At 41.8% G+C, this 121,896-nt stretch overlaps 4 protein-coding genes across 4 annotated transcripts; 3 read left to right on the forward strand and 1 right to left on the reverse strand.

The window, feature by feature from the left end:
- Positions 1 to 18,913: 18,913 nt before the first annotated feature.
- On the forward strand, positions 18,914 to 19,972 carry LOC308053172 (G-protein coupled receptor 183-like; the record flags this gene model as incomplete). The annotated part of the gene is made up of 1 exon (XM_080363962.1): positions 18,914 to 19,972. The coding sequence occupies one exon, from the start codon at positions 18,914 to 18,916 to the stop codon at positions 19,970 to 19,972; it is 1,059 nt and encodes a 352-aa protein (XP_080220088.1).
- An 8,060-nt stretch (positions 19,973 to 28,032) lies between these two features.
- Positions 28,033 to 118,403, reverse strand: UBAC2 (UBA domain containing 2). Its single transcript, XM_080363415.1, has 9 exons — positions 118,280 to 118,403; positions 114,889 to 115,016; positions 109,819 to 109,938; positions 109,242 to 109,348; positions 62,964 to 63,087; positions 61,026 to 61,073; positions 46,145 to 46,390; positions 31,281 to 31,403; positions 28,033 to 28,272 (listed from the first exon to the last, which is right to left on the reverse strand). Exons 1-9 carry the CDS (start codon positions 118,350 to 118,352, stop codon positions 28,165 to 28,167), a joined length of 1,077 nt encoding a protein of 358 aa, XP_080219541.1. The 5' UTR covers positions 118,353 to 118,403; the 3' UTR covers positions 28,033 to 28,164.
- LOC308052782 (G-protein coupled receptor 183-like) lies at positions 73,064 to 81,909 on the forward strand (the record flags this gene model as incomplete). Its single annotated transcript, XM_080363414.1, has 2 exons — positions 73,064 to 73,104; positions 80,805 to 81,909. 2 exons carry the CDS (start codon positions 73,064 to 73,066, stop codon positions 81,907 to 81,909), a joined length of 1,146 nt encoding a protein of 381 aa, XP_080219540.1.
- Positions 106,674 to 107,636, forward strand: GPR18 (G protein-coupled receptor 18; the record flags this gene model as incomplete). Its single annotated transcript, XM_080364095.1, has 1 exon — positions 106,674 to 107,636. The coding sequence occupies one exon, from the start codon at positions 106,674 to 106,676 to the stop codon at positions 107,634 to 107,636; it is 963 nt and encodes a 320-aa protein (XP_080220221.1).
- Positions 118,404 to 121,896: the final 3,493 nt, after the last annotated feature.

Below are 121,896 nucleotides of genomic sequence, written 5' to 3' on the forward strand. Positions count from 1 at the left end.
TAAGATTAACTTCCCTGCTAAAGGCAAATCTGTGATTAAAGCTTGTCTCTAATGAATTGAATTCTATCAATCAACATTGTTTGCTAACTCTTATCAAAAGTTAGACAAGGCTGGAATAGACCGTACCAGCAGCCCTTTCCCAAGCATCCATTGATAATATTAGTAAAGCCTGGCCATTTGATCATCAAATTAAAAAAGCATATGGATCTATTTCTTTTATTTCTTGGATTTGGTACGTAATCTATAAAGACAACACTAATGAGAATCAATTTTTTCCTTGGATGCTCAAAATCATCTTACTACACTTTAACTAGCTTTCATTTGTGTTTCTCAAAAGTACCTGCTTCCTGGCTACGAATGGGTCATCCAGATTTCCATTCAACACCTGAATAACGAAACTTAGGATCTGGGCCATCTTCTCTTCTTGCCTTGGTCTTGCCACCCCGGTTGTCAACAGAGCAGTCAGAATGATATGGAGCTGAAATACATCAAGATCCTTGCTTGTTCCTTAAGAATTAGTCCCCAGAGCTCCTTGTATATCAAACACTACGTGAAGGAGCCTGCTATGGCCATTTGGTGCTGGATGGAGCCTCCTATCAGTTTGCATTTCACGTTCTCCTCTGGCTCCTACAAGCAACGCCTCTTCCAGCACCTTGGCTCGCCCTGTTATTTCTATTCAAGTGTTTATGGTCTCTAATCAGCACCTAACTTGCCTGTACTGGAGTCTGTCCCATACCTACAGTGGGTTTTTCATTCAGGCTTCTCCTGGCCTGCTTTCAATCACTGGGGTCACGTGCCTTCAGAGGGAGATGAAAAGCAGATTTTATTAAATGGACATAAACCGTAGGAAAGCTGCTGTGGCTTTGGATAATTCCAGTCCGATGAACCACAGTGATTATTATTGAGGTTTTCTTATTGATTCTCTGCAGCCTCTGTAGGAGATTTCCGTACAAGGAGAAGGAAGAGCAGTCCCGCACACGACGTAGCGCCCACTCCAGCTGAGACTAGTGGGACCTTCACCTCCCTTGGCTTGATGTTCCCCATCTGCCAAGAAGATCTCCTCCAGCTCTTAGGAAAGACATCATCATCGATCCTGGTTGAAAGGTCTGGGGCTCTCCCACACCACACAGGCCATAACACCAGATGACACTTTTAAATGTCCTCCAGAAATCAGGGTCCTGCTGCCCTCAGGGTGTTGTGCTTCCTCCTATTGCCATCTTTTCTCCCTCCTTCTCTCAGCCACCACACCTGGCCTTGTGTAACGAGGCCTATCTCTGGCAATAAATTAAAATGGAGCACATACATCAGTGCCTTTTTGTTTACCAGGAAAAAATATTCACTCCTTCATGTCCCGCCATGACCCAGGAGGTGCCAGGCAGCTGGATGGCTGCAGAATGTGCTGGGAGCTGCCTGTACAAACATGGCTTGTTAAGACGTGCCTGCCAAAGTCGTGGACACACAAATAATGCTTTGGGGACATGGAAACGCCTGCTGTCCCCTGGGGTTCAACCTGGGAGAATGGGGGGACATAAAGGTCCAGAAATACAGCAGCATCCTCCCAGATGAGTTTCCTGCATTGTAGGGCCCTGGTCCTCCTCCTGCATCTCCTCCTGAGAGAGAGGCTGTAAACCAGGAGCTTGGTGACTACCTGGTCCTGCAGGTGAATTAAATGTTCACTAATGAAAGTGAGATTCATTTGTAAAATAAAACAGTCATGGCCTTTGAGGTGTGATAAAAGAAGTGGTGCTGTTTTCTGAGCAGCAAAGGGGAAGGATTTACCTGTCCCAAACCTGCTAACCAGCGTTACAGTATCCACATGGGGTGACAGCATGGAGGCGGAACAGAGCTGCCAAGCATTTACAGCATGAGAAAAATGTGTTTTTCTATAGGAAATTTCATGGGAAGAACTCCTGAGAGCGAGCCCCCTCACAGCCCCACAGCAGCTTTCATGGGGAAAGGCATTTTGGGTGCCATGCCACAATGACTGGGTTTTGCTCCTCACTCTGTGGCATTTCCCAGTCTGACATGGGGATTTAGGACCAGGTCTTCCCCAAAAAGTGACATCATGAGAGCAGCGGTTCAACAGAGGGTGCTGGCACGGAAAGTGAGAGTGGGTTTGCTTGATGTTGGTGGTGATTGCTGCCGGCATTTCCGCCAGCTAAATATGGGGGTAGCCACCAAAAACAAATCCTGCTCTCAGTTTCACCGCTGAAATCAAGGGTGTTTCATCTGGTTTCTAACGGGAGCGAGAGCTGCCGACATCGGCTCTGAATAATTTCCCTCTAACAAGAAGTGAATATGTGCAATAGTCCGAGGTTTAAGATCATGAGAGTTAGCCTAAGGCTTTTTCTCAGTTTTGTTTTGAGGTAAGCCAGCTATTCAAAGCGAAACCTGGCTAAAACCATGATGGTTACTCACTTTTAAGTTTTCCCCTACCCAGAAATGTTTGAGGCATGTCAGTGAGAGTCCTCCACCCCAAAGAGGCTGCGGCCTGAACTTCAGGGATGAATGAAACTGTCCAACGAAGGAGATGGAGGAAGCTCTGGGAGAAAGATAAAAGCCAGCCTCATTGTAGGTATTTCCATTGGGCAAGTTTAACAACTCTCCTGCTTATGCATCTTTAATTTGTACACAGTAAGGAGCAAAGATTTAAAAGCAAAGACAGATGTGGCAGCTCCTGTGAAGCCCCACTGTGGCCAGACCTCATTTCTGCCTCACGCTTGCTGTTGGGTAGAAGGAAACATGAAGATGCATTTAATGGAAGTGTCAGTGTGCGAGATACTTGGCACTGAAGCTTCCTGAAAAAAAATCACCTTCCAAGAGCTGTGGTAAGGAAGGTTTTGCAAAGGATGCTGTGGAAGGTGTCCTTCAAAGGACTTGAGTTTCAGAAGCTCAAAAAAAACCCCAAACCCACCACATTTTCCATCTGAATGCTTTTAAATTCCCTAACCAAATAAGTAGAAAAAATATTTTGTTAGAATATTTAATTATTATACTAATGACTAATAGTAGTATATCAGGTATAGCAAAGTGACTCAAGAAACCCTCGCTCTCAAAGCACAAACCTTTGATTTCCTCCCCTCCCCTCCTTTATATGAATAACCTATTTTAACTCTGCCTGCTTCGACAAACCTTTCCCGCGGCGTTTGCACAGGCTGGACATCGGTGCTTGCTCGTCGAACCGCCTGCGTGCGAACCAGAGAGCAAGCCCCTGTTCCTGAGGGGCTGTCTTTACCTCCGCCCTGGCAGGACCCCCCCGCTGCCGGAGCCCCCGCCCGTGTCCCCGCTGCCGGTGCTGCCGGTGCCGCTTCCTCGGGGCCGGTACCTCGTTGAGACGGTGACCTCTAGTGGCACCGGGGAGGCGGCGAACCCCGCCAGCCCGCTCCATTTCCAGGCACCAGCCCCAAAAGCTGCTGAAGGCACCTGCCCTTCACCTCTGTGAGCTCAGAATTCTTTTATTATGAGGGTGGTGAAAGTGAAACACCGTCCCAGGTTGCCCAGAGACGTGGTAGATGCCCCATCCCCGGAGACATTCCAGGCCAGGCTGGACGGGGCTCTGAGCAACATGATATAGTTGCAGATGTCCCTGCTCATTGCAGGGGGTTGGACTATATAACCTTTGAAGGTCCCTTCTAACCCAAACTATTCTATGATTCTATGAAAATGAGTGTTTGAGCAAGATAGACTCTGGGTCTCGACTTTTCGCATCCAGGTGCGCAGACACAAGTTACCTGTAATTTGTGGTAGGCATTTTGTGCAGGTATTTTTCCCTACCTTTCCTATTAAAAAAAAATCTTTCAGGAAGTGGCAATTAACACAGTACTTAATCACTGCCATTGTGTAATCCCAAGATGACATCTCTTGTGTATGGAAGACAGGATGGTGGGGAGCAGCAGATTTCACCTGTAGGTATCCTTAAATAGCATCTGAGGATTAAAATCTATTTTTGCTATCTCTCCCTTCTCCTATTTCCTTGCTGTAAATCAACATTCCTTCGGCATCACTGACTACAGAGAGGATGTAGGTTGGGGCCCAGCACTCCTGGCCCCCTCTGTGCCCCCTCCCTGCTCTGGATGGGTTCAGAAAGTGAAGGAGGTCATCTTCTCCTGCACTTCTTACCTACTTCCTTCTACCACCCTGCTGGCCCTCTCACACAAGACCAGACCCCTGGGAAAAGCCAAGTCTTCAAGAAGCGACCAGACAATGCCCTCAGACACATGGTGTGAACTGTGGGGTTGTCACATACAGGGGCAGGAGCTGGACTTGATGATCCCACTGGGTGCCTTCCAACTCAGTACATTCTATGATTCTAAGTCCCTTGACCAACACGGGCTGATGTACTTGGTTTCATCAGCTCATCTCCCACCTGGGCATCCTGTTGTGTGGAGCCAGCCCTGGTGTGCACCAAGCCCATGAGCCCCCGTTCCATCAACATTTTCCCCACACGGCAAAGAGGCCTCCCACCACCCAGGCCAGCTCCCTGTCACCTTGGCAGCCCCTGTGGTCCCAGGGCCAATGGCTGCTGCACGGAGAAGTGCCTGAGCTGGCCTTCACCATGCTCGATCTGTACTGAGCAGGGCCATGCCAATGTGTCTTAAACCCATGGGTGACGTGAGATGGGTTTTTTCCTCCCTTACAAAATTCGCTTTTCTTCCCTTAAATGTTTTGTTTGTTTGTTTGTTTTGGGGTTTTTTTGTTTGTTTGTTTTGTTTTGTTTTGTTTTGGGGGGGTGTTTTGTTTTGCTTTTCTTGTTTTTGTTTTTTTTATTCCACTAACTTCTCATCCCTCCTTGCCTATGCAAGGTAAGCCTTGTCGCAGGCCTCCTACAAGGCTTTGCAATTGGTGTGCAGCAGATCATCCGGAGATGAAAGCAACCACTTCCTCCCTTCAGCACCTCTGTGAATCTGCACCAGGACCTGTTGAAAGCTCTGTGCCACCCTCCTCAGCTCAAGCCTGGAGAAATACCTGCCATCGGAAACGCAAAAGTCACTCAATGCTTCTTCCCTGCTGCACGATGCACACACAGAAGTGGCTTTCCCCCCATAGACACTGGAGCATCTTATAATGGTACCAGCATCACTGTGGCTTTGGTGGGTCCACAGCCTCTTCCTGCTCTTCTCAAAAGCCATGGAGATGTTAACACACTGCTCCCACTGTGCCAGGGCTTGTCTGCAGCATCGCCCTGCTTGGGGCAGAGTGCCAAGGCCCCGCAGACACTCTGCATGCTCAGAAGGGCAGAAGAAGTTCAATGCTGCTGGTGAGGGGTGGGTTTGCACCTTGGCATGCTCCCTTCCTCTTGTGGGGCTGTCCCACGTTGCTGCAGCATTGCCCTGCGTTGTCCTGCTCCTCACTGGCAGCACATCACACCTGGCAGCACAGTGGTGGCATGTTCACAAATGGTTCCTTGGAGGAACTGATCTTTAAGCAAACTTTCAGGCTGGTCTAAGGATGTCATTTGCCTTCTCCTGAGCTGGGGGGCTCAGGGGTTGGCCATTTAACCCCTCCCCTATGGACCTGCTTGCCGCTTGCCCTGTGGAGAGTGTGGTCTCTCCACTCAGGGATATTTCTTCCCACAAAAGCCCACACCCCATGCATGAATTTGAATCTAATTAGCATTTGCTCAATGGACCTTACCAAAGAGTCCCAATGCAATACTTTTCTTTTACCTCAGACTGGTTTCTTATGAAAAACTGGGTCATCCAAGCAGTAAGTACCTTTTCCCTGTTGAGCCTGGGACATTTTACAAGACCTTCTCCTTTCACATGAGCCCTGTGTGAGGGTGCACAAGCCCTTGGAGCCAGGCAGCCATGGGGAGTCCACCCACTGCCTCAGGGAGCAGGATGAAGAATTTTGCATCTCAAGAAGAAAACGTGCTTTTGAGTATGAAACCACCTTCATCCCTGTCCTCACCCCAGTCTGCACCCAATTACAAACATTAATCCCATCATCAACACACACTACACTGGAAAAATCATTTATATTTTTTAACTCACAGATCAGTTGCACCAAACAAATATTTGGAACAACTGCCTGTGAAATGAGAACCATGCAGTCATTTAAATGAACAATTATTTTGGTGCTGGAGCCTGACCCAGCAGCATGAATCCAGCACGTGAATGCCCACCCCTGTCAGTGGGTCTGACTTTGGGTCTGGCCACTCATGTGCATGCAGCCTGGAAGTAAAACACAGCTCTGACCAGCGACACGTAGCGATGCAGCTGGAGCTGGATGGTGGGAAGTGGCAGGAGCCTCCTGCTGTGAGCCCCGGGTGCTTTTGGGAGGGTGATGGGACTGGCTGCCCATGGGCATCTCGCCGGCTGTGGTGGCCAGGATGGTGTGGCAGTGGCTGGGCCTTTTGTTCCCTGTTACCAGAAAGAGCTGAAGGCAGAAATTGCTTTTTCATGGTGAGAGGCATTGGTTCTGCCAGCTCTAGCCAGGCTATTAATTTATGAACCAAGTGTGGGTGGGTAGACGGTGCATATTCTTATCTACACGTTCTGAGGATTATCAAAGTCTAGCTATTAAAACAGCCCTGTCTTCATTTCTAGTAAATACTAATTTTACCCTTCTTAGAAGCTGGCATTTAAATCAGATTAGGACAATGACTGTTGTCCCAGGCTACTTGAATGCATTGGTTTTTAGGAAAACACTAATAAGGCCATGGCAAACAGGTCATCTCATGTGAAATTGTGTGTTTAGTAACTAATGGTCAAGGCAAACTGAAATCATCAGATGACTACAATGCTGCAGAGGCGGGAAATTACTGGCTTCCCTCAAATTTCCCTCAGCTCTTGAAAAAAAAACACCCTCTGTTTTTTGTCCTTCTAGAAATATTCTTCATTTTTCCCATTTTCTATCAGCCAAGCTTTGACTCATTCTGACACCGACCATTTGCAACCGATGTGGTCACATCGCTTCCTAAGCAGGGACATTCACACAGTTATAGGGAGCCAGGGATTAAAGACACTTTTAGTAAGAGAGCTAAATTCCTGCTCACTTCAGGGACGTCCATGGCAGGTGATGTGATACCCACATGCACTGTATTGATGGTACTAAAGAACCAGCAGCATGCGTTCACAGCTGTGTAAGGATGGGGACCTGGTCCTGCGTTTGAAAATGATTTCAAAGTAATCGGGATTTTAGACAACTTCGAGGTTTGACTTTGATTAGGGGGCGTGAAGAACAAAATGCTTCTCTTCGTCTGTGTGTTTCGAGATTACACATTTTAACAGCACCCAGCTGTACGGCTTGCTGCAGACAATCAACGCTGGCAGAGAGTCAAACCAAAGAAAAAAAAAAAGATCCGAAACTTGCTTCCACAACACACTAAGCTGTGTGGTATTTTGTCGCAAAATACTCACTGAATAACAAATTTGTGACTTTAACAGCCTCTAAAAGTTTCCAGCATGGATCACAGGCAACATCCTGCTTTAAGATTTCTGACTCTGTGATGCTAAACTGTACAACTGCGATGTGTAAAGAAAGTAAACGAGACCACTCCACTCCCTGCCTCTGGTCCCCACCTGTGAGATGCAAATCATTCCTCTGTGTCTCAGAGGTAAAACCTGTGCAGATGCCAAGGTGGTGGGCAGGTTCCATGGCAGACGGAGGGGAATTATCCCTGCCCCCTCAAGCCAGCGCCTTGGAAGTGTTGGCGCCTCCCACTTGTGCAAAGCCTTCCCAGCAAGAAGAGGTGTGGAGCAAGTCACGGCCAGTGCTCTTATTTGGGGTGCTAAAAGTTGATTTTCTTCCCCCTCCTGCTGAAGTCGGGCAGGGGCATCTGTTGGCCCGGTCAAGCTGTGGCTCCTGGCTTTTTGGAGTGACTCAATGATGCTGAGCATGTGCTATTTTTATGTATATGGAGGGGTTTTGTTTTTTTGTGATAGGGTCTTCCCTTATGCTAACATCCAATTCTGCTTTTTCAAAAATAAGCATCTTTTTGAGATCCATTTCCTATATCTGCCATGTGCATGGAACATTTCCCTGAAGACACAAAAGCTTGTACCATTTTTTTCCCCCTAGTTTTTATGGAGTGCTCAGAAGTCCCTCCACTTGCAATTATGCTGTCAGACCAAACTCTTCATGCTCACAAATCATGCAAAACGTTAAGCACCAAATGTAGCTACATTAGAGCTCCGAGACTCAAGTGTTTTCAATAAGCATTAACAGCTAAAATGTTGCAGTCTCCATGAACACATTAAAAGTGAGTGAAACCCCAGGAAGCAAAATTTCCGCTATGAGGAAATAATTTGGTAACTATATTCCCGGGCGTGTAAGGGAGGAGACCAACCGCAACTTGGATTCAAGGGACAAGAGTGGAGAAGCAAAGGCATGTAAAAAACACATTAGAACAATATTTAGCCAACAAACCCTGAAAACTATGGACATTTAAAGTGGTGAGGTTTGAGAAGCATCCATCTGGTCTTACAAGTAAGTCCTAAAAGGCAAAATTTGCTGACTGCAAAATAAATCTTTCAATATAATCTGGACTTTTAAAGCATCACCAAAATGCAGTCAATTAAATGTTTGGAGTTTAAGTCAATCTGGTTCAAGAAGCACATTTTCTTAGGTAGACACACAGACCTGCAACACAGCCCTCGCTGAGGGAAGGGGCAGAAGTCGTGGAGAGATTTTGGCGAAGCAATCGTAGCCTGCTGCAAGTGGGCTTCAGGGGAAAACTCCATCAGGGAAGGAAGTTACAGAGAAATGCAGGGCTGGGCCATATGCAGGACCTGCACAGGCATTCGGTCCCATTTTGCTGAGGGAGGATGCTGAGACCCTCACCGGAATTGTACCATTTGACTGAAAGATGGAAGATGATGGACTTGGCAAAGTTACGTTTACGGTTGGACTCAAAGGTCTTTTCCAACTGAAATGATTCTATGATTCTAAGAAACTCTCCCTTCCCTGACCCCACTGATTTCCAACCTTTTCAAGGGTATTATCTAACAGCCAATTTTTCTTGCAGCCTTGAACAAAATCTTACTCGCATGAACATGTCCCTTCATGATAAAATCACTAAGCAAAATGGAGGATTCACCCCCACATGTTGCTCTCTGCTTATTGTTAAGCCCCAGAAGTGCCTGGTTTCTATTTCCAGTTTCCCAGCTCCTGGTGAAATCCTCTGGTGTGTGGAGATATGTATAGCTGCACAGAGTCATACATTCGTATTTGTGTCCCAGACTCTCAATTCTGTTTTAAAATAGCAAAGTCCCTTTTGTCTCAAACACATAGGAATGTCCTACATCCATCTTGTGGGATGCCCTGCCCCTCTGCTCTGCTCTGCTGTGACGCCATCTGGAGTCCTGTGTCCAGCTCTGGAGCCCTCAGTACAGGAGAGACATGGACCTGTTGGAGAGGGGCCAGAGGAGGCCACAGAAATGATCAGAGGGCTGGAACAGCTCTGCTGTGAGGACAGGCTGAGAGAGTTGGGGTTGGTCAGCCTGGAGAAGAGAAGGCTCCGGGGAGACCTTATTGCAGCCTTTCAGTACTTAAAAGGGGCCTGTAAGAAAGATGGGGACAGACTTTTTAGCAGGGCCTGTTGTAATAGGACAAGGGGTAATGGTTTTAAACTAAAGGAGGGGAGATTCAGGCTAGACATGAGGAAGAAATTTTTTACAATGAGGGTGGTGAAACACTGTCCCAGGTTGCCCAGAGGGGTGGTAGATGCCCCATCCCTGGAGACATTCAGGTCCAGGCTGGATGGGGCTCCAAGCAACCTGATTTAGTTGCAGATGTCCCTGCTCATTGCAGGTGGTTGGACTAGATGACCTTTGCAGGTCCATTCCAACCCAAACTATTCTATGATTCCATGATCTCTGGGAGAACCCCCTGGGTGCCACAAGCAGACACTGCACCTGGGCTGCTGTGGGGTGGGAGCAGGCACCATTTGGGAGCAGTGTGGAAGGATGGGCAGGCAGCACTCACTGTGGTTACACATCCCCAGTGCTTCCTATTGTGCAACAACTTTTGGGTCTGTATGGCTTTGGCCAGACAGGTATGGTTTTGGTTTGGGGCTGGTTTTGCTGACTGCCTTGGGATAAGCTCTGTTGGAAAATTCCACCTAAAAATGGATTAATGATTTCTGAAAGTGAAATTCAAGGAAGACATCCCATTTCACATGTGAAAAAACAATGCTGTGGTTTTGCAGAGAGGTGCTAGCCTCCCAAGGGAGCCAACCATTACAGATGGATGTGCTTACAAGAATATGGCCATTGGTTTTTCGCTCACTGCATGAAATTCCCTCAACCTCTGGCCAAGCTGCAGGTCCCCCCAAAATATCAGCTCAGTATCACAGAATCATAGAATGTCCTGAGTTGGAAGGGACCCACAATGATCATCGAGTCCAACTCCTGTCCCTGCACAGGACAACCCCACAGTTCACACCATGTGTCTGAGGGCTTGTCCAGTCTCTTCTTGAACACTGTCAGGCTTGGGGCCGTGACACCTCCCTGAGGAGCCTGTGCCAGTGCTGCACCACCCTCTGGGGGAAGAACCTTTTTTTAATGTCTTACCTAAACCTCCCCTGGCACATGTTCCTGCCATTCCCTCAGGTCCTATCATTGATTGCCAGAGAGGAAAGATTTGCACCAGTCCCTCTTCCTCCCCTTGTGAGGAAGCTGTAGCCACTATGAGGTTTCCCTTCAGTCTCCTCCGGGCTGAACAGACCCAGTGACTTTAGCTGCTCCTCATTACAGCTTCCCCTCCAAACCCTTCACCAGCTTTGTGGCCTTTCATAGAAACATTAACATTTGTCCCCAGTTCCCTGAGGGTCTCATTTTTCTGCACAGCTCTTGCAAGCAGGACCAGTGGGGTTCCTGGAAGGACCTGGCACTGGCACAACCTGAGGAGAGAGTGAGATGCTTGCAGCTCCAGGAGGGCAGCCTACAATCAGTCCAACATGTATCCCAGCAGGACCTGATGTGCACCCACACCTCTGCTTTCACTTGTTCTCTTGGGAGCAGCTGTGAAGGAACAGGCCCATGGTGCTCCTCATCTCCCCACAGAGTGTCACAGCAGGGCACAGAAATCTACACTATGGCCGTGCTGGTGGCTGGCACTGGAGAGCATCCTGGCTCTCTGAGGTGTCACATCTTCCCTCTCCTGCCTGTTCTCCTAAGTAGTGTAAAAAGGAGAGTAACAGAAGCAACACCAAAAAGCCAGGTTAAATTTACATTCCTAGTCTCATTAATTAGGAGATGCCAACATTAAAACTATGCGAAGTCAGCCCAGGTCCTGTGCAGACACGTACCACATGCAGGGCTGTGCGACAGCTTTTCGCTGGGTGATCACTGACTGCTTTCACCCTGAGAGCGTGCCATGCTCAGCGCCGCGTGGGCAGTGCTCTGCGGGTGAATCACTGTCGTGGTGTGAACGGGATGCTCTCTTTGCTCTGCCCACACCAAGTCTAGGCGGTGACAGCCGCAAAAACTAGAGCTCGCTCTGACCACCGCTGGTATGGGAGACTTCTATTAAGGAAGTTTTTCTTTAAGGAAGGTTTTTATTCCACAAGCTGGACCCACCTTCTCCCAAAAGCCACAGGACTCTGCAGGATCTGGGGCTGGGAATGTAGAAATGTGAATTGTTGAGCGCTTGGGGCTGGTGCTAACAGCCGGTTACAGCCACACCTTGAGAAAGAAACAATGAAATGCTCTGAAAAAAATCAGGTGCCGAGGTCTCCAGCTATTCACCGTGACTTCTCTGAGGTTTCCTTTCCCACAATAAAGCAAAGAGCACCCCACTTACTTGCACGCAAGTGCTGGGTAAATAAATCAGCAGAGGCTGCTGAGGCGCTAAGGTGAATTGAAAACTGGATGAATGGCTGGGCCCAGAGAGTGGTGATCAGCAGCACGAAGCTCAGCTAGAGACCAGTAACCATCAGTGTAGCCAGGGATCAATACTGGGTCAAATCCTGCTCAACATCTCCATTAATGATCTGGATGATGAGGCAGAGTGCACCGTCAGCAGGTTCATAGATGACACCAAATTGGGAGAAGCAGCTTATATGCCAGAGTCATGCTGCCATCCAGAGGGACCTCAAACAGCCAGAGAAATAGGATGAGAGGAATCTCATGCAGTTTGATGAAGTGAAAGGCAAAAATCCTGCACCTGGGCAGGAACAACCCCAGGCACCAGTACATGCTGAGGGCTGCCCAGCTGGAAAGCAGCTTGGCAGAAAAGGACCTGGGGGTCCTGGTGGACACCAAGTCAAACATGAGCCAGCTATGCACCTTTACAGCAAAGGTAACTTTGCTGTAAAGGTGTCCTGGGCTGCGTTAGACAAAGTATTGCCAGCAGATCAAGGGGCGTGATCCTTCTCCTCTACTCTGCACTGGTGAGGCTACACCTGGAGTGCTGTGTCCAGTTCTGGGCTCCCCAAGTACAAGAGAGGCATGGACGTAGCAGAGAAAGTCCAGTGAAATGCCACAAAGATAATGAAGGAACTGGAGTAACTCTCTTATGAGCAGAGGCTGAGAGAGCTCAGACTGTTCAGCCTGGAGCAGAGAAGGCTCAGGGGGATCTCATCAATGTATATAAATACCTGAAGGGAGGGTGCAAAGAGGGGGGATCCAGGCTCTGCTCAGTAGTGCCCAGTGACAGGACCAGAGGCAATGGACACAAACTGAAACACAGGAGGTTCCGTCTCAACATCAGGAAACTTTTTCACTGTGAGCTGACCAGCACCAGCACAGGTTGCTCAGGGAGGTTGTGGAATTTCCATCCTTAGAAATATTCAAAATCTGTCTGGACACAATACTGGATGACTGGCTCTGGGTGGCCCTGCTTGAGCAGGGGTATTGGATCCCAACCATTCTGTGTATCTGTGAGGCATCAGTGCACTGTGCTGAGTGCCCCACAGGAATGCTCATGAGGATGCTAGTATTTCCACTCATCATAGGATTCACTTGCACTGCATTAAACATGGTCCAAACGTGGTCATAACATGGCCTAAACTCTGGATGGGAAGAATAAATGCCAATTTGAAAAAACCCTAAAGACTAACGAGTCACAAGATAAGAAGATGACCTGTCAAAAAAATTTGTTTTATAGAATCATGAAGATCCAGACTGAATCAAGATATGTTATTGGTACTTTCTCTGTCACGAACACTCATTTCTACACTCTGAGAACACTCTTCTACACCAACTGCTTTAGTTCATATTGTAGCTGCACATTGTAAATGTGTGTGCAGGTACAGTGTTATGTGGCTCTGGCATAAGAAAAAAACAGATAAAAATAGGACCTCAGTTCTCCAAACTTGACTTATGATTGTTGTTTTTTGGGTTTTTTTTAACGAGTGTTTAAACAGTGTTTTTAACCACAGACATCAGATACCAAGAAAACTTTCATCTTATTCCTGCAAAATCAAAATGGAGCTTCTAAGTCATAGTGCAGCGTGGGAACAAGTGCCTTTCATGCTTGCTGGAGGAAGTTATTTCATAATGTGAATTTCATTGTTATTTCTCCTACCAAGATGTCTGGATCTACATGACTAAGAGTTGACTCTGTTAGCACACTTACCCTCTTTCTGCAGCCAGGCTCAGTGAAACCAGAGGCACGTGGAAACCATGGTAGCTAGGTGGCTGACACTTGAGGTTTTATGCCCACATTTGGGGACTGAAGGTGAGGAGACATTGAAGGAAGCAGCTCTGGAGTCGCCACGTTGTGTCCCACTGCTCAGGACGCTGGAGTGAGCTGTGCTGCTCCTCTGACCATGTCATGACTTGGTTTTGCAACATCATCTCCAGAGCTGGTGCTGCACATGTAGAATAAATCAGGTCATGTCATGCAGAAGCAGATTTCAATTGCTTCGTTATTCATGTTTTCCCACTTCAGACTTAGGGCCAGATTAGGTTTCAAGCGTACCAAAACCCCAGTAACTATTTTCTTGAGATTTTTGCCACAAGTAGGCAGGAATCTCAGTACAGATTTTGCTTGCTCTACAATTCCCATCATCTTGAGTTAAAGCCTCTCAAACATTGTCCTGCCCACACAGCTGCTATTATTGAATGGAGAGGTGAATGTTAAAATCAGATGTTCCTTTAAGTTCTGCTCCACTACCAGATGACCAGTGGTGACCTGAGATCAAGGGGCAGAGCTGTGGAAAACCCCTGCTTCTTACATTGAAACTGAAAGCACTTGGATTTTAGATTTTTATATCTAAACACTACGCTTCCTGAAAATGTTTTGCACTAGAACAGAGAAAAGAAAGACAACTGAAGTTGACGGGGAAAGGAAAGAGGGAGAGGTGATGATACAATGGAAAGAGGAGGCACAAACTTCCTGCCGTCTCTCCGTGAAGGGGCTGTTACCTCACTTGTTATGTTGCCCTGCCTGGAGAAAGTCCAGCTCCAAATCATCTCTCAACTCTGGGAAACCCCACCAGGTGTAAACAACAGCCTCAGCAAGTCTGAGCGTGGCTTTTGCCCGAAGACAAAGCTCTGGAGCAAGCCTGGTACTGACTTCCCCAGCACGTTTGAGGCCAAATGCCTGTCTTGCGCAGCTCTGATAGCTCTTGGCAAGCTTTCCTCGCTTGTCACTCTCACTGCCATGGTCAGGCTCATGGCTGAGGGCCTGAAGGACCTGACACTGGAGGAGCTATGGGCTGGCTCTTCGGCTTGGTTGGGATGAAACATCCATACAAAGGCCTCTGGGAGGGAGAGGGAGCTGCAGGGAGCCTTCATGGGATGGCAGAGAGCGATGTCCTCTGTAAGGATGATGTGAGAGAGCGCCGTGGTGTCTCAGAGGGACATGTCTGCTCCAAAATACCCAACAGCTGCCTCGGGGAAGGGCTGCATGGACCCTCGGAGAAGCAGTAGGGACCAGGCTGGGGTTGTGTTACTGTCAACAGCCATGATGCACATGTCAGGAAGGAGCCCCTCCTCGCTGAGTGTTTGCACAGGACTCCCCCAGGAGGTGTCCACTGCACCCTGGCCAGGTCCACAGCAGAAGGTACACCCCAGGACAGCAGCTCGGCAGGTACCTGGGCTGCAGGACCCTTTGCTTTCTCCCTGCCAGGCTCAAGGAAAAGGGGCTTCATGCAAACGAGGTACAGAGCAGAAGAAAACCTGGACCCAGCTTTGAACTTGAACCTCACAATGCAAATCCCACACCATCTTTCATCCAACCCCTGCGTTCAGCAGAGGACAATAGCTCTTAAATGAGACGGCTGCAAACTGGGGTGGACAGGGCTTCTCCACACTGTCCCTTTTTGCCTAACCCTGCATTGCAGAGGCAGGGATAAGGTTCCCACTGATTGGGAAGGGAGTCTCCCCAGCCCCACGCCCCCATCCGAAAGAGGCCGTTGTCTGCAATGTGATGCGGTGCAGCACTGCTGGGCTTGGTGGGGCCGCTGGGGCCATGCAAGCGGGTGGAGCTGGGTTGCACTCCTGTAGCACAGCACCTGCTGCACGCAGGGTAGGAGCATGTTTTGCAGAAAAGAAGAACCCACTTCCTTTCTTCTGCATTGTAAAAAGAAAAATAAAATCAGACAAAGCACACTGTTTTCCCTCCTCTTTCTTCCCAAGTCCCTGGACACACTTGTCACTTGGAACTTGGGGCTCCTCTGCCTGTTTCTGAGGCTGGTGACGCTACTTGGGTCACCTCCCTCCTCCAGCTCCCCAGCACCCACTCTGCCTGCTCCCTGGGAAGGAACTCATTGTCCGCTCAGGGGCTGAGCGCCCCCAGACTCCCCTTTATCCAGCCCCCCCTTTGGCACAGTGATGCCCTACAGCTCCCAAGGGCTGCGTCGAGAAGCCCCCTGTCCCCAGGGTTAGTATTAGAGGTGGGTCTGACAATGCTGAACTATCCTCATGAAATTCCCTTTCTGGGCTCCGCAGCTCCATTTTTAGTGCCTGTGTGAGCACAGAGCATGAGGGATGGGGGGGATTGTACGGGGGATGTTTGACTGCACAGAGAAAGTCCCAGGCTTGAATTTGCATCGCAAAATGCCCCATCCGTCATTGCCAACTGCTGGTGATGATGACCAGCCCAAGGCATTGCAGCACGGCTGGGAGGTGATAGCATTTTGCTTGGCTTCAGCTGAGACTTATTTCCTTGATGGTGTAATTTGTGGAGATAAAACTCTCATGCAAGGGAGCATAATGAGGGCAAGGCATTGGCTTTTCCAGCATCAGTGCTACAGTGACCCCTGACTTCAGAGTGACTGCTACTTATTCCAGCCACCACTGTATTTCATGCAATCCATCAGACAGATGAAAGGATAGTCCTGGATCCACTCCCTGTTGTGGGCTCAGGATTTCTGTTGGGATACCACAATGTTATATCCATTGGGTGTTTTCATTGTCATGATGAAACAGTTCAACAACATTTGAGCCCCATGCAAGTTTGATTAGCTTAACTCTTGACAAATGTGTATGTAGAAAACCCCCATCTTACTACGGGATATCTTTAATAATTTACTCAGCAGTCATTGTCTCATTAGCAGACCTTCCCCTTCATGCGATATAAACCCCCAAGTGACAAAAGTACCTTCATTAACACATGGTTCCTTGCAAATTTTCACTATTATTCTTGCTAGATACCTTCAACTTGTAGTAATTCGTGGCAATATCACTCAGTGTGTAATTTCTATACAAGTGACTCATCGTACATGAGTACACAGATTAGTACTGAGTTTAATGCCACTGTATTGTAACAACATTAAAAGAATTATGCAATTAAAGAATTGGTTGAGCTTTACTAGCTTGGAGAGAAATTTAAGTTTAGCTTCACTGTAATCTTAACCTGGAGAATTCTTGATCTCAGTATTTTTTGGCAGCACCCTGAACGTCCCATGATGGGAATTTCCTAGTTTATCAGGAGTTTTTTGGAGGGGAAAAAAAAAGAAAACAAGCAAGACGGTCACCACTACCAACAAAAAAAACCCCTAAAACCACTAAAAAGAGCATAAAATCCTCTTGGGATTTGAAAGCCCCAGTGGTCTCCAGTAAATAGCTGACGAGGGGAAGGCCATCCCGCTGGCCACAGGGCAGTTCATGCTTCTGCAAACATTTTGGGAAGTGCTGGGGGGGAAAGTACTCTCTCCTTGCTGCAAGACATGCTGGTTGCCCACACTCCTCACCCCGTCCCTGGCAGCACCGTGCCACGGTCATGGCTGCTGTGTTTGTGGTGGCACCTTGGTCATGCCACGGTCCTGCCAGTCACCTGCACATGGGGCTGTGGGGTAAATCAGAGCCCTCCACTGCCCTGAGAGCTCCAGCTGAGACAAGGGGCTTTGTCCTACATTCACCACACAATATAGTATCCCAATAATGATTTTTTTTTTTTCCACTCAGGGCAGATTGTTTCATTCCACTCTGCCTCAAGGAGCTGTGCCTGATGGTTTCTCCGTGGGCATACAAAGTGCAAATTTGGGCTTCAACACAGCCTGGGAAGCCATGGACAAGTGTGGCTTGTGCTGGCCACGGGCACACTTAAGTTCCTGGGAGATTCATCCCGACTTCATCAGAAAAGGTGCCATGGTCAGATAGTGCTGCCATGGCCATACATATGTGCCCAGGGGCAAAACCGCATGTGAACCAGAGCTAAGGCTGTTTTAATCGTTCAGTTGCATTTTGCATCCTTTTAGAAATTTTCAGAGTAAAACCCAAAGTTGGCTCAGATGTCAGGAGCGATTGTTGCGCAGGTACAGTCATTTATCTTCTCCAGCACAGCCACTACTGAGATTAACCCCCACTGCACCAAGTGCCTCTCACACATCGAAAAAAAAGAAAAAAAACACCACGCATTTTTACTAATCCTAAGAGAAAAAAAAAACCCCAGACCTCACGGTGCTTTTATAACGTGAGCGAATCCCGAGAGGCACTCACACGGCCGAGAAGCCCGAGAGAGGGGCAGGGAGGCTCCGCGCCCGCCGCCCCCCCAGCATCGGGCGAGAGGAGGAGGAGGAGGAAGAAGAAGAGGAGGAGGAGGCGGCACCGCCGCTCCCAGGTAGGAGCCCCTGATTTCTCTTTCGTGCGTGTCAGTGTGCGTGTGAGCATCTCACCCGCTCGGAGCTCCCCGCCGACCAGGCGGGAGGCAGCGCCGGTGGCCGGGACGTCCCGTCCTGTCCCGCAGCGCGGAGCCCGGCGGCGGGAAGCGGCCCCGACGGCGGCAGCGAGCGGTGAGCGGCGGGGCTGGGGGGCGCAGCGGCCGCCCGAGCTGGAGCCCCGGCCGGACGGGAGGAGCGGGACGGTGCGGGCGGGACGGGACGCACACCCGAGAGCTGCTGCAGCCCCGGGGAAGCGGGGGATCCCGCTGTCCCCGGCCCGGCGTGGGGCGCAGAGCTGTGGCCCAAAGCGGGGTGAGCGGCGGGAGGGCATCCGAGACGTGAGGGTTTAGTGCCGGGGTGCTCAGCGCTTCAGAGGGGAGTGGGATTTTGGGGGAAGGCTGGGAGTTTTCCTCTCTGTATTTCTTCAGTTTTGTTTCTGCTCTAGTCCCAGCCCGTGGGTTGCACAGGTGCTCCTTGTCACCTCTCTGCCCACCTCCCCACCCCGGGGCATTTTCTCAATGAAGCTCCCCAGTCCCCCTGCAGTGATGAATAAATGACATTGCTGCCACCGGATGAGTTTGGGACCTTGTTTGTGTGACAGGTGATTCCTCCTCCCAGCCACTTGTCCTTCCTGGTATTGATTGATCTTGCAAAAAAGACGAAAAATAAGAAGAGCTGGTGAAAAGAAGACAACAATGAGTCACAGCCTTTGTTGAGATGTTTGTACCGAAATCACAAGAGATGCATTTTTCCAAATGACTCGAGCTGTGTGCTGCCAGGGGGGTGGCAGGGAGCAGGGGACAGGCTTTTGGCTTCATGACAAGGGCCCTACTGGTGCTGCTCTGAGTATTGATAAGCTGCAAGTTTCATGTCTGTTCTTCTTCCAAGGGAGACAGTGAGAGATCGCGAGGCACCACGGAAATGGCTGTTGCAGAGGCTGTCTTCCCACCCGCCAACCTCACCTCTGGCAACCAGAGCAGCTGCAACGTGCACAACCACCACTTCTCCACCAAAGTCATCTTCTCCCTTTTCTACACTGTCTTGCTGGTGTTTGGTGCCTGTGGGAACATCCTGGCCCTCTGCATCACCTTCCAGCGCAGGAAGAAGAAACTCAACTCCACTGACCTCTACCTGGTGAACCTGGCCCTCTCTGACGCCCTCTTCACCCTGGCACTGCCAGGTAGGATTGCCTACTACATCCTGGAGTTTGACTGGCCCTTTGGGGACTGGTTCTGCCGGGCCACAGCCTTCATCTTCTACATGAACACCTATGTGGGCATCTACTTCATGACCTGCGTGAGCGTGGACCGCTACGTCGCCGTGGTGCGCACCAGGCACCCTGGCAGGATCCGCAAGATGAGCCGTGCCAGGGGTGTCTGTGTCCTCATATGGTCCTTGGTTTTCCTGCAGACGGCACCGCTGCTTCTGCGGCCCATGACTCGGAGGATGGGGGACAAGCTGACTTGCATGGAGTATTTCAACTTTGAGGAGATTCCCAAGCTGCCCTACCTGCTCCTGGGGGCCTGCGTGCTCGGCTTCTTCCTGCCTGTGGGCATCATCTTGGTGTGCTATGTGAGGATCAACCTCAAGCTCTGCCAGACGGCCAAGGAGAACCCGCTGACAGTGAAGAATGGGCACCACCGCCGAGCCTTCACCGTCATCCTGGTGGTGCTGCTGGCCGTCCTGCTCTGTTTCAGTCCCTACCACCTCAACATCGTCCAGTTCATGGTCAGGAAGATCCTCTACCACCCATCCTGCCGCGAACAGCAAGCCTTCAAGATGTCCCTGCAAGTCACTGTGGCATTCATGAACCTCAACTGCTGCATCGACCCCATCATCTACTTCTTTGCCTTCCGGGGCTACAAGCGGAGGCTGCTCCGCATCTTCAGGAACAGCGGCTCGATGGGCACCTCCTCCACTGCCAAGACCCACTCCGAGAGCAACAGCAACAGCCAGCCACCTGGCTCCGTCTCTGTCTAGTGGTGAAACCCTCTCCCTTTTGCTCTGGCCTGCAGCTTATGGACCATCCCTGCTGGCAGGAGCTGGAGCCGGGCAGCAGAGCAGGAGAGCAGGACCAGCCCCTGACAGGCTTCATCACTCTCCCGCCTGGAGCTGGGGGCTCCCACAAAGCCAGCCCTGCTGGGACACACCTGTCTCCACACACCTGGCTCTGTGCTCAGCACTGCTGGACTCACCATCCTGGAGCACAGAGATGCCCGCTTTCATCCCAACCCCAGTGGAGGCAGCTTGTGCAACCCTTCTGCCTGGCAAACACAGCTGGAGGTTTCCCAGCACCACACCATGCTGCCCTCCCGTGCCTGCCCCGCATCCCTTGTGGGGCTGGAGGGTGCTGGTAACTACCACGGCTGTCCCTGCCTCTCCGCTCCCTTCCCCTGCACTGCCCCTGGAGCGCCGGGGCAGCTTCCCCACAAGGTTCAGGGCAGCCAGCATAGAGCACACAGACTCAGGGCATTTCAGGAAAAGGCTAGGATGTTATTTCCATGCTGAAAGTCTCTGACAGCTCCTTCCTCGCATGGACAAACAGCAGCTCTGCTCTCTCCCTACCCAGCATCCCACTCTTGCACCACAGCGTTGCACGGGGCGAGCAGTAAGTACGATGTGCATGGGAGCTGCCGGAAAAACCCTTCTTCAAAGGAGAGGGGCGAGGCTGTGAATCTGCAGAGCTTCCAGGAGTGCTGCCGCCTTCGTCTGTCGCTTGGGCGGCTGCTCCTTCCTCAGGGTGCCCTTCCTCGCAGCTCACGTGCTGTGGTCACCCCAGGACCCGCTGCCAGGAAGGGGATGCTGGGGCTGGCCTGGCTCCCAGCTCGGCTGTAAGGCTGCAAACCTGCCCCGTGGGTGCTCACTGGGGAAACCTTCCCACCCCTCCGTGACCTGAAGGGAGCGAAGGAGACAAGCGGATGAGGACTGAGAGTGGCCCTATGTGACCCTGACCGACCTCTGCTTGAACCTGACGCCCTGAGGAGTCCGAGACCCTTGCTAAGGGCAGGTTATGTGTGACTATTGCCAGAACGGGAGGAGGAGCCTTGAGACATCGGTCCCCGTGGACATCCGAGCCTGTGTGACAAGGACAAAGGCGTGGGGAGAAAGGACCTCCTCGGCTTTTTTCTGAAGTTGCTGGACTACAATTAAAAAAACCCACAAACCACAAGTGGGATTTCACAGGTCCTGGGACAGCTGGTCTCCTGTTTGAGGTTGGCAGGGACAGAGACACGTGCAGAAAGAGGGGAAAAAAAGCAGCTTTGTTTTGCTGAAAAGTAAACCTGAAGACGTTTCATTAATGGATGCTTTTGATTAATGCAAATCATTCTTTAAGGTAATAACATTTCTTTGTGGCTAGAAAGTTAATAATAGTCATGTGCAGCCCTTTATTTTTTAAATGTGCACGAATGAGCTTTTGGATGATGATGGTTTTAGATGGTTTTACTTAACGGTACGGGCAACTGTAGCATCCTGAAGGCTGACTAAGAAGGATGCCTAAAATAATTCAGGTGGGAAAAGGACTCTAGTAGCTCCTTTCAGAAGGCTATCTGAGCCCCCTCAAAGCAGGTCTAACCTCACTGCTAGCCTGCAGAGACTCTGTTGCAATGGGCAAGGAAGAGCTGGTATGGAATAAAATAAGGATATAAATGGTCTGAACACCCTAAAGGAGCCTGTCTGAGTTGGTAGTTGCCACAGAGCTATGCTGCCCCGTTAACTTGTCAAAGAAGTGTTGGCCGCACCTCTCGGCATCACCTCATCCAACAGCCAAAGCAGGAGCATGGCTGGCACCATGTTATGTTTGCCATGGCTTGGAAACCTCAGGCAATGAGGCTCCCCTCGCTGAAATAGTGAATCCTGTGCTGCATCCCCCTCCGGATGAAAACGTTTTCCCCACTGTCCAGTCTGAAGCTCCCCATCCACAGCTGGTGGCCATCATCCCTAACATCACCTGCTCATGCTAAGGAGAGCTCGGCTCTCTCATCTTTCTAACTCAAATTCCCGTATGATTGTGGCAGGGGCTGCCAGGAGAGCAGTGGTACATAGATGTTGGTTTCAACGAGCCCTCCACATGGACATCAGAGCGCAGGTCTGCAGCAGCGGCCACCCCTCCTTCTCAAGACCAAGGCATTGAGGTGTTCTGCTAGGCTGGAGCCACAGCTAAGGCATATCTGTGACGAAGCCTCAGCAAGAGGCGTAGTATAAACACAGCCTTGTTTGTCCTTTATCGGGCTCTGTTTGTCTCCAAAGTATTTTATTAATAAAGGTATCCCTACTTACCGTCCTCAGTGACACCTTTTGGAGAAGGACAACAGTGAATAGTTGCGTGTAGTGCTGCAAAATGGAAGCACGCAGGAGGGATCCAACTCCCCTCCTCTGCACTGACACCGCTTTGGGGCCAGCTGCGGCCGAAGGGACACCCGGGGCGAACCCTCTGACAACCACGGCCGCCCTCGGCACCCCCAAAGGCAGAAAGCGCCTCAGGAGCTCCCCCTGCCCGCCGCCACGGGCGGAGGGATACCCGCGGCCGAGGGGAACGCGGCTCTGTGGAGAGCAACGCCGCTTCCCGCCGAAAGAGGGAGAGCTGCAACCTTTAGTCGGGGTTCATAACACGCCCACGAATCTCAAAACAAAAAGATTAAAAAAAAAAAAAAGGAGCTGGTGCTCCCCCCACACGCGTCTCCTGCAACGGGCCAAATATCGTCGTTTTCTCCTGAAAAAGGGTGATTAGCGCATGCAATTAGACGGAGTGCTGGAAGTAGATAGGAGCTGTGCCTGACATGCTGTATCTTGACAGTAAATAAGCACACGGAGCTCCAACATCCTTAGTCATGGTTCCCAGCTTCAGGCTTTTGCCTCAGAGCACAAATTTCCAGGAGAGCGCTGGGGGACGACAAGTCCCGGTTGTGGTTACACATCACCCTTTAGTAAACTTCGTGTGTTGTACAACACACCTCTTTCAGTCTATGCTTTAAATTGTCCAGAATTGAAGCTATCGCACCTTGCGACATCCATCTTTGTAAGCCCGTAAAGCATTGTCGTGTAAAAACGCACGTATTGACTCGAAATAAAAGCTTCTCACTGCAAATTAACAAGCCCTGGTGTGATTGTTTGGGCCAGGTGATTTGGGCAACTATTTTCTCCTCAGAGCTGCATGTGTCTCTGCCCCCTCCAAGAAAAGCAAGCCCTTGGAACCCATGAGGGACAAGCACAAGCTCTTGATGCACCTCCTTTATTTGGGACACTAGCCTCACCAGGAAGGTTGTGTATAAACCCCATGGCATGGGGTTTATAAATAATCTCAGGTGGGAAAAGCAGTGGGACCTGCAAGGAGCCATGTCCCTTCTGGAGCAGGTCTCTCTGCAGGTGGGATGGGGTGGCAGGAGAAGGGTCAGGCTGGCAGGACTAACTGCGCTTTGAGAACCAGAAACATATTCTTTGTCACACGCTGTGGTGACTCCAGGGTTTGTTTCACTGCTGAGTTGCTAGAATTACACTGTTTTCTCTCTTGCTTACATTTACCATTTCATGCAAAAACAACCAACCAAAATGAGACGGTTCCCCTACCAGACAACCCTGGAAGAACACTGGATTTTCAGTACATCAGCCAAAATATTGCTTATTTGCATTTTCCACACAGAATTCTGTCAAAACTGAACTAAGTGCAATGTAACATCCCACTGCCCTCCTCTCATCAAGTCTTTCCTTTCTTCCCTCTGCAATGTCTTCTACTTTGTCCTTTTCTCTAAACCTTTTGTTCCACCCAGTTCCACCTCCCCAATCTCCCTCAAGTCCTCACCTTTGCTAATCTTAAATGACAGTTATGGTCCCTCCTATCTCTGGTCAAAAGGACAAACAGTGCTTTTGGTTCTGCCATGATCCCAGAATTTTTCACCCACTTCTGAAGTATGTACATTCCTGCTTTCTCCAGCACCACTGTTCAGGTTTGCAAAGTCTCCCACAGACACGGGTGAGCCCAGCTAACTTCTCATTTCCTCTTAAAACTCTTTGGAAAAAATCAAATTACAGTAGCCGAACTAGCCATTCACTGAGATTCTCACCAGTCGCACCCATTCGTCAGGTTGTATGGTTCTTCTGCTCCTATCATCGGTTTCTTGTCTTTTATTTAGACTGGAAACTATTGGTGGCACATACCCTCTTTGAGTTTCAATTAAGAGTGGACTTTCCATGGTCAAAGCAGCCCTTTATATATGGCAAGAGGAGGAATGCAATCCTACTAAAAATTAACCCAAACCCTCTATATTTTAAATAAGCACAATGAAATATGCATGCATGCATGCATACATATAAACACATACAGTGTTCGAGTGTTCGTGTGATTCTCCTAAAAAAATAGTATTTAGACTTACAGAAAATGTGTATTACTGTGGCTACACAGTTAAAGACAACTAATCTCATTTAAGTTTTCCACGCGGAAGAACACACAAGAAATTAAATGCACTCATGTATCAAATAAACTATTAGTTCAAATGAATACTGTGCATTTATTTATCTTCAAAGAGACACAGTTCCTCTACATCATGAGAACTGTAGTTCTGAGTGTTTTCAAATTTGGATGCCTTGAAAACTGCATATGTACTCCAAATGCACGTTTGAGAGATGGGAGTCTTTGAATACAGACTTTTAATTTTCTTCAACAAACTTTTAGCTCCAGTTAAATTCATCAAATCAATACATAAATATGCTCACTCTCTGTATATATACATATGTATACACACATATATATGCATATACACATATATGTATATATATATACACAAACAGGAGAGCCAAAAAACGTTGCCATTTGCCCAGCACCTTGCAACAGGCTTTGCTTGCTTGTTCTTCTGTTTCAGACAAAAATAACGAGACCTTTTCTCCATCACATGTTCACCAAGGCACCGACAAGTGCTGAACAGCACAGGTCGGTACACGAATCAGTTGTGTCGGTCCACGTGCGCACGTAAGTAGCGGGCAACCTTTAACACTGGTTTTGGGAGAGGAAAATGGTTTTGGGAGGTATGGAGCCCAACCATTCTGCATCTTAGCAAAAAAGTTAGGGTTTGAGAACCTGGCAGCTTATCAGGCAGATTTCCACAAATACAAACCTCACTGTGGATGTATTTCAGAGTATCACATAACTGTCTAGGAAAGTCTCTCATAAAAGACTCCAATGTTGTCTGAAAAGACAACATTCCTAATCTAGCAGAAAATTTTTAACAGCAGCAATTACTTTTATTTCAAAATACCAAATACTAAAACCAGCGTGAATTTCCTTAGGACTTAAAATCTTCTCTGCAGAAAAGTATTCTGCTTTCTCTGGCTGCCTAGAAAAATAATGTTGGGTCACACAAAAACCAGAAACGGTGTGATGAGACATTCAAAACTGTATCAGACAAACACTGTGTAGGTTGTGAAGAACAAGCTCCTCGCGTTCACAGAAATTGTCCATGAAAGTTTCCCCATTGAGGGGAAACCAAATTGTTTTCCAGCTCTAACGTGTGAATTTTTCTGCTATGGTTCTTGCACGAAACAGGAACTGTGTTCAACGGTATCCGAGACTCCTCCTTTTACCACTTCTATTTTTTAATTATTATTTTTTTTTTTAATTGGAAATCACAACCCTGGAAGTCTTTTGAGCAAAAACCATTCTCACAGATGTCAAAGGGAGTTTTCAGCTGACATCACCAGACCTGAATTTTACCCCTTCTGTTTGACCATATTTTGCAAAATGGGGTTTTCCACAGAACTGTGACATTTTGATACTCCCTGTAGAGATACGGCAAGAAACAATTTAGACTTGGAGACTATCCACTTGCGTGTCCTGGATGCCGCTCAACATATTTTAAAATTCCAAGGAATAAATGTGCTTTGTGCTTGTCCCTAGAGCAGGACAATGCCCTCAGACACATGGTGTGAACTCTGGGGTTGTCCTGTGCAGGGACAGGAGTTGGACTCGATGATCCTTGGGGGTCCCTTCCAACTCAGGACATTCTAGGATTCTATAATGTCTGAAAGGGCACAGGTCATATTAAATCTACCCTGGGCTAGATGGACCTTTATTTCCTACATAAAAATTTGACTTCTGAAGGAATTCACTAGTTTTTATTGCTACTTTCGATAACATATTTGTGAAGGAAGAATCTGTATGATTAAAAATTAAAAACTGTACTTGTTTCAAAACATTTAACTAGTTTCTGTATACAAATTACTATAGTTTTTTTTTTTCTTTTGTAAGACAGTAGGTGTCCAGAGGCCTCTGGATACAGAAATGTCCTTTGCCTATACACACACAGAGCCACTCAGCTTCACAAGAACAAAACCTTTCAATTGAAAAAGCAGACCCTGCCTAAGTAATGTGATCAACAGCATCAAGCCAAACCCTGAAGGAGGTTGATCACAGCCCAGGAATAGACACAGTAATTCCAAAATCCCCTTATTTCACCCACTGGAAAATACTAAAAAATACATACGGGACATTGACTTTATTAAAAATTATGTAATGTGCCAAAAGCTGCACAAATTTGACATTTCTGGATAAGGACTTGAATGTCTGAGGGACTTTTTTTCAGTTTTATCAGTCAATTAAAAAATAATAAAAAAAAGAAAGGTATCTCCCTCTCCCTAAAGCTCGTCCTGTAATTTCCTAGTATATTTTCCAGGTCAAGAGAGACTGTGCAGGTCTGTTCTTTGGTGCACACATGTTCATGTGGATGTTTAAAACATCCCTTTCTCTCCTGTATTCTTTCACCTCCTCCCCCTTGTACCTCCTATTGCTTTTGTTATGCTTCCAATGACTTGTATCTTATTCTAAATGTACATATGTATTAATTATGCCTGTGTGTATATAAACAGACACATAGGTGCACACAATGTACAAACAAAATGCATACAGAAAGATACATTAAATGCTTGAGATACATATGTAGATTGGTTTCACGAAGTCACAGTTTGGAATCTTGCATTACTTCATCTTAGTTTTACAGAGATGTTCACCTCTCTCCATGCCACCTCCTGAAACTCCTAAAGTGCTAATACTGATCACTTCTGAGAGTCAAGCCAAGTAAGTTTATTTATCAATCTAAACTTCTAACCCAATATTGTACTACATTGGCATTAGCATTCTGTTACCTCCTGTGTTAGCCTGAATCACCCTTCATGTCAATATTCCAGTCGTGATCAACAGTAAGTTGCTTCAGACAGTGAGGATTCAGCTGATGCAGCATCATCCACATCTCTGACAGTAGAAAACTAGAACTATATATAGAAAAGTCAGGTCTTTATAATTTTAAGACAGTATGTAGCCAGCTCAAAAAATGAAACCAGCACATAGGACATTGACCATACACCCACCATTACAGAAGTCTGTCTGAATCAGACATGGAAATCATTCGAATAATTTCAGTTCTGATCTTACTGTACCATTCAATTCACCTTTATTGCTTCCAGTGAATATCTTCACGACCTGTATCTGAATAGCAACTAATTCAGTTTGTAAAAATTTTAAATTTACAGTGGTCACTTACCATAGCCTGCAATACACATGTGAATTTTCTCGCATCCTATCTGTGTGTTATGTGCTGAATGACAACATTATTTAAAAAAGAATTCAAGAAATAAAATATTACAGGCATTAATAAAACTTTCTGAAGAATGACAATGTAGTCCCCTAACCCTTTGCTGAATTGAAAATGAAGTGATCTTCAAACCTCTTATTACTGTAATAAAAAATCAAGTATTCTAAAATAACATGTAAGCTAGAGAAATTAGACCGGTAAAGGAAGAAAATATGATTTTTCTTGATCGGTAAATCAAGTTGTGGTTGTTGGAGCTTCTTTTCCTAGTCATTATGTCTGATAATATGTCTAACAAGGATTTACAAGAAAAAAACCCACCTACTTTTAAAAATAAATTTAGGTGATATCCAGTAATAAGTAGAAACTAACGTTACTTTGAAAAGGATAACCAGACTAGAAACCAGCAAGTCATCTGAAGGCTTGGGAACAGTTCATGTCATCCGTTAACATCGCTTTGAATCACCAGTCACGCGGAGCCGGTTTCTCTTTTCTGACATTCTTGTGGGGACGACCTTCGTGAGTCCGTCCAGCAGGTGGCTTTGATCCCCTTTCAGACGCACAAGCCCATCGAGTGAGGTTCCTTCACACCGAAAACCATCAGTGCTGCAGCAGAAAATTAGTGGCTACATTTAAGTCATTATTGGAAGCCCTCAGAGCTTCTAGAGCATCTCCCCTGGAAAATCCCATTTCCATAAGTCGCGCAACCTGGAAAAGAAATAACGTAATGCTGCTTTGAGACCAGAGTTTTATTCATGCTGAGAGGGCACTGGTCATGTTAAGGGTGTCAGAGATCACCTTCCCACTGATCAGGCTGTCCCAAAGCTTACCTTTCCACAGAGTAACCTGCTTGAAAACAGTGCCACAGAGATAACTGCTTTCTGAGAGTTTATTCAAACCCAGCTGTTTGCTGGAAATGCCACACCTCTATTTTCCTAGCTGGTCCGGTTGTGAAAAAAGAGTAAAACAGAAAGTATGGCACCACACTTGACAACTATCCTCTAAATATTCTCACAACAGTGAAAGTTAATGACATTTAATGCAAGAATTACCTCAAAAAAAGCGTATTAAGACAGTGATTTTGGTCATCACTAACCACTTGATCATCCCTCTTTATAATATCATGTACTCGACACCTAACCTTTTTGCTCTGTGCCAACAGATATTCGAATTACCACACGCAAAAAGCAATGTAGGTATAACTACATTTAATTTATGGTTAAATTCCAAACTAAAGTAGCTTTAAAATCTACAATTCTCAATTACATATGACTGAAAGTCACCATATAACTTATTCACTTTTATAATTAATCTTCCAGAGAGGGGAAGAACAAGGTCTAGGGGGGGAGCGGGGTGGGATGGGGGCCAGGGAGCAGCACATAAAATTAACGGTGGCCTCTGGCAGCAGAAAGCATTCCCCAACCTGCTCCAAGTGGCCTATGACCAGACACCAGAACTCCTGAATCTGGAAGTCCTGGGCTCCAGGAGCTGCCCGGGAGCCATCGCTGCTCCTGCCCATCTCCGGAGGCCTCTTCCCAGGGTGCAAAAGCTACACGCACTAGCACTGAAAGCACTTTAAATGCCTTTTAAAAGAAAGGTGCCATTAAAAGTAAGCTCCCCGTCCTCTAAGACACCTCCAGAACTTTCAGTGTTTTTAACCTGTGGCAGCTTACTGAAAAATATACTACTGCCAAGTGTGCCCGGAGGTGGGTGTCCTCATTCTCTTAATCGAAATACACCGTTAAAAAATGTTTGAAAACGGCTACCTTGGCTGCCACAGTATCAAATATGGTACCAATTGGTTATGTGCATTTCCCTCTTCTCCCCCACGCCTACAACCTAGTGTCAGTTTCTCACCTTCAGGTAGAGAGAGAAATGAATTGTTACTTTTGACACCTCTGCAAAGACTGGATTTCATAACCTGCAACTTTCTGAAGTTTCCTGTGTCTGAGTTTTCATCTAGGGTTGTGTTTTTTATGAGAAAAAGGGCAGGCACCGGAATAAAAGCTAACCACAGAAATACATTTCAGTAGAAAGGTTTCTACTGCAGTTGCCATGAATTCTAACCTTAAGAAGTGGTGGATGGAATTGCAGTATTCCCATTTACAGAAATATCTGGCAATATCTATCACAGGGAACAGACTGTAACAACAAAAAGCTCTTTTCATCTGAGTATATTTTAACCACAGGAACTGAATCCAGCTCCAGGAAACAGAAATGTATACTGGTAACGGTAATTTAAGGCGCTAGAAAACCCACAAGAAATGCAGAGATTTTTGTAACAAAAAGTGTTACAAATGCTTGCGAATTTTAATATGAAGAACAGAAGAAAACCTTGTGTTTCTGCCATTCTAAGACAATTTGTGCGGTTATTAGTACAGTCCTGAGAAATCAAAGGTGCTTAAATTATGTTTTTCTTTGCAGGGTAACAAGACAGCATTGCAAATGACAGCAATGAGCTCTACACCTTCAGTGCATGAGAAAATATAAGCATATACTGCTTTCATATATCTAGGCCTAAAGACTTTGGGTAAGAATCCAGCATTTCCAGCTCAACAATAAAAGTTCCTATAAGCAGAATTTGTCAATAAAACAAATAAACAAAACAACCCAGCAGGGAAATCTTTTGGTTCACTCCATATCTAGCACTGAGCAGGCATTCAGGCCAGCCAAAAGCAAGTTAATTAAGTTCTAGGGTCTGTCTCAGAAGGTGTTCTTTGGTGTGGGGTTTTTCTTTTTATATTTCCCTCCCTGACGCCTTTTTTTTTCCCCGCCTCAGAAGTAGCCAAGCAGGTTTTGCAGTCAAAACCACCGATGTAGTTACAATTTTGAACAGTTTGAGCATAACCTAACATTGAATCAAAACTAGAAATCAGATCACAGCAAAGATTTCTGTTTAGGACAATGTCATTTCAAACTAACTTGAAATGACAGTGTGGTGCTACCAAGTGTGGAAAAAGGAAAAAGGGCAAGAAAAACTCACCCTTGAAACCTACTCTTATTCAAGGGCAGCAGAAAACTTAGACTATAATATGGCCAAATGCAGCTAACTGCAGACAGGCTACAACCTGGAGAACCTGAATACAGAAATAAAACTAATCTTAAATTCTTAAATTTCCTAGTAAATCATCCTCTCTTTTAAGAACTGCCAACAAAAGTCTAAAAGGCTAAATTCACCCAGTAAGTCTAAATCTACACTTGACAGAAAAGACACAAACTTCTCTGTGGTACCAGTATGTTAGATCAGTCAACCCCATTATTGAGGGAAACATCCAAGTTTTACACCAGGGGTGTGTTGCAGTCCACAGCTGGCATAACATTCTTATTTCAAAAAAATTACATGACTGAATTGGAAACAAGCTGGAAATGTCACTGAAGGAAAACTTGCACGTCTACAAGAGAAATAATGAAAACAATTTGTCGTTCTTCCTTCTTTGAAACATTTATTTTATCAGATTTGAATAGCACCCACTGGTGAAACTACCTCATCTTTAAATACAAAAGTCAGTTACACAGAATAGCAAAACCTCCCAAGTTGATTTTTAACTCTGTTTTGGATGGTAATGACAATTCTCTGTCTCTGTATTGTGGCTGTTATCTGATATTCTAGTTTGTGCTGCTATGGAGAACATTTAAGAAACTCTGCCAAAAGACGATAAAAAGGGGTAATTCCTAACCGGTTCTTTAATGCCATTTAAAAATAGAAAAATGTTTACCTGCTCTTCAGAAACCTCGGTAGGTGGAGGTGTGTCTTGTTCAGATGGGCGATGATCTTGATAATTCGCATTATGTCTATGACGTAAAGGAGGAAACAGTCTATTCCAGTTAATCATCCCACCCTGAAACCAGACACAGCTGTCAGTCTTTGCAAAAAGAACTACAGATATGTTAAAACAAAAAAGACATCCATCCCACATAGTACGAAAGGCAAACGTTTGAGTAAAATGCTGTATTTTAAACAACAAAAACTGCTGCAGTCTCTTACAAAGTCAAAACTGGGACTAGTCACCGATTTACTAGGTAGTAGAAGTAATCACTGTACGTTAAGGAAAAGCACTGACAGAAGGAGGAAAAGAGGTTTCACATCCCTTGTGAAAGACTTGGTTTACTATAGCGCTGGATTTCTGAGGCTGAAATCTCTCCCTTTGCCAGCAGGGATTTACCTGGCAAGAGATGCAACAGCGGGTTCCACAAGTGTTTTGCAAGACTGCAGCTGGAGTTAACCCAGGAGAAAGTGGGCAAGGAGTAAGTGGGGGGAAAAGGCAAAATACGATTCTCAGTGCATCGACAAAACCACATCAGGAAACTCAGAACAAACCCAACCTTAAGGATACCTGAGATTTCCGTACAAGTGATTACTTCTGAGACACCAATGCAGCTGTTACACACACACAGACCACCTCACCTAACATCTGTGTATTAAATACCACGGCAAAATCTGGCCGTATTCCAGTGCCAAAACATTTTGTCACTACATAGCAATAACATAAATATATAACAGTAACATGTATACGGTGTGAGTCATGGAACTGAAACTTTCTTTCAACAGCCAAGCTTCAAGTCTTGTAATAATAAGGCATTTAGAATATAAAGTACAAATACTAAAGTAGAAGCTTTATAATTGTACTGAAATCATTAATCCTCATTTTATTAGCTTAAACAAACATTTTTAAGGGATTTTGTATCACATCAAAACCACAGGGCTTGCAAGTGGAGAAGAAGAGCAAACCTCAAATCTCTCTTTTCTATACAATTTGTTAAAATGTCTTTTGCAGTTTGTGTTGTTCTTTTCCTCCTCCCCTGCTCCCTCCGTTACTATGGAAAAGATCCCCCTCCCTTTCTGTATATATAGGACATGGACTTCCTTCCTCTACTTGCTCTATTTTAGTTCTATACCGTTGTTTCTCAGAAGACCTTCCTCTTAAGAGACTTTTTTCTTTTCTCCCTCAGCAAGGGCTCTTCCTGCCTTTATGTACCCTTAGAGCACTAACTGCTCTCTGCTCAATCAGATCAGAAGCAGCTAAACCTGCTCCTAGACCAAAAATACAATAAAAAAATATTATTTAGTTTTCCTGCCCTTTCCTTTGTTTTCTTCCTTTCTCTCCAGAGGCGACCCACAGCCCAGACACCACAGGGGGCAGTGCAATAACACACTGAAAAAAGCATTTGAGGAGTCATGAGATGTGAAACTTGAGCTTATAAAGTGTTCCAGTCCCTTATGTACTATCGTACATTTTTCCCTGTGAAGATGTGCAATAGCTAGGAGTCATCGCTGGTTTTCAAGACATAGTTTCCACTGTTGGTGATTTTGAATTTAAAAAATTATTACATATTTACCTTTCTATTTTGCATACTGTATAAAACATTTGCTTAAAAGTCATGAGGTTTTAACCAGAAGCTTCTGTATAAGCCTTGTGTTAGCCAGACAGTGTAGTGTAATAAAAAGGAGAATTGGTTTGTAGTTTAAACACAGAGAGGGATCTCAGACCTTCTACTGACACCACTGCACTACTCTGTGGTCTTGGAAAATCACACCCTGTACTTCCCCATCTCTAATTTCCCCTAACTCAAAATTACGTTGAGCTTTAATTCATTAACTTTGAACTTCTCAAAGTCTACTAAGCTCTATAGTTCAGCAAGAACACCGCACTAATGCTGCTTTGCCTGTTTTTATTCTTTTGAAAAGACGTGAGGAGGAGAAAATAGCACTTCCATGGGTCATTCACATTAAATTGGTAAATTGAAAAATGCCAACAGCACTATGACACATTCCTTTGAAGCACCAGAAGTCACACAATGTATATGAAATATAAAATCTACAATAAATGTATTAATTTAGCAGCATTCCAGTGTATCTGAAGACTGAAATAAATGTACCTTCCCAGCTGTGCTCGCAGCCTCAGTACTGAGCTGCCTAATTCAGTTTGGTTTTGCATCTTCCTCGTCCCGTGCACTGTCCCCTAACACTACAAAGAGCCTTGTCTATTTACTTACCCTGAACTTACAATACTTTTTAAATTAATGTACATAGAATCCATTACCTTCCATTAAATATGCAGATTCCTTACAAAGGTAACTATTTAGTTTCGAAGGTTTACAGCAGATATATTGATAAACTACAGATGTGGATTGCTGTATTCAGAAGAGTTCCATGTGAAGACTGCTAAACTTTTCCCAGAAATAACAGACTGGACAAACGAGATCAAAATAGTTGTAAAAAGTTGCCCTCAGAGTATTTCAGCTACTTTTGGAAACTGTGACAAACATAAGCCATCAGTTCTTAACTATATTAATGAGGTAAGAACATCCAGCACACAAGAATAAGTGTCAAATGCTGAAACTCTTAATATTACATCAACACTTATGTTTAGGATTAATCCCAACATCAGGGTCCACTCTCACCTGTGTATTACTTCACAAGCTACGCCAAAAACGGGCAGATTAGGCTTCTTTATCTTGACTACAAGAAAATTGTTTCCCCTCAAAGACTTGCTTCTAATTTCATAATGGACATGCACAAAGTCGGGCTCAAAAGAGCAGAGATTCAGGGAACCGCAGCAGGAACTATGGGACTGGTACTGTGGCCAATCCCATAGAGTAAAGGGAAGGAGAAATTAGAAAGTGTAGCTTACGTCTCAGATCTACAGACGGTGGAGACCAAGTGTGGATGGTGACTGTGGAAAGACTTTCAGACAACATTAACTATCCCCACAGAAATATGCAAAGAGCTGTGAATTTTAATTTGACCCAAAGAAAACAGCAAAAAATGTCTTAAATTAGGTAAATATTGCAAATTCCATTTAAAAAAATGTGCAGAAGGATATTTCCAGACCAATATTCTGCCTTGCCTCACAGAAAACATTTTGCAGACCTCCCCTTCATAATTTTATGATGATTTATGGGTTTTGATTGTGTTAACACACTGACTCTACCAGAAGTCAGGAAGATTTCATATGAAGATACCCAATATGAAGAATTTATTTAAGCAATGATTCTAAATTATCTGAGATTCCTTACAGTGGAATCAGTAAAGAATATTTATGTATTTCACAATATACTTGAACCCTGGCACTAGCACCCAATGGCACAGATGAGCTCACTCCCATCTCTTACCCTCCACAGGAGCCTTGTCTCAGATGACAGAGCTCTCTGGAGTGCTACAAAACACAGGCAGAAAAGGAGCTAATAATTAACCCATGAAGATGAGCAGCACCTTCAGTGGCAAGTGTTGGCCAGTCTAATCCACCTAATGAAATCCAGGCAGTTCTTCTGTGATTCTGGTTTGTTGGTGTGTTATAGGAAGAATTAAGTTCAATACTAAATGTTTTGGGGGCTGGGATTTAACATGACTCAGGACTAGGTAAGGAGGATGCATTAAGTCTCCTACATCCAGAGCCAGTTTCTACAACCAAACACTCAGGTGCAAGACACACTGAGACAATCTCAGGTGACATCTTCCTTTGTCCTGAATCTTAAAAGTGTCAGGGAGCAGCAAGTGCAGGTGCTGATCCAAGAAGAAAGGCAAGCTGAGAGCCAAGGGTGACAACGAGACAAGCAGAGACAGTGGCCTCAACGGAACATGCTGTATTCCCATAGGAGCCAAGTGAGAAGAGCAAGGCAGGTCCGGTGACAGTAACCATGGTCAGCTAAAACTTCAGATCACCAGGCAGGTGTAAGATCAAGCCTAGAAGTCAAATTGGTGGGTCAGGTGCAGGGAGGGAGATTCATCAGCTGACATATGCATATCTTTACTTTGAGGATGCGTTTATTTACTTTGAGGGTGTCAGAGCACTGGTTGCCCAGAGAGGTTGTGGAGTCTCCTTCCTGGAGACATTCAAAACCCACCTGGACACATTCCTGTGTGATCTGCTCTGGGTGAACCTGCTTTAGCAGGTGGGTTGGACTAGATCATCTCCAGAGGTCCCTTCACTGTAGTGAAGAGTCAGAAGGTTCCCATCAACTTGCATGCACTGGTCCCAATCCCTGCAGTGGGATGCTAGTAAGAACTTCTGGTCTCCACCGCCAGCTGTCATACTCATTTTCATGGTGTTAACCAGAAAGTCTGGTTTGGAAGTCCTGACTGCTGTGCTGAGAGACAAGCACTGAAAAGTTCAGTCTACAGACTATCATTCATAAAAACACTTTGTAAAAATTGGTAACAGGGTCCTTATTTCTGTCTACAACAGAGTCTTCCACATGTCATGGGGAAAAACACTTGACAAAAGTCTGATGCATTAATTAGTTGACTAGAAGGGTAATGGACACATCTAAGAAAGGCTTATAAGTCTTTTCCCTTCCCTTACTCCTAAACTTGTAATTTTTTAACAAACAAACAAACAAAAAATCAGTTTCTTTTGGTTTTAGCAGTGCCAAGTCTGGGTGAACTGGTTGACTGCAAATTCTTTGTTACTGCCTGACAGAAGACGTACCAAGGAGACCATTTTATCAGTCTCTGATAACCAGTACTAGAAGTGGATTAGGAGAACACCGGTGATGTTGGGACTTCTGTTACGGGAAGACGACAGACCAGTCACAAGTCTAGATGACCAAAGAGTGAGATTATAGAATGGACTGGGTTAAGGAATGGAAAGATGGCAGCTCTTCATCACAGAAAAGGTTGTAAGGAAATGCCATATTGATGACTTATTCTTGAATAGCTGCCAGGGCTTTACGTACTGAAATTGTGCCTTATGAGGTCACATCCTTGACGTCTGTCTTTTTTTTTTTATGGTGTCTGGGACAATACTGTTTAGAAGGAAAGGAGTATTCTCCTTTCCTGCAGAATAAGGAAGAGATAGATATTCATACCAGTCTAGAGCTAGCAAATGTGTCTGGTTGTATGGCTTGCTAAAACCCCAATTACGCCATTTCTTTTCATGTAATCTCCTTCCTCTCTTTTTGAAAAGGCAGCTCTACCTTTTTCCTATATAAATACCTGTGCCATTGTATACTTTGTAAAAGCACTTCTTATTCAAAGCTTGACAATTAAAAATGTTGTATTATGGACAGTTAACTAAAATGCAGTTACGTAGCTGTCCCATCTGCATATTTTAATTGCATTAATTTAAAAAGAAATGAGAGAAAATGCTTTATGAAAGTCCTCTTTAAAATGCTGCATGTGGTTAAGATATTTTGATAATGTTATCTCATATATATGGTTAATGCCAACTCGCCATCTGTTTGCACAAACAGGAAGCACCTCCTGATATCTGTCCTGTTCACCTTTTCTTAACACAACAACCACAGCGAAAGAAAAAAAAAAAGGAAATTGCTTTGCATTTCATCTTTTAAAGTAGTATTTTTAAAGTTTGCTACTCTGCATAGGAGCCATTACTTGCTACAGACGTAAATATTCTCTTACTTCTTTCATATAAAGCTTCATTTTTAAAAGAAGTACTGAAAGCAAGAAACACTTTTTGCTTTCCAGAGATGAATTTTTCTACAAATTATGGACTCCAAAGAACGCATAATGATGATATAAACAAAGAAAAAGAGCAGCCAGGAATGACATGATGATAACTGCTGACCTGAACACTGTGTAAGAAAGATCAACACCAATGGTGAAATTGCCAAGAGTCATTCAAGTGTCTACCCTGCTTCTTTTTTTTGAGGACAAAAGTGTTCTGTTTTTTTCTGTCAGATTTTTTTTTTTTTAATAACTTCCTTCTTTTGAAAGAGGGTAGCAATGTAACAGTATTAGCGTTCTGAGCATTGTTCTTAATGACAGAAAGAATTTTGCACCAAGCCAAGCACTCCAGCAATTTCTAATGATGTTCCAATCTGGAAATTTATCCTACAGACAAGCCTCTTTAGCCAAGAGGCTCTGTCTCCAACTCTTGGTTGCTGCATCCTGAACTTTGATGCCGGCATTGTCCCGGAGGAGCTCACGTACCACAGAAATTCAGAAATCCACATGTGGTCTTTTCTGAAAGCCTGATCAGCTATTTCCTTTGAAATCTAGGAGGAATCCCTTATCGGACCTGCATGAGGGACAATGGAAGGGCGTTTGGCACAGGCGTGATGCCTTCACAGCAGCAGAAGCCAGAAATTCCAAGAGGCAGGCACATCTGCTCCGTGGAGGTGAGGTGGGAACGGGGGCTTCTGCATTCCAGGGAGACACAGAGAACTGCAAACACTTCCTCGCGTACTCGTGCATGCCCAAGCACTTGGCCTTGTAGCCCACAGCTTGTCACTCACAGCAGGGAGAGCTGCTGTGACTTGGACACATGATTGGTTGGCAGCAAGTGAAGAGCTGCGTAGGTGTTCCCAAAACCCAGCGGTTAGCTCAGAACACTGAAAGAGTGAGACTTTTGGAGAACTGATGGTATTCATTCATCAAACATGAGGGAAGTGTGGATCAGAATTCTCAGTCTCGGTTTGCATTAATAAATGGGGATTTGGATCTTCCCTGGACAGCAGATGCAGGTCTTCAACCATCTTTTCAAATCACTTGCTTCTCCAAATTTCCAAATTTCCCAGTTTCACTCTCATTCTTCATCCAAACTGGGCTCTCCCTGGTGCTGTGACATCACAGATAAGGCCATGACTACGTCAGTTGAAAACATACATGCATGTCACGCTACTGGCAATAGGGCTTGTCACAGAAATCCCAGGTATATACTGAAAAGCAAGCTCCCATTATTAAAAATGAACCTTTACATGTGAATGCTTAGCAAGAGGTGAAACTGTCCATCATAATCATCACTTGAACTTTAAAGGAATGACACAATTTGGAGCTGGTTTTATATTGGGCATTCAATGCTTGCTGAGTGAGATTGTTGTACGGGGGTGTGCAGTGTGCCAAATGCTGAACGCAGGTCCACCAGCATGAACACGGTGTCTGTACTTGGGGAACAATCCGTTAGCTCCATTTTAGACTTTTTACACAAAACAGAGACAGTTCTAAGCCTTACCACATGGCTCTTTGGATGCTGACTGGTGACAGTGGACTGTTATTAAAGCATGATTATTAAACAGATAATCCTTCATTCATCTCCTGTGCACAAACCTTTTCAAAGGGGAATAAGTAGAGGCTGAAACAAAAGTGAGAAATGTGTTCCAAAATGGTTTTGATTTGACAAGCTGAGATAACAAACACTGGGCACAAAGAAAACCCAAACCCAAATTCTCCAACATACTAGCATAAACACATACTTGAGTATACAAAGGACTAGTCCATGATGATGTAGGGAAAACAAAAAAGATATTAGCATCCCATTTTGAAATTCAGGTTCTATCTTAGGTGGAAAATAGGAGCAGCCCTCTTTTGTTGACACTCCAAAGTCAGCATACAAGGTGTCATACTTGGAACACTGTTAGGTGAAACTTTTCTATCTATTGTGCCTCTTAAGACAGTGCATTAAGGAACAATTGGTGAAACCAGCCTGTGGGTGTGATGTGCCAATATCAGAGTTCTAATCAGAAAACCTGAATGATGGACCACTTATTATGTGAACTACATGCTTGTCGGTTACCACATGCTATAGAAGATGACGCTAGGAAACAGAAATGGCTCAACAAGACTCAGTGAAGACTGGAAGGACAACAGAAGAAGCCCTGGAATTCAATAACCAATCAGCCCCCAAACTGGATGTCTTATTTGCCCCATGTTCAAAACCAGTCCATTCTGTGATTCTGTGATTCTGTGACAGGTACAGCTAAAAAGAAACTTGCCTTCCATAAACAGGAATTGATCAGACAACAGAGAATTAAATACTATGGAAACGCTTGGGGAGATCTGTACAGGAGCTTTTTATGGGGAACTGCCTGAAGTTAAATTGTCAGAGGAAGAGAACATAGAACAATCACAGAGGAGAATAAACATACTTTATTTCTCCAAAAATTATTTGCTTTGAAATAAAACGGTATTTTGCTTTAGGAAGTTGTCCAACCACTGTATCAACCACTGCTTCTACAGGGAAACTGATTACAAACATTAAACCGAACTCAAAGGCTATAGCTCAAAAGCCCAGTCAGACATAAAGAGAATTTCATAGTTCCAGTGCAAGAAAAAAATGACAGTTCAATGTGTGAGTGGGCTGCTACTGAGGAGTAGGAGTCAGTGACAGCTTTGTGACTGAGACAACTGGCTGTTAATGAGACACAAGCAGTTCACTCTACTAGTGTCTGTCAGCTCGTGGAATTGTCAATCTCCATGAAAAAAGATGGAAAAATGAAGTGGTAAGTCTGTAGAGGAAATAACCTGAGTCAGCACCCTGGAAATGCAACATTTCTAATTTCACACCTAGAATCCATGGAAAAAAAAGTTTTACAGAAGAAGAAAACAGAAATCCCTAAATAACACTACATTATCAACTGCTGTAGCAATGTTACTGAAATGAAACAGCAAAAAAACCCAGTTCACACATGCCAACATCAGCAGTGTATAGTTTTTATACTCAAAGAGTAAAACTCCCCTTCTGAAACAAAACCAGGCTTATTCTCAACAAAAAGAAAATATTATTAAACATTGACAGAGAATAATCAATATTTGAAAATGCCAGAAGAGTCTACAAAAGCAAAGGATGAGTTAAAGACTCACTGAGGTCTGAAGGAAAAGATACTGTTTTCTCTACAAAAACAGGAGCTGTCTGTGATTTCAAAGAAATGCTTCGGGTGTGTCCACACGTACATCGGCACGCAGGGCAAGGGAAGAATGAAGGAATGCCAAGTCTAAATTTAGGCACAATGGTTATTGCTGCATCATCCATGCTTCATTCATGGGCTGAAATAAACCTGTAAATCATTTCCAGTTAACATAAGTCTTTAAAGTATGTTGTCAGCTACTGTACACACACATCTCGGGAGTCTGAGCTCAAAGAACTTTTTTATGCTATTGGTACCCTATGTGTAGTTGTCTTGGAAGTGTGTGGCAAGGTTGCTAAAGGCAGTTTCTATCCAATTATGCCACAAAATCCCAAAGCAGCCTTAAGTAACACAAACTAGTTGGAAGGGAGACCTTATCAGAGAAAAAAACTTGGCGTCAATGCTTGACTGAATATCTCAGCCATTAATTCAGGTAAATGTATGGGAATATAGCGGAAGATTTGACGAGGAGATTAATTAAATGTAAATACGCTAAAGTGACTTCCACCTGTCTGTAGAGAAAGCACATACATCACACTAATTGTTTTACTGACCTTGTGTGCTTGATGAGTAGAACTTCTGTGTTAGATAACACAGGCTTGTGAGAAACTCTAGACAACTTATCACTATGTCTGAGATTCCTGCTTTGTTGTGAGAAAGAGCGGGAGGCTGTGCCTGCCTGAAGCCTTGAAATACAGATGAGCTCAGCAGGCCCAGTGATCTTCCAGCAGGGCTGAACTGACCAGCGCCTGCATCCCCACCTGTGTCACCTCTGCCTGGGAGTTCAGGTGCAACTTCAGAGATCCCCCAGTGGAGAGGTAACTAAAATAAAACCTGCTCTTTGCAATGCATTCATGGCCTCTGGCTCTTCTTGTGACGTGCCTGCGTATGTGTACACAGTAAAGCAGCTGGGTAGATTACTTCCTGACAATAATACATACATCCGTGGAACAATATGAACAAGCTGCTTCCATCGAAAGTTGTGGTTGAGACAGCAAGAGTTTATATGGATCCGGCAATGTAAAAAGGTTGCAGAAAGTCTTCAGGGCTCAAAATCTCTGTTTAAAGGACCTGTTGCTAGTATTCAAACTTCTGAAGTTATTCAAGAAGACTTCACCAAAGTAGCATCTCTCAGTGCCAGTGGGACAGCTCAAGAACATGCTTAGGTCTGGTTCTTAAATGTCTTTGAGAAGGCAGAAACGGACTGTCTGAGAGTATATTCACTGAGGGATTTTTTTTCTCCCACCATTAATGAGGATAACATTCCTGAGGAATTCTTGTGCCAGGAAGGCCTGCACTCCATTCATTTATTTTTTTCCAAGGTCAGGAGTTTACTGCTTAGGTATAACCAGAGGTAAATCAGCAATCTAGGCTCACATTCCTTAGTTGACAAAATGTGAAACTTGCACATTTCTCAGGATATGAGACCCCCCCCCCCATAACAATAAAGACACTCAGTGTGCCTGCCCACAGAACGTGTCTCCAGTGTCCCAAGAGAAAGACATCTGATGAAAGGACAATTAGAGGAAGTCACATTGTTATAGAAGACTGGTCTTTGCAAGTAGACGAATCTCAAATAGAGTTGCCATGTGATATGAATCAAAAGAGAGCCTGGCTTCAGTGAAAAGTAATGGCAGCTAGAACAGAAGAACAAAAAAACAGGAGGGAAAAGACAAAATAAGCTTAAAGTGGAAGATCGGGTAGAAAAGAGGTAATGAAGTAAAGATTTTCATATATGGCTGTAGGCTTATCACACAGCCTGGAGCAACCTGGTGAAGCTCTTTTCCGAGCCAAGAAACTTAGGAGAAACCAAGAAGCAGGCAATATGGTGTCTCCAACATGCTCAGCATGAATGAAAGAATAAATGCTTTGTGGGCACACAAAGCATTTTTTCAAGACTAAGGGACTGAGGTTCATACACTGCCCCTCCAAATGGGCACAGAGATGAGCATTCAAAGAAGAAGTGGTATTTAGTTGCTAACAGAAGGTCCTGACTGCCTCTTTTGCAACTTGCCACCACCTTCTGCCTATCTGTCTTTAGTGACAACAGTGTTGTCAATATCATCTATGTCTGGATTCCTCTGTTATCTATTTGCAGTTTGGTTATCTGCCAGCCTCCCTCCAAGTTTCTCAATAGGAAGTGAAAGTCAAGTTGACCCCCTGCTACCACAGACACAGCAGTTGCTTCCCTTTTCCCACCTGGGTTTTCATTTGGGTTACAGAAATACAAGCTTTAGAAAATGCTGGGAAATGAAAGAGATCAAGAAATAGAAAATCCAGGACAGGAAGACCAAAACATTCATTGGTGTTATAGTATCAAGAGGATAAAATAGTGCCCAAAGACCTCAACAACATCTTGTCTGAATGAAAGGCAAGTGGCATCCATCCCTAAAATCCTATGAGCTTCTCGATACATCAGCAAATGATTAGTGATGGTGAGACATGATGGGAGAGAACTTCCCTTAAAATGAAGAAGGATTTGGTACAGAAATAAACACAAAGTATGGGAAACAATGGAGAAGAAGGGGAAGAGGCGATAAAAATGTGGGAAGAAAATGGCATAATGGGGAATCAAAACGTGAAATGGATATGAAGGGGATAAAGACATCAGATTAATGGGAAAACAAACAAACAAACACCACCACCCCCCCCCCAATCCAAAATATAAACCAAAACACCAAAAAACACAACCAAAAAAGGATATATTATTTAAATTAGAAAAGTAGACAAATGACTGATAAAGAAAAGAACTAAGAAACTAAGGTTTTTAAAGTAGTAACAAAATAGCAAGCTGGTATTTCCTGAGGGAACGAATACACGTGGCACACACTTTATTCTACTACCTCAAAAGGTGCATGCAGGTGATGCTCAGTTATTCTCCATTTGTGACAAGTTCATAATTTCTCAGGATTATCCGTGGAAGAAAAAAAAAGAACAAAAAAATTTCAACATCCACCCTACCATCTGTTTAAGAGCTGTATCCACAGCAACTAGAAACCAAGGCAAAAATCAGTCACCATGTAACCACACTCCTCTGAGAAACTAGCAACATCAGAAAATTTTTTCAGTTTCTAACAACACATTCAGACACAGTATCACTGAACATTCAGGGGCTAAAATGAGGTACATCAAATAATGAAGTCGGTGGTTTATGTTCAAATTCTACCACATACTCAACCTACTCCTCGAAGCTATGGGTGTCCGACAAGCCAGCACTCACACACAAAGCTTGGTGCTTCAGGCTCCTCCAGACCAGAACATTTCAGCTCGAGAAAGACTGGCAAAGGTAAAACTCAAAGTGTTGCCAGGAAATATCTGTGTGTATGTTGTTTGTTTGTTTGCTTGATTTTTAATAAACCATCCAAAGTAACTTTTGCTTTGGATAAAGGAGCTCAGAGAACAGCAGAAAAAAAGGAAGATAAAAATTATTTATATTCCAGTATCTTGGAGGTACAGTAAAAACAACTTACGAGAAAAATGTCTTAGTTTTAATTTTTTTTTTAACTTTAACTCTTTTTGTGTTGGCTTGCATAGCCTGTCAGGCTCACATTCTTCAGAATTGTCTGCAAAGACTTGAAGAATAAGCATACTACAAAAAGTGTCTTTTTTAAGAAAGGAGTCTTATGGCCAGAACAGAGTTTACTGCATTGCCCAGACAGTGGAACACCACTAAAACCACGTATAATGTCCATGTTCTCCTTCCATATCGCTACCAATTGTCTCTTTTCTCAAACAGATGAACTGAAGAGTAAAGGAGTAGGAAGAGCAGAGCAGGTTCTCAAGAGGCAGCTAAATAAAATTATTGCACTATGTCATGCAGAAGAAAGTTAAAGTTCACTTTCCTCACCAAACAAAATGGAAAGCAGGAAAGAAAACGTTGATTTATCTCACAAATGGCACATTACCTACAGACAGCATATTGGGAATCCAGAAATCTCCATAACATTCTCTGAGAATATAATTCGAAGCCATATTTGGTGACTGATATACACCTTCGCAGCTTTTATTAGTTTCAGTTTCACAAAAAAAAACCCCAACTCCCTAAGAAGCTGATCTGCACTCTTTACCAGCTTCACTCCCACAGGTAAAATTATCATATAAATTCCATCTGTAATGTGATCCGTTCAACTCCACTGTCTTCAAATTATACCTTTCCAAGCCTCTAAAGGCAAATGAATTGTCCAAGTACAGAAATCCAGAAAAAGTTTCCAAGTTGTAAAATATTATTTTGATATTGAAATTGGCCTATTTTTCATTTTTACCACTACATTTCAACATTTTTCAATGATCCTTTTCATGATTTACTTGACGGCCAGTAAATTCTGTGAGCGAGCCATTAAATCAAAGGCTGGTTGAAAGCTTTCATGACACAACTTTTCTGAAGAGCCTCTTTGAAACATTCGTACATGAATCCCATCACCTCCCGATCACTGGTTTCACAGATTAGTACTACCAGTTAACTAAACGTTGTGCTTAAGTTGAAGGCCAAACATGAAAGTAACTTGAAAGTGTTTCAGCAGATTGTAAAGGGAAGCACCTCACTGATGTTCAAACAATGTTCATTTATTTTACTTAAACCCCTCCACCTTTTTAAGGAACTCTATTTGAAGTCAAACATGAAAAGACGTTTTTCCACTTTCATTGTTCGTAGCCTAAGGAAAGCAGAAGATGAGACGAAAATGTTATCAACTCTTCTTTTATCATCTACTGTTCTGAACTTATTTACCATTTTTTGCAATTAAAGATATATTATAGAGATTGCCCTTTATAACTGGAACTGGCTTTTTCCTCCTATCCGTAGAAACTTGGCTGCCAACTTTGCAGCCTGTAGCCCAACAGACACTTTCAATTCATTTTCTATTACGATGGCAACGTTCAAGAATTGAGTCACTTCTAGTTCAGTTCTTACATTAAAACTGATTAATGTTCTAATGGGAACACAGAAACATAGATTAGGATCTTTCCACCTGCAGAACGATGCCATCAGACTGAAGTGTTGAGAAATCATGGAAAACGGAATCATGTTATCAGGGACTGGAAAAAAGATTCATAGTCCAGTTGTTGGACAAAGCTTTGTGCCATCACACCTCATATTAACATATTAATGGTAACGCAGCTACAGCTACTTGCACTACACTAGTTTGAACCCAGAGAGAACTTGTGTATCAGTACAGAGTGGTGTTTCAGACAGCGGAAACTCAGAAAAGACATCAAATTGCCAGGCTGCAATTAAATTATGAGCAGTTTATGTTCACATAGAGCAACCCAAGGCCTGTGTTGTATGTTAGGTTTGATGGATTAGTAACCCATATATGTAAGATACAGGAATGAGTGAATTGAGACACCATCTGCCTTGTTCTACTGCCCTATAACACCAATTATGCGAATATCTGCATTTGCTGGTTTGACTAAAACAGAGAAAATAAAAAGGCTCTGCTATTTTATTCAATAAACAAATAAAACAAGGGCATCAAATGTGGCAAAGAGGAAACCCCTGTGGTTTATCTGTGTAAGAAAGTCGGAGAATATAATTGCTGCACTTTCTTAAAAGAAGCAACCTTATTCAGAGCACATCTGCAAACAAGGGAGTTATGTAGACAATTTTCAGCCTCTCTGAGAAGGATGCTAACCACACAAATACTCAGAAGAGTAAGGAGCATTTTGACTTCCTAACTTTCCACAATGGCTCCTATTAAAGACCACCGAGAGGCAACCACTTTACCTTTCAGCCACATTTTTGGTGAAAGAATGCGAGAAGTACTGATTTGCTTACAGGATTGTCTAACATTCTGCCTACTGCTTGTGAAACAGTTTTATCATACAAAGCTACATAAACACCCACATGGCTATCAGAAGTACAACAGTGTATGAAAGATCAATTGAGAAGAATAAAGAAATACCTATTTTTAAGAAACAGGAACCACAGAAGATACATGAGTCAAGAATATATTTTATCCATAATTTAACATAATCCTTACAGAATGTATATCAATACCTGCTGCTGCCTTTGCCGCCTCATTTGGGCAACCTGAGACATCATGATTTGACGATCCAGTAGCTCCATTCTCTGCTGCCTCTGGATGTCAACTGTTGCTCCCATTCCCACTCGAACTTCATTCGTTGGTTCCGCAGATGAGAAGATTGGTTCAAGAGTCCAAGAAAATATCTTTGCTACCCAGCTGGGTACACAAAGAATTCGATGAACTTTTAATATACTGTTATTGTAGCAAATCCCAGAAACCTAAAACCGAAAATGAAAAGTTAAAAGAAAAAACAAACAAACCCAACTCAAATACACCAAATTTACTTTGTATTTAGCTACTGACAGCAGTTGGTCTTTCTTTTTTTACAGCACTTTTTATTGTATTTACCCAGAGTTCTCAGTCAAGAGTCAAAGAACAGGGGATTTCTTTACCTCCAACTTCCTCACAACTACAGACTATTACTTTTTAAAATCTGTGTACTGCATCGCCTATGACTCACAAAGCTGCTTGGGGTTTTTTGTTTGTTTCACAACTGAAGCCCAAACCATGCAACCGTTTCTCAAACAGGTGAAAATTCAAACAAAATTTTCATTTCTAGGAAAGGAACTGGTCAGGGTACGCTGCATGCTGACCTGAGCTGATTAAGGCTGCCCTGAGGATGCTGAACCATTGTAAACACACTTCAAAAAACAACCCACTTAAGGCTTCTGCCCTCACTACCCAAGTCTCTCCTTCTAGTAAAAACAAACGCAAAATATCTAATTTGAAGTTAAATCTAAGACTATGCACGGACTTATTCCAAAGGGATTCCATCTACCTTCTAGGAAAAAAAAAAAAACCAAAACAACAAAGGTTCAAAACTCAGTTAATTAAAAACTGTGATGCTGAAAAAGACAGGCTTTGTGATGCGTTTCTCCCATCTGTAAGAAAAAACCCCATTCCCTGCGTTCACACTCGTGCTTGCCTTGGGGCTCAACTGTATTTCAGATTCAGGAGGAGCAACTGAAATCCCTGTGTCCCATTAAATGATCTACAGTCAACACCCAACCATTCTGAAGTACTTGAGCCCAAAGTGGTCCAGCAGGAAGGCCCAAGTTCTTGCACAAACTCCCAGTCTGCATTCTGCTTTATGCCACATTTCAGTATTTGTGACTATTTATTGTCTGTTATGCCACAAGAATGATGCTATGACAACAGAGTGAAATGAACAGGAAGAGATATGAACACCCCAAAATCTGTAAATGTACCCAAACAATGTGATTACACTAGAAGCAATGTAGAAACGCCACATCTCAGTTATTTATTTGGGAATATTTATTTTCTCTTACTGACATTTGTTTAAACATACTAAATGCATTGCTACATATACAAAGGGAGATGGTATAAGAAAATGCAACATTTTTTGGGAAGGGGATATTTTTCAGATCATTCACAAGGTTATTTTTAATTATCCAAGTGAGATAATGAGACTTTTACCAAAAATACATTCTGCTTTGGGAAACACTGATTTTCATTTTATTCAACTTTCATTTTAGGACTGCTCTCCGGGTTGGATTTAACACCAAACGCAGTTTTAAACTACTCTTATCCCCTTTCAAACTTTTCATGCTATGAGGAACGAGGTAAATGGGATGGGATAAGAGGAAAGCCATAATCTCTGGCATTAAAGTGAAGGCTACCTATAACAAAAAAAAAATCATATATTCAAAGAAAAGTTGTGATCAGACTTTAGAAATGACAGGGCACTGGAACAGAAGCTTCTTCATGACCTCAGAAATTCCTTCCCTCAGCTCTAGTGAAACTGTTCCAGATGACTGTAAGCCCACGACCAAAACTCGCGCACATCAGCTGGAAACTAAGCTAGAACTATAATTGCCAAAGAATCAGTGACAGAAAATTCATATAACTTCTACAATTAATCTACTTCTTGTATGTAGTATTTGAGGCATCTCCCTAGCAAGAAGGTCCCTCAGAAGGTGACCACCTCGTGCCAAGAGAGCTACATACACAGGCTCCTCACTCAAGAAAACCTACATTGTCGGTAATTTTTTGGGGAGCAAAAATTATTGAACCAGGTTGCAAATATTATGTATACATTTAATCTGATGATTTCTTAGACGCAAAATGCACAAGCAGCACCAGAACCCACAAATTATCTTCCTCCCACCCTGTATGGTTAGGCTGTAGAGCCAGTCCCCCTCTTTGGTCCCAGGAATTTTGCATTCGTGGTTGCACTGGTGTAACCAGGCAGGGAAGGGGCTCCTGCTCACACTACTTTGTCCAACACCACACCAGTATTCCCCCATTTCTTCCAAACGTCCCTCCCAGCTCCCCAGCTCTGCCACTCTTATCACCTACAGGCCTTTGTCAAGATCTAATGTTTTCAGTCAGAGCACCGTAAATCTTGAACGGGTTCAAAAAGTCACAAGAACAAAACAAAGCAAGCGGTGATGGGAAAATCTACATCTCCCTGAACGTATAACAAATCTTGCCACATGCCTGAACACATTAACCACAAACAGAATCACTCTTATCAATTCAAGATAGAAAATACAGCAAAGAGACAGCAGCAGCGTGTCTTTAGTGTCAATACTCTGGGACTTGTTTGTCTCAGAAGGGAAAGTGTCCTGCAAGCACCAACTAGTAGTTGTACAATAAAAGCATTCTCATATTTTTCTAAGTAGAGGCAGCTAGTCATAGAATCAAAGAATTGTTTAGGTTGCAAAAGACCCTTAAGATCATCGAGTCCAACTGTCAACCTAGCACTGCCAAATGCACTGCTAAGCCGTGTCCCTAAGTGCCATGTCTACACGTCTCTTAAACACCTCCAGGGATGGTGACTCCACCACTTCCCTGGGCAGCCTGTTCCAATGCCTGACAACCTTTTCCATAAAGAATTTTTTCCTAATATCCAATCTGAACCTCTCCTGGTGCACCTTGAGGCCGTTTCCTCTTGTCCTATTTGGGCAAAGAGACTGAGACTCATCTCATTACAACCTCCTTTCAGGTAGCTGTAGAGAACAACTAATTCTTGAGCATTTAATCAGAAGAAAAGGCTTTATAAGGCTAAACATTTATGGACACTGCTATAACGGAGAGTGTCATTTAGCACTGCCTGTGAGACTCACGCACGTGGCTCTTACCTGCCTTCCTAGCTTTACTGAGCTCACTGGAGCAGTTTTCCTGGTCTCTATAGCCAAGGCACCACTTGAAAGGGGCTGTCTCCTCTCTCCTTGCTGCTCCTCAACAGGAGACCCCTGTCCTGGCCCCTCCTTGTCCTGCCTTTGACAGGAACTCATTGCAGAACCCAAATGTGTGGACTTCTGTGCTCACAGACCAGGAAGTTGAGAGGTTTGACAATATAAACTTCACAGTAAAATCTAAAATAAAAAGCACCTGGTGAAGGAACAAGACAAAACTGTGTGGGACTAGCAGTGTACCTTCTACAGAGTCGCCAAGAAACTAACTGTGGACCAGTAATTGTTCAGAGCTGTTGTGTGAGGCTGCAGGTTTCACAAGTGCAAATGGATGGAGGGACAGACTCAGCCATGAAGAGCATCAAGGGTACACTGGCAATTCACCTTGTCACCTCCACATCCCTCAGGATTTCAGTGCCATTCCCCTTCCTCTTTCCCTTAATTTACTACTCCAGTTACAAAGCTATTAGATAGAAATATAATAAACTTTAAATGCTGTGCTCGGTTTTAACAAATTTTCAAGACGTTTCATCTGGTGAGGAAGAGACATCTATTTGCATATTTCCAATAAACCAAGAATGGAGACATTTGTAGTTAAAATAGTCTCGTGATTCAGTCTGGTTTAGTGTCATGCACCCATCTTAATGTCAAGTATTTCCAAAGAACTTCCTCTATGGCTGGTTCATATGCAGAACTTGATATATATATATGTTTGTTTGGTTGTTTTTTTTAAGAAAACAAGCTTTGACAAAGTATAAAGTAATTTTTTTACACCATTTTTGTTACAGACATGTAGTGAATTTCTAGTGTTTAAAAAAGTAAACCAACTTTTTTTTACCCAATGAAGACAAGGTGAACTCATTATATCCCAGCTTCAACACTATACATCAGGTTAAAGGGCTACCTCCCCCAAATAGATGAGTCACCAGAGTATCTTAGGCTCTGAAAAATCACCACAGAAAGATGCTGCAGTTAAGTTCACACTGGTAGAATGGAGAATTTCTGGCTGGCAACATAATAATAAAAGGCATCTTAGTCGTTTTCTGATGGTCACACCATCATATCCTACAACCTCATCCACAATATCATATCATATACAAAATGCTAAGTAGAGGAAACGAGGTATGCTGGCATTTGTCTGGCGTGCTGCAGGAAAAAAGTGTGCTTACATTTTCTCAGTTTCTTAAGATCACAGCTTAGTACTGGTCCTTCACACAAAGTTTCCTAACCTCTCCTCACCCCTGTAGAAAGCCCAACTTCCTCTCCCCTTCCCTCATGTCCCTCCAAAGTCATACACTTTTTAGAAAAAGGAAGTAGCTCTAGTTTCTCTTTTGCATTAGGTAAACCAAACATGGAAGCTCCTCAATATTTTACATGATAAATATGCTCCACTACTTATGGAGATATTTAAAACCACTGTACTTGATTAACATTAAAAAAGGATATCAAACAAAAAACCACAGTAGACACTGAAAATTGTTTTGCCTAATGTTGAGAACTTGACAGAATTATATGTCAGCAAATACTCAATTATTTTGTTCTGAATAATTTCAATATATTCATTATATGTATTGAAGACTGTTATTTTCAGATATCAACAAACTGAAAGCAAACAGTAGTATTCTTAAGATGAAGTGATGATTTTATACCTATTTTATCTGCTTTAACCGCAGTATTTTATTTATTTATTTAAGGAAAAAAATTCTTCATGGAAAGGTTTGTGAAGCACTGGAACAGGCTGCCCAGGGCAGTGGTGGAGTCACCATCCCTGGAGGTGTTTAAAAGGCATTTAGACGAGGTTCTTAGGGGCATGGTTTAGTGCCAGAGTGAGGTTATGGTTGGACTCGATGATCCTGAGGCCCTCTTCCAATCAAAACAATTATATGATTCTATGCTCTGAATTGTATACAACTAGAATCAAAACAAGAGGTTAAAGTTTGTGTTGGGATTCTTTACTTAACTCCAGTAGAAAAAAACATTTATCAAACCGAGAGAGATCGTGTGAAAACCACACAACAAACACAATCACTACGCATGCATTTTCAACTTGCAGTGATAGTCTGCAGTGTAACTGTACCACGACAGATTGTTTTGTTTGGGTTTTCTTTGTGGAAATATCCGCTAAGGCTATAAACAGCTTTTTGCAATAGCTAGCTTGACAGAAAAATAAGATAATAATAATAATAATAATAATAATAATAATTCTCTTCAATTTCCTTCTCTGTTGACTGGGCTCATAAATTTTCCAGATATTATTTTCTTCAGAGTCCCTCAATGCAGTCTTCATTGGTCAGAGGCAACCATTACTAGATGTCAGTCATTCTCTGTGTATGCACAAGCATGATTGTACGGCCATTTCAGCACAGTACATCTACACTGAACTTGCACTTGTGGCCTAAGGACAGGTTCTCTTAGGTCTCTGCTAGAGCTCTGCAGGTGATCATCATCGTATTGTTAACCAAACCTCTTTACATAAGAGAACATGATTGGATTTATCAGCCCAAATGTAGACATCTGTATTTTACAAGCCTACGTGTGAGCTGGTTGTTTAAAGTTGGTTTCATAGTCAACAAATGGGCACTGCTAAGATGTGACTCATCCTATGGCAGAGGCCTCCAAAGTATAACACACACAGAGGTGAATTACTCTCATGGCTTCCCTCTCTAAACAATGGTACCATTGCAGCCATGACGGTGTACAGGTACAGGCCAGACAAGCTTGAGAGAAGCAATCTACCTTTTACTGAACCAGCTGGCAGAGCTGACAAGAAGACCAGACTGTGGGCACACAAACTCTTCCTCAGAGCTGAGAGAGAAACTGAAAACTCCGAAGCGAAATTCAAACTGAAAACTAAAAGCCATTTTTCTACGGGATCTCGGCAGCTGTGCATGTAGAAGAGAAAGTATCTTCTGACGAGTTATTACCTTCTCTCCTCCTTTCCCACTACGTTCTCCTTCTTCTAGGAAGAAGAAATATCTGGTAATATCTACATCTCTCTCAAATAGTTACAGTCTCACTTCCACATTAACATCCCCTGTATGACAGATGAATCAACAGTTTTCTTCTCAGATGCTTTAATTGATGTAGGAGTGTTGTCAGCTTCGTCAGTTGACATGAGCAAGGTGCCTAAGCTCCCACCACAGAGAAGATCAAGTCAATAGTCAGTAGTACATAGAGACTTTTAGCTTGGAGGAGACTGAGGGGTGACCTCATTCATGTTTATAAATATGTAAAGGGTGAGTGTCATGAGGATGGAGCCAGGCTCTTCTCGGTGACAACCAATGATAGGACAAGGGGCAATGGGTACAAACTGGAACATAGGAGGTTCCACCTAAATGTGAGAAGAAACTTCTTCTCAGTGAGGGTGCCAGAGCACTGGAACAGGCTGCCCAGGGGGGTTGTGGAGTCTCCTTCTCTGGAGACATTCAAAACCCACCTGGACACATTCCTGTGTAACCTCATCTAGGTGTTCCTGCTCCAGCAGGGGGATTGGACTGGATGATCTTTCCAGGTCCCTTCCAATCCCTGACATTCTGTGGTTCTGTGATCTCAAATTAAGCACACTACAGTCAGTCAACTGAACATTGACTATTGCCCACGTGCAGATACCTCATATGAGTTTTGGGTGGGATTCAGCATATCTGTTAGCTTAGGTAAGGGTATCTGCACCTGCCCTAAAGTTCGGACAGACAAACAGACAATGCTGCTTTTTTCATTCCCTAATCTCTGTTCTTCTGTTGCTTTTCCATTTCTTATTTCTGGCTGTGCACTTCACAACCCATGTGCTGAGGCTGCCCAGGGAGGTGGCAGAGTCTCCATCCTTGGAGATATTCAAAAGACATCAGGACATGGCTCTGGGTGGCCCTGCTTGAGAAGGGCACTGGACTAGATGTCAACCTCAGTGACTCTATGAACTGTCTTACTACCAGGTCTCTAGTGGGAAGCACTATCAGCAAGGGGGAGCTACACTGGTTACACATAAAATATGTATTTTCATTTAGGAAAATACTTCAGCACATGCAGATTTTTAAATAAGTGAATAGTCTCACTAGTATTAGCAACACTTCTGATATATATACAGTAAAATTAATGTCAAATATTTAGAAATCGCAACTCAAGTTCCAAAAAGGGACTAGCTAGATTGTCTTAAAATCACAATGAGTTTTCAGCATTAGTTTTTGTTGCTTTTTTTTTTATTTGTCGTGGGGTTTTTTATTGGGTGGGTGGGGTTTTTTTGGTGTTTTGTTTTTTTGTTGTTTTTGTTTTTTTTTTAATTTGCTTTATGATTTCTAAGCCTTTGGGATGTTATTTTGATTTTGAAGTAGTAGTTTGCACAAGGATTAAAAGCTTATTCTACTACTAGGAAAGCTGACATTCCCCAAAAACTCCTGACTCCTTGAGCTGGGACTTCAGGAAACACTGACAAGAAGAAAAAAGAAAACAAAAGTGGGGGTAATACTTTCTGTGTCTTTACAAACGTTCTTGAAAAAGAGCTGTGGTTATCCATACAATTCAAAAAGGATTAGTGTTTATTTTTGTGTTTAATTTGTATTTTAGTGTTTAATTTGAATATCAGGTCTTAAAACTGTATTCTGGTCAATATTTTTATTCATATTTTTAATATGGTAAATCCTTTTGTTGCAGTTTTTAGAACAGAATCCAAAGTAATGTGTGATATGATGCAACTACAGAATAAAGACCTGTGTAGCACTTTGTGACATGGGTAGATGTGTATATAGGACCTCTGCTGACAGGCAAAACAGGACCCATGCAAGTGTCCTAGTGTGGTGCTCAGGCCTGAGCTAGAAAGCCCAGCTCATGAAGTTGGCAGAGCAGCCCAGCAGACCTCCAGAGCAACGCCCATGGGATGTTTAATGGGATTTCTTGATGGTGTGGTCAATGACACTGAAAATGATGTTTTGGGCCACTGCACCTGGCGTGTACGGTCAGCCTTAGCTGAACAGACAGCGGCAGTTCCAGCTCCAAACAGGCTCACTGGTTGCAAACCAGTTGCAAACCCAAAGGCTCAAATACCAGTTGTGATTAAAGACAGGACACGACCAGGAAACCTCTAAATAATCAGCGGTCTTGGATTTATTTAAATTTTCTTCAGTTATTTCTTCTAAAAATTATGTTTCTTGCTACTGAAAATTATAAAAAAATATGTCCTGCTGTGATTACCCAATGCTTCCACAAAACTATAGACTTAAACTTAAAAAAGAAAAAAAATCAATGAGAAGGCTACAATATATTTATAAAACTGTTTAAAAGATACCCTTAGGGATATCCTCCTTTTGTGTCATTTTTTCAAGTCAGAAATGCACTGTGAAGCAGTCGGTTACCAGGCATTGGGGTGAAAAAAAGCTCAAGATGAAAAAATACTACAGCAATGAGAGGTTTTTTTAAAGCGTTATTAATGTTGAGTGCACTAGATTTTACTTCACATAATAACAATATTCAAAACAGCAACAGACCACTTAATTACTTCTTAATATTGTTCTATTTAAATTTCATACTTCTAATAAGTTTTGGCTTCACTATACCTTTGCATAATTCCAACTTTAAAACCACGAACTAAAAATGTTATTTCAGTTATTGCAAATAATTAACTTTATTAACTACAATTAAAATGTTGCCTAGTTATAGATCAACAGCATAAAACAATTAATGCATAGCTTTCATATATTTTTTAAATTATCCAAACTCAGTCCTAGTTGACTGACTCTTCCATGTCAGCAAAGCACTACCACAAGACATTTATCTAGATGTAATTAGGTTTACCTGAGTCACTATTTATAATTAAACAATTACAGAGAATTCAAGGAATATCATACCTTGACATTGACTCAAGATCTATATAAGACTAAACGTGAATGACTGGAGGATGCCCAGACTAACTGGAGGATGAAGAGGAACACATGGCAGGATGTGAATGTGGAAGTAACTGCATACTATGTTATCTGGCTCTGATCAACAATTCTCTTCAAGAAATTCCACACATATTTAATACTAATTTTAAGTATGAAGAAGGGATGATATTTTAAGTGTGAATACTGCACTGTGCAGTAACACAAATGCTTCTGCATTCACTTCAAGGCATTTTTTTAAACAACAAAAATAATTCATTAAGGATTGTTCAAAATCACTTCAGAAAGATGTGGAAAAGGAAAAACAACAGCAAGAAAGTCAGTGATTCTTAGATACGATTGGATATTAACTATATAATGTTATTTTCAAGACAAGAACTAAAAAAACGCTTAAGTCTGGTTAAATATTTCATTCCCCAGCCCAATCACTTCTTATCCTATACATGGCGATCCTAAAGGACAGGAATTGGCTATAGAGAAACACCTCAGCCGAATGAATAACAAACAGAAAGGATGAATAAAGTTCTTAACAAACAGAACTCGAAACAATCCAAAGTACAAACCTAAGCATTTAACAACAGATATGTGTAGTCTATGTGAAACCAAGTTAGCAACTTCAAAATTATGAAGAACTAAAGCACTCAAAAATCAGAACTGAAATTATAACCAAGCACTGAACACTGTCTGAACTTTGTCTTAACCTTAAGCCTTTAAAGTACATGCTCTAAATTACAGATTCTCTACAGCTTTTCAACATCTAGACTACAAGAAGCCCAACTTTTTATACAATCTGAGAAAAGCAAATCACGGTATAGCACCGAAACAATGCAGCAGGTTGTTGCATTTGGCTTAGTAAAATCTGCAAAGTAAACAAGGTTTTAGAAACTTCAGCATTTGTGAAGTTAAGGCAGTTTCAGTTTCACAGAATCACAGAATGTCAGGGATTGGAAGGGACCTCAAAAGATCATCCAGTCCAATCTCCCTGCTGGAGCAGGAACGCCTAGATGAGGTCACACAGGAATGTGTCCAGGTGGGTTTTGAATGTCTCCAGAGAAGGAGACTCCACAACCTCCCTGGGCAGCCTGTTCCAGTGCTCTGGCACCCTCACTGAGAAGAAGTTTCTCCTCATTTTTAAGTGGAACCTCTTGTGTTCCAGTTTGTACCCATTACCCCTTGTCCTACTGTTGGTTGTCACTAAGAAGAGCCTGGCTCCATCCTCGTGACACTCACCCTTTACATATTTATAAACATTAATGAGGTCACCCCTCAGTCTCCTCTTCCCCAAGCTAAAGAGACCCAGCTCCCTCAGCCTTTCCTCATAAGGGAGATGCTCCACTCCCTTAATCATCTTTGTTGCCCTGCATTGGACTCTCTCCAGCAGTTCCCTGTCCTTCTGGAACTGAGGGGCCCAGAACTGGACACAATATTCCAGGTGTGGTCTCACCAGGGCAGAGTAGAGGGGAAGGAAAACCTCTCTGGACCTACTAACCACCCTCCTTGTAATACACCCCAGGATGCCATTGGCCTTCCTGGCCACAAGGGCACAGTGCTGGCTCATGGTCATCCTGCTCTCTACCAGGACCCCCAGGTCCCTTTCCCCTATGCTGCTCTCTAACAGGTCGTTCCCCAACTTATGCTGGAACCTGGGGTTGTTCCTGCCCAGATGCAGGACTCTACACTTGCCCGTGTTATATTTCATTAAATTTTTCCCCATCCAACTCTCCAGCCTGTCCAGGTCTCGCTGGATGGCAGCACAGCCTTCTGGCGTGTCAGCCACTCCTCCCAGCTGAGTGTCATCAGCAAACTTGCTGATGGTTTGAACTGAACTCTACCCAAATTCAAGGCAGCTCACAGAAGACTTGGGATATTCCAAATGTCGAACTTTATGCAATGCAGATCACCTTGCAAAGAAATAAACAAATGATACTAGATAAGAAGAAAAGAGTCTAAAACAGTAAAATCACAGAAAGGGCCTGAAAAATACCTTTCCCTGAAGAAATATAGCCCTAGCTCCCTGGTTAACAGAAACCCTGGCATGAGATCTGTATGAAGACATGATACTAGTGAGTGCAGGGAACTGCGTGTCTCAGTGTACATATCTCATCAGCTGGTACCAACCTGAGCTTACTTCTTGCAGCAGGTTTGCTGTAGCTATGACTGAGTGAGCCCTGACATGCTCCTCAAATTTCAGTCCAGCAAGAGTATAGCAATGACAAATGTATGCTGAGAACCCAAGAGATTTTCAAGGGGTCGAAAAAAGGGAGAGAAGATGTGTTGATATATATGTGTCCAACAAAACATTCAAGCGGATACCATTTTCTAAGGTGTTTTAACCATTTTAAACAAAAAAAGAAATAGGTAGAGAAACTGTTTCTGGCCTTTACTACATTCAGCAATACGCATTGTATGGAAGCACTTCTGTAAACAACTATTGAAAGAGTTTCTGGCTAAAGGCAAATGGAAATAGGTTATATGACTTTCATGACACATCTGCATCTCTATATGAAGTTTCCTAATTCTATGACGTAAAAAACCTCTTATCATAAGAAACAAATCTGGACTGTATGTACCAAGTATGGTATACTCCTGGTAAAATAGATCACAAGAAACTAAATTAGTCTCATAAATTCTAAGAAGAACAACATTGTAGGTTACTGATAATATCAGACTGGTGAATTTGTTTACAGTCTGCTTCTTAAATTCTCCCTTCTTTGTAAATAAGCATCATGTATTTAAACAGCATGTTTTACACAACATAGCAGCAACTGGAATTACAATGACATACTGAAAGAATGATGACTGAGAGGTACTCTAGTTTCATCTGGAGAGTAAAAAACCTGCCTTCAAGTCTGTATTCCTATGTTGATTCAAAATCAGAGACCTAGGAAGAGATACCTTATGGCAAAGACAGACACAGCAGACTTTTTGTATTCCAATAACAAAACATGTGCTGTAATCTCCGCAACTGAGAACAACCCAGTGTCAAACCACAAATTGTCTAGAATTCCCTGTCACCAGGCACATGACATCAATGCCTGCTGGCATACACAGGCTCACACACACACGCAAGCACATACGCACACACAAACACGTTTCTGTGATGATCAAAACCACTGAAAACAAGAACTCAAGGCGGTACAGTTCCCAGTTGCTCTATACCCTGCCTGGAATTCACAGGAAAGTCCAGCAGCATTAGCAAGGACTAACACAAAAATCTGTCTCCAGTGCCACATCTTCTACCTGGAAAGTCATCTCCTGTTTGGTCTAAGAGAGTTCATTAAATGTTATAATATAGATTGTGAGAATTTGAATAAGCCTAAATGGGGAAGATGGTGAAGAGAAAGTGGAAACTGACAATTCAGAAATCATGCCGGCACCGTCCACATGTTAACGCTCCACATAAGCAGAAGTGCTACAAAAGATGAATTGCAGAACAGCATCATGTACAGTCATATGAGTGTCTCAGCGATCTTTAGAGCTAAAAATACAGAAAGTGAAGTGTCCAGCAGGCAATGAACTACTGACTAAATATCACACCTAGCTGACTTGCTGCTTATGCATTTACTCAGCCTTTTTGTACGAATACACAAAAATTTGATTCACCAAAGATGCAGTATGTTAGAAAACGTCAAGAACACTAAGAAGTTAAAAAATATATAGGTTGTGGGAATGACTTAACATTGATTTGACAACCTACATATTTCTGTAGTTGTACATATATGTTATAAAATATCTACACTTGTACTACTAAAAGGTGCCTTCACTGTATTTCATATCCCTCTTCAGATTATTTAACACACTGTGAAACTTTACTCATTTATCAAGTTTTCTCAAAAGGTACCAAATTATAATTTCTAACAGAGGAGAAAAAGGGACTTCTTATTCACAGAAGTGTGACAGATATGCACGGCAAAAAAAGTGCTGAAATTCGTAACATGAACTTCTTTCCAAATTGCACTTAGTACAAAACAGTAGAGTGCAGCTCCCAGCTTGCTGCAGAAAAAATGAGACTGAAAACACATCATCATTGATGATGGCTTAATTAATGCTGACTGAAACAATATGAAAACTTCAAATGATTTTTTAAGCATTTCCATAACACAGAGAAAGTTCAATTTATTCCTATGGACTTGCACCTGTGTAAAACATACTGTCAACCTGCAATTAAAAAAAGGGTATTTATGAAAAAGAATCCTAAGAAAGTTGCATTATACAGCTGTATAAAACTGTACATAAAAAGAGAATTAAAATAAGAACTGCATAATATAATACGAAAAAAATATTTTAGCTGTTCTTTGTAAGTCTTTCTGACATATATAAATAAGTGTGTATAATATATATACACACACATACTTATAACCAAGTATACATAGAATAGTTTGGTTTGGAAGGGGCCTTCAAAGGTCATCTAGTTCAACTCCCCTGCAATGAGCAGGGACATCTGCAACTAGATCAGGTTGCTCAGAGCCCCATCCAGGCTGGACCTGAATGTCTCCAGGGATGGGGCATCTACCACCTCTCTGGGTATCCTGTGCCAGTGTTTTACTGCTCTCATTGTAAAAAAAATTTTCCCTTATATCTAGTCTGAATCTATCCTGTTTTAGTTTGAAAGTGTTGCCCCTTGTCCTGTCACTACAGGCCTTGGTAAAAAGTCTGTCCTGTCTTTCTTGTAGGCCCATACAGTTCCTGTCACCAGGAAAGAGGGAGTTTCCTTTCCTTCCCTCTCTAATGAACACCTGTTCAAAAGGAAGGGCTATTAAAAGAGCCAGAAGAGCAACAGGAAGGGCAGAGCATTTGGAGGAAGTCACAGATCCTCAGGCAGGCACTGAGGCCTGGGCTGATCTCCAGGAGAGAGAAATTCGGTTTGTTACTCGCACTGTTTTAATTGACATTTATGGTCAGACCAAATTGCTGAGCAAACTGCACTATTTACTGCTCTGTCACTCCTGTTAGTTGCCCTGTGAGCTCACAGAATATTTTGGAACAGTCAATGCAAATGGTAAGAGACCAAACTACTGAGTTATAGCAGTAAAGCATGAAGTGTCCACTGGCATTTCCCTCTGAGATCAATACAAATTCAAATTAGTAGGTTCTAAATAGCAAGGGTACTATTTAAGTTCTTCTTAAGGTTGCACGAACTTGAGTTTCTCTGGAAGAGGTGACACTTTCACTGTTTGAAAGCTGACAATATTTTGGGCTGAGAAATCTGAGTCTGAGCTCCTAATTTATAAATTGGTAAAACTTTTAAAAAAAGCTTACCAGTATCTAACAATCTGGAAGATTTAGTACAATCTGTTTTAGCACTAAGTGCTAAGGACAGACCACACCGACTTTATCTGACTGGCGTGAAGAAAGTGATTTTGCACCCTCACTGCCATTACCATAGTGAGAAACAGCTATAACACAGGTGTCCTAGGAGACCAGCAAAACATGAAAAATCCTCACAGCAAAGTTGTTAAAATCTGCTTCCTAGAATAAAACCTTGAGGCTCGCTGAAAACTGGGGAAAAAATAGGGTAAATATTTCTACCATTTCCTCAATAGTCCCATTTATAGTTATGGGTCTAAAGCTATATCCATGGCAGTAAAATTAATTTCAGGGGGTCAGAAAGCAGTGGCAGCCTGTAAATATTAACCATGACTTTTGTTGTCTGTCCGTTTATCACCAGACAGCCAGCGCTTTACACCTTTGGAAGTTAAAGATGAAAACTCTCTACTTATCATTAAAAATAAAAACATGAGTCACTGTTTCCTGTTCTTTTTGAGTCCAAATATACTGCACTGATTGTATACTAAGCAACAGACAATTTTTAAAATAGTAAGACTTACCAGTCCACTTAAGGCTAAAATCCAGATGTAGGAACCAGAGGTTAAGAGCTAGAAGACAAAAGCAGTGATTTAAAATTTTAATTTTACATAGCTGTTGTTGTCTGAGCTACTATGCTGCAATATTATAATTGGCTATGTACTTATCATAACAAGGGAAAAGTCAGACGTTTCTTTCTCTGAAAATTCAGCTTAACATTAATAAAAGATGTATTCCAGAAGCAGCGTAAGTGGAAAAAACACAGGGATCCAACAATTGTTCTCCTTCTATAGAACAATACATTTTATTTTCATATAGCATACTAAGTATAACAGGATGTCAGTTATAGGCTGCACAGAAAAACAAGTCTGAAAGACAGACTGAAGCGAAGGAAATGACTCAGCAGTGACAGGAGAAGAGTTCCAAGCCAGTCAGGCAGTGTAAGTGAAGCACTCTGATGTGCAGTCATGGAGAGACTAAGCTTGAGCATCAAAATTGAAGACATCAAGTTCTCATCCATTGGCACATTTGTTGATGTGAAATCACAGAAAAGGTCAGAGTGAACTTAAACGAAAAATCATGATGAGCCAACAAGGCAGCCCACCATTTCTAGTAAAGTAAGTGATTAATCACCTGGAGAAGGTTATTACCAACTGGAAAAATGGGCTGAAAATTAAGACTGATACTCGTTACTAAGTTCGTTCTGCACGATGCTGACTGAATCATGAGAACACCTTCCCTCTAGACTTCTGACTACGGAAAAAGTGACTTGAGATAAGAGTAGAGTTTACAAACGAAGAGGAGGCAAATGATTTTTTCCCACAGCATTTGTGTGATAGCAGCAGCGTTTCTGTACGCAGCTGGGAGAGATGCAGCAAAGATACAGCGACCAGGAACAGCAGCGCTCTGTGTCAGAGGTGTGTGTGAAAGCAAAAGGCAAAGGACACGATGGGAAAGAGCTCAGACAAATCAGGGCTTTCCCAAAGACTGGAATAACAAAGGTATTGATGGTTTCACAAGAGAGGAAATAAGATTTCTGAAAGATCGAGAAAACAAGGTGCTGAAGCAGAAACTGAAGACATCCAAAGGCTGAAGAGCACACTGAATCAATGAAATGTTCACATGGAGCACAAGTCAATATGCTGAAACTGATCATTCATTCTAAAATGCTGTCTACCACACTTCATATAACCATGGTGCTTTCCGTTGCTAGTCTTAGAGCTATTTTAGAGTCTCTGGAATATATAAAAATTAGTACAATTTCTCATAAGTTTGCACGTCTCCTGTTTCATAATTCAGGTCGTGACATGAGTGGATACTCATTTCTAGGCTATTGGGGTTTTTTGCCTTTCTGTACCAAGTACCTCTTTTTTTCCACTCATATGTAACATAATACTACATTATATTGCTGTGCTCTACATTCAAGTATTTTAAATTACCTGTCACATGGTAATGCTCGATATACAAACAATATTAATTTATATAGAAGTGGAATTCAGACAAAATCTTGATTATTTACTGACAGCCTTACCATAGAAAAATACAGTATTCTATAGCTTTGTTTGAGCTCTAATAAGGGGAAAACAAACAAAATCAAGAATACAAGCAAATCAGAAAGGAGAAAGATACATATGCCTTAGCATCAGGTTCTGTTTTCATCTATTTTCATCTAGTTCATTTCACTGACCAAAAAAATTTGCAGAATTTACTATTATATTTTCCTGTGTAAGAGAATCAAGACAGAAGAAGACAAGAGAAGAACAGATCATTTGCCCACCACTTCAGCATATAGAAATGTATACTAGCAACACATTTTTCAATATTTTAGTTGATGAGACAGTCACTAGCTAAACATACATAAAATTATACTCATGGAAGCATCAAAATTCATAGATGAACATACAGAAATACTATGACATCAGTAATTCATTAAAAAATGAACAAGCAAGTACACACCATACCTGTAAACCCAATATATAGACCAGTGTCTTGTTTGTGATAGAAAAATGGCCTAATACTTGTGTCACCTGCACTCTTGGAATGGAGGAATAAAATGGTACAAACAGAGCAAACACAGGACCCAAACTGCAAAAAGAAAAGATACAGATGGTTAATAAGAATGATACTGGCAACAGTAGTGTAAAAGAATAAAAAGTAATTAATCCTAAGTACATAACAATCAAAATATATTACCACCTTGTGAACAAAGGTCTTTCTTGGGAAGTAATTATCAGGCAAGTTGTGGCATTCAGGATAACAGATTAATTAGCAAATAATGAACTGCTAGTCTTTGGCAAATATCCTTGTAAAGAAGAAATAGGTGAACAAAAGCATCATATTTCCAGATGTTTAGGACTGGAGGTAGGAGAGAAGACAACATATTTAGCCTAATAGCAGACTGCTTCTGTAATACATAATACACACAAAGAACAGCCATTGTCTCCTGCAGCAGAACAAAACCACTTTAATCCAAGTGCACAAATGGTAAAGGTTATACCTGTCCCTAAAGGTCATGGAAACCACTTCACCTATCAAGTTAAGCTTCATATTCACTTATGTTTAAGGTGTTAGAGGATTGCCAATAGACTGCAGTATCTAAGATGAGAATATTGACCATTTGGTTTAATTTCCCTTTGCCACGGCCCTACAAATAACTAACTTTCTTAGGGTCCTCACCTTAATCACAGCACAAGATATTTATTCAATTTCTAAATCCTAATTGGAAGAAGTTTCGTAGAATTTAACACCCAAGCACCTTTTACAATGACCAGATAGCTTGATTAAACTTGTGAACACACAACAGTGCATTTCATCCATATAAAATCACAGAATCATTTTGGCTGGAAAAGACCCTTAAGATCATAGAGTCCAACTGTCAACCTAACTCTGGCACTAAACCATGTCCCTAAGAACCTCATCTACGTGTCTTTTTAACGCCTCCAGGGATGGTGACTCCACCACTTCCCTGGGCAGCCTGTTCCAATGCCTGACAACCCTTTCTGTGAAGAAATTGTTCCTAATATCCAATCTAAACCTTCCCTGGCGCAACTTGAGGCCATTTCCCCTTGTCCTATCGCTCGTTACTTGGGAGAAGAGACCAATCTCCTCCATGCTACAACCTCCTTCCAGGTAGCTGTAGAGGGTGATAAGGTCTCCTCTCAGCCTCCTTTTCTCCAGGTTAAACAGCCCCAGTACCCTCAGCCGCTCCTCATCACACTTGTGCCCCAGACCCCTCAACCAGCTTCGTGTCCCTCCTCTGCAGGGCAGATACAAAGCCTGTGTTCCTCTCAAAACACCCAGAAAACTAAACCATATATTATAAACAACAGGCAAGGCCACAGCAGAATCAATGCCAAAAGCATGGATATAGGAGATTCTACAAGAAAAATATTTCCTAAGATGGAGGAGGGGAAATAAAAAGAAGTCACTTCAGGGTAGAAATGGCCCGTCGCACTGGCAGAGCCGCAGTGGCAGTGACCTGCAGGCAGCAGGAAGCGGGGGCACCTGCAAAGGGCACGTGTCCCCCAGCTGAACCCTCGCCCATGGTTTGGAGCTGCCGTGTGTCCAACAGGCGTGGGACACTGCAGCGGGGGATTTTTCACTGCCCAGCAGGTTCTGAAAGCTTTCAACAGTTGCAGTTTCCATGGGCCTTTACACGAAAGGGATCTTACTATGATGCACAGCGGGAATTCTGCCAACAGCACAAACCAGGACCCAAATAACTTGAAGTGTTCACTGAAAAATACATTTTCCTTCTGGAGGAACTATGGCAGGGGTGTCAAACTCATTTTCACCGGGGGCCATATCAGCCTGGCGGTCGCCTTCAAAGGGCCGGATGTAATTTTAGGACTGGATAAACGTAGAGTACTTACATGTATGTAAAATGTAAAAATACTAGTAAAGGACTTTCCATTCCCCGAAGATGTTATAATTACAGAAGATCAAGATCAGAGGACTTTCTCTTCTGCAGTGAGCAGTGTTCTGACATTAAAGATTCAATGTATTTAAGACATGGCAAAAATTACACTGTGTACAAATGTTTTAAAAGTCAGTCCTTATGTGATCTAAGTCTCGAACGGTAACTCTAATCAACAGTTTTCAGGCCTGAAACTTGAAAGGAAAAGAGGGAACAGGAAGCACCTCAAAACTGAAGTGCAGAGCTAAATGCCAAGAACAGTTGGCAAGATCTGAATGTTGTGTTATTAATTGACGTAAAATGTAACTACTCCTACATTTATCCAGTCCTAAAATTACATCCGGCCCTTTGAAGGCAACCGGCAGGCTGATGTGGCCCCCACTGAAAATGAGTTTGACACCCCTGATGTATGGATAGGAGTAATACTACATGAAATGATGGTCTGAATACTAAACCCCACATTTCCTGAATAACTGCCAAATGCGACACCCACGGCCATGAAAAAAACCCTTCAAATATTATTTTTACGCATTTAATGGGCTGTGACTTAAGAGCATTTCATTATAATTTTGTTTGTTGTATTTGAAGTTCAGCTTACTGAAAAGCTTCCTCACTGAGGACTTAAATGCACTTTAATTACAGAAACATTCTTAGTACCATCCGTTTAACACAGTCAGATGCACTTGAATGTCTAGAGAATGCTAACTCAGGAACTACTGAAAAATGTTCAATTTTGCATATAGTCCTTCTTAGAAAACCAAAAGAGACACACAACACATTCTCAGAATAAATTCAAGTTATTTAAGTTGGAGGAGTCGATAGACATAGCTATAAGAGTGTCACACAAAAATAATCCTTCATTAGAAGTGCTTCTATTGTAGACAACATTCACTGAAGTAAATCAGGTTTTATAAGTGAAGAGAGAACAAAAAAGCAAAATCTTTTCCCTTTTTAGCAAAGTAATTTTCAATTATTTACTTCTACTCTTACCAAATGACCTGAGAGAGTATCAAAACTGTGGCATGCTTTTCAGGTTTTATTCCTCCTGTGATAAACAGTGACTCAGACACAGACATTTTACATGCAAAAGTGTGCTCAGTCATAAGATGGGAAAGTACAAAAAGGAATTTCCCATAACTGCAAGTGTATTTTAAAAAGAGATTAGAGAAAGGTAAAAGGTTCCTTAAATGTTAATATTCACAGTTAGTGTCAACAGAGACCACAGAAAGCACCACCCCCATATGGGATAGTGATCCGTGTAATTCAAAGTCCAGTTGTCCGATGCTGCTCGGTACCTGACAATCTAGAGGAAACATAGTGATAGACCTTTTGTCCTAAAACAGTAAGTTGATGGGCACCACAGATGTGCGCCTCCAAAGACATCACTTTTGGGGTTTTTTAGACAATGTTCATACCTCGTGTAAATATGCATTAGACAAATACCCATTCAGGTATCTTTTTTTAAAATGTCAAAACTAGTGCCCTCCAAAATATTTTGTGAAACTCATTTGTACAGGTGAATCCACTGTGTAAAAATTGGTTCCTATTAATTTTAAACTTTTGCCCTCAACCTTCATTGTATAATTCTGTACTTGGAAAATTTCAATTAACCTTTTATGTTGCCTTCAGAATTTTCCATGCATTATTCATGCCTTATTTTATAATACCTATTCTGAGATGCTGCTGATCTACAGAAGGTCTTTCAGAGGAGTTATCTATGAAACAACACTAGAATATGACTGACACAGTAAGGGACAACACAAGGATGGCTAAGGAAAATGTGGACCCCCTGCCTGGTGGAAAAAGGGACCTAGTGACAAAGGACACAGAAAAAGACAAGGTACCCAGTGCCTTTTTTTTGCTTCAGTTTTTACTGGTTAGTTTTGCCTTCTGGGCTCCCAGGTCCCTGTGGGACTGGAGCAACAACACTTGCTGCAAAGGAGGACAGTCAGGAAGCTCTTGAGCCCAACTGGCCATACAGGAGTCAACAGGACAAGATGGGATGCTCCTCAGGGCACTGAAGGAGACGAAACATTGCGTGGATCAGGGCAGGTTCCTCATAACTGGAAAAATGCCAATGTCACACTCATCTTTAAGAACGGCAAGGATTCAGGTAGCTGCAAGCCTCAGCTCTGTCCCTCAGAAAGTTACAGAGCAAATCTCCCAGAAGCCATTACCATATCGCTTTACCAAGGGTGACTCTGGCACTGTGGACAAGGAAGGGGAAGGCAGTGATTGTTGTACGCTCTGACTTCAGGATGGACTTTGACTCAGCCTCCTCTTGTGTCCTTGAAGAAAAACTCAGGAGATGTGGACTGGATAAGCAGACTGAAGGGAAACTGGCTGCATGGCTGGACTCAAAGGGTTCTGATGAGCAGCACAAAGTCCAAGCAGCTGCCAGTTACTTGCAGCTTCCCTCAGGGATCCACACTGGGGCCAACGCTATTTATTGTCTTTATGAACAACCTGGGTGATGGGACAGAGTGCACTCTCAGCAAGTTGGGGAATGACATAAAATTGGATGGAGCAGTTAATACTTTGGAGAGCAGGGCTGCATTCAGATAGTCTTTGACAGGCTGGAGAAATGGGTTGACAAGAACTTTACGGAGTTCAACAAAAGCAACCGCAGAGTCTTCCACCTGGGTTGGAATAACCCTTCACAATGGTATAAGCAAGCTAGAAAGATTTGCAGACAAGGAGCTGGAGAATCCATTGGATGTCAATCAGCAGTTTGCCTTTGCAGGAAAGGCCAGTCACATACACGGCTGCATTATCTGTATGCGAAGAAAGGCCATAGACACAAATACATGTGGTCACTGGGCCAGGAGACATGATTGTTCAGCACTTCTGAGCCTGAATCTGAATCACTGTGTCCACTTTTGGGCTCCTCACTTCAAGAAAAGCATTGACATACTGGAACAAGTCCAGCTAGGGGGTAATGATGGTCCAGTACCAGGTTGCCCAGAGCTAGAACCTACATTCTCAGAGATACAGCCTGTTCTTGTATCTCTGTGACCTCTTTTTGTTGGCCGTGCTTCGAACCCAGGTTTGAACTAGATGACTGCCAGAGGTCCTGTCAAACCTACGCTACTCTTTTACTCTGTAAATAACCAAGGCCTTCTTTCTGAAGCTCATAATCACTGCAGGGGTTTCCTTCACTTTTCTCTTTTCATCTTATTTTTGCTTTTCCCTTCATCCCTTTTAATCTCCTTTCCTCTACCTTCTCTCCTCTTCCAGATACCTTTGTCCTGGCCCCTTGTTCATTATATTATGCGAATACCAGGAATGTCCTTTCAAGTGCCATGATTAACTTATACTAGAAACTTGAGATATCTGTATGCAAAGAAGGGCCATAGACACAAATACGTGCTGACTTTAAACTGAGTTTTTGCCCACTTCATGTTTAGGAAGTTAATTGCAGCTATGTGGGTTAGAAAATAAAATTTTCAGACAAATCAGAAAATGCTAAAACCTGAAAAATTAAATTCTAGAGTTTGAACCCTCTGTATAGACACCATGTCCATTCAGAAGTTGTACTGTAATAGCAGGTTCTACAACAATCATACCCTCATTTCGAAGAGCATGTTAAATTTCAACATTTGCCGTGAGAAAGAAACACAGCAGACCAGATGGGAACATTTTACATAGTATAAAGAGATGAGATTGTTTTTGCACATAGAAAAAAACAACCTGAAGAAAAAACAACTTTGAAAAAAATAAGCCAGAGATGTAGAAACTACTGGTAGAGAAGAAAGATCAGAGGCAAGTACTTCTCACAAGAGAAACAGGCTACTTAAAGTTTAAAAGGTGAATATTAAATGGAGATTAAAAGAAAACATTGTAACATTAGTAAATATGTGCATAAAATACAGAAAAAAAGGTTCTACAATGCATGGACAAATGGGTAAAAAGCTAAATGTTACTTCTGCAAAAACATGTGCTGTTGTCAATGGAAGTTCTGTGGGATTAAATTTGCAGAAATATCCTGTTATTTTATTCAGAATGACTCACTACACTTAGTAACTGTGGTGTTGTATTTTTCTTCATTTAAATTCTTTGTAAAAACATTAACCTGACAAATCCACCACCACATATTTTTTTTGAGGACTAAAAATATCAGTTATAAAAGCAGCTGCAGATAACACAGAGCACGCAAACGGTGTGCTTGTAATTCAAGTTGCCAAGTTCCTTCACTGCTCTGCGCTCCTACAGGCTACATTCCTCAAAATTAGGTAACTCCCTGGAATTCAACCACGCTTGATAGTTGGGATCCTCTGCCTGGTGGAGCCCAGGACTCAAAGAAACCACCTATTGCACCCAAGCCCTTTGCTACACATGAGCAGGACACCCCCGTGCCTGAGGCCTCTCGATAGCATTAAAACCATTAGGGGACGTTACCCGATATTCATGTTTCTAACTGCCAATATTTCACAGGAATGCAGGAAGAAAGTGGGAAAATAAAAACAAAAAGCCACAAACCAACCAAACAACAAACCAAAATACCCCAAAACACCCAAGACAAAACTTGAGGGAAAAGTTCCTCCCGTTCTTGGACATCTCAGCAGAATCACTGCAACTTTGCAGTCGTTAAAATACGAAACCAACCAACAAACCGACCAAACGCTTTACAATCTCCTTTTGAAGACAGAAGTCAGACATCTACCTCTCCTAACAAAAGCTTTCGTTTTTAATGCCAAGTTTATTCAACAATTTATTCCATAAACTGCTCAGCTCCATTGTCAAGAAGTTTCAAGTTCCTTTCCCCCTTCCCATTGGTGAGCTAATCCAGACCTTTCCTCTTCTACTGGCTAGAATCTTTCTTCCAATTTCAGTTTTCATTTATTCATCATTAATGAGATAACATATATAATAATTATCCTTTAGCTTCTTCTAAAGAGATCAGTTCACCTTATCTCCTCTAAACCTTTGCTGTGCAAAGCTGATGTAACAGTACTTGACTATTTCTATTCTACCCGCCTGCTGCAATATACAATATAAAATTTCTTTAGTCAGGCATTCACTATATACTGCCCTCAAAGAAGCAATTACTGCAGACCATCAAAGAATTATTCAGCTTATAGCACTACAAAGATACATATTTTTGAAACTCCAATTCCTTGCCATTTATTTAATATATGATTAGCATGCTGTCATTCATGAGGGCCTAAGTATGGAGACACAGATGAAATCATAGAAATTGCTGACCAAACCCTGCACCACAATTGACAGGGACAACTATTTATCATTAATGTCAACTAGATATTGCAGAGTTTCTGAACAGTTTATAAGAAGCAGAGGCTCCCAGTAAATCCCATACTGAACTAAATCTAGCACAGCCACTGGAGTGAGGCAGAAGACATATGGAGGCATGAGGAAATGGTGAAAGGACTCAGATGGAGAAGTATTTTGTGGAGGAGGTACAGTTCAACAGCTGTATTGAAATTTTTAGTGTCCCAAGTTCATTTAATTTGGGTGTTTAATCTCTAGTTCTTCAACTAGATTAAGCCAGCACATTCTATTTGGCCTGTGCAGTTACCATGACTCACTGGTGAGTCATCACTTACTGTGCCTCTAACTCAGGCCACTTGAGAAATCGTGTTTGTCCACAAAAAAAGACAGGATTCAGCTATGGGTTAGTTCTAGACACCTGACCTGTTTCCCAAGAAATTGAGTTAGTTTTGGAAGGAAGGGCAGTTTTGCAGTTAACAAACTGGCAGGCTGGATTCAATTTCTGGTTGATCCATAAACACTCTGTGTAATTCAGAAGTCATTTCATACCTTGGGTAGTAGCTCTCTAGCTATGGAATTGTAAAGCTAAAACCAGTACCATTTGTAAACTGCTCAAATAGAGTAGGGACTAAGTAAGCAGACAGAAAATAAATCATCATAGGCATCATAACATACTGGTCAAAATATTAACTTCATTGCTTTGATGTCACCAAATCCACAGCAACAAATTAGTATATTAATTTACACGTTGCTCTCCTGCATGCCAAAGCAAACCAGTAAGCTTTTTTACACAAATGGTAAAACCAAACATTTATCAGTTTTTGACACAAGCCATTTCTTGGTTTGAATGTTCAAATCCTGGGACAGTCAAGCAGATATTAGAGAAACAGCAGCTGTGTAAGAACAAAAAACCAGATAGCTAAAAGGATAAATAGCAAGTGAAAAAATGCAACCTGTATCAGTTCACTCAAGCAATTAACATCACATCATGTTGTACTGGTAGCTAATACATCAGTGTGACTCAAAAGGGACAATCTAGTAATGTATCTTAATCAAAGGAAGATAATATTTTATCAGATCAGAGCAGGAAACACACTGGCATCATTTTATAATGGTAGGATTATTCTGAAAGAAACATTTCCTTTATGATGTAGGTGCAGTACTAATATTAGCCCTTGAGCAAAGACTACTACATGCCTGTAAATCTCAAATTTTACCATTTCTACTACATAATTTTGCTGCTGGAGAGGGAACACATTGCAGTATTACTCTGTGTACATATGAAGCAAGTTCACTGTGACATTTTCTTTAAAACACTCTTCAGTTCTCATTACTTCATTTAAAGAGATGCTACTCTGTGACAATCTGAATAATTAAAAAATAATTCAAAACCAAGAAAGGAAAAAGTCGGGAATAAGACCAGTAAATTCTCTCAAAGACTTTCTGCATCTGACGTTAGAAGATAAACACCCCATAAAAACTGAGGGGCTGAAAGTCCTAGATTGAGCCCTTCAGCTCCCTGGCATTGAAGGGGAATCAAGCCATGTCTGCGCTGGGGGTTCAGGACCAGAAAAATCAGCGTACAGTGCCAACTAAATGCTCCAAGTAGGCACAGAAAGCAGCTCACAAGGCTCTACTTCATTCTGCTATAGCAAAACCCACTTCTCATAAGGCAAGGTACATTTAGTAAAGTTCAACTTTGTCACTAGATCTGCATTTACTTTAGGCTTTCTGGTGAGATGGCCGTGTTAGGTGAGATGGTATCTCTGCACACCTCCAGCAAACCCTTGTGCTGTGAACACAGCTCTCGCGTTGCCAAAGAGCCAGTCCACCCCCGGCACAGGTCGGACCCGCCAAAACCAGCATCATTGTTCCTACTTCTTTAAAATCAGGCCACTAAATGAGGCTGCTTTACAGATAAATAGTCCTTTGCAGTCACGAAGGATCAGTATGAGTTTTCAGGGAAAATCCCAGGTAGCTCTCAACCACAGCCTCTAACAGCAAACAAACAGGACTTTCCATCTATCTCTGATCTCCAAAACCCTCTTAACAAACACACAATTTAACTCTTCAATCAACGTCCTTTAGCCAGAAAAAAAGGTTATTCCAGCAACAGGTTACCTCACAATTTGACATCCCATTCCCTTCCCGTTCCCTGACCATCCATTCTTATCAATATCATTTTAGGGGAACCAGATTTGTGTTTTAAAAATCTGTAATGTATTTACCTTACATGTGTATAATCATTATTATTGCTATCTTAGCTCAAAATGCAGTAAACAGCTTACAAAGGCACACATCCTCATTAATCTCCGAAACCTCCGGAGTTCTTCAACTCCCTCATATATATTCAAAGAGCATTTCTGTAAAGCCTCATCATTACGACGCTAAACAGTGCTGGGAATGTACACGGGCTGTCGAGATGCCTGTTTTTACACAGCACCTCAGTATGCTCAGTTCTGAGGTTTTCTTGTGCTGTGTCAGATCTGATCGGTAAGAAGCAGTTCTAAAGAGCGTACTGATCACACAGCTCTTTGCTGTGAACTAAATTTAAGCTATTTTACAATGCAAATGGCATATAAACAAAGTTTAAACTCAGGAATTTCAGTCGGTCAACAATTAGTCAAGTAAACCCCTGGGTAAAGTCCCTTCTATGAAAGTCAGTAATGCATAACTTCGGAGGGGAGATGGGAGGGTAGTTTCTGATTACGTTCTTTGAACAGACTAATTGTAAAGGGATTAAAAATAGATGCTTTCACATCCTATAAAACAGTAGGCAGCAAATCAAGACCAGCATACAACAAGGGTTTTTTTTTTAAGCACTTGAAAAAATCTACCCCTCCCACAAAAGACTCACGTAATCACTCTTGAAAACAATGTGCAAGAGTAAACTTTCGCAGTCAAGCCATCCTGCTAATGCCCTTAACTGCTCAGAGGATCCAAGAAGCCACAGATATGTAAGTACAGAAAGCACTAACTTTTTTTTTTCACTGCAACAGAGAACAATTCCAGAAAGATTATTTATCTTCTGCATTATACTGAATATTTTCATGCGGCAGGAAGGATAAATAATCTTTGGGTGGAAAAGACAAGGCTCGTGGAAGACAAGTCTGTGGTATTTTATGCTGATATATTAATATTCTGCCACTTAATTTTTATTTAAAGGATTTCTTGACCCACAGCATCAACAAGTTATTTCAAGTCTTTTCTTATAATACAGCCTTTGACAATCACAGGGAAATGTTTGATACTGCATTAGCTTAGACAATTTTTTTAGTAATAGTAACTAGAACTATACTAATGCAGAAATAACTACCGGACAAGTAGTAAGCGGAGCACTGCAGCTCTTAAGCCATTCACTGAACCTCGCAGAATAATCTTAATAGTTGGAGAAAGCCTTAAAATGAATCTGTGCTATAGCTGTGAATGCACAGCTTGCTGCATCACATATGCTCCTTGTCTCCTTATCTATGGAACAGCCCTCATTATCAGCTCAAGAGCTCCTGGGTCACTCTTCTCACATCTAAATATTGCAAGAGAATATTTTAAGAATTCAAAGTTTTATGAGCTAAATCCTCTTTTACCTTCTGACACGTATTTCTGTCAAAGTTTTTAGAAGGAATTCTTTTTCTCAATCACAGTCACCAAGTATCTTTTTCCCAATTATTGATCTCCATACCACAAAGTTAAAAAAGTATTACACATGATATGATTTTTATCCATCTTCCCAATTCAAAAAGATCTATTTTTCATATTATACTGGCAAAAAATATAGGTTGTTTAATAGATGAGAACTCACCTGTAATTTAGCTTAAAATAATACTGACGGTATGCATGCCTTTGAGCACAGAATACGAGAGTTCTGTCTAATGTTCTCATGGCTCCTCTTGAAGAGAGATGAGTGGACTGAAAAATTACCTGTCAATTAGTCTTTAAGAGCTCAAATCTATCTTTCTGCTTGAAAGGCTGAGGAGTATGTATACATGTAACGAATAATAAATTAAGGTAAAGTTATGACATTGCAATCCCTAAAATTCAAGACTGTATAGGTTCCATATCGCCCAGAAAAAAAAATAGTAATACAAAAGGTGTGCACTTTTTAGGCTCTCTCCTTTTTACGTTTAGAATACTAAGGCAAGGAACCTGAAGGGAAGTTAATCATCTCACCACCAGCACGGCTCTTCACATTAACACACATCTTTGGCAGGGATGATTTATGTCAGATTGTTCTCACACTCTTCATAGGACAGATCACATTTGGAAACAGAGATCCAACAGATAAGAGCAAGACATGTACTCTTCAAATGACTTCCACTTTTTCTTTAGTTATGCAGCATTTCAACTCAACCTCTTTATTTCCATTTCACTGACTGCAGCTTCTACTAGTTTTGGGCACCAAATATAACTGTCACACAACTTTGCAAAGTACACAGCAATAGATAAAAGCAGGACCATAAAGATCCTACAGTGTGTGCATCTGCAAATTCTGTTAAGCACTTAAATAAAATTGTAATTCTTCATAGCCATCAGCAAGAGAATTTACTTCACGAAATGCACACTTTGGGTTCTCTGATATGTGGCATACAAATTTGGCTTTAGTGCTCCAACAAATTCAGGTCTCTATCAAGGAAGAATAAAAGCACTTGCCTAGAAACTGTCTCACCAAAATTAGCTGTGGGTTACGGCCTGAGGATTCAGTTTTCAGATCATCAGGCTCACTCTTTGTAATTTAGGACACAAAACTTGGTGGCTTTTGAAAAAAGGTAAATTAACGTAAAGCATTAAAAGTGTATGGGTGTTAAAGTATTAGAAAGAAACAGGAAGCTTCAAGACACGCCTGTCTCTTGCCTCAGCTTTTGTTAAACCACGTGTAGTTCCCAAGCTGCCAATGCATACACATAGATATATGTAGATTAGCTATACATTCTTTGTATATTAACAAAGCATCCTACTATGCAACTTAGCAAGCATATGTTTTAACAGACATAGCTTAGTGGAATCAAGCTTTTTTCTCAAACAGAGAAAACACTCTACAATGAAGATTACTTGTATGGTAAATTAGACATTCAAACAGTGAATATGATGGCCAACAGAAAACAATTTATTTCAGAGATTAAGGAAAAAAACTAAACCTGCACAAGCACAGCACTGTGTATTTCCCATCTTCTACTGTTTTTAAACTCTGTAGGACATACACAGCTTACACCTATAGAGGACTGTAAGCTCAGTAAATCCACAGGTCGGGCATTGCAGGGCAAGAGAAGTCTCTTTCCCAAACATTCTTTTACAATCACTTATGTTCCTTATGCATACATAAACAACATTATTCCCCAATACTGTTTGTTAAAGAAATATTGTCCATCTCAAAGTGACTGAACCATATTATGTATTGAGTCAGGAGAGATCTTTCTAATGATCTGCCGTGCCTTTCCAAGAATTTAATTAGCATCCCTCTTAAATTAGCTACTGGACAGATGGACCGGGGATTCATCTCCAAAGAATGAAAATTATGAAGACAGACAAATCACACATAGGATTACAATACACAGTTGAAGCCTTCTGCATGTTCCTTGTTCTGCTGAAAACACAGATGGTGCTCCTTCAGCAAAAGCAGGAGATGAGGACAAGAAGAAAACTCATTTAGCACAGAGAGAGCTTTGTATCACTGCTTGCACAGAATCCAAACCCGTGTAATCAAAGTTTACAACACTGCAATTGCTGGCTCAAAGCTTAAGCCTATGCTTGTTAATAGATGTATGTAACACTACTATACTACATATAAAGCTTGTCATACATGAACATCTCTATGAACCAGGGCTTTGGATTATGTAGCACATCCAGACTGGAGCCACCGATCTGTTCATCAAACACCTTTTGCAGTAGGGACTCTGCTCTGAGCTGGGCTATTGCATACTGCAGTATAAAGGTAAAACACATTAATAATGCCAGCCAAATGCTTCCACAGAAAACCAGTCTCCTAAACCAGCTTATTTTCCTGCCTTGATGAGATTACAAAATTGGCTTAGAAAGGCACCTACACAGATTTCAGACATGCCAGATTTTGTAAGCAGCTTGACATGGTACTGTATTTTTTTCCCTGAGTGGATGCCATGGCTATCAAATACCAGGAAAGTGCAGGGAACAGAGTAAAAGCTTGGTGAGCTAACAAATACTATAAAGTAATTGGCTAAAGAAAACCTTTTTTTTTTTTTCCACCATTGGTGGTCAGAAAACAAATACAACGCTGAGACTTAAAAATAGCAAGTGAGGGAACAATAAAGAACAACCTGCACTGCTTGCAAACCTGGGCATAATATTACAACTAATTTAAAACTCTCCCAGGAGTAAGGTCCTGCCAGGTGGAAGCAGAGAGCAATGACTATGCCCCTAGAGTGGAGATATCCTGGGACACAGTGAATCTGAGGAGGGCTCTGGCATCACAGTGAACTAACTTCACAAGCTCCCAGTGCGATGCTACACAATTTTATCTCAGATACCTCATGAACTGAGCAGAAAAAGCAGGGACGTAGTGGTGAGCATGCTCACTCACACCAGTGCCAAGAAGCATCTGAAGCCCCATCTCCTGTGTGGGACTAAGCTGGGCTTAGAACAGACATCATGAGACTATGTTGCCTTGTGGTGAGAAATTTGCTTTAAATTGCTAAAACCATTAGATTGTATAAAGGGGAAAGGCTCAAGAAAAAAAATGTGAGACATTCACGTTTTTTAATATGGAGGTTGATTGACCAAAAACTACAGTACAAATGGCTAATTCACTTTCTCTTCTCCAAATCAAGATCAAACAGCACTTTGGAAAATTTGCTTTAAATGAAAAGTTGGTGGAATTCATACACAAATAACTAAAATAATAATATAACCTGGGTCATACAGCAGGTCACATTAAAAGAGTAAGTGTTCTGGGTCACTGACTATTGTGTGTCTGCAGACTCAGAAAACAAAAACCTGAACAACCTTTACCATACTTATTATGAAGACAGCAATTTTACTTTATGCCAAAATTCTGCATGCCAAAAAACCTGGCAATGTTTTCTAAAATTATTAACTTGGTAAGGTAAATTAATATTTTTGTTTGGTTTTTTTTCAAGTATATACTTCAAAATAGTACAAATAACGAACTTGGAAGGCTGATGGGGAGGGGTATTTAATCCAACAACCTAGAAGAGCGAACATTTTGGTAGTGATTCTGGAGGTTAGCTCCAGTGGTACATCTGGATTCAGGACAGTAACTGGCCACCTTCTCATAAGGTATTCAGGCACACAGATCATTAAAATCAGCAGGAATCAAGTCCAGCTAGTCTAAGGTTTGCAGCAGTAAAAAAGTAACATCCTCCATTTTTTGCTTCAAGAATGTAAAACACACAAAAAGTACGCAAAAATTGGTCTGCTGTTGTTTTTTTCACAGACATTGCGTGGAGGATATCATATGCTGTGAATGCTGATCACTAAGGATTGCTGCCAAGAAATAAACAGCAACCTGACACAAGGAATAGGATAAAACAAACAAAAAAACCCAACAGAAGTCTTGTCTTACTTAATAGTCTAGACACGTTTTAGGAAGAAAGTATTTTTTAAAATGCGGTTCTGTTCTAGATTGACAAGAAAAGGTGAAATACCCGCTGAGGGAAATGGAGTTCATCCAACAACAACAAGAGCTCAGATGTACAAAGAAGTTACCATAGCTCAGGTGATGCGCATTAAGTTGTCACATGGTAGCAACTTTATCATCTGTTCAGGCCCCAAACGGGATATAGTACCTCCGTTTATTTTTTTGTCAAATATACACAAGTAATATAGCACCTAGATACCATGGTGACTGCTCAAAAACAGGCCCATACATACCCACATATAGAGAAAATACTAATGCTCGCTCAGAGTATTATAAAATGTGCTCCCTACATTAACAGCCAAAATATTTTGGGGCTAAGAGAGGATCAAAAAGAGCACTTTCCCTTCCCAGGACTGACTCCCAGCGCAGGCAGAAGAGCCTGCTGCCATCCTCTGTCAAGGAGCACAGCTTAGCTACACTACACACTGCCCTGGAGACCCATGAGTTGTGGTCCTCCAGCTTTCTTCTCATCCCTCTGTGGCCAGTTCATCCTGCTATGGACCTGCACCCTGTGTATGTCCATGCTAACACTGTGGGTAGGCACAAACTCCCAGCTAGGACGCCTTGTCAATATAGCCATGGTTTTATGCGAGGGTGAGCATCCTATTTTGAGCAACAACAGGCTCTGGATTAATTTAATTCATTAAAGATCCGACTTCATGGCACAAAATTAGGTAACATGCATTTTATAAAATTCTACTCTCAATGTAGAAAAAATAGCATTTCACTGAAATTACAGAATTTTCCCTAAACCGTAGTTAAACGTGTTTGTATAACAGATATTCTACATTTTACAAACATTAATAGAAAAATAAATGAATGGACATGACAACTATGCATGTTATTTATGAACCAAAACTATCACAACTATTCAGTGAAAATAAAATTATGCAGTTATTATGCTGTATCTAGTTACTGCAACAGACCTGTTTACCATAAATCTCAGATTATTCTTCTTCACATACGCTTAAGAAATTATTTTAGCTAAATTTTAAGGAAGACATGAGTAGAGGATAGATATCATGCTGAGAGTGTGAACAAGTAAGCAGAAGCATTTAAATAAGAGAAACAAAACAAAATACCTCACTGACCTTTATCCAGGTGCCTACACAAACCCACACCATTTTTTGCAAAAAGCAATCTGTTACACTTACGTAAAACAAGAGCCATCCTACACACTTCTATAAGGGAAAAGATGAAACAGGAGGAAAGTATACCAGAACTATCCTCAGGGTAATAATGACTGTACTAATCAATCATCAAACACACTAACGCCAAGATACTGTGACCAATGTGGAATTAACCAATATAAAATTCCAGACATTCTTAAATGTGCACTACAGCTGGAGTTGCTATTTTACTAGTTTAATTCCCTTCCTCAAACCGCAAAATTCCCACTTCAGACTTGATATCCAACCCTGAATGCAGTATCTCCACCTCCTGACACATGGTACATACTTCATGGGTACCTAAGAATAAGAACATTTTTCATCCATCAGTTGGAAATCACTCACCTGTCTTTTCCACTGCCTGTGCCACACAGCAAACGTAGACTTAATATACTATCTGGATGCTAAATTTCTTCCTTAAACATATAATATATAATTCATTTATGTATTTTAATACATATAATCCACTATCTGCAGGTTTACTGTTAACAGAGAACCTTATGCATCCCTGCTAACTTGGCCAGAAATCTGATCAGACTGGCTTATAATACAGTACAAGTTGCAGGTCATGTTAATTGTGAAGAACCTGAAGTAAGTAGGACAATCTCCTCAAAACATGAAAGAAGATCCTAACCTTTTAATGCTTTCACGAGTTAAGAAAAGGCGAATAAGCACTTTCTGAAATGTGTAGCTTAAAACCCTTCAGAGGTATTTTCCAGAGAGAATTCTTTAAGGTACAACAGGCTACAAGTTGTTTGTAAATATTGTGTGTTGAAAGGCAGATCCTCACAAATAACCTAGATATTTTAAATAAAGGGACCAGATAAGACTTAAAACTCAGGTTACAATAGCTTTTATCTCCGTAGAGTATTTTGCATTAGAGCAGAAGTAACCTTCATTTGCCTGCTGTTTTAATCCATAAACGTTGCCTCTAAGAGGCACCACTCTGCAGAAGAGCTACTCAAGGACTAACATCAGATGCCGGATCCTTTCTGACATTTATGCTTCCACTACACAACTGCCAGGTAACAACACACCTAAGAAACCTTTTGCACTGGAAGCAATATCAAAAGTCGGTTCCATTTCTCAAATTCTGGTGGATCATTTTTTACATTTTAGGTCCCCCAATCCCCTCCACTTTGCAGCTCTTCCATGCTACTTCTGACTGTGCAGGTCAAACAATTTCTCAAATCTACTAAACAGACAACGTGTGAAATATTTCAGCTGGGTTATCTCTCTTTTGCAGCACCACTAAAGAGTGACTAAGGTAGCAATCTTAAGAATTTATGTATGTAACAATATTTGAAATAGATTCCAAAAGCCAATTCTTAAAACTAGTAATAAACAAGCTGAATTACTGTAATGCCAATATGATAAGAAAGCTGAAGAAAATCAGTTTCTCAAAGCAAGTTTAACCATTACAACATGAATTGTTTGGAAAAAAACCTCCCTAAAAATTAACTGAAACACATCTGCTTGCCTGACCCTTGGGGACCGCATATGATACTTTATCATGTGGTTTCTTCAGACTCCTTTTTCCCCTCAGATTGCTTTAAATGGTCTCTCACCTCCTGACCATCTATAGACTTCACTTTCCAAACACATTACACCCCTGGTTTGTTATTTTGCCCCCTGTCTGATATCTTTCAGGAGAGAAGGAACTAGGATCAAACAGAAAGGCCAAAAAGGGCCATATTTTGTTTGTTCGTTTTTGGAAGGAGCTTGAAAATTATTTCACCATAATGAAGTTTCATTTCAGTTTTTACGATCTTGCTTTTTGCAACAGAGGTCGGCCGTTGTTATGCAGGAGAAGTTTATCTACTTTTATGACAAAATGTTCCCTTTTTTTTTTTCATGTTAGGTCTACTGAGCTTCCTGCAATAACAGTGGTTACAGACATGGACACTTTCACAGCTTCTCAGGCAAATACTTCCACCTGCGACTTATATGAGCACAAAGACACAGCACAGATCCTCCTGCCTGTCTTCTACAGCTCCATCTTAATTCTTGGGGTGCTTGGAAACACCATTGCCCTCACCGTCATTTTTAAAAACAGAAAGAAAATCAACTCCACTACCCTCTATTCAACAAACCTCGTCTTCTCCGACCTCCTGTTCTGCATTGCCCTGCCGACGAGGATAATCTACTACGCCTTGGGTTTCCACTGGCCCTTCGGAGAAGCTTTATGTCGAATAACCGCGCTCTTGTTCTACATCAACACCTACGCAGGTGTGAACTTCATGACATGCCTGAGCATCGACAGGTTTTTCGCTGTTGTCCACCCCTTCCGATACAAGATCCGAAGGATTAAGTACGCCAAAGGCATTTGTGTCTTCATCTGGTTTCTTGTATTTAGTCAGACTTTCCCATTGCTTATACAACCCATGTCACAGGAAGAAGGAGAAAGGACTACGTGTATGGAATATCCAAACTTTGAAAAAATACCACATTTACCATTTATACTTCTTGCTGCCTGTTTAGTAGGGTACCTCATTCCCCTGGGGATTATATTATTTTGTTACTCACAAATTAGCTGCAAACTTTTTCAAACAGCTAAGGAAAATCCACTGACTGAAAAATCAGGGATAAACAAAAAAGCCATCAATACAATCATATTTGTAATTATAGTGTTCATCATCTGCTTTACCCCTTATCATGTTGCAATCATACAACACATGATTAGGAAGCTTCAGAACGAACCCTCGTGCACTGAAACCAAAATTTTCCAGAAGTCACTCCATTTTACCGTGTTTCTGATGAATTTTAACTGCTGCCTAGATCCCTTCATCTATTTCTTTGCATGCAAAGGATACAAGAGAACTGTAATGAAAATACTGAGACGACAAGTGAGCGTATCAATTTCAAGCGCTGTCAGGTCACATCACGAAGAAAGCTCACGCGACGTGGGAGAAACACAGATGACGGTACTTGCAAAATCTTCCAATGGAAAGCTACCTGAAAAATAAAGTCTGCGGTACGCCGCAGTGGAGCAAGCTTAAAAATCCACGGTCCACAGTAAAAACTCTGAGTGCTCCCTGTACAGCAGCTTAAGTAAGATTCTGTTCCTCAGGATGTCAGGAAATCAAAGACAGATGTTGCATAGAAACAGAATTGTCACGGGGCAGCAGGAAAAATCAGCATTATAATTTCCTAGCTGTATCATTTTGACTGATCTCATTATTTTTTTCCAGGAAAGACGCACCACTGTGAAGGTTCAAATTCCACATTGCACATGCGTATGCCTGGATGTTATTAGCTCAAGCAAAGACTTGATTCACATTTTAACTGGGTGTCTGAGAAAGGATTAAACAAAAATAGCTTACAGTTCAGACTGACTAAAACTAGAACATCTGAAAATTGCAGGACCTCTCACTGAGCTCCAACAACAGCCATGGCTTTGTTAGCCAAATCATACAAGCAAAGGAATCAAACTTTGAGATAAAATGGACAATTTCTGTACACATTTGACTATCACAAGTGCTTACAGACCTCTGTAGGTGAAACTGCATTTTACAGTATTTGGAGCACGAATGTCTTATTGTGCAAGTTACGTAAATAACATTGCCAAATGTAACAGGCAAAAAGTTAATGAACTGTTTCGTTCTCCCCAACACTGAGTATCTCCCACATGTTAAATCACTCATCTTTGCAAAGTGTATTATCTCTTTATTCGTCTTCCTAAAGGAGAACTTTTCTTTCTAGTGTGTATTGTAAAAAGTCTCTAATCTAGTTGTATATAAATTATTTATAAACACAAAAAATAAGTTGGAGACTGTAATATGAAAACTGTACCATTTCAGTTAAAAAAGCAGTGATACAGGTTCTCAGAAGTCAGACATGAACACAAGACAAACGTTTTAGAAACAGGAATAAGTGTTCACCGTTGACGTCACCAAAAAAGTAATTTAATGGGTTAATTCCGCTGGTGTGAGATGGCCACCTCTTGTTAACTGTTTACCCAAGAGACTAATAAATGAGAACAGTGGGATCAGCTGGGAAAGAACAACCTTTCCCATCACGCCTTCATGCAACGTATCTGGGATCCTTTTGGGCACACCAAAACTGGGCCAGCAAAGACGCCAGATGACTTAAACACATCCTGCTGGAATCAGCTCAATACCGGTTGAGTTTCCAGGATGCAAGCCCTGGGTTCCTGCTGTCGTGCCCTTCCGTCGTGTGTCTGTTTCCTTCCCTACTTTATTCCCAGCCCCGCTGTCTTTTGTCTTCTATCTTGTTAATACGCCTTCACCTGCCAACACAACTTGGTAATTGCACCATGAGGCTGTGATGGAAAAGGAAGATTAAAGAGTGCCTGATAATTACTGGTAAAAGCTATGCCAGATGTCAGAATAAACGTTATTCATTGCAGCTGTATATCTCTGGCACTGAGGTTGTACTGAAGTCAAACAAACGTAGTTACATTTGTCATCTTTGCAATGCCTTCCTTCCTCACGTGTTGACCTCCGCCTACCTACAAACATAGAAGGGTCATATCTGAACAGCAGTACGGAAACATTAAATTCACGATTACTTTCTTGTGGGAAAGAAAATGCAAAATACCCTGGTTTTCATACCACTTAAGATTGTCAAAATTGAGTTTCTAATACAAAAGACACTATGCAGCTACAGGAAAACAGAGTAAGAAAACTAATTTTTAACAAAAGTTCTACTTAAATCTCTATGCTATAGCAGTTCTGTTCTTGTTGGCTTTTTAATAAACTATTTTAAAATATTATTTAAGAAATTGCCCTATTGGAGTAAACAAGTAACTTGATAAAACCATGGACAGACCACTCATGAATACCTAGAAACTGTAGAAATAAAATATATGTATTATTAATATCACACCAGTACAAGCTCATTTTATTCTACTATTGTATTTTTTTTTATATGTGTTTCATCTAACTGCAATTATAAAACCTTAAAGGCAAAAATTATTTTTGATATTTGTCTGTAAAATACAACTCAAATATATATTACAGCACCACATAATGCAGATATCTACTGTCTTTTAAGTGGAAACAAACTGAGGATCTGTATTAGAAAAATCTTTCTCTATCCCTGTTTTCTCACATTAACATTTCTGTTATTTTAAAATTTAGACTTTGTTTTTAAATCACATCAACATTCTCAAACAGCTAACTTCACATCAAAATACTGCATTTGGTCTAATGAGCCTGTTGGTCCAGTTAGATACGGGTTTGAGAAAAGATATTTTTTTTACTCCTTATTGTGATGTTTCTCAAATGTTGAAGAAACCAATAAATTAAAAACCTTTAAAAGCTAAGATAAGCTCAGTTTCCTGACAAGAGTTCTAAAGGCACAGACACACAGTGACAATTTATAGCTGCAACAGCTGATGCTGCTGCTTCCCCTCACTCCTTGTCAGCATGAACTCACTGCCCATGCACTCTCATATCAGAAGAGCCTCTTCTCTCTCTGCTTATTTGAAACTGTCAGAAGTCATTGTGATGGTGGTCTCAGTTGACGGGGGACACTGCATTGAAGTTTAGAGAACATCTGTCCTGCTTCTTCTCCCAGCTGTGCTGTGGGCCTGGTAAGAACCACCAGAGACACAGTAACAAGCTGCTGCATGGGAGCAAAGGAGAGCAGTAATACTGAAAATATGCAGGTGTTCGCCAACAACTGATTTTCTTCAAGATACTCTTATCCATTCATCCCGCTGGTACTCTTCCCCCAGTGCTGTTTGTTGGAGCATTTTTTTGATAGCAGTTACCTGCAGTGGTACACCTCAGGTCCCTCTCCTCCTACATGCTGCACAGACACAAATAAAGTGGGTTAAGCCACACCTGGTATCTCTTTTCCCCTCTGACACTGACTATATAGAATTATAGAATCATTTTGGCTGGAAAAGACCCTTAAGACCATCAAGTCCAAATATAACCTAACTCAACCTAAACTGTGTCCCTAAGAACCTCATCTACACGTCTTTTAAACACCTCCAGGAATGGTGACTCAACCACTTCCCTGGGCAGCCTGTTCCAATGCTTCACAACCCTTTCTGTGAAGAAATTTTCCTAATATCCAATCTCAGCCTTCCCTGGAGCAAGTTGAGGTCATTTCCTCTTGTCCTATCACTTGTTATTTGGGAGAAGAGACCAACCCCCTCCATGTTACAACCTCCTTTCAGGTAGTTGTAGAGGGTGATAAGGTCTCCCCTCAGCCTCCTTTTCTCCAGGCTAAACAGCCCCAATTCCCTCAGCTGCTCCTCATCAGACTTGTGCTCCAGACCCTATTCCAGCTTTGTTGCCCTTCTCTGAACTCTCTCTAGTACTTATACAACAAATTTACAGTATAACAAATGTGTCTGTCTTAAAAGAAATGAGCATGCCACACCATGCAACATGTGGCCAAAACAGTATGAGCTTTGCAAAAGAAAACGAGATACATCCTAGGAAAGGCCTCCTTCTACATAAAAGGCTGGGAAATGGTCATACAGACCAGGAGCTCACTCACCCTTTTCACAATTAAATAAAACAACAGATAAGTAGCAGCTGGTTCAAATGGCTTGCTCATCATGAAGATCTGACTTAAGTTCTTTAGAGAAATTGTGTCTCTGTTTGGAGGGTGAAGTCCAGTTAGCATCTCATGACAAAACAACAGATTACCTTTTAATTCTACACTTTGGAGGATAGGTCTAGAGCAGCTCCTAAGAGGACTCCAACGAGACTAAGTGTCCACTGCTGACATTTCTCTCAAATCTTATCTGGTAGGGAATGTGACAAGGGCGCATAGAAATAGAAATCATGGTAGGGGGTCAAATGGTATATTTTGGCTGTCTCTGTTTAAGTCCCGAAAAGAAAGCTGTATAGACACCTGTTGTAGAACACATGACCAAGTGAAGGTGCATCATGTGAAAAATCCCCAACAGATGCACACTTCCAGCAAAAGAACATGGCTTGTGTTCACCTTTTCTTTCACTGAGAATGCAAAACTAAGGACTACCACTGCAAGTCCTCAGACGGGTTCCCTCAGCCACCTTGAGCCTGAAGGTGTTGAAGCCTAATTGGAAGTGTGGAGATAAAGAACACTATCTCCTGTGGCTTAGAGTCCCAGCAGAAGAAGACAGGTATTCCCCAAGGTATTGCTGCCTGACTCTTTTGGCTCTGACCCTGAAAGCTCTGCAGATGAGGAACCTGTCAGCAACATGATCATCTCCAAGCAAAAGACAGTGACTGTCTGAAATGGCAAACATGCTACCACAAATAATGCAATTCCTGAAGGTGGTTAATGAGTCCTCTTAAACCAGCAAGGCCACTAGCATAAAGAAAAAAATGGAGATTTTTTTTGTTTTAACAGATGTTACATTAAGAATTAACATTGTTCTGAAATTCAAAAGCTTTCAGGTAAGCAAGGAATGAAAAGACTCCAAGAAAATGATGAGACAACCTGCAACATAAGAAAAATAGGGGGCGAAAGAGAAGGAGAAGAAAAACTTCACATTACACGACCAGTTTTGGAGGAACTGAAAAGCAGCAACATTCTCTGCCTCTTCTATTTCCATGTCTGTGGTACAGAGCAGGGGAAGAACTCAAGACAAACTAAGGTTTGTGTCTTAGCAGCATCCCACTGTGCTGGCTCAACACAGACACGGTCAACGGACACCGAGAATCACTAGAAAAACATCAAATTCATCTGAGTAAAATATTTCCTAATACGTTCTTGGCTAAGCTGCAGACTAAGGCTATGGTAGGAAATGCTCAGACATATTTCCTCATTTTTTCCCCCTCTGAATATTCTCTTGGCTTTCTGCAATGTCTGACTCCAGAATTCTGAGGCAGATGTCTCATCTTGTACATGGCAGTCCTCAGTCAATTTTTCTTCTATCAGCCTGTTTGGTCCCTTTTTGAACTGAAAATGTCTGTGCCTGCAGCATCTTGCCGCAAGAAGTTCCACAGCCTAACTAACACCCATGGTGTGTGGAGCCGTTTTCTTGTGACACCTGTTAGTTTCATTTGAAGTGTCAGGGTTCAGGAGTGAACACAGTCACTCCCTATTTACTCCGTCCATACTACTCGTGATTTAACAGACCTATATCAAGTCCTCTTCCTTCAAGCCATCTGCTCTCTTCTCCTACGAACAGTCAAATCGAAGCTGTTCACCACTTCATCCAAATTAGAGAGGCAGGGAAGAAGGTAAGTGCAAAGGAAGAATGGAAATCCAACTGTGTTTGAGCTGGGTGGAAGAAAATAACAGGGTATCTCTATACGTGGGGGATCCACAGCGTACTGGTCTGCTTTTCCTACCACAGTAGCATACAGGAAAGTCTCAAAATGAGGATCTTGCCCCATAGCTGCCAAGTTTGGATAAACTTGCTCAGACGCCTTAAATAAAGAAGAACAGGACCTCAATGGGCTGGAAAAATGGGCTCACAGGCACCTCGTGAAGTTCAGCAAAGTCAAATGCAAAGCCCTTCACCTGAGACGGAATAACCCCACAGAACAGGGTAGGCTGGGCATTGCCAAAAAAAGGTCCGGGCTCTGGTGGACAAGTCCAAGAGGAGTCAGTAGTGTGACCTCACAGCCAAACATATACAGGACCATGTTTGAAAGAACACTGAGGGAAACAATCTTTCCCCTCCATTCAGTACTTGTGAGATCATACCTGGAGTCCTGTACCCAGTTTTGGGCTTCCCAGTACATGAAAGATACCAACATACTGCAACAAGTCCAGCAGAAGGCCATCAAAAGCGATGAAGATGCTGCAGCACATGCTCTTCGAGGAGAGGGTGAGAGCTCAGGCAAGACTGAGAGGGGATGTTACCAATGCCTTCAACTGCCTACTAGGAAGGGGTACAGAAAAGATGGCAACACACAGTAATGGGCACAAGCTGCAGCAAGGAACAATTAAACATTAGGAAGCATTCTTTCACCATGAGGTTAGTCAGACTTTGTGAAAGGTTGCACAGAAAGGTTGGGAAATCTTTGTCCTTAGAGATACTCAGCACTTGACTGGACACAGCCCTAATTAAATTGCCACTACCAGCACTGGACAACACATTCTCCAGAGGCTCCTTTCAACCTGCATCCTTCTATGACTAACAAATTTGGTCAAATCTTTAAGCTAGAGAAGAAAGAAATATGAAACTCAATGGCCTTGCAGTAATTTATTTAACTTGCAGCAAATTATTTAACTTTAAAATCTTCTATCACTGTCCTCTACTTAAGCCCTTATCAAAATGCTGTCATTAGCATCCTCCTAAAATAGAGGTCAAGACATGGCCTAGATTTCTTTCCAAAAAGCTATATTCATTTTCCCTCAGTGCAAAATACGAGTTTCTCCTCTTCCTCTTTTCTTTTCCTCAGTTATGACAGATGTTGTGCAAAGTGCTAAACTAAAAAAGCAAGTTTTGCACCTGTTCTGAAGGCAGCAACATTTGTGGTTATCCTATCCCCTCTAGAAAAGTATACATTATCTTATACCATGCACAAAGAGAGCTATGTTCCTCCCTCTAATAAGCTAGACTTAGCAGTTTCATCCTTCCTGTGGCACGTAACTTTCGAGGGAAGTTGTGGTTAGTTAGCAGAAGGCACTCCAAGGCAGCCTACTTTAAATATAGAGATGCTGAAAACTGATTATTCTCAACTTATTAGCCTACAAAAGAGCCAGATAGTGTTTTATCAGCAGCTGCTGCTACTAAGGGACTAAGAACTTAATGAAACCTTAATATCACGATTTCTAAGTATGGAAAGTTACAGTAATTCTGTCTAGAAGTGACTGTGACAGATCATCGTACCCAGTTGGACAGGAAGAGATGAAGCACCCCTGTCAGCTGCATGTGTGAGGCATTTTTGACAAAAAGAGACAACTGGAGACTCCTGAAGTTATGAGACTAAAGGCGACTTCAGGACAATTCTCCTCCTTTGGCCTTCAAAAAATATTATAAATACATGTATTCATGACGCCAGCTACTCAAAACCCCAAAAACACCCCAACACCCATCAGAATCTTACTCCTTCACTCAGACAGGGGCAAACCCATCTGGACAAGCTTCTAGGACACATACATAATAATGTTCTTTATGCTAAAAGAGGGATAGAGGGCAAAGCTTCACATTCATATCCCTGATACTTAACAACATCTCATGGATTTCTCCTAGTGGCTTTGTTCTAGACAAACACTGACATAAATTATCAGACAGGACACCTAGATATAGACCTGCAAGAAGGTAATACATTGTATATCACTATTACAAATGTGAACTGGAAGAAAGTGTCTCAGTTTTGTTGAGAGGACGAAAAATCAAGCCATCCAAATTTACTGGCATAAGAGATTAATTTCATTAAACGAAGGATCTTTCATCTTTAACTGCTCTTAACCCACAAGCTAGAGCAGCAGCTCTAAAATTAGCATGCTCAGATACCACTGAGCACTGGCAAGCAGAACTGGTGACCACAAACATTGGGGATGACTGCAGAACAAGCAGCCTCCAGTTCTGGGCACAGCCGGGCCATCTCTTCACCTCTCCTTGATTTTCTGCTGCACTGGTTCCAGCCATTTGGCCAGCACCTGCATCCCATGCCCTTGGTTAGGAGGAGTTCCTCCATCTGCCAGGAGAGCTGCCTATAGCTAGGCAAATCTACAAAGGCCAAGCTCATGGCTGAGGACAACTAGGTGAGGACCACCGGAGACTGAGAGCCCAGGGTCAGGGAAATGCCTCCAGTTGTCTGAACTGATTTTACCGCTTACATTAAAGGCCTCTTTACATTTCCTCCAATCTTCCACTGCATGTGGAAGCTGATTTTGGAAAAAGTAATTCCCCTGGTTACAGCCCTGCCTTCCTAATGCTGTGATTGCTGATGGTGTAGAGACACCATACAGCTCAGCATCTCCGTTTAAGCAGCCAAACACCACTGCTATCATATAGCCCCTTTGCAGTGCTTCTTGTGCTGCAAATTGCAAATTCCTGCTGAAATAACATGATTAATTATGTGAATTTTAATTAAAAATGCCCATAAAGATTGATTCTTGGAACGGATATCAATAAAGAGTTAGCACTGTAACGTATTTTAACTACAGAGGAAGTCTAATTGTCATTCAGTCTAGATAAGGTCTTCACAAGCTTAACAACAAGAACAAAAAAGTCATAATGATGAAGCTAGAATTCTGAAATTACTTCTCAGAAATCCGATTCTAATGCTCTTTCACAAAGTCTCACTTTTCAGTCACAAACAAAACAGGAAACAAGTGTCCCTCACTGGCCACAGACATCTTGGTGGAAGAAGTTTTTGCTGTTCCCTCTCCACAGCATTATCCAGCTTTGTCAGCATCTCAAAAAAAGGTCTAAACAAGTAAGAATTATGATTTACACTTCATATAATCTGACAATATAGCCCAGCTGCTCGCAACAGGGCTCTTCCACACACCGGAGGATGACAGCAGCGGCCAGGTGGGAGGGGAAGAATGTCATGACCTACCAGCAGGATGCACCTTAGAACTATAAAGGAATTTCTGCTTTAGTTCAGTGATCTGTGCTTAGAAGAGCAATACTTCTTGATCCATAAGGAATCAGAAAACAGGCAGTAATTTGAACCAAAATGTTTGCAATTGCAGAACCAACTTTACCAATAATGATTTGCTTATCTGCTGTAGTAGCTAGCGGTGGATGCTTATTCTGTGAAGAGTTAGTGATCCACATAACCACTCACCCAGGTGTACGTCTCTGTATCATGGCTACCATGTGACTGCTTCTTAAGCAAGGCATATCTAATCAATAGTATAATTAATCAATGTATGCGTAGTCAATACAAAATTAGTCAACGTACATGTAGTCAATGTATATTTAAACGTAAGTATACATACAGTGTATTGTCTCATCCATGTGAAATACTAGACACAGGTGTTCTAGGACTGTGGCTTTACTAACGAGAGAAGAATAAGAGAGTGTATCACCCGCACTCCAGGCTTGATTGCTGTCAGTGCCTGATGAAGCTGTACTTAGCAAGACCCTGGAAGAAACACGAGTGATCTCAGAGCTGGTGAACCTCGCCGTGGATGGGATCTTGCACCATGTGCTGTCCCTGACCAGAAGTCCAGACGTGTCCCCTCAGGGTTGTCAGCATCAGAAGGGATGTCAGATTCAGTAACTTGCTGTCAGATTTTCTGGGCTATTAATGAATAGCTACCTGCCTTGCAGGTATTTGTGCCTTTCTTATTGAGATCCATAAAGAACTGTCCTCTCCTTGGTACAAAATACTTTGTATTTTATTTATCACTTTTCCAACCACCAACACAAGTGTAACAAAAGATGAGTGGTAATTATTTTTCTCCAAAAAAAGGTATTCTTTCAAATAAAAAATATGAAAGTGACCAAGTTTAAAAACTTAAATGAATGATTTTTTTGTTACAAGCAGAATGAAAGTGGACAAACTAATGATAAGGCTCTGTGGAAAATAATAAAAGAAAAAAAATGCACCACTTTCACTAAGGTGCAAAGAAAACTTCCATTTTTATTTCTGGAGTGCAAATACTCCTTTGTGATTCCACTGTGGACACTGAGGATCACACCTGATGTTTACTCCTTCCTCCACTGTCTCGCAGCCTGCTGTTCACTATGACACTCAGCACAGAGACAGTTATTGCACCAAAGCAGCAAAAAACCCTCCTAAACAGTCTTTATAAATATTAAAAAAAACCCAAAGCATATTGAGCATCCTGGAGGTACATACAGAGGTGTTCCAGTTCTAGAAATATGAGGGTTTAGATGAAACACCAGCAGGCTGATTTTCCGACAAATGATGTAGGAATCTGAGATTAATTCTGAGGAGAATCTTGAAAAGAGAGGAAGCACAGAACTTTATACTGCTTCAGCCACATGGGCTTGAATCTTCTTTCACACTTCTGGCAGAGCACACAGCTACCAAAACACTATCTTCATCAAAAGGTGAAAAGAACTGGTGACCATAGGCTCAAAGAGCCATAGTGTGAGGAAAAACAGCATCAAATTAACATCCCATTATGGAAAACGATCACTAAGTCAAGACAAAATGAACAAACAAAACCAACTCTCTCATCAAGACCTTGGTAAAACTCATGGTGACATGTGACAGAAAAGCTTTCCATAGAAAAGCATAGAGATTACTGCTGAGTATCCCTTTACAGAACTGATTGAATTTTCTTAAGACACATAAGTAAAAATGTAAAAAAAAAAAAGGAAAAAGTTTTAAAACACAGAATAGTATTTTGTCTCACGCTACAGGGAATATCAGTTTAAGAACTGCAAGAGAATAAGAGCTGCTTCTTGGTGGACTGTTTCTTACCAGGGTTTAATGGTAATGCTTTACCAATCCCAAAAGTTATTCCCAGGCCAGAAAGCAATGACAAAACACAAAGAAGCAGATGTGGGGTGACTGCATTGTTAGCTGAGCCAGTCTTGAATGAAAGCTGCCTCTCAGATGGAATGGGGCCATCACAACTAACTCATCTGCATCCTGCCAGATCTATCTGTGTCGTCAGAAAACTGGAAAAGGTGGCCTCCTGTCTGACTGGCTCCAGAACAGAGGAAAACATTCTTAAAAATAGCACTGAGAAATCATCTCAGATTTCCTGCCTGTGACATATCTGACTTAAGCATTCAAAATCCCACTCAATAATTTGCCAATAAGTAAAGTAAGTTCCGCCAAATGATTGACATCCCTAACCAATGCAAGAGGGTGATGTGTCACCCTTCACATCTGCATAATATACCATGGTACTGTCAGCTATCACTATTTGAATAAGTTGAACCTTGATGAACAAAAGGATCCCCTAGCCTATCTAGTCTGAAGCTGTTGCGTGTCTGGTACACAGACAGGGAAATTCAACAAACTGGGTCTCCGTCCCTCCAAAGATATCAGAGAAGGTTCCTGGCTTAGGTAATAGAAATTCGGGGCAACATATGTGATAACGGTTGAAGACAAAAGGCTTGAATCCTGAGAGCATGTGTCTTACCACCACTGCAGACTCTCTCAAACTACGCCTGTGTGCAAGGAGAGCAATGAGCAAAGCATCATGTATGGACATACTGCCAAGTGGCTGACTGAAGCTCCAAGAGTCCAGGAGGACATGGGGGTAATACATCCCAGCCTGAGAAAAGTGCCCTCCAAGCCTGGACAGGTGCAGCCTGGAAGCAATCAAACTCATGTTTCTGTGAGGATCAGCCCAATCTTCATGAATCTAAAGAGCAGAGAGCTGTCTAGCAGTTGTTAAGGATTTTGACACTTACTCTGGTAGGCTGGCAATCATGAGCCACTCTACTGAACCAAGAGTTGATTTAAGATAGGTACTTACTTCATGAGGCCTTTGAGACACATATAATCTCAAAGGCAGAACCTTATACTGGGAAGAGTCCAACTTGTAATGTGGATTGGGTTTTAACTCTATCTAATATACACATTTTCATTCTACAAACTTCTTGCCTTAGAGAAAATAAATTTGATCAGTAGTGATCCAGGATCCTCGTATGTTACGCACCTGAATTCAAAGAGTTATGATTTCATTTGCTTTTGAATGTGATTAGTTTGGTAGCCATTCTTCATGTGAGAAATATTTTCTTTCTAAAGTGTGTAAGTCCTACCATAGCTTACAGTTCCCATAACTTCAGCTGTGCCACATTTCTGGTGTAAAGGAAGTGCAGAGTGAGGCACAGGGTAGCATCAGCCTCCCAGAACCATTTGCGTGGACAACTTTGACTATGTGACAACTGCCTGTGTTGGGGAGGAAGAGGTGGGCACCACAGGCAAATGAGAGCTGCAGTCAGAGCTACCAGCTTCCGACATCGGATCCCTCACAGTGCTGCTGAGTTCCCACGTTGCAGCACAGAACTCCACTTCTCTCCAGCCTCCTGATCCCACATACCATGAATATCACCCAGCCCACACCTGAGCCACCCAAGGACACATATCACTACATGATGGGCTGAAAACAGTCTTCACTTCCAGCTCCCTGCTGATTCCAGCATTAAATGATGATCTTTTATCAGGAACTGCATCTGGAGTAAAGCTTGGGCAGAGCGGAGGCAAAGGATAGCAATTTATGATGACTGATGCTGCAAGGCACATAAGATATTTTTGTCTCATTTATTATGACCCATTTTCATGGTAGTGACAATAAGTTGGAACTAACTACTGAAATGTGACTCATGCATCCGCTGTTCAAGATTTTGAGTCCAATTCTATAGAACAGTCTAGTAATTGGCTACCCCTCAGTCCTCTTCTACAGTAAATAATATTCATTATTTTTTGGCTGAGCCATTTTTAAAATTACTTTTGATTTCTTGGTAAAAAGAAAAAATCTCTTCTCATAACTTACCACATTATAATCAGTTCATTTTAATGGACATCATAATGTCTTCAAAGGCTTAGGTCTATTAAAGAGAGGTTTCAATGTTCATCTTATTCGCACAGTTTGGCTTAACAATACCTGAAAATTAAAACAGCTCGCTCTATCTATCTATCTATCTATCTATCTATCTATCTATCTATCTATCATCAAGACACCATTCACACTTTCTTTTTATTTGTGGCTGTAGCTCATCTTTTCCCAAAGAGAGCTCTGGAAGTATCCTAAAGCCCAAGTTGCTGGCAGGAAATTGTTTAGCTTGTTCATGACAAAACAGAAACAAAATAGAAAAGCTGTAGCGGAGAAGTGATTTCTTTGCAAAAAATACTTCCCCATTAAGACCACCATATAACCCTTTTTCACAACTACAGACCAAGGTGTCTGAAGCAAAGTGATGACTAAACAAAAGGAGAGTATTTGGTAAGCATAAAATAAAAGCTAAGAGGAAATTTTAAAAGAAAGTCATACAAAAAAGCTTGTTATTTATACAGAAGCTCTGAAAAAGCCTTTAACTCCGAAAAATAGATTTTCTAATTTCTTAATTCTTCAGTGAAGCACCCATGTTAGTTTTTTTACTATCTACACGCAGTCTTCTGTCTCATGTGTATTTGTTTTTTAAAGTCTCAATCATGAAATTGTGCCTCCTCAGAAAACCACTGAACTTAGTAATGATTCAACTTCTATCCACTACTTTGGTCAATCAAGAGAAATTACAAGCATCAGTCACTGCAAGACCTCCTTTGTGAAGTTACTTAGTTACCATCTTCCTCTTCGTCCTACAAGGACAAGAACACACCCTTTATTTTGCAAAAAGACATGACAGACACAGTATCTATCCATACTAATAAAATCTCCCACTGCTTTGAAGAATTATTCATCAATTTTTCATCCTTTTTTCTCTACCCCAATGAAATGATTAACTGTTCAACAAATATGAGGAGAGGGAAGAAAGATCTGTAAACCATTATTGGAATGGTAGCAGTTCATTCCATGATGGAAGGGGCTATTTTATCCCTTGTATGGAAGAACACCTGTCCCTTAAAATGAAAAGAGTGTAGCAATTCATGCTCCTAGCATAACTTCTAGAGACAGGAGACAACTAATGTTTCTAGGATGTAATGACTACTTCAAGATTGTTTCTATTCAGATCAAGTAACATGGGGCACCACCAACAGTAAGCCAATTTGCAAACAATAGGCAAAATTTTCATTTGCACAGAATTGTTTGGCACAGACATCTACAATTAGATGCAGGATTTCCTTTTGAATTCCAAAGGGACTTCCACATCCCTGTCTTCCTTTAGTATGGTTGAACATGAGGAACAAACAAGGTTTTGCTACTTCCTGAAAGAGGAAGAGAAGGAGGAAAAAAAACACAAGCTGCCAGTAAAGACAGAAAGAAAAGATAATTTTCTAAGAGTTGATCATCCCTACGTAGACTGAAAATAACCTTCGAGAGTTAACCGTTAAGCTAAAAAGGAGGCTCCATACTCCCACATAGGAAATAAGGCATTGCTTATTTTCATGAAATAATTTAATCATAAAACTTTTAGAACACAAACACCCACTCCTTCAGAAAAAAAATGAAGTGTTGTGGTAAGAAGGTGGCTGCTATTGTGTCTTATTTTGGTAGAGACGTATCAGACAAATAAAAAATTGGGATGTGGGTGGCTTAAAAAACACAGGGCTGCTTAATTTTTAATTTTAGCTTTTATCCTTGTGCTATATAACAAAGTCAAAAAAAGAATAGCAAATGTTGTTTCCAGTCCTTCTTTCTTTCCTCCACTAGGTGTCTTTCAGTTCGTCACTTTTCCATGGTAAATTCAGACTATACAAAGTAAGAAAGTGTTCATGTAAAACTCACTCTCAGAATTGTATCATATTGTTAAAAAAGAAATGCAAATGGGAGACCTGTGTGAGCTCTAACTCTTTGAGTAGCAACAGAATTTGCAGTTCTACAATTATGGGAACACTCAAACCTTGCACACCATGAGGCACCTCCCTTCCATGAGGGTGTCGAAACAGTTTTCACTCTTCATAATCAGTTTATCCACACATGCGACTAAGTAGTGCAGGTGTATAAAAGAATGACCCCGTTATCCCTGGTTTCTGCTGTTCAAAGGTTCTGTTGCTGTGCTAGCTAAGGATCCGTAGATGGCAGCATTGACACAGTAATTAATCTCAACCACAGCAAAAGTCAAAATGGTTTCACAAAACTGTTTCTTACTGGGGACTAAGCTCCATTTTCAGATGTCAGACACCTTCACATTGGGCAGTATAAATATCAGGCCAGGAACTGTCTGGCAGTAAAGAGAAGCCAGATCCAGCATCATTACTAAAAGATGCTACACCCAGCACCAACCCTATAACCCTGACAGTTTAGGCCACACCATCTTGGAAATAAACTATGTCATCTACACAGTAATAAGTGCTGTGAGCCACAGGCTGCTGGTACAGTTCTTATCGTTCCATCCATATGCTGTCAAATTAGAAGACAGAAGACAGAGATGTCCCACATCCCTCCACCTTCATGACCATTCCTTCCTCCACTGCACGTTATTCCAAACAAGCTGTGTACTTCCTTCTATTTCTACATTTTGGGCAAGTGCTATGAATCTGGTGCCCCACATCACCACACAGCACAGAACTCAGCTACAAGTAAATAAAAGCAATGTCCCAGATGTTCTAGGACAAAAAATAAAATGCACTGACAGCCAGTATGATTTGGAGGCAAAGGATGGAAGCATCAGAGAACTGTAGATACACAAGTCCCTATTCAGCATCACTGGCTCATCCTCTCTTAAAGCTATCTTAACCAAAACAGTTCCTACATAAGGAAACTTGCTGCTTAAATTACTGAAATAGAAATCTACGTCCTGCCTTATTTTGCTAGGCTTCTTGTCATGATGAAGTTCAGGAATTTCAGCTCTTTCTCTTTAAAATGCACGCCTATGTGTAAAATCTGTTTATATTTTTGTAGTTTGTTTGTCAAAGTACAGAGTCCTCTGAGAGGACTCAGCTCTGTACATGCAAAGACAATGACTTCTCTGAAATCCTCTGCTCGCAGCCAGCTCTGCTGTCATCCTTTGCCAGCTCACAGCATCAGCTGGCCTTGTCCAGTGTTCAGGTGCACTAAGCATACGCAGTCAAATTCTTAATTTCATAGAATCACAGAATGGCTGGGGTTGGAAGGGACCTCTGGAGATCATCTAGTCCAACCCACCTGCTAAAACAAGTTCACCCAGAGCAGATCGCACAGGAATGTGTCCAGGCAGGTTTTCAATGTCTCCAGGAAGGAAACTCCACAGCCTCTCTGGGCAGCCTGTTCCAATGCTCTGGCACCCACACAGTAAAGATGTTTCTCCTCATGTTTAGATGGAACCTCCTGTGCTTCAGTCTGTGCCCGTTGCCCCTCATCCTGTCATTGGACACCACTGAAAGGTCTCATCCTCTTGACACCCACCCCTGAGATATTTATAGCATAAATAAGACCCCCTCTCAGCCTTCTCTTCTCCAAGGACAGTGCTGAGCCTAAGTTCCAAGCAACCCTGCCCTGCAGAGATCCTAACTAACCCGATCCACTGTGATATGGCAGGAACTGAGCTGCTTTGTCCTGGTGACTGGATTACGCCAGCCCCTTTACCATCTTGAACACTCTCTCTCATGTCAGCTCAACTCCACACCACAGCAAAACAAGCTTCACAACCCCAACACATTACTGTGTTTGTTAATTTGTGACAGAGACAGGTGGCAGGGACAGACCAGCATTAGAAGATGGTCACTTCATCAAAGTAACCTACCTGCCAGGCCTGGGCACACACACAGCAATGCAACACACAGCACGGTGCCCTTGAATTTAAAGGGCAGCACTTATTCTAATTCAAATACTTGCACAGCCCACTCTCACTTCACACACTTTTGATTAAACACTTCACTGGCATGCTAAAGCACATGTAGCAATTTTTAATTATTTAATTTCTGATATAATACTACAGCTAGTAACTGAGCAGAGGATGTCCAAGTTCCTAAATGCTGGAAGAATAAAAATTATTTTACCTGTTTCTGCACTAGACTTCATCAAAAGAATCTCAGTTTAAGCAGCTCTCAATAAAGACATTAACTTTATCCCTGGGAGGCATATCAAGTTTCAGAACAGTACTCCTACGCACCTGAGACTTTCAAGAGCAGTTTAATACTTGAAAAAGCTCTCCTAGACACTTCTAAACTGGAGCAACTAACACACTGCATTGCTCACTGTACCTTCTGGAAGAAAAAAAGCTGCTTCCCAACACAACAGAACACAGGTGGAAAGCAGATACAACATTTTAAGAAATCTGCCAAAGGCAATGTAGGTTCATCAACAACCATGGAGCAGTGTCGGTATTTGCCATGAGCTAATGTTAGACCATATACATTCAGAGATTGCTGCTTTGTAACAAACTGCTGTCTGTAGTCCACTACCCCACTCTCGGACATCTTAGAGATGCAACTTTCATTTCAACTAATTTTTGAAGTATTGCTTCCTTCAAAGGCTGGTGCTGCTGAACAGGTGAACTGGAGGCCACATGCACTGTATATTTTTAGGGTATTTAGTGACACAGAGTGTGTCATGGCTGTTCAAGAGAGAATCACAGAATCATGCAATGTCCTGATTTGGAAGGGACCCAAAAGGATCATTGAGTCCAACTCCTGTCCCTGCACAGGACAACCCCACAGTTCACACCATGTGTCTGAGGGCTTGTCCAGTCTCTTCTTGAACACTGTCAGGCTTGGGGCCGTGACACCTCCCTGGGGAGCCTGTTCCAGTGCTGCACCACCCTCTGGGGGAAGAACCTTTTCCTCATGTCCAACCTAAACCTCCCCTGGTACATCTTCCTGCCATTCCCTCGGGTTCTGTCACTGGTCACCAGAGAGAAGAGATCAGTGTCTGCCCCTCCTCCTCCCCTTGTGAGGAAGCTGTAGATGCGGGGAAAACAAAACAAGCCAACACACCACACCCCAGAATAAAACTGGGATGTCAATTTCATTATTGATTTTTTTTTAAAGGAAAAACTCAGCAACTCTTTCCTCAAACCATACCAAATTCTAGCAAAACACAGAAGAGAAAGCAAAGTGTGACAGTAATTGGGCCACGTGAGGTATGGCTAACTAGGCTGCAGTTCTCTTCAGCTGCTGTTTCCCATTGCTTCAGCTCTGCCACACACAGCATTTGTAGTCACTCACAGGTTGGGGAGCTGGAGAGGAGGCTCGGCTACACCATGATGGAGCCTCTGAGTAACACACATGCGGCAAAACTGGAAACAATTGCACTAAGTTTATGCATTCAGTGCCATGACAACTTTGAACCAGTCTATTCTTAAACCTTCACTATGGTACAACACAAGATGGGAATAAGAAATGAAGCACAATTTCACCAAGGTTGAGAACAGCAACCTGTAACCACATGTTAACTCAGCCACAACAGCAAGCCAGTAAATTAACACATGGGGGAGTTGCTTCCTGCATCACTGGTGCGCTGGACTGTGCAAATAGCTTCAGTTATTTCTTTAAAATAGGTCCAGGTGAAAGAAAGTGTGGAAGGAGAAGAAGGACACAAGCTTAAGCCTGTTCCTTACCAAACTGAAGCAGAGGGGGATCCTTCCGCCCCTGTGTGTGCAGAACTTCTTTGCATCAGCTGGACAAAGCTTACATTACATGGTAGGTGGACAAGCAAAACATAATTTTCTGTACCATGGCAAAACCATGGAAAGAGAAAGACCCAGCAATACATTACTTCTGCAAAAGCAGCAGCATGAAGACAGCCCCTTCAGTGCTGCACTTTCACATTGCTGGAAGCGATAAAGCTCATTTCTTGTAAGGCTTACTGCCAGTCAGTGAAGGTACCATAACAGACAATATGTGCACTCTGGCTTATACTCAGACTTGAAGTACATTGGCTTAGCTTTTAGCTGCTTAAAAACGGCTTTAACACAACACAACTAAAATAATCTTCTTTACTCCCCCAACTTCAAAATAGCAAAAGAAGACCCTGGAGGGAACTGAACGTTTATTTCAGTAAAAGCTGGAGCGATGGAAGTACTCACCCATCTGAGGGAAACCAGTGCAAGACACTCCTCTCTGGCTGATAAAAGAGTACAGAAGGAGAACAAAACAAAAATAGAGTCAGGTGCTTCCTACAACAGAAACTAAAGTGCCAGGGGAATGCGGCACAGTAGAGCAGCCCACCGGCTCTCGCAAACCACAGTTAGCGCAACTTTTCTCTGGGGTGTTCACCTCCAAATGCTGATCACTCTGCAGCTGCACCCAGACAAGAATTAGCAGACGCTTGCAAACACCTCAGCACACGGCTGGCAGGCAGAGCTGCCCCTCCACGCTGAGGGGAAAGGCCCGCCAGCCTCTCGGCACCAGAGCGGTTTGGTGGCCTCGTCACCAGGCAGGCTGTGAAAAGCCTGAGTGAAAGCAAGACACAGACTGACACGTACGTGAACGTGGTTGCCTCCAAAGGGCCGAATGCAATTTTAGGACTCTATAAATGTAACTACTCCTTGCCTTTGAAGGCAACCCCGAGGCTGATGTGGCCTCCAGTGAAAATGAGTTTGACACTCCTGCGCTACAGCAAACTAGCTGCATGGCTTAATGTGCCTGTAAACTCCACTGAGCTGCTGTTAACCTCCTGTGTAAACTGCTAAGTTCAAAGTGTGACTGGGTTCCAGCTGCCCTCGCAAGCCATGACCTCCCCTGTCGGGTCAAGACGTCAACCACCCTCTTCAGACAAAATGAGACACAGCTATAAAATGTCACCCTTTCAACCCTCCCCCCAGAAGACAGCAAGTTCACTGCATGCAGCTTCTTCCATCCCAGCCTCAACATCCACCTGGTTTCCATCCAAATCCAGAACTACTGTTGTACTCCCTCTTCAGCTAAAGGGAGTACTGCCTGTTCACTTGCTTGTTTTGGTATGTTCGGGTGGGAAGGGACCAATGGATTTCTGCATGTTTTTTTGCTAAAAATAAAGTACTCTCTCCTGCAAGAGTTCAAAAGCCTAGTTATTATCTTCCAGGAGCCTCACACTCTTTTTTAAACCTTTTAAAAATACATATGTCACCGAATTTTAATGAGCTTTCACTAGACTTGAAAACAGTAAGAGTGACTCATCCTGCTGGGGCATGCTCCAGGGTTGTTTTGCTAAAGCCACTGAAGAGTTTTCAGCACTGATAATATTAAGCCCCTTTAAACAGATTTATATATCTATAGGATGGTCTGAGGAGGATTTACAGCTCGCTGCATTTAAGAGGTCTTTGAAATGATCACAAAAATTAAGTTGGATATTAGTTCACCTAAACAGGAAAGACCAACTTTTTACAGATGGTAATCTACACACTGAGAACCATAGGCAGGTCCCTTCCTGTGATGACTTCACCCACCACACTGACCCATGCAAATACCTACACGCTACCAAAAACCCATTCAACTGAGATAAATGACATGACTCCAGCAGAGAAGCTGTTTTCCACAGAAGTTATCTTTAGCTCTAAGTGAGCATCACCTACCTACATAACTTTTACAGGCAGCAAAGAAAGATGTCCCCAGATAAAAACCTGATTCTGGCTACATCTGAACTGCAGGATTTTGTTGCTTCTAGCACCACGTGCAAATTCTTGACTACATGCCAGGAGGAGACCAAAATATTAATGTTCCCTTCCTCAACACACATCGTTTTGCTTCATTTGGGGAGGGAAAATAAAAGCTACAGGAGGTAAACTCTCCATAGTGTGCCTCCATGTCCCAAAGACTGACAGTCAGAGACCTGGAGCTAGGGAGCACTCAACAAAGAACTTACAATGATGCTCCTCTAAATGGCTCCTTCAAAGGCTGGATTGTTTTTCGTGTTGACAAAGAGAAAAAGTAGTGTTTGTGAATAATCTCACCAAAGATGTCTGTTGCGGTGATACAGTTCAGAGATTTTATTCTATTTTAATAAAGGATAAAACCTCTCTTCATGCAGCACTTTTCTGCAAAGCTCTTAAAAACACATGTTATTATTTTAGACAGCAAATGAAGTATGGAAACTCTGCTGTTGTGTTAGTAAAATATGGTAAGTACAAGCATAAACAAAGCCAGTATTTGAGTGAATCACACTTCTCATTTCAAATGTAGCAAGTTTCTGTCACTTTCAAAGTGACTACTATCCAAGGCAATAAAAATAAAAAGGGGATTTCTACAAAAAGAGGCAGATTACCCTCTACAGTAAATACATTTACATTGTGATTATTAGAAACTTTTGCATAACCAAGATACATATTCTTGCAGATACCTTTGCACGTAAACATCAACCAAAAATATGCTTTCATTATACCACAAACATTTAAAAATGTATTTTGAAAAGACACATAGCACAACAGCCCAGTTTGACCACACTGGAAGTATTATAAAAGCTTGCCTGTTCAAAGGTACTAGAAATAGCAGTTCACGGACGTCGCATATTCGTGAAATACTAGCAAGAAACTTTTAAGTGTGACCAATAAAAGTTCAGAACCGGCTAGATCTCGTCATTATTTCCTGCCTGAGAAGAGGAGCTATTTTAGTTAAGCGGAGCTGAGCAAAGAGGAAGTCTAAACCTTCTAGATTGGAGACTATGAAAGGAGCATCTCTGCAGAAACTCTGTAGCGCACAAAAGGTGAGTAACAATCCGCTATGCTACTCTAACAAAGGAACCTGGATGTTTATGTATGTTGCTAAGACAGACTTCTTTCTTCAAAAGCTGAACACCGGCATTTATTCTAGAACTAATGAAAATAAATTGAATACTTTAATGCACTTTCAAAGTATCAGCGGCATTCTATAAATAACATTTAAAGCAAAATGACTGCAACTGTAAAAGCACAGTACCATAAATACTGTTGTTTAGGATTTTAACACTAAATTTAAAAATATGCAATAACCAAAAGCATTGGCAAGGACATTATCACTAAAGGAAAAATGTTTGTTTTGGTTAAACTAAAAACGAGATAGATCTTGTTGTTTGGTCTCTCTGTGCTTCACTGAAAGGCATGTCCTCCTCAGGGAAACGTGAGCAAACGTAAGGGACAGTCAAAGGAAAAAATGGGGATTGCAAAGAGAGATACACACACAATCCTTTAAATGGAGTCACTGTTGCCTTACTCATAGCAAGAATCTGGAAGAAAATATCTAATCCTGGTTTTGTTCTGAAAGTCTTTGCTCTTGTACACAGCACCTAGATGGTCTTCACAACTCCCATTAGACATTCAGGACCTCAGCTATCATTAAAAAATGTAACAGATTGACAAAACATATAGACTAACATCAGAGTAGTCATTCAGAATTAATACAGACAGACAGAAAACAGTGAGCCCAGGGGTGCTTCAGCAAGTGCTTTAATCAATACCAGCAAGTAAATGTTCCCATTATGAAAAATGGCAACTAGGGCAAAATCAGTCAGAGGTACCCAAAAACCCACTTGGGCTGACCTGGGAGATACTGACCTGAACTCCATGCAGACAAGTATTGATGAAAAATAAGATGATCTGCATTTGCATATAAAGACAGATAAGTACACACTTAAAAAAAATCCCATTATTTTTTACCTAGATAAATGTTAAATTTTAGATTCTTAAAAATCAAATTTAGGAGAACTGCCTAATTATAACACTGACATGCACTTAAACCCACAGTGCTTGTAAACGGCATCTGAACAACTGAAAAAAACCCCAGTATGTCCATTCTTTGATATACCTCAGAACTGGCACAAACCTGAAACAACCTGCAAACAAGCCATGGAACCACATGTCTTCCTGCATAAATTCAAGCCAGACTCAGCTTCCTCTCTTCCCATCAACACCAGCCTGCTGGTTATTTCAGAAACAAGACCTGACCAGAAATGATTACAATCAGCACAAGCCCAAAGGAGAAAAAAGCAAAACCAAAATGCATGCTGTTTATTAACATTCATCTATAAAAAGTGAATTCTTCTACGTATCCTATATACATTACTGCTCAATTTGCCTGCTGAATCAGTCAGGATCTTGGGGTAGGTAGTAGTGTACTATGTCACAGGCAACCATTAGCAAGAGAGAACAAAACCCACACGAGAGGAAAAAAAAACCCCGCACTTCCAGTGTGCGAGGGGGAAGGAGTTTAGCGATATTTGGACAATTTTATGCAACAATAATGGAAGTGGGACAGTATGCCAGATAATATTTCAGCTGCGCTACAAGCATATGCTACAAAACTTTTATTTCGTGCACATCCCATCTACCTCGCAATAAGATCTGCTATCAGCCTTTTTTTATTTTTAGTGTCCTTTATACAGTGAGGTATTATAGAGGCATTCACACAGATGCCCTGCAAAGTTATTTTTCTGTCAGTATTATACGCATAGCTCTTCCCACACAAAACATAAATTCTGTTACAGGTTCTGACCTCAGCCTGATTTGAAAAAACCTTTTTGCTTTGAACAGCTAAAAAAAAATAATCTTTCAGACAAAAGTTTAGCACTAGATATTTCTATGCAGTTTTTTAAATATCTGTAAGCTGGAGAACTGCAAGCAAATCAAAGCTTCATATTTCAAGGCAGAAACTAACCTGGAGAAAGATTTAATATGTTAGACTTAAGTTAGTTACTCCTATGGATACTCTTATCAAAAGCAGCTGGTATTTCCCCGTGTCAGATCAGGACACTAGGTTACTAAACACTGGTTCATCCACTATGTATTCCTATACCACTGAAAAAGTACCTGGTAAACATTATAGTGAAAGCATAAAATGGATGAGCAGTAACAGTAAGCCTTTTTCTAATGCATTCTCCACTTTTGGAGATAAAACACACAAAACTACACACTCTTCTGCTCTTGAGAACAGTTTTGGTGCCTGATGCTGTATAAGCTATTTGTCTGCCTGTCACAAGTGGGAAGACCAAACAAACAACATTTTCCTCCTCCTCTCCACAAAGCTGCCACAGGGCTGGGTAAAAAGCCAAACAAGAGGAACCCTCCCATACAAAGCCACCAAACTGTCACCACAGCAAGAGCCAGGCAAGTAGGGAGGTGCAGGTTAACCAGAGCACCCATGCAAGCCCCAGGCAAGGTCTGCCATCCTCAAATGGCTGACAGGGAAACCAGGATAAAAACTCTTTCTGCTGTTCAGCCTGGAGAAAAGAAGGTTGAGAAAGGATCTTATCAGTGTTTATAAACATCTCAAGGGTGGGTGTCAAGAGGATGGGACCAGACTCTTTTCGGTGGTGCCCAACGACAGAATGAGGGGCAACGGGCACAGACTGAAACACAGGAGGTTTCATCTGAATATGAGGAGAAACTTCTTTACTGTGAGGGTGCCAGAGCACTGGAACAGACTGCCCGGGGGGGTTGTGGAGTCTCCTTCTCTGGAGACATTCAAAACCCACCTGGACACATTCCTGTGTGATCTGCTCTGGGTGAACCTGCTTTAGCAGGTGGGTTGGAGTAGATGATCTCCAGAGGTCCCTTCCAACCCCAACCAGTCTGTGATTCTCATCACTGAGTCTTCATAATAACATGTCACATGTCCAATTCCAATGACCAAGAAGCTGAAAGAAGCAACACAGCTCTGCTCTGCCCCTAAAAATACAGTTCACATAGGCCCTGATTGGAGACAGGGCTGATTCCCATCTTGCGACTTCTTTAAATAGGAAGTCTATCAATCTATTAATCTCATTCATATGTCAGGTGGTTGGTTCTAACGCCCTCAGATTAAATAAAGTATCAGAAGCTACACAGCTGTTAAGATAGCTTTTTAATATCTTTTATGAGCAACAGCATGCACCTCTTCTTTTGGGAGCTAAGTAGCTCCTACACAGATAAAACGCAAAATCAATACTTGACTTTGCACAGCCAAATGTCACTACATGCCATGCTCACTTTTTTCTCATAACTATTTTTAGTCGTTAGTTTTTCAACAGGGACAACTTGAAGAAACGTTTTCTTCAGAAAATAGCTCCTTCTTACCTCAACTTCAGCTGTTTCAATACAATTATCAGCAACTGAAGCACAATCGAAATAGCTGGTCAATCTTGACTTTTGGATTCCTTGTATAAGAAATCTCTTCAGTAACTAGACATGTTTAATTAAAAACTATCTTATAAATACTATTTCTCACAAGCCTGACAGAACAGATACTTCCTTCAGAGCACAAGAAAGTATTTGTAGTCAGAAAAAGCAACAAAGCTAGCACATTTCACAGCTAAACAATATAATCTCTTCACTAAATCCCATTCTACAACAATCTTCTTGTTTTGTTTTCAAATAAAGTTTTTATTCAACTGAGAATAATTCTGTTTTATCTATCTTTCAGGGTATTTATGGAGTGCAGCAGTTGTTCCTAAATTCAGTTAAAATAGGATGTCTGGAAACCAGCACCCTGAAGAATACCGGATTGCATCACTGGTCTTCTACAGTTTTATATTCACAGTGGGATTGTTGGTGAATGCCACTGCACTATGGGTTTTTAGCTGCACTACCAAGAAGAGAACAACTATAACTGTATATATGATGAATGTGGCATTACTTGACATAATTTTTATATTTTCCTTGCCTTTTCGGATAATCTACCATGGGAAAGAAATGTGGCCTTTTGGAGATATATTCTGTCGGATTATCAGTGCTTTCACTATATTTTATCCAGCCATTGCTCTGTGGTTGCTCACTTTCATAAGCGTAGACAGATTTATGGCTATTGTCCAGCCCAAACATGTCAAAGAACTAAAAAACACCAAAAAAGCTATGCTGGCTTGCGCTGGAATCTGGGTAATGACCCTCGCAACAACGTCCCCATTGCTGTTTTTACAATCTGACCCAGACAAAGCCTCGAATTTCACCACCTGCATGAAAATGCTTGATATTATCCATTTAAAGGAAGTAAATACACTGAACTTTTCTCGCTTGATTTTTTTCTTTTTGATTCCCTTGTTTATCATGATGGGGTGTTACCTTGTCATTATTTATAATTTTATCCACGGCAGGACTTCCAAACTGAAGCCTAAGGCCAAGGAGAGGTCCATAAGAATTATAGTTACTCTAATTGCTCAAGTACTCATTTGCTTCGTACCCTTCCACGCTTGCTTCGCCTTCCTGATGTTGCAAAATGAAAACACAACTTATAATCCCTGGGCAGCCTTTACCACCTTTCTCATGAATCTCAGTACATGCTTGGATGTTATACTGTACTATATTGTTTCTAAACAATTTCAGGCAAGAGTTATCAGTGTAATCCTTTATCGCAATTACCTTCGCAGCGTGCGCAGGAAAAGTTTTCGAACTGGAAGTGTAAGATCACTCAGTAATATGAATAGTGAAATGATATAGAAAGATTAAAAAAAAACGTCAGGGGATTTTTGCAGTGTAAACAAGTGATTATTTTTCTGAATTCTAGCATTTTGACTGCACTGAAGAATGTGGTATAGCCAGAAGTAACAGATGTGTTTGTTGCACTGTAAATATGAGAGAAGCTGAATACTGCACCTCTTTATATTTCCTCAACAGCTTTTGTAAATCTGAAATGAACTAAAACCTAGTACTAGTGTTAAACTTTCCAATGCTTTTGTCATTTCAAACAACTGTGAATATTGTCAGACATGAAGAAGTGACTTTAGTGTAATAAAGTAGGCAACACTGAAGAATTACGATGCAATATATAATTTTTTATATTTGCACAACCAAACGCTCCTGAAACACCTGTATATCCCACACCTCTAAAATCAGTTTCATTCTCTGAAGATCAATGCTAGCATGACTCAAAGAGAAAGCATATGTAAGTAACATTCATATTTCATTCATAAACTTATCTGATGCAGATTTCTTTGTAACTGACAACATTCTGCAGTCATAGATAAAAATACCATCAAAAGGTATAACAGTCAAACTGTTCATTAGTTTCCTGTGAGTATGATGTGCACATGTAATTACACCCTGCTCTTGCACAAAGTATGTTTTTACACAGATGAAAATACTGAATTTGCCCAGACACACCGGCAGCAACAAACTTCAAGGTAGAACGCATGAGTAACTGCAATACTACTCAAGCTTTCAGCTCCTTCTGAATACTCACACCCTACAAAAAAAAGTAGCTTTAAAATGTCAAACACATGACATTTCTTCCTTATTAAATCAGCATTTAGCTACTTTCAAGATATGCACTGAAAAGTGAGAAATACGCAAGTCTAATATGGTGTTTAATATTAAAAATCTCACTCCAAGCACTTTTACTATTACCTCAGTGTGCAACACATGGAAAGTCGGTCTGTACAAGGCTGATCTCACCTGTCAGAAGCTTAACCACAAAGGCTCTGCAAGCTCTATGGTTTTACTGTAACATGTATATCTCTTATTAGGCACAAAAATCTCAAATACAGGTCATGTGGAACTGAATCACTGAATACCTTAAAGCTGTAGAACTTCAGATGCAAGCACTAAATGGAATTACATGCTCTAGTACTCAATTTTTGAAACACAAATATACACAATATCAGCATGAAATGCATATAGCTGCGTATGCATTTAAAAGTGAACATAAAGATATGAATTACAGTTGTGCTCTCTTTGTGAATTAAGAAACTAATCAGCACCAACCTGATTTCAGTTTTCAATTTATCAAATTCAACAAAACCAACTGCAGTAATAATTTGTGCACAGCAAGCTGTGTTTCGGTCATACTGACAGTGGAAATGGGACTAACAGAATGGAAAGTAATCATTATATGGATACATTTTAAATTAATTAACCACAGATCACAACTAGGAAACAAACGTTTAAAAATATAATAGTTGTCCCAAGAATCTTTACACCGTAGTTCAAAGGAGGATTAAATCTCATTTGAAGGGTTACATGAAGAAAGTTTTTCAAATTAATAGTTGCACAAAATAATCCCTTGAAACTACATCTAAAATAAACAATCCATTAGGAGCTACTTACAAACCAGAAGGCAAGCTGTTGATGGTGATGCCAAACATATACTGGGTGATTTCTACAAGGAGAAGATCAAACAAAGCTGAGAGTGTCCAAGCACCCAGTAAAAACGACTGGAAAGAAAAAGTTGTATTCAAATTAATTCAACAATTTAAAAATCAGGTTTCAAGGTATCTCTAAATAAATGTAACAAAAAGGAAAAAAATAACACCACCACCACCAAACAAACAAAATACCACTATACTACTTCAATTAAGACAAAATATGTAGGACAATGTAATTACAGACCTACATGTCAAGATGCTGAAGAACGAAGAGTTAGAGTTGTTACAAAAATAAAATTATCTTGGTCTGGTAACTTTCAACTGATACAGCTGCAAACTTTAATTAGAATAATCCACTGATTGCAAGATAATATCAACATAAATTAAGATTTAGGGAAACCAAATTCTCTTTAAAACTCTTTAACATGTGTTTAGATACAAAATGCTAGTAATAGAACTGCAATATTAATCCAAAACTACAACATTCTAAAGAGTGTAGAAAACAGCTTCTGTTAAAAAAGAAAGTAACTAGAACTTACAGAAAATTTTCTGCTGCCATATCTTCTTTCAAATATTCTAAAGTTGTAAATGAGCAGACTGCTGCAGAATGTGTCTTTCAAATCAAGGCATATTGTTCTCCCACATACAAGTCTCCAAATCTAGAAGGTAAAAGATTGTCATGTTAAGCCTCTCCTTCTTCAAGTAAATTCTTTACAGAGTTTGTGCTCAGAGTGAATATAATCCCAAAGTCAGATAACAGAAATGTGGTACATTTAGGAGGGGAAGTAAAGACTGTTACAGAGAATTCAAGAAGTCTGTTTAAAAATAAAGTATTTTCAAGGAGGAGATCTACCTGTTAAAATAAATCTACTATTTAAATGAAGTCAAATACATTTTTATGTCCCTAGTTCACATTTACAAATAAAAATGGAAATCACAACCCTAGTAAATTCTAAAATTACAGAAAAAAAAAGTTGTGAAGTGACTTCCACATCCCAACTAGTCCAGCTCTAAAAAGATCAGCTTGTGCAGGGCCATGCCAAGTTGAGTCTTGAACACCTCCAAGGATGGAGATTCCACAGCCTCTCTGGGCAACATATGCCAGTGTTTGTCCACCCCCATGGTTTAAAAAACCAAATCAATTCCTTACATCTAGGCACAATTTCCCATGTTACACTTTGCGTCCACTACCTCAGTGAACCTCCAAGCAGAGTCTGGTTCCAGCTTCTCTACAGCTTCTGATCAGGTACTTCTAGACAGCAATAAGGTGTCTCCTCTTTGTCTTCTTAAGGCTGCGCAGACCCAGTTCTCAGCCTCTCATTCTATGTCACATGCTCCAACCCTCTGTCCTAGTGGAACAGCTCCAGTGTGTTCATATCTTTCTTGTACTGAGGATCCCAGAACAGGGCACTTGTGAGACCACATCTAGACCACTGTGTCAACTAGAGGAGTAGGGTCATTTGCCCTGACCTACAGGCCACAATCTCACTAACAGAGTCCAGGAGATGGTTGGTCTTCTTGGCTGCAAGAGTGCACTGTTAGCTCCTGTTGTCCACCAAGATCCACAGGTCCTGCTCTGTAGAGCTACTTCCCAAACACTCACCTCCTGCAAGCCTACACTGTTGCAGCCTGGGGTTATTCCATCCCAGATGCTGGACCTTCCAAATCATGAAGTTCCCATCAGTTCCCATCTTGGGTTTGCCAAGTTATCTCTGAATAGCAGCCCTGCCTTCCAACATATTGACCATTACCACCAATTTTGGATTACCTACATATTTGCTTAGACTGCACTCCATCCCACCATCCAGGTTACTAATGAAGACACTAAATAGTACTGGTCCTAGTACTTATCTCTGAGGGGCCCTCCCCTAATTAATACCTGCCAAATGGATTTTGCACTAATGACCATAACCCCATTGAGAGTACAGCCAATTTTCTACCCATTTCTTGTCCAGTTATTCAGTACATACCTCACCAGTTTGGCTTCAAGGATGCAATGGGAGACTGGCTTAAAGGCCCTGCTACAGTGAAGGTATGCAAAATCCAATACAGCACCACTTGCCTCATGGAAGAAAGCAACCAGTCGGTGAGGCATGCTTTCAGAGAGTCGTAGTACAGATAAGGTAGGAAGGCACCTCTGGACATCATCTAGTCTGACATCCTCACTAAAAACAAAGTCAGCTAGAGCAGGATGTTAAACGACCATGTCCAGGTTTTGACTGTCTCCAAGGATGGAGACTACACAACTTCTCTGGGGAAACTGCTCCTCTGTTCCATCAGTCTTACAGTAAAAAGATCTTTATTTAAATGGAATTACTTCTATTTCAATTTGTGCCCTCTGCCTCTTGTCCATTCACTGGGCCTGGCTCCCTCTTCTTTGCTCCCTCCCATGAGGTATTTACACACACCAGTGCTACCCCTGATCTTCACATGCCCAGCAAGGTCGTCTTCTTTGTTTTTAAGCATGAGGTTCAGACACAACATCACCCCTCATCAGCTCCTCAATCACCTGGGTTAGGAAGCTGTTATCAATGCACTCCAGAAACCTCCTGGACTCTTGTGCCCTGCTGTGTTACCCTCCCAGCACATATGAGGATGGTTAAAGCCCTCCATGAGGGCCAGGACCTGAAATCAGGTGTCTGAAGAAGGCCTCACACACTTCTTTGTGATCAGGTGGCTTGTAGCAAACACCACCATCAAAGTTGGCTGTGCTGGTTTGCCCTCTAATCCTGACCCATAAACTCTCAACTTCTTCATGTCCCAAGACAAAGCTCTGTGCAGGTCTGTGGCTCTTTCACATAACAAGCAATTCTCCTCCTTGCCTGTCCTTCCTAAAGAGTTTGTATCTGCCTGTTGCAGCTTGCTTGTCACATGAACTAACCCACCACATCTCCGTGACTCCAATGAGATTGTAGCCCTGTAATGGCATATGACTTTAATTCCTCTTATTTGTTCCCTGTGTAGCACACACTAGGGTACAGACACTTCAGAGAGACACCTAGTCACGCTGATTTCCCTGAAAACATATAGGAGTGTTCCACATAACGCTGTCCCATAGGCACTTCCTTATTTATGTGCATACACTTGAAGTAGGTCCTCTTCAGTCCTGTTTTGTTGATTACAAGATCCCTTTTGTTCACAGCAGCCGGTATCCTTTGCTGGCTAACCCAGTCCACTGCCTCCTCAGTTGACTGTGGATTGTCATCTCCCTCTTGTGTTGTTCCTGACTTAAAGTCCTCCTCAGCAGGCTGGCCTGCCTGTTAGCAAAGATGCTTTGTCCCACTTGGTTAGGTGGATCCCAACTCTTCCAAGCAGTCCTCAACCATCAGAGAAGGTCCCATGGGCACAAAAAGTGTTGCTGACATGAGCTGTGCAACCCATTGTGACCCACAGGATCTGTCCACTTCACCTTGGTTGGCTGCTCCCAGTCACCTTGGTGCGTGTGTTGAGAAATGGCTTCTAAAAAGATTTTATCTGTGACCTTCCTAGGGACCAAGTCAAGGCTGAGCGGCTTGATATTACCTGGACCCTCCTGCCTGCCCCTCCCAAAGACAGGCACGATGTTTGCCTTTCTCGAGCCATTGGGTACTTCCACCAACTGCCATGACCTCTCAAAGATGCTAAAGAAAGTCTCACGATCACATTTTGAGCTTCTCTGGCACACTCAGAGGCAACTCGTCTGGTTCCATTAACTTGTGCGTACAGTTGGGTTAAGTGATTACTAACTCTGTTTTTCTCAATGATGGATACTGCTTTACTCTCACAGACTCTGCTTGGAGGCCTGAAGGAAAAACATACTGATAAATACATCTGATTGAATACCTCAGCATATTCCTTGTCACCTAGGTCTCCTGCCACAATGAGGATCAGGCCCATACCTTCCTTAAGCCTTTCTTTTGCTGCAGATGTACTTCATTGCTGCCCTTCACCTCTCACTAGTGTCCAGCACAAGCTTTGGCTCTTGCAGCTTCCCTTCCTAAGCCACAGCCTGCTAGGCGTTCTCGCCTCTGTGGAAGTCCAAGTGCCAACACACTACCTAAACTTTACATGTTTCTCAAGGTCTTTAGGTCTCAGCTGATGCTTCAGCCTCCAATTTCCTCAGGACTGCACAAGAAGAAAGAAATGGGACCTCATCATTGCAGTTGTCCCATGTCTAAATGCCCAGTGTTGAAACCCAGCCAGCACCTTGAGTACCACTACTGCTGAAGTCCAAACTAGCAGAGCTGTGAGGTGGCAGCTGAACATTTCATGATACACATTAACAGCCCTTGCATAGACTGTGTAAGGCTTCTAACCCCGATTGCTTTGTGCTTTAGCCAGCATAAAAAATACATAGTTCTAAGGTCACCAAGATCTTCATTATGCACACCGTTTCTTCACTGCTCTTGAGGATCCCCTTTATGGAGACAAACATCTTTTACTTTTGGACTAAAAAAAGAAACCCAAACCTACAAAATTTCCATTTTAAACTTGAATAGTTTCTCACACTTTCTCTTCCTCCCCGCCAAACACTTGGTTGTAACACTTTAAAAAGGCAGACATTAATGTATGTGTTTTTGCTGCACAGCACTAGCAAGAAACTTGGAAAATATGAGCAGTGCTCTTGCAGAGTTGCAATCTATGACATTATAATGACACTCTTGTTCTTGACAAGAAAGATCACAGAGAGCACAACAGCACAGGGTATCACCAGCTAGGTCTAATAATCTTTTAAGGTTTCCAGGCTACAGTCGGCATCTTCAAAGACATAGAGTTGACTTCATACATTTTTTTGATCTAACTGTAAAACATGTGGGGTGAGATAATTACAGAGACATCTGCTGACCCTTCTCTGTTGAGCAGTAGTTTGCCATTTCTGAAAATGAAAAAAAACCCAAACCCCCACAAAACTTATTAATCACTTCTCCGGGTATTATTTCAACAATTACAACTGTACCAGAGGATTCTTAATTAAGCTGGGAACAAAACTTACAAGATGAAATACCAAAAGACAAAGTATCTCAGTTTGAACTGGGAATAAGCAATAAATGTCTAATAAGATAATTAACCAATTCAGCAGGTTACTGAGGAGCATAACAAACTCCCCCATCACTTGGAATCTTCAAATTAGAATCAGCAGTTCTATTCAATGGGTAAATCTTAATTTCCTGCAACTAACTACAGCAGAAGTTAGAGCAAAAGTTATGGCCTCTGTTAAAATAAACCATATACAATCAGAGTAGCTGATCACAATAGCCCTCTTCAGCCTCAAAAACTAAGCACAATAAGATACTGACATTCATATGAAACTATTTAATATTAGTACATGGGTTAAACCATACTTCACTCCCAGCAGACTTCCAAATGCCACCATCTGGAAGGAAATATGGTACAAAACTAATCATTTCCCAGCCAAAAGAAAGAAGTGAAAAGCTGTGTTGATACTTTCACATCAGTTTTTCTTGCTTTTACCAAAAAGTAGCTTACTGATGTGACATTAAAAAAGGTAAAAACAAGCTGGTCTACAACAGTAAATAAAGCAAAAGACCCAGAGGAGAAACAACTGGGAGAAATCACACAGAAGAGCATAGTTCACAGTCTCTTTCCACACAAAATCAACTGATTCTTACCTGAAAATCCTCTTTTATAGCTTGTAGGTTATATGCAAAGAACTTCTGATAATGTTGGAAGAGCAGAGTCAATAGAATTGAGATGGCACTTGGGACTAATAACAGGCTCTTTGACAAAGGTGCTTTATCTTAAAGACAAAAAACAAACAAAAAACCATTTTAGAGAACAATCTATCACATTTAAAAAGTGACATATTTAAACAGGTGATTGGAAAACATAATAGCAGTGGCACCACTTCCACTTTTTATCTCAACAATGTCCCAATTTGTCAACAACTTGTAAATATGTAAGAAAAACAAAACACCCAAAGGAAGCCTTTGCAGATATTAAAGACAGTTAAATATTAATCAGACATTTTGTTTTCATCATTCTCTCATGAAATTATTTGTTGGGCCATAATTAAACCAAAGTGCTCTGCACCTATGGAGGTCATGCCCTCCTATAGCTCAATCGTGTTCCAGGAAATAAAACATTCACGCTTTGTTGTTGGCCAAACAGACATGGAAACAGACATTCATTTTTTAAATTATTCCTCTAATTTAGTTGGATGCTTACAAAAAGTTTGAAGCCATTGGAGTACTGTAGAACATTGACGGATAACAGAAGCTGGAGCTGCCTGAAAGTCACTGTGCACACACATTAACTTGAAACCTCAGGCAATGCTCCCATAGTTAACTTAGCTAAACTAACATTTCTTAATGTGACAAGGTCAGTTTTATAACCAGGATACAACAGATATATGAAAGTACAGCCTAAATCAGAACAAAAGCAGTAATCACAACAGTAGATATTTCTGAACCAAAGTTTGATAAGATGTGTTATTTACTATCAGATGCATTTACATTATTTCATGAATTTCTTACACGTCTCCTTTTAGCTTTCAGCTTAGACACTTTAAATATTGTTATGAAAGAAAAATACTTATTTTTAACCACGTCATCAAGTGAAAAACCACACAAGTAACCAACCCATTAATGTGACAGTCACCCACAGGGAACATCACATGAGTAACGGAAACTTCTACTCTCAAGCTTCTCAAAAATGTCATCACAGTTGATGAGTTTATTCTTGCCCAGTAAAGCTGAGAAAGATCACAGAATCATAGAATGGTTGGGGTTGGAAGGGACCTCTGGAGATCATCTAGTCCAATCCACCTGCTAAAGCAGGTTCACCCAGAGCAGATCACACAGGAATGTGTCCAGGTGGGTTTTGAATGTTTCCAGAGAAGGAGACTCCACAACCCCTCATCCTATTGTTGGGCACCCCTGAAAAGAGTCTGGTCCTCTTGATATCCACCCTTCAGATATTTGTAAGCATTGATAAGATCCCCTCTCAGCCTTCTCTCCCAGATAAACAATACATCTCTTGAAGTGTTTTTTTCAAAGTGTTTCACTGTACAGTGCTGTAGTTTGCTTTGCTACTCCACAGCATATAGATCCTTACAAAGGGCTACTGTAAGGTCACCAGTGAAGGAACAACCCTCCCACTGCTGTGGAATGTCTCAAGCAGCAAGACCAAAAATGACTAACAATCCCAGATACTGACAATCAGGCATTCTGACATCCGAGTCAAATTGCTTACTTTGAATTGAAAGGTAAAATTCAGAAAGCAAAATTTTAGTCCAATGGATTTGGAACTGTGTGCAAGATGGAAACGTATTATGAACCTATGCTGGGTACCGGTGTCTACTGGCAGCACCAATGTAAACGTGCACAAGGAGGAGAAAAACACAGTGCCTTTGTACCATGTAAAGAAAGTAGAACGAAAGGATAAACTCACATTTTCAGCCTGAAGAGTTAAAATACATCAAATATGAACCTGAAAGACCTTGGAATAATTTTGCAATCCCAAAGTACTCCTTAAGTGGCAATTCTTTCCAACAACAGCCAGTGATAGCATTGGTGCTGCAACACACATACTGAACTTCAATCTAAGGGAACAGAGTGATTTCGTAACAACCAGCAAAACATGCTATGATGAAGAGCAAAGAACAAGCTTTTGCTACGGATCTTTGCTTCCCCCTGGTGCAATGGAGAAGTTCTCCCGAAAGCCACCCTCAGAATCTCACAGGCAAGTGTCCCAACCTTTGTCCTATCACTGCGCAACCTGAGGCTAATCCTAAAATGCGACCTGAATGAGAATATCACCTCTAAGTCTCCACACTCCACCCTGAACTCATTACAAAGCCCATGGATCCTATTCTTCCACAATCCATCACTTTTTTTGGCTGTCAATACCACTTTCAAAGTACACAGAGTTAAAGAATACTTGTGACTGTCTATCACGGAGAGAGAGGCTTATGGCACAGCTGCTCAGGTAGTTGCAGCTTCAGAAGCCACCACTGCACTAATGAGAAGAATATGAAAGTTGTGGTAGAAGCAACAGCTATATTTTAAAAAATTATTTCCTGCTCCCTGTCTGTTCACCAGTTGTAGATGAAGAGAGCAAGCAGATGAGAATGTCAGAACAGGCAGCCAGACCAAGCCAAGCTACTGTTTCTGAAGGGCTTTGGGGGGAAAAACTTCACCCCCCTGACTGCTATTCTGGGCCCAAGACTCAAGCATTGACCTAGAAGAGGACCTCATTGCTAACGCCAGCTGATGAACAGTGGCTGCAGAAGCTCAAATCAGCTCAGGACATTTTTTTGTGGGGATCCCTACTGAGCTTACACTAGTGCTACAGATGAAACACACTGTATAACAGCTTTTATTTTTTCCCCCACTGTCACCTGCAAACTTCCCAAACCCAGCTACTATGAGGCAGACACACCACTTTCATCCAATTACCTACTGGGGGCTACTATAATGGTATGAAACACGCATGAACCACCTTTTAATGCCGATACAAAAGTTCTGCAAATCTTTTAAACCACAACTGATGCACATCGAATGCACAGTACTTCCCAAATGCACTGATTGAATCTCTATTTTGGGTAGAATTGTTATTTCTGCATTAAGCAATCATGCATATATTCATCTACTGTATTCCAAAACCTAGCCAAGAACTTGCAGTAGGTTTATCAGCTGAAAGTGATGTTTCAAAATGGTCAGAGTTTTCAAGAACTCTTGCCCACTATTTTCCCTTCAGATGCAGGTTTGTTACACATTAAACCAAAATAGCATTTACAGCATTAGTACCTCCTCCTGAATGCTTGACAACCTTGCTTGTCCTTTATTGTAATGGTCGATGAAACTCACTGTCAGATATTCAAATCTGAAAAGTATTTTTTAAGTGCTTCCTTGACACTAATGTATACCTTTGGGAGACTGGAGTGAGCTCTAGACATGAGAAGTAAAAGCTTGTCTTTATAACCACACACTGAGCCCTGAACAGCAGCCGAGAACAAATGAGAGCAAGCCATGGAGGGAGGATGACAAGAGATACAGACACCTGTAATACTGCTTGGGGAATGTGGAAGACACCAGGAGACTGTGTGCTGACTGGTAGGATGGAATTTAACCATATATTTTTTTACAGTTTGTTCAATCCACTAGAAGTATTTTTCCAATATTTCATCCTTTGGGGAAAAAAAAAAAGTGTGATACCAGAGGACCCTGCAAAAGCAGTGAAATTAGTGCTTCCTGAAGGTAGTACATGATTGAATGAAGTATTCTGGGTCAGGAGAGCAGCTCTTGCCCCTGGTCCAGGCACAGAGCACAGGCACAGGAAGGGGACCCTGTGTTCAGACTGTCACTTCACAGCGTACTCTGGTGGTTAATCATCATGATGCCTGCAAGTGAACACAGTAACAAGAGTATCACCGCAGGAAGAGTTTTTCATCAAAGGCTTATAAACTTAGTGCAGAAGCTGAGAAGTGAATAATGTTACTATATATATCAAGAAAGTCAATGAAGAAACCAACTGTGATAACATTTTAAACCTATTGTTAAAAGGCACAGGTAAGACTATAATCACACCAGTTACCTATACTTACTGTTACCTATACACTTACTGTTTAGAAACTACTTGTTTTAGCCTAAGTCACAAAGTATAAAAGAATGAGGAGCTAAAAAAAAGGAAAAAAAACCAAAACAAAACCACACAAACAACCCCTTGGTTCTAAAAGGAACTTTTGAAAAGAAACAGAAAATGAAACAGGTCAAAGTTAACAAAAATACCTCACTGAGCAGCCTCTTCTTCTGCCCAACCACGGAGCATATTACCATACTAGTATTAGTATACAGTGTCAGAAATACCAGGTATGGCTACACCACAACATCACATGGAGATCCCCATGCTAGGTTGAAATGAGCCAGCTCTGCAGTGCAGCAGCAGAACAGCCACATTTTTTTGTGGTATATAATGCGTGGCTAATTGAACTGGGGTGGCTATGCTGCTCCCAGGACTCAAGTTATTATTTTGAACCAAGGTGCACTGTGGCATGCTGATATACAAGCTAATTTGTTTTCCCATATAGCACTGTACTGTACAATATTGTTATACACATAAGTCAGATATATTCAATGCATACTTGATGTTTCCTTTAGTCATACCACAAAGCATAAACTTACATACCTTTAATATTTTCCTGTCGCCTGCGCAAAACACAGTTCAGTCTTGCAGGTTACACAAGCAGAAGAACACAGCATTCCCCTGTTGCCTTGGGGATTTTTAACAAATTACTAGCACTGCACTACAAGGTTCACTGGGAGGTAGGAGCATAAGTTGCATTAGCAGAAATGCTTGCACCCAAGTTCAAAGGACTCCATTCTCTACTACTACATGAAGTAGCTTGTATGCGGTAGGCAAAGTAGTCAGATATTTTCCAGATGTAGCAAGGCTTTAAAACATGAACTCAGATTTTACCTTAATAAAGACCAGCTCTGAAAGGTTTTTGTACTATACTCACGTGCAGTGTTGCACATGGCATGAAGAATATTGGGAGGGGATATTACAGTGTCTTCAGAAAAGTTTGGTCTTGGTCTTAGAGGTTTAAGTTATTTGAAAAGCCTTGGTGTCTTATAATGTTGGCGAACAAGCATGTTGGAAAACAAGCAGCAACAACAGCTAAGCGGCATTACAGTAAAGCAAACATCTGGCCCAGTGTCAGCCTTCATGTGCTCATGTTGACCTTTGCAGAGCCACTAAGTGTTCCAGCAGTGTTTGTCATGAGACTCCAGTTGCTGGCAGACTGCAACACAAGAAACTGGTCTGGGTTGGGCACCAGAGCCACCCCACAAGCTCCTCCTCAAAGCCTGGTGCTGCAGCATCCTTCCTGAACACACCACAATGTAGTTTCACAAGTCAACTCAAATGGGTTTTTGTTTTCTGTCATTTGAGTATGCCCATGCTGTGCTTCCTACTAACCAGAGTAACTGGCTTTTTTGTTTGGTTGGTTGGTTTTTTTCCCCAGGGCACACCAGTTCCTCCCATATTCGAGATAACAGAAGCAGTTTGCCTGAATGAAAGCAAACTGTCTTTGTCCTTTTAAATTGTGCTCCTCCTTGTTTCCTGACTTCCTTATTGCATAGCTGTAAGGGGTACCAGGTATGTTTACTTTTACACTTCCTCATCCAAAATTGTGTGTTATACACCAAGTAGGTGTGTTATTGGTCAGTGTCATCAAATGCTGATTCCATTAGGAATTCAGCATATCCCTGCTAGCAAAGGACCTACTTGTCAGAACTGGCTCACAGGCACCCAGGGTTGGACTGTTTGTTTGTTGGAGGGGTTTGCTTTTATATATGTCTCTTACAATATCACTTTTCAAGAACCTCTCTGCCCATGCATATGATTTTAAAGTGCACTGAAGAGGACAAGTAGGACAAAGGATTTATACCAGTAAACTCTTAAACTATGATAAGAAATACTAGACAAACACATTATGCAAGAACTCAACTTTAGTGCTCAAAGTCATGAGACATCTTAAAAGGCACATGGGCACAGTCAATGACTTCACTACACAGGCCCAGCTATTCAAGCATTATTTACAAGAAAGTCTAACTTCAGCAGAAGCAGACAAACTTATGAGTAATACCTGAAACTGAATCTGTGGTAATGAACTGACAAATTCGGAATATTCCTTAGATGAAGATAATATAATTCACCTTACTGAACTGTGGACTCAGGATGTGAAATGAACTTGTCTGTATAGCCACGTATCATAGTGTAGCATCCACTGGCATCCATAGTACAGAGATGATCCATAAAGTTAGATCAACATAAGTAATAGAGAAATAGTTTGTACTCACTAATAACTTTGAAAGACATTGTTTGTTCAGCATAGTAGTGGTATTTTAGCAGAAATGAAATTTGGCCATCAACCAAGCAAAGGTCTCTGTAACAAAAACAGCCAAAGGGTCTATCTATGGCTACATGTAGATGATGTTTCTTAGGACTATTTTATCAACTAACTGTAAATAATGCAAAAAACAGCCTTATCCTGAATAACGAACAACAACAATCAGGTCTATGTAACAAAAACAGCCAAAGGGTCTATCTATGGCTACATGTAGATGATGCTTCTTAGGACCATTTTATCAACTAACTGTAAATAATGCAAAAAACAGCCTTACCCTGAATGACGAACAACAACAATCAGGACAGCTACAGCAGATAAGTGGGCTTCACAAAAGCTTAGCTGAGCTAAACTTACTCTGTTAAGTCTGTAGTAGTATGTCAGAGCCATCTTATAATACAAAAGCAAAATGCATTCAGAATTAAGAAACCCGACAGAATTCCTGGTCTGAAAAACTGGAAATGCAGTACTCTACACAAACAAATAGACAGCTGAACTCCTTTTTTTTATGAAATCAAAATACTCAAGTTTTTCATTTACTCACTCAAGATTTGTTCATGCATACGGAACACGCAGACAAATACTTTTCCAAATAAATTGTGCTAAAATGAAGCTACGGTGTCTTCCTCCTACGTTTCCTAGGAACAGTACATCAGTATACTGCTAAGCGACATCCGTCTACCAAAGTTCAGTCATCTCTTCTGTCACATTTTGTCATATTAAATCTTCGGAATATTAAACATTAACTTAATTTTAACAAGAACACAGG

Source organism: Nesoenas mayeri (assembly GCF_963082525.1).
Source record: "Nesoenas mayeri genome assembly, chromosome: 1".
In the NCBI taxonomy this organism is placed as follows: domain Eukaryota; kingdom Metazoa; phylum Chordata; class Aves; order Columbiformes; family Columbidae; genus Nesoenas; species Nesoenas mayeri.

Coding starts and splice junctions, on each gene's coding strand:
- UBAC2 (XM_080363415.1), bottom strand. CDS start 118,352: ATGGTTAAATTCCATCCTACCAGTCAGCACACAGTCTCCTGGTGTCTT. Junction 31,404..46,144: donor GGCGGCAAAGGCAGCAGCAG/GTATTGATATAC, acceptor GTCTGGTTTCAG/GGTGGGATGATTAACTGGAA. Junction 28,273..31,280: donor CCGAGGTTTCTGAAGAGCAG/GTAAACATTTTT, acceptor TTTCTTTTCCAG/GTTGCGCGACTTATGGAAAT.